Source organism: Coccinella septempunctata, chromosome 5 (assembly GCF_907165205.1).
Source record: "Coccinella septempunctata chromosome 5, icCocSept1.1, whole genome shotgun sequence".
Lineage (NCBI taxonomy): Eukaryota > Metazoa > Arthropoda > Insecta > Coleoptera > Coccinellidae > Coccinella > Coccinella septempunctata.
Window position 1 is genome coordinate 687,386 of NC_058193.1, and position 121,896 is coordinate 809,281.

Here is a 121,896-nt window from a genome sequence, read left to right on the forward strand (position 1 = left end):
TAACCGATAAAGTCTCACCACTTTTCGAGTCCGTTGCTGACGAAAACTTAACTATGTTTTCTCCTGAAAAATGCAACTCACAGAATCCACTATGTACAGATGGGTTGAAATTTTCCTAGGAATAGCAAGGATCCTCTTACTACACATTTTGGGGTCTGTAGGAAAACATACATTCAAAAATACAAAAAAATGTAACAAAATGACTATAAGAACAAAAATCAGGTACATTTTTCGAGAATGCATGTAAAAAATAAACAAAAAAGTAAATATTTCTAACTAATCTACAATATCACAGTCCAGTATAAAAAAATATTCCAATAACAATAATATCACAGGACAGCAGGACGCATCAGTCTTTCAATCATCTTTTTGGGTTGTTTCATCCTCGAAGTGTCCATGAAAAAAAAAGAAAAAGGAATATCAAAACTTAAAAAAAAATATGTAGATATAGGTTACGGAAAAATTGATCAGAACCTTGATATTCACCATTATTTGAATCAGCAAAAAGCTGATTTCTTCGCGGGAATTTTGCTTTCAGCAAATAGCTTTCTTTTTCGGTAATGACCAGTACTCAAAAATTTATTCTCGTGCTTTTTATCTCTTATGTATTTGAAAATCGTTAATTTGAAGCAATTTTGGTTATTTCTTTGATTATATCATGAGTGTTACAAAAAGTGATCTCGGCATATTCACTATTAAATTTTTCGATGAAGTTATCTTCCAAGTTATCCAAATGACGATAATTATCTAAAAACGTGAACAACCTTTGATGTAGAATATCAATGAATTTGATCAACTTTTCACTAGCGTAATTTAATCTAACTTTTTCATCATACTTTTTTTTTATTCTTGTCAATGAATCATGGGGTTAGATTGAACAGTGTTCTGGATCTCGCTTTTTCAATTTTTTTTTTAGTGTTGTAAGAGTTTGTATTTAGTTTCCATGAAATTGATTGAATAAAGACCTTTATTATTATTATTTATATTATTATTAAAACGCACATATAAATGTTCATTTAAAAATTCATTTGAATATAAATTTTTTTTGCAATTACTGCAGTTTTTCACATCAATTTTTTTCAATATATAGCCTGCTACATAAGGGGAAGCATAGTTTATTTCAATCATGTCATCTGCATCATCATTTACCTCAGGGAAAAAACTGTTTTCTTCTGCAACTACTTGATCTGAGAATACATATTTTTGAATAAAACCCCCAAAGTTACCCAAAGCCTGACAATAATCCCTCTCACAATTATAGGACTTAGAAAATAGCGAACTGAAATTATTTATAACAATAGTTTTTATTGCCGCAACGAACTGTAAACATGTAGGGTTTGTGTTACAAAAACCATGTTGCCTTATTTGACCAAAAAAGTTTTCCAAAGGATCTTGATTTAGATTTCGTAAATTCAAATATTTAAGCCCTTTCGCGTGCAAATATTCCCAGAGTCCCCTGACTGATCTGATACTTATTTGCCAACCCTCAACAAATTTGAAATTATTTCTGACTTTGTCGTTTTCGAAAATTGTCCAATTTCTAATTTCAGGCAACATTTTTGTCCAAAACTCTAAATAAGGTGAATTCTCTGATAAAGCAGATCTATACACTTTCCCTTCAAAATTATGATACTGGGAGCTGTTGAGTGAATCGAATAAATGATCCATAATTGTGCAAAATTCTGCTGTTCCCAAAGTAAAAGGCTCCATATCCCCACTATCATGAAATGTTTCAATAGCCATTGCCATTGTGTGACTTAGTTGACGAGCAGCCACACTCACTTTCATTTTCATGTATGAGTCATTGAAATTAAAATGATTTTCATTCAATTTGGATGAAATTTTATATGTGCGTTTCATCTTGTCTAAATGGAATGCTTGCTTCATGTCATCCGTAGATGCAAACTTTCCATCAGCAAATTCTATTTTACACTTAATAAGAGAATTTTTGGTATTTTTCAAAAGGTGAGGAACATCAAAGATGGTAAAAATAGTTTGTCCATCAAGTACAAAATGATAAGGAAAAGTCTTATCATTTGTGTCTTGGACTAAAGAACTGATAGCAGTTCTATTGGTAGTTCCCTGGTCACAAACTGTGGCGCAAATTTTGATCCCCACCTTGTTTAGTTGCTTGATTACGAGAATGATAAGTTGTTTTAGATCAATACTTTTCACAGTATCTTTGGTAAAGAAATATGCAACTGGGAATTCGAAATTTTTCTTTATACCCCGTATCATAAAAAGACAAGAGCATGATTGGCTAGGTGGGATGTTCTACCTAGTGGACCTAAGTCAACAACACCTGAAATCCTTTGTTTGTGACTTTCGTAAGATAGCCCACTACTAAGAGATATTTCATCGAAAAGAAGTGCACAATAACAATCAAGCTCGTCCATATCTTCAGTTCGCAGTTTCAAATATTCTAACACAGGTTCTATAATGCCACACTCGAAAGGAATTTTAGAGAGAAGTTTTTTTAATGTTCTAGGGGAAGGTAATTGAAAAAACGAATTGAGATATCTTTAAAGTCTAGGACTTCTTTTGTATAATGAAATAGCAAAAGTCTTATCCTCATCTGACCATCTTCGCCCTGTAGGAGATTTATTCACATTTCTCAGTTGAGCATTGAAAAAACCTTTGGTGAATTCATTTAAATCACTTTCTATAAACTGAAATCTACCCTCGGAATACCGGGTGTCCCAGAGCTTTTAGGCCAGCAGATATCTCAGTTACCTGCGGAAAAAAAAAATTGAAAAAAATACTTGTCGTAGGAGACCATACGCTCTTTCATGCAGCATAGCAAAATCCACCCCCTGACAAACAACCCCCGAGAAACCACCCCTAACTTTTGTTTTTCAAATGGCACCCCCATGTTTGTTTGGCTTCAACTGACAGCTCTTTTTAATTCTCAATCAATGATATATCATAATATGTAGTTGTAATGATAGTCACTCGATAAAATTGAATTCGTTAGTGGGTACTGTTAATTGGACTGATCGAATTAGTCCACATTGTAGAGACAAGAAAAAGTGGATGTTGAAAAAAAAGAGTCAATAAAATGTTACAACTTTTTGTGCTTTGTTTTATTCCTACGGTATCTGTATGACAAATTGGTATCAGTCGTGATATTGTTGTTGTATATCAAAATGCCTTTTACCTTCACTCCCAACGAATACGTTGATATGCTGTTAATTTTTGGTGAATGCCGAAAGAATAAACGTGCTGCGGAGAGGCTGTATGAGCAGCGCTTTCCTGATCGTCGACAACCAGGTCGCAATACGTTTTCGTATGTAGAAAATACCATGCGAAGAGGATTTCCCGGAAAAACAGATCAAGCACATCCTACTCCTGTGCGAACTGAGGAAAATTGCATAAATGTGTTGGCCTACGCCGAAGCACATCCTCATATTTCGGTTCGTGCATTGGCGGTGGAGGTTGGGATCAGTAAGTCGTCTGTGCAACGAATTTTCAAACAGTACAGATATCATCCCTTTAAAATACATTTACACCAAGGACTCAGACCTACAGATTTCGAAAGACGACTGGCATTTATTGCTCACATGCAAGTGTTCATCCACGACAATCCCAACTTCCTCAATCACATCTTGTGGAGTGACGAATCCCGCTTCCATAATAATGGTACTGTTAACCGACATAACATGCACTATTGGTCACAGGACAACCCTCACTGGATTAGAGAAACCAATTTCCAAACAATGTGGGGTGTGAACGTGTGGTGTGGTTTACATAATGGACGACTCATCGGCCCTCATTTTTTCCAAGACACTTTGACGGGCCACCGATATCTACATTTCTTGGAAAATGGCATGCCTGCACTACTAGACGATATTCCAATTGAAGAACGACAACAAATGTGGTGGCAACAGGATGGTGCTCCTGCACATAACCATAACATAGTTACGACATTCCTCCATAATACTTTTCAAGACCGTTGGATTGGAAATGGTGGACCTGTGCGATGGCCTGCACGTTCTCCAGATCTCACGCCACTGGACTTTTTCCTATGGGGATATTTGAAACGAGTTGTCTTCGAAACTCCACCAACAAATATTGAAGATTTAACCCAGAAAATTTCAGAGGCTTGTAATACCGTTACTCCGGAAATGATTCGAGCTTCCTGTACTCGCGCGCTGATTCGGCGACTTGAAGCATGTGTGGCAAGTGCTGGCCAACATTTTGAACATTTTCTTTAGTATAATGTTGCAGTAACAATACAGCTGAGCGTATAAATTCGTATTTCATTTGTATTTTTATTTTCCATAATTCTGCATGCCATTCTAGCTACCATGATACAACATTGAATGAGAAATGAAAAAAACTGTAAGTTGAAGCACAACAAACATGGGGGTGCCATTTGAAAAACAAAAGTTAGGGGTGGTTTCTCGGGGGTTGTTTGTCAGGGGGTGGATTTTGCTATGCTGCATGAAAGAGCGTATGGTCTCCTACGACAAGTATTTTTTTCAATTTTTTTTTTCCGCAGGTAACTGAGATATTTGCTGGCCTAAAAGCTCTGGGACACTTTTCAATGAATTTAAATGAGTTTGCTCATTGTGTAACAAATTTTTTAATTTGCATAATCGTGATTCAAGATTTCTATTTATTCTCCACATTCTCTCTTCTTTATGCCTTACTGATTTACTTATTGGCCCAGATGGTGTTACCAATCCTGAATTGTTTTCATCCAAAAATGAATACTTATCAGTACAATCATCATTAATTATAGAATATTCAGAACTGCTTGAAGATTATACAGGGTGATCATAGCTAGAATGTAATGATACTTCAGTAGTATCTGTGTTTATTATTTCTGAGGGAACATTAGAGGATGAGCTTGGGGAACTAATCATAGAATCTACAGAATTTTAAATAGAAATTTGTGAAGGAATTGTAGCAGCTTCATCATTATTAAAATTGCCATCAGAACTGTTCTGACAAGAAACAACAGACATACTATCAGAAGGAAATTTTGGCATGTAGCAATGGTCATGTTCGATAGAGCAAGCAGGTTTGGAGATATCCGAAGGGATGTTGAAAAATATATTCAACTCTATATTTGTATAACAATGATCATTTGAGACAGACAAATTTTGCAGAAATCTTGGAACAGCTCGACAACTAAGACGGGTCGGTACTCTTGGATTATGGATTAACGTTGGCGCTTGGGCTGATACAGCAAGCTTGCTTTCAAACTGCTGCTCGAGAAGTATCTCTTGGAAATAAAAAAAAACTTTTTCTGTTCAAAACCAGCAAGAACATGCGAGTAAAAAACACTCTTACATGACGGAAATTTACATGCATAAGAGTTGAACATATAAACAGGAGATACTACTGAAGTTTCTGACATTTTAATCTTAAGTGTAGAATAGAATAGGGATCATGAAAATTTTAGACATAAAATATAGCTGGACTCACCCAATCACATCAAGAACCATTCGTTCGTTCCTAAATAAAAGTTTATTGCTCAATAGCCCATTGCTTGACGGAATGAAGAAACCTAAGGAAAAAATTTCAGTGAAATAGAAGTTCATATACTAACGATTACTTCAAATTCAACAGTGAAAACTGACCTCATTAAATAATATGTATGAAAAACGAAACTCGAAGAACGCTAAAAAAATCACATTGTTCATTTCATGGTTTTCAAATGTCAAAATTGTCAATCAGAATCAGAAGAGACGGAAATCATTCGGTTTTTTTCGGTTCGACTGTCACTTCAACCGGAAATTCGAGGCGGCCATATTTGGTTGTAGATTGAAGCATAGAAGAGGGAGTTTCCCCTGCCCTGGTTAAACGTTAGCCCGGGTGTCCACAGGAAGCGTACTCGAGCGGCTACGCGCTCACGCGAAACGAGCGTGAACGTACGGCTTGCCGCTACAGATCCCAAGTAACGTATTTCAATACAGCGTTGTCCACTGCAGGCGACTTCGAGCGGGCGTTTTCAAGCGGCTACGAGCTCGTACGCTCGATCCGCCTGAAATGGGATCTGTAGCGAGTGTAGCGCGTGGCTCATTCATTTCAGTCCGGTTAAATTGAGATTCAGTAAAGATTTTGTGCCTATAAAAGATTTCTATTGCTTAAATGGCTTCATCAGTGACCGAATTGAATCATCTTGGCTTTTTTCCTTCAAAGGAATTGAGCATAACTTTTGGCGGCCAAAAAATGGGGTTTTTGTGGTTTTTCAATCTCATTTCTTCAAGAAATACGGATATCGACTGATTACTTGCGAGAAAAGCTAAAGAGTACTGAATTCTACGTCGAATGAGATCAAGTGTGTACTTTTTCTCACTAATGGATCCTAAAGGGACAATTTCCTGAAACATTTTAAAATGTTATATTTCATATTGATTTCTCGGAAAAATCTTTGGAAGCATCTTATATATGAGAGGAGTATAAAAACGTATGAAAAAGTTGTAAAGCATTAAATTTCACATCGATTGAAAACACGCGTTCATTACACAAATACAATTTTTGCGTTAAGATTTCAGATTTAAAACGTCATAGACCATTTCTTGGTCATGGACAGTCAACGACAATATCTCTGAAATTTTGCTCAACATTGATATACTCTAATATGGAAACGGGTTGAGGAACGCCGCCTCAATCGAGAATTAAGTGATTTATAATAAAAAAATTGAGTCTTGTTTATATTCAGTTTTCCAGGGGAGATGAAATCGAAAAAAAAAACGAAAACACGCTTTTCGGTCGCCAAAAAATTAGCTGAGGAAGAAACCTAGGAATGCAGTAGTAGTTGGGAAATATATAAGGTCTGTTCTTCGGTAGACAGTAGAAATGGTTGAATTCTCGATTTGATTTTGGCTATGAAAATTGCAGCCATCGCAAACAACAAGCAATACTGTATTGAGAACGATCCTTCAGCTCCAACACTGAATTGAACGCACGAAGCCGCCTCCAGTAGACAACCTCTGTAGCGCCGCGCCGCCTGTTTTGTAGCGACTACAAACGCTCGTTTCGCGTGAGCGTGTAGCCGCTCGAATACGCTTCCAGTGGACACCCGGACTTAGACCTCGCAGTGCTGACGTCACTGCGCTATATAGTCCGGGAGGCAGGGCCTTTTTTTCAAGGAATTTCATCCCGGCTGAAATTAAATCTGTATGTTGTAGTCACATTGCAAATGACGAAACTGATCGTCAACTGGTCAAGTAGCGGTGGGTGCGCGCGTGGGAGGCGGCGGAACTTGGGAAAAAATGCAAAATTTCAAGTGATTTTATCCCGACTGAAATTTTTTATATGTAATATTAATGTTGAATAGAAACAAAATAGTGAAGTCAGCCGATCGGCGGAGGGTGGAAAATACGTCAGTCGAGCACGTGAACTGGGGAAAAAAATTTGAAAATCAAGTGATTTCATCCCGAATGAATACACCTCCATATGATTTCTTACATATATGGAAATATAAAAATGACCGTCAGCTGCGTGTCTAGCGGGGGAAAGACCGTCAGTCAGAGCAAAAATGTATGAGCGCGCTCATGCATTTATACGGCGCGCGGAATTTTCATTATCTGACTGACGGTCTTTCCCCCGCTAGACACGCAGCTGACGGTCATTTTTATATTTCCATATACAGGGTGATTTTTTTAAGTGTTTCATTAGAAGTTTTCGAGGAAGGAATTGTAATACAGATTCAAGATTTTGGATTTTCGTTTCAGAGAACATGAACTTCAATTGGAAAATATTTTCAAGCGGAATCTAGGTACTTCCGGTTTCACCGGAAACGAATGTAACTTCGTTATTTCAAATGCAACACCCTGTATATTTTTACATATTCGAATTCTTCGTTTAATTTTACACTGATTTGATGTACGATATGTGCAACCACTCAAGCGGTTTTTGAATTATAACCTGATTATCAAATTTTCTGAAAAAAAGGTTGTCACAAATTAGTGTCCATATCTTCAAAATCCCTCATTATAAAAATTTCTTTTTGCGAAAGTAGAACAAAAGAAAGTACGCTGATACTGTTTCTTGTATAACTTATGAGGAAATATTATACAGGGTGTCTGAAAAAGGACCCCAAACTGAGCCTCGATAAAACTATGAAATCTCACTTTTTTCAAATGGCAACCCTATCATTTTGTAATTCCAATCGATTGCTCGTCAAAAACTATCACAAAAATTTTATTTACAACAGGAAACTAATAGGTAGGTACTACAATAAATTTTCAAAATGTTGGCCGCCTACCGCCATACATTCATCAATTCTTCTACGAAGTCCATCTGATGTAGCTTTTCTTATTTGGGCAGGTGGTAATCCCCTTAATGCAGCCCTCACCCTCGCTTCAAGTTCTTCCTTTGAGTCAATGTTATTTTTGTAGACCTCTGATTTTATAGTACCCCATAAATAAAAATCAAGGGGTGTTAGGTCTGGAGAACGAGGGGGCCACTCTAATGGACCATTTAGTCTGATCCACCTCTCTGCGAACATTGCGTTCAGTTCGTTAGTGACAGGTCTTGTGCAATGTGCCGGTGCTCCGTCTAATTGGTACCAGCAATGGAACATCAGATTTAGAGGTAATTCTTCCAAAAAAGGGGAAACCACCGATCTTAGGATTTCCAGATACCTTTGTCCGGTTAAATTCTCATCATAAATATGAAAAGATAGTTTATCATCCATCAACATGCAAAACACATTAAAACCAAACCTATGTTGATGGTTTTTCTGATAAATCAAATGTGGATTTGCATCCGCCCAATAATGATTATTTCTTGAGTTCAACACTCCATCCTGTGAAAATCTGGCTTCATCTGTCCAGATAATTTTTTTCAAAATATGGGGATCAGCGTTCAGCATTCCAGTAAGGTTCTCGCAAAATACAGTTCTTCTCTGATGATCTCCATTTACCAGTGCCTGACCTTTATGGAATTTATAATTATGCATATTGGCATTTTTGAGCACTTTTTGACACGACGAATATGAAACTTCTAATTCCTGTGCTACCTGTCTGATGGAACCTCTTGGATTTCCGTGAATATGTCCTAGAATATTTATCTGATTTTCTTCATTACCTGTTACTGTTTTCACATGATTCCGTTTTGGGTTAATGCTTCCACTACGGAGAAAATTGTTTTGATACCTCCTGAACTTTGATTTTGTTAAAGGTGGTAAATGTGGGTTTCTTTCGTTGAAAGTTCTGACTGCCCTTTCTAATATTTTGTTACATTCACCGTAAATGAAGAACATATTTAATACATCACTGTTACTGTAATTCTGATTTTGCATAGTGCCCGATTAATCAAACAAGTATAAATGACAGTTCTCAAAAATGCATTATAAATGAACAGACATAGCCTTCTTGAAAATTTCTATCCTAATAAATCTATGGTTAGACTAAGAAACCTTGATTTATTCCCGAAATTCGAATTTTATTCAATTACGGCGAAATTACTGATTTTAGAGGCATGGAATGTATATATGAGAATTTTTTGTAACATTGTAACGAAAATGGTGGCGAGATTTATGAACGTGTTTCTATTCTAGAAAACCGTGAGTGGGAGGTTAATATCTCGACAAAATTGTGTTTTATAAAATTCGTCATATTCCAATAAATTACCTGGATACCAAATCAAACCAAAGGTTTTTCATTTTATATCAACTACAACCAAACAAAAATAATGGAAACTCTACTGATCCATGTTATGTCAGTTTTTCTGAAGGGTGGGAAGTAAGGAGTATTGCCTGTAAATCAACAACAATTGAGATTTTCAAATTTATGTAATGATTTCTTGAATATCTTTTAAAACTATTAATTCAGGAAATTTTAGGAGAAAGTGGGGAAATTTACTTTTCAGCTAATCATAAATATCTTATAACCTGACAGGGGGGCAGGCAAAATCCCCAGGGCCCTATCGCGGGCCTTCTTTCTGCGGTTAATTAATATGCATACATACTATATGTAAATTTGATCAATGTCTGGATTATCTGCAGCTCTCGCTGCCTGACGAAACAGTAACATGAAAATAAAAATTGATATGGTCTGCAGCTATAAAAATTTAAACCAAGGTATTAAGTAATTACTAAGCAATGTTAAAATAATTATGGATTCAATAGTTTTGATGATTCATCATTAAAAGTCACTTCAAACAACTCTCACGAATCCAAGTTCTTGAAAGCTTCACTTCTGCATTGAAAATTTTTGCAGTAAAACAGTCTGCGCGAAAATTAGAAGTACACGCCTCTGTTAAGTTTTTCGTGGTCTATTTAAATATTGAAACAGATTTTCAAAATTTCGATTTACAGGATGTTGTTTCGAGGATTCAAACGATTCATAATTTTTTGTAAACTCGATCTGGAGTTTGCTAGCGGTTATTGCATGATACATTTGAGCTTTGAATAAAAAACACGTTTGCCAAATATGAAGAAAATATACCGGGTGGTTCTCAGGAAGAAATGAGCTAAATTCATAAAACATCCTGTATATCCCGACTACGAAGACAATAAGACCAATAAAAATGGTATCTCCAGAACCACCTCGGTGCCACGTTTCCGCCTGTTAAGTATTTCCTTTTCCCAATGAAACACCCCGTATAATATAACATCGCGGTTGTCTTAAATTATTCTGTGCTGCTCCTTACTAAAGATGAAAACATAATTCTGAGCATCTTTTCATGTTCCATGATATTTTCTTTGTGGTGGGATTTTCTCTCGTAGTCAACGGCAGACTTTTTCTGAAAAACCAAAGAGCAGAATGTCTGTCGGTAATTAATTACCGAATCATTTTCTACACTTTAAGGATATTCACCCGCTTCCCCATCCTCAGTATGATGTTCAGTGTGAAAAATTTTAATTTATTTGCATTCTGATCATAAATCAGCAAGTCACCACAGTAAACTAATTTCCGTTGAATATCGAACATAATAACTCTCTTCATTCGAATTTGTTTTGAAGCAATTTTCCAAAGCTTTCATCTGCTTTTCCATCGCAGATGATATACAAATGATTGAAAAAGTAGTACCCTATACCTTTCTGTGGCTTCAGTTGAAAAAAATAAGTGTTTAATAAAAAAAAATCGAATCATTTCCAGAATTTCTGAGTATCAATTCTGAGACGATCAATTTGTATATTTGGGATTGAAGAGAATCGAAAATTGGTGGGAAGCGTGGGTTGAATACGAAAAAAATAATTTTCTGGAGTTCAAGTATTCCTATTTCGGGTTTTGAAGCAATTTGTGATCCTGTACCTATCCTGTTACCTGGTCTGAGCCCAGAAAATATAAACAAAATCCCCACTAAGGCGGTAACTTCAAATAGGGCCATGTGTTTTTTATTATATCAATTACTAGGTGAGAATCTGTATAAAACGAAACTCCTCAACCTTGTACTTCCATTCCTGCAAATTATTCAGACCACTCTATCCAAAAGTGCAGTGCATCTCACAAATTTAGTGATTGCCTTAGTGCTCGAAAGATTTTTTTCAAGTGTTTAGTAGTTGTGAGTATTTTTATTTATTTACTTGAAATCGTTGTATTCCGTGATTCTGAAAGAAAATATTTCACTTTCAAAATCAATCATCATATATTTTTTAAATTGTCTATTTCTGTTCCTGGTATGGCTTGAAGTCCAACACAATTAATTTCCTGTAAGTTAACTGATTATGTGAATCAACATTATCCAGATATATCTTTCGCATAATTACAAGAATTTACAACGGATAGTGAAATTATTAGACATTCTTTTCTTTATATTTTATCGTCAGATACTTTTGGTAATCGTAACAAAATTTTGAATATTTTCGAACGCGATACTGAAAAAATTAGTCAATTATCAACAGATAATCGGAAGATAATTGAAATAATTCCACACCTGATTTGTTCATCACTCCATCAAAAAAATTGAAGGAATGTTGCCAAAAGAAACAAAAAATTAAGAGCTGATGAAAAGAAATATACTTTATGTTAAAATAGCATTTTTAAGGATTACATTCATCAGAACGAAATAAGAAAGATGTCGCACCAAAAAATTGAGAAAAATTCGATCAAGCGGCCAATCGACACCAGTCCGGTGAAAACCAAAAGGATTAAGCTTGCGAGTAGTAAAGAGCCGGTACTTGAACCCGCCTTCTCTGGAGAAGAAATAATAACAGCCGTGCAGAGGTCAACTGAGGAGGAACTCATAGGGGACTTCAGCAGGCCTTATACCCTGCCGATGACGAAAAAGGCATCAGGACCTAAAGTCCATAACTGCCTCAACTGTGGCCGACCTAATTACAGGCAGAATTGTAGTAAATGTAGAATTCAAAATAATTGATTGCCGGTATCCGTACGAGTTTAATGGCGGCCATATAAGTGGTGCCGTGAATCTGTATATGAGGCAGCAAATCTCTGAATTTCTAAATATATCATACAAGGAAAGAGAAAAAATTAAATTTTTAATTTTTCACTGCGAATTTTCAAGTGAACGTGGACCTAACCTGTAAGTACTCAAACGTCCCTCCCATTAATTTTTTATAGCAACCTGAAGCTAAGAAAATACTTATCTCATTTTTTCCAGTTGCAGATATCTACGGGAGATGGATAGGAAAAAAAACGGGACTGCATACCCTGCATTAGATTACCCAGAACTTTATCTCTTGGAGGGTGGATATAGTAAATTCTTCGTGGAGTACGCGGGGATGTGCAGTCCTCAAAATTATGTAGAAATGTTGCAGCCGGAATACGCTGAGGAGCTGCAACATTATAAAATGCAATCGAAGACGTGGAATAGAGACAAACACAGAATAAATAAAAAACGGTAAAAGTGTAAATAGAATAAGAAGAAGAAAGAAGTGTAAATAGAATTTTGTTTGAAGCTCATGGTTTTTATTTGGAAATCTTCATTATTACCTCTTTATTTAAGCTCAGTAATAAATAATGCAGTAGCATATGTGTTCCAGCTAAAGGTTAAAGTATATTATCGATTTTGAATTTGAAGTTGTGATACCTCTATATACAGGTTGAGTCAAAAATGTGTACCGAGCTTTCTGGGGGTGATATTACATTGAAAAATAAGTATATAATCTTTTCTGATAGGGCACATTAATACAAATACTTTACATCACCAATGCGATTCGATATTTACTATTCTGACCATTATGATTCCTTGTGATTTGGAACAGTCTATTTCATCATGATTATTCAATTTTCGTGAATAAGTGTATTTTTTGAGATTTATTTCATATTCCCTTAACACATTGCAGTTATATGAAAGGTATGAATAATAGTTGGTAAATATTATCCTTTATCCCATAATCTCCTATAGAGTTCCCTCCTTTATCTGAAATTCATGATAATTTTTCCTTTACTCCCATTCCTTGGCAAGAGATACCTCTACACCTCCACGTGGTTCTTGCTGGGCAACGTTATCTTTTCATGGAAGTTGATTTTCCGCAACATGCATTAAAGGATAACGGCTGAGTAGAGGAAAATGTTCGATTTTTCACTATTATGGACGGAGGGCTAAATTCATTTTATGATATATTCTGATAGAGCACATTCATACAAATACTCCACTGAAAGAATTTTTTTGGAGCACGAATTATTTTCGGAGTTATAAACATTTCTCTCATCGAGAAAACCGTGGCTGGGTCAAAAATACGATTTTACACTATTATGGACGGCGGGCTAAATTCATTTTATGATATATTCTGATAGAGCACATTCATACAAATACTCCACTGAAAGAATTTTTTTGGAGCACGAATTATTTTCGGAGTTATAAACATTTCTCTCATCGAGAAAACCGTGGCTGGGTCAAAAATACGATTTTACACTATTATGGACGGCGGGCTAAATTCATTTTATGATATATTCTGATAGAGCACATTCATACAAATACTCCACTGAAAGAATTTTTTTGGAGCACGAATTATTTTCGGAGTTATAAACATTTCTCTCTTTGAGAAAACCGTGGCTGGGTCAAAAATACGATTTTACACTATTATGGACGGCGAGCTAAATTCATTTTATGATATATTCTGATAGAGCACATTCATACAAATATTCCACTGAAAGAATTTTTTTGGAGCACGAATTATTTTCGGAGTTATAAACATTTCTCTCATCGAGAAAACCGTGGCTGGGTCAAAAATACGATTTTACACTATTATGGACGGCGGGCTAAATTCATTTTATGATATATTCTGATAGAGCACATTCATACAAATACTCCACTGAAAGAATTTTTTTGGAGCACGAATTATTTTCGGAGTTATAAACATTTCTCTCTTTGAGAAAACCGTGGCTGGGTCAAAAATACGATTTTTCACTATTATGGACGGCGGGCTAAATTCATTTTATGATATATTCTGATAGAGCACATCAATACAAATACTCCACCGAAAGAATTTTTTGGAGCACGAATTATTTTCGGAGTTATAAACATTTCTCTCTTTGAGAAAACCGTGGCTGGGTCAAAAATACGATTTTTCACTATTATGGACGGCGGGCTAAATTCATTTTATGATATATTCTGATAGAGCACATTCATACAAATATTCCACTGAAAGAATTTTTTTGGAGCACGAATTATTTTCGGAGTTATAAACATTTCTCTCATCGAGAAAACCGTGGCTGGGTCTAAAATACGATTTTACACTATTATGGACGGCGGGCTAAATTCATTTTATGATATATTCTGATAGAGCACATTCATACAAATACTCCACTGAAAGAATTTTTTTGGAGCACGAATTATTTTCGGAGTTATAAACATTTCTCTCTTTGAGAAAACCGTGGCTGGGTCAAAAATACGATTTTACACTATTATGGACGGCAGGCTAAATTCATTTTATGATATATTCTGATAGAGCACATTCATACAAATACTCCACTGAAAGAATTTTTTTGGAGCACGAATTATTTTCGGAGTTATAAACATTTCTCTCTTTGAGAAAACCGTGGCTGGGTCAAAAATACGATTTTTCACTATTATGGACGGCGGGCTAAATTCATTTTATGATATATTCTGATAGAGCACATCAATACAAATACTCCGCCGAAAGAATTTTTTGGAGCACGAATTATTTTCGGAGTTATAAACATTTCTCTCTTTGAGAAAACCGTGGCTGGGTCAAAAATACGATTTTTCACTATTATGGACGGCGGGCTAAATTCATTTTATGATATATTCTGATAGAGCACATTCATACAAATATTCCACTGAAAGAATTTTTTTGGAGCACGAATTATTTTCGGAGTTATAAACATTTCTCTCATCGAGAAAACCGTGGCTGGGTCAAAAATACGATTTTACACTATTATGGACGGCGGGCTAAATTCATTTTATGATATATTCTGATAGAGCACATTCATACAAATACTCCACTGAAAGAATTTTTTTGGAGCACGAATTATTTTCGGAGTTATAAACATTTCTCTCTTTGAGAAAACCGTGGCTGGGTCAAAAATACGATTTTACACTATTATGGACGGCGGGCTAAATTCATTTTATGATATATTCTGATAGAGCACATTCATACAAATACTCCACTGAAAGAATTTTTTTGGAGCACGAATTATTTTCGGAGTTATAAACATTTCTCTCTTTGAGAAAACCGTGGCTGGGTCAAAAATACGATTTTACACTATTATGGACGGCGAGCTAAATTCATTTTATGATATATTCTGATAGAGCACATTCATACAAATATTCCACTGAAAGAATTTTTTTGGAGCACGAATTATTTTCGGAGTTATAAACATTTCTCTCATCGAGAAAACCGTGGCTGGGTCAAAAATACGATTTTACACTATTATGGACGGCGGGCTAAATTCATTTTATGATATATTCTGATAGAGCACATTCATACAAATACTCCACTGAAAGAATTTTTTTGGAGCACGAATTATTTTCGGAGTTATAAACATTTCTCTCTTTGAGAAAACCGTGGCTGGGTCAAAAATACGATTTTTCACTATTATGGACGGCGGGCTAAATTCATTTTATGATATATTCTGATAGAGCACATCAATACAAATACTCCACCGAAAGAATTTTTTGGAGCACGAATTATTTTCGGAGTTATAAACATTTCTCTCTTTGAGAAAACCGTGGCTGGGTCAAAAATACGATTTTTCACTATTATGGACGGCGGGCTAAATTCATTTTATGATATATTCTGATAGAGCACATTCATAAAAATATTCCACTTAAAGAATTTTTTTGGAGCACGAATTATTTTCGGAGTTATAAACATTTCTCTCATCGAGAAAACCGTGGCTGGGTCTAAAATACGATTTTACACTATTATGGACGGCAAGCTAAATTCATTTTATGATATATTCTGATAGAGCACATTCATACAAATACTCCACTGAAAGAATTTTTTTGGAGCACGAATTATTTTCGGAGTTATAAACATTTCTCTCTTTGAGAAAACCGTGGCTGGGTCAAAAATACGATTTTACACTATTATGGACGGCGGGCTAAATTCATTTTATGATATATTCTGATAGAGCACATTCATACAAATACTCCACTGAAAGAATTTTTTTGGAGCACGAATTATTTTCGGAGTTATAAACATTTCTCTCTTTGAGAAAACCGTGGCTGGGTCAAAAATACGATTTTTCACTATTATGGACGGCGGGCTAAATTCATTTTATGATATATTCTGATAGAGCACATCAATACAAATACTCCACCGAAAGAATTTTTTGGAGCACGAATTATTTTCGGAGTTATAAACATTTCTCTCTTTGAGAAAACCGTGGCTGGGTCAAAAATACGATTTTTCACTATTATGGACGGCGGGCTAAATTCATTTTATGATATATTCTGATAGAGCGCATTCATACAAATATTCCACTGAAAGAATTTTTTTGGAGCACGAATTATTTTCGGAGTTATAAACATTTCTCTCATCGAGAAAACCGTGGCTGGGTCAAAAATACGATTTTACACTATTATGGACGGCAAGCTAAATTCATTTTATGATATATTCTGATAGAGCACATTCATACAAATACTCCACTGAAAGAATTTTTTTGGAGCACGAATTATTTTCGGAGTTATAAACATTTCTCTCTTTGAGAAAACCGTGGCTGGGTCAAAAATACGATTTTACACTATTATGGACGGCGGGCTAAATTCATTTTATGATATATTCTAATAGAGCACATTCATACAAATACTCCACTGAAAGAATTTTTTTGGAGGACGAATTATTTTCGGAGTTATAAACATTTCTCTCATCCAGAAAACCGTGGCTGGGTCAAAAATACGATTTTTCACTATTATGGACGGCCGGCTAAATTCATTTTATGATATATTCTGATAGAGCACATCAATACAAATACTCCACCGAAAGAATTTTTTTGGAGCACGAATTATTTTCGGAGTTATAAACATTTCTCTCTTTGAGAAAACCGTGGCTGGGTCAAAAATACGATTTTTCACTATTATGGACGGCGGGCTGAATTCATTTTATGATATATTCTGATAGAGCACATTCATACAAATATTCCACTGAAAGAATTTTTTTGGAGCACGAATTATTTTCGGAGTTATAAACATTTCTCTCATCGAGAAAACCGTGGCTGTGTCAAAAATACGATTTTTCACTATTATGGACGCCGGGCTAAATTCATTTTATGATATATTCTGATAGAGCACATTCATACAAATACTCCACTGAAAGAATTTTTTTGGAGCACGAATTATTTTCGGAGTTATAAACATTTCTCTCATCGAGAAAACCGTGGCTGGGTCAAAAATACGATTTTACACTATTATGGACGGCGGGCTAAATTCATTTTATGATATATTCTGATAAAGCACTTCATACAAATACTCCACTGAAAGAATTCTTTTGGAGCACGATTTATTTTCGGAGTTATAAACATTTCTCTCTTCGAGAAAACCGTGGCTGGGTCAAAAATACGATTTTTCACTATTATGGACGGCGGGCTAAATTCATTTTATGATATATTCTGATAGAGCACATCTATACAAATACTCCACCGAAAGAATTTTTTTGGAGCACGAATTATTTTCGGAGTTATAAACATTTCTCTCTTTGAGAAAACCGTGGCTGGGTCAAAAATACGATTTTTCACTATTATGGACGCCGGGCTAAATTCATTTTATGATATATTCTGATAGAGCACATTCATACAAATACTCCACTGAAAGAATTTTTTTGGAGCACGAATTATTTTCGGAGTTATAAACATTTCTCTCATCGAGAAAACCGTGGCTGGGTCAAAAATACGATTTTACACTATTATGGACGGTGGGCTAAATTCATTTTATGATATATTCTGATAGAGCACATCTATACAAATACTCCACCGAAAGAATTTTTTTGGAGCACGAATTATTTTCGGAGTTATAAACATTTCTCTCATCGAGAAAACCGTGGCTGGGTCTAAAATACGATTTTACACTATTATGGACGGCAAGCTAAATTCATTTTATGATATATTCTGATAGAGCACATTCATACAAATACTCCACTGAAAGAATTTTTTTGGAGCACGAATTATTTTCGGAGTTATAAACATTTCTCTCTTTGAGAAAACCGTGGCTGGGTCAAAAATACGATTTTACACTATTATGGACGGCGGGCTAAATTCATTTTATGATATATTCTGATAGAGCACATTCATACAAATACTCCACTGAAAGAATTTTTTTGGAGCACGAATTATTTTCGGAGTTATAAACATTTCTCTCTTTGAGAAAACCGTGGCTGGGTCAAAAATACGATTTTTCACTATTATGGACGGCGGGCTAAATTCATTTTATGATATATTCTGATAGAGCACATCAATACAAATACTCCACCGAAAGAATTTTTTGGAGCACGAATTATTTTCGGAGTTATAAACATTTCTCTCTTTGAGAAAACCGTGGCTGGGTCAAAAATACGATTTTTCACTATTATGGACGGCGGGCTAAATTCATTTTATGATATATTCTGATAGAGCACATTCATACAAATATTCCACTGAAAGAATTTTTTTGGAGCACGAATTATTTTCGGAGTTATAAACATTTCTCTCATCGAGAAAACCGTGGCTGGGTCAAAAATACGATTTTACACTATTATGGACGGCAAGCTAAATTCATTTTATGATATATTCTGATAGAGCACATTCATACAAATACTCCACTGAAAGAATTTTTTTGGAGCACGAATTATTTTCGGAGTTATAAACATTTCTCTCTTTGAGAAAACCGTGGCTGGGTCAAAAATACGATTTTACACTATTATGGACGGCGGGCTAAATTCATTTTATGATATATTCTAATAGAGCACATTCATACAAATACTCCACTGAAAGAATTTTTTTGGAGGACGAATTATTTTCGGAGTTATAAACATTTCTCTCATCCAGAAAACCGTGGCTGGGTCAAAAATACGATTTTTCACTATTATGGACGGCCGGCTAAATTCATTTTATGATATATTCTGATAGAGCACATCAATACAAATACTCCACCGAAAGAATTTTTTTGGAGCACGAATTATTTTCGGAGTTATAAACATTTCTCTCTTTGAGAAAACCGTGGCTGGGTCAAAAATACGATTTTTCACTATTATGGACGGCGGGCTGAATTCATTTTATGATATATTCTGATAGAGCACATTCATACAAATATTCCACTGAAAGAATTTTTTTGGAGCACGAATTATTTTCGGAGTTATAAACATTTCTCTCATCGAGAAAACCGTGGCTGTGTCAAAAATACGATTTTTCACTATTATGGACGCCGGGCTAAATTCATTTTATGATATATTCTGATAGAGCACATTCATACAAATACTCCACTGAAAGAATTTTTTTGGAGCACGAATTATTTTCGGAGTTATAAACATTTCTCTCATCGAGAAAACCGTGGCTGGGTCAAAAATACGATTTTACACTATTATGGACGGCGGGCTAAATTCATTTTATGATATATTCTGATAGAGCACTTCATACAAATACTCCACTGAAAGAATTCTTTTGGAGCACGATTTATTTTCGGAGTTATAAACATTTCTCTCTTCGAGAAAACCGTGGCTGGGTCAAAAATACGATTTTTCACTATTATGGACGGCGGGCTAAATTCATTTTATGATATATTCTGATAGAGCACATCTATACAAATACTCCACCGAAAGAATTTTTTTGGAGCACGAATTATTTTCGGAGTTATAAACATTTCTCTCTTTGAGAAAACCGTGGCTGGGTCAAAAATACGATTTTTCACTATTATGGACGCCGGGCTAAATTCATTTTATGATATATTCTGATAGAGCACATTCATACAAATACTCCACTGAAAGAATTTTTTTGGAGCACGAATTATTTTCGGAGTTATAAACATTTCTCTCATCGAGAAAACCGTGGCTGGGTCAAAAATACGATTTTACACTATTATGGACGGTGGGCTAAATTCATTTTATGATATATTCTGATAGAGCACATTCATACAAATACTCCACTGAAAGAATTTTTTTGGAGCACGAATTATTTTCGGAGTTATAAACATTTCTCTCATCGAGAAAACCGTGGCTGGGTCAAAAATACGATTTTACACTATTATGGACGGAGGGCTAAATTCATTTTATGATATATTCTGATAGAGCACATTCATACAAATACTCCACTGAAAGAATTTTTTTGGAGCACGAATTATTTTCGGAGTTATAAACATTTCTCTCTTTGAGAAAACCAAGGCTGGGTCAAAAATACGATTTTTCACTATTATGGACGGCGGGCTAAATTCATTTTATGATATATTCTGATAGAGCACATCAATACAAATACTCCACCGAAAGAATTTTTTTGGAGCACGAATTATTTTCGGAGTTATAAACATTTCTCTCTTTGAGAAAACCGTGGCTGGGTCAAAAATACGATTTTTCACTATTATGGACGGCGGGCTAAATTCATTTTATGATATATTCTGATAGAGCACATTCATACAAATATTCCACTGAAAAAATTTTTTTGGAGCACGAATTATTTTCGGAGTTATAAACATTTCTCTCATCGAGAAAACCGTGGCTGGGTCAAAAATACGATTTTACACTATTATGGACGGCGGGCTAAATTCATTTTATGATATATTCTGATAGAGCACATTCATACAAGTACTCCACTGAAAGAATTTTTTTGGAGCACGAATTATTTTCGGAGTTATAAACATTTCTCTCATCGAGAAAACCGTGGCTGGGTCAAAAATACGATTTTACACTATTATGGACGGCGGGCTAAATTCATTTTATGATATATTCTGATAGAGCACATTCATACAAATACTCCACTGAAAGAATTTTTTTGGAGCACGAATTATTTTCGGAGTTATAAACATTTCTCTCTTTGAGAAAACCGTGGCTGGGTCAAAAATACGATTTTACACTATTATGGACGGCGGGCTAAATTCATTTTATGATATATTCTGATAGAGCACATTCATACAAATACTCCACTGAAAGAATTTTTTTGGAGCACGAATTATTTTCGGAGTTATAAACATTTCTCTCATCGAGAAAACCGTGGCTGGGTCAAAAATAAGATTTTACACTATTATGGACGGCGGGCTAAATTCATTTTATGATATATTCTGATAGAGCACATTCATACAAATACTCCACTGAAAGAATTTTTTTGGAGCACGAATTATTTTCGGAGTTATAAACATTTCTCTCATCGAGAAAACCGTGGCTGGGTCAAAAATACGATTTTACACTATTATGGACGGCGGGCTAAATTCATTTTATGATATATTCTGATAGAGCACATTCATACAAATACTCCACTGAAAGAATTTTTTTGGAGCACGAATTATTTTCGGAGTTATAAACATTTCTCTCTTTGAGAAAACCGTGGCTGGGTCAAAAATACGATTTTTCACTATTATGGACGGCAGGCTGAATTCATTTTATGATATATTCTGATAGAGCACATCTATACAAATACTCCACCGAAAGAATTTTTTTGGAGCACGAATTATTTTCGGAGTTATAAACATTTCTCTCTCTGAGAAAACCGTGGCTGGGTCAAAAATACGATTTTTCACTATTATGGACGGCGGGCTAAATTCATTTCATGATATATTCTGATAGAGCACATTCATACAAATATTCCACTGAAAGAATTTTTTTGGAGCACGAATTATTTTCGGAGTTATAAACATTTCTCTCATCGAGAAAACCGTGGCTGGGTCAAAAATACGATTTTACACTATTATGGACGGCGGGCTAAATTCATTTTATGATATATTCTGATAGAGCACATTCATACAAATACTCCACTGAAAGAATTTTTTTAGAGCACGAATTATTTTCGGAGTTATAAACATTTCTCTCTTTGAGAAAACCGTGGCTGGGTCAAAAATACGATTTTTCACTATTATGGACGGCGGGCTAAATTCATTTTATGATATATTCTGATAGAGCACATCAATACAAATACTCCACCGAAAGAATTTTTCTGAAGCACGAATTATTTTAGGAGTTATAAACATTTCTCTCTTTGTGAAAACCGTGGCTGGGTCAAAAATACGATTTTTCACTATTATGGACGCCGGGCTAAATTCATTTTATGATATATTCTGATAGAGCACATCAATACAAATACTCCACCGAAAGAGTTTTTTTGGAGCACGAATTATTTTCGGAGCTATAAACATTTCTCTCTTTGAGAAAACCGTGGCTGGGTCAAAAATACGATTTTTCACTATTATGGACGGCGGGCTAAATTCATTTTATGATATATTCTGATAGAGCACATCAATACAAATACTCCACCGAAAGAATTTTTTTGGAGCACGAATTATTTTCGGAGTTATAAACATTTCTCTCTTTGAGAAAACCGTGGCTGGGTCAAAAATACGATTTTACACTGTTATGGACGGCGGGCTAAATTCATTTTATGATATATTCTGATAGAGCACATTCATACAAATACTCCACTGAAAGAATTTTTTTGGAGCACGAATTATTTTCGGAGTTATAAACATTTCTCTCTTTGAGAAAACCGTGGCTGGGTCAAAAATACGATTTTTCACTATTATGGACGGCAGGCTGAATTCATTTTATGATATATTCTGATAGAGCACATTCATACAAATACTCCACCGAAAGAATTTTTTTGGAGCACGAATTATTTTCGGAGTTATAAACATTTCTCTCTTTGAGAAAACCGTGGCTGGGTCAAAAATACGATTTTTCACTATTATGGACGGCAGGCTAAATTCATTTTATGATATATTCTGATAGAGCACATTCATACAAATACTCCACTGAAAGAATTTTTATGGAGCACGAATTACTTTCGGAGTTATAAACATTTCTCTCATCGTGAAAACCGTGGCTGGGTCAAAAATACGATTTTTCACTATTATGGACGGCGGGCTAAATTCATTTTATGATATATTCTGATAGAGCACATTCATACAAATACTCCACTGAAAGAATTTTTTTGGAGCACGAATTATTTTCGGAGTTATAAACATTTCTCTCTTTGAGAAAACCGTGGCTGGGTCAAAAATACGATTTTTCACTATTATGGACGGCGGGCTAAATTCATTTTATGATATATTCTGATAGAGCACATTCATACAAATACTCCACTGAAAGAATTTTTTCGGAGCACGAATTATTTTTGGAGTTATAAACATTTCTCTCATCGAGAAAACCGTGGCTGGGTCAAAAATACGATTTTTCACGATTATGGACGGCGGGCTAAATTCATTTTATGATATATTCTGATAGAACACATTCATACAAATACTCCACTGAAAGAATTTTTTTGGAGCACGAATTATTTTCGGAGTTATAAACATTTCTCTCTTTGAGAAAACCGTGGCTGGGTCAAAAATACGATTTTTCACTATTATGGACGGCGGGCTAAATTCATTTTATGATATATTCTGATAGAGCACGTCAATACAAATACTCCACTGAAAGAATTTTTTTGGAGCACGAATTATTTTCGGAGTTATAAACATTTCTCTCTTTGAGAAAACCGTGGCTGAGTCAAAAATACGATTTTTCACTATTATGGACGGAAGGCTAAATTCATTTTATGATATATTCTGATAGAGCACATTCATACAAATACTCCACTGAAAGAATTTTTTTGGAGCACGAATTATTTTCGGAGTTATAAACGTTTCTGTCGTCTATCTATAAGTCGGAACAATACTCCATAATGTTTTGTGAAATGTTTATTAAAATAATAAATTTTTGTTGGTCAATGATTCAAGTTGTGATTACAAAAAATACATATCATTTTTTCCTCCAGTATACTTGTTCAATTCAGGAATTCAGAGATCAACACAAATTCCTGGTGATCAGAAGGCCGGAAAGGTGTGGCAACGCCGCCGGCCGAATCGCCTCTATCCCACCTTTATCGCACCGCTCGTCATAATCCGTGGCTGGAAACCCGTGGATAACTTCACAGAAGTAATCAATTCGCATTCGTGTACACGTGCATGAACCATGAACTTATTGCATTATTTAATTATTCAGTTACCAACTGTACTTTTGTCCAATTTCTCATACTATTCCTTTTTTTCCTCAATCCCTGTATAAACCCACTCTAAATGATCATGATATTCAATGAATAATTAATGGACAAATTGTCGTTATCTGTGTGCTTTTCTTAATTCTGTGTTGGGATCTTTAATACTACGGTACGAAATTTTAAAAGGTGTTTCCTTAGCCTAGATCGCTTAGAAAAAAAGTTCCTAAGAACAATTATACGTCTGGAGTTGCTTCGCTTCTGAGATACAGGGAGTTTGAAAAACTATTTAGCTAGAACCACATTGAAATTATTAGGTACAGTGGCATCCCATTGCGCACCACAGTCAACACTATTGAAAGTATTTTTTAGATGGAGCAACTTAACATTCAACGTTTCGGTTTCATGTCTTTTCTTCATATTATTCCCAGCTAATCTGCAGGTGTTCGTTATTATGCAATGTTTTGTTTTTAAAAACAAAATTAGATTTTATTATAAAGTGGTACAACTCTACTTCACGGAAGGTGATCGTTTTTGTTTGTAATTCTTTTTACATGCAGTTTTTCCTAAGGAATCGATTGGTACCAGTCTCAACTCCGGCAAGCTCGTAGTTTAGGAGAAATTAATTTTTGAAATTTGCATTTTTCCAATATATTTTGATAAGTTCGATATTTTTTTCTAGGTTTTATCAGTCAAAACCATAGAATATCAATTGTATTTTGTGTTGTTTCCATGTATTATCATCCAACCTGCTGAAAATCATGTAATAATTCGTTATTTGTAATTAGTTATTTTCCCAACAAGTATGGAAAGTGATACTTTTCCGCAAGAGACTGTGTCTGTGTCGAGTGCGGAAGAGGCACTTTACACATGAGTTAGGAACAATATTTTTCCTACTAGAATATGAAATCTTTCACGGATTTTCACGGAGATTTTTCATCTCGATTCCGACATTAGCAATTTATGATTGGCGCATTGAGACATGCCAAAATTTTATGATTGATACGACTCTTCAATATTTGCGTGAAGAAAAGTACTACTACTACTTTCGAAACGCTATTAGGAAAACCCATTATTTAATTGACTTTTACACTATCATTCCAAAATATTTAGGTGCCGATAAATCGATATATCATATCGGCAAGCATAACATCATAAACTATCGAAGCCAAAACCAGGGAAGTCCCGTTTTATAATTCCGTTGCGAGAAAACGTTTGTAATTGGTAGTGAGTGACATTTCGGATAAGCCTCTAACACTCACATAGCATAGGATTATAGGATATTTGTCAAATACCTTCTTTCAATGATCGTAAATGATACTCTGAAATCTTTCTACAAGATTTGTATGGAATAACAAGAAATATTTCCGAGAAAATGTGAGACAAGTTTTCAATATTATACCTGTATTATGCGAAATATTGTTCAAAAGTCACACAAAATAATGAATTATTGCTGATAAATTTCAAGACAATTGCAATGTTGAAAACTTTTCTCACATTTTTCTGAGAAATATTTCTTGTTATTCCAAACAAATCTTGCGAGAATATTTTCAGAAAGATTTCAGAGTATAATTTTGGACCATTGAAACATTCAAAAACATTTCAGTAAAATTTCACCGTTATATATATATAACGGTCTCCTGGAAAATAATATATGCATAAGATTTTTCATTTCAATTAAGTAGTTGCAAATCAGTGAAAATAAATTTATTCGAACTTATTCATCATCTTAACACTATTTTTCTACAAGCGTGCGCGTTCAACCTTTTTCCCGCACTCATTTCAAGTTGCAAAGAGTCACTTTTCCAAAACGTGCGGGAAAAACGCCTGCTATTTCTTTCCCGCACGCATTTGCGTGCGGGAATGGATTAGCAGGGGTTTTTCCCGCACGCAAATCTTATAGAATAAATTAAATTCTATCATGTCTCTATGCACCGAACGTCAACGATGAGTAACCCATGGTAACGACATGCAGAATTACGTCTGTCATTTTATATGAATTAATCAAATGAGATATGATCTGTATCATGCAATTGATATATTTATATATTTCAAGCGCTTGTAGAAAAAATATTGTTCCTAACTCTTGCGGAAAGCGTCTTGCCCGCACTCAACTGCTTACCCGAACTCTGCTTCGCATCGTTCGGGCAACGGCAGTTTCGTGCGGGCAAGTATCACTTTCCGCACTTGATAGGAAAATAACTATTTTTCTCTCACTCTTCCTCTATATCATCTTCCGGCATGACCAGGGAGAATACCCGTCGACAACTACGGGCATTCCTGAAATGAATATATTTTTATAGTACTTCAGAATCACAAAGCTTTATATAGTTTAAAAATTAAAGTTATGTAAATTCATTTTTGTATGAATGAATAAGTTAAAAAAATTGATAAAACATATACATTCTTCTTGAAGGGTTTAATAAATTTAAGTATATGGGATATTTCTATTATTGAAAAGATGGAAAAAAAATTCATATTATTGATACCAAGTGGTCGGAAACAACAAGAAGATTTCTTGTGTCATGAAGGTGGAAAGATAAAAGGATAAATAATATCAGGAAATAGTAAAATTCTTTAGCTTACTTCTTATTTTTTTCTGCTCTCGTTTTTGAGTTGTCCATCCACATGCGAATGCTGGTAATGAGTTCTGCATCTGTGATATTGTCATGAACTGTTCTTATGTCAACTGACAGATAAGAGCTTTATTATCAGAGTGAAATTGTATAATTTGAATAAATAAATATTCACAAAAGTAATCATTTGAAAAGATTGATGAATTTATTTATTTATTTATTTATTTATTGAACAAGGAATACAAACAGGATATACCCACATTTTAACATAATAAAACGAAATAACCAGTGATAAACTAATTAACAAAATTTAGATTCAATTCAACATACAAAAACAAGAGAAGAAAAAAAATGGATTTTACATTGAGAGGTAGTATCTTTTGAGGAGCAATTTTGAATTCAGAACATTACCGTGAAAAATGTCAACGACCTCTTGAAGTTCATTGCAGGCACGGAGCATTCGAAATAGAGGTTGATTTTTCGATGCATTGGTTCTTCTTAAAGGGATGAAAAAAGTCTCGAAAGTTCTGAGATTAACTGCTGGTACATTTAAGCTAGCAACTTGCAACAAACTCGGTACCTGCAACTCACCGCTCACAATTTTTTTCATACAGAGAAAATCGTTCAATCTACGCCTGTCCTGAAGGGATAAAACATTGAAATGTTTACGTGCCAGACAATAAAAGTTTTCATTTTCACAAACAGTAAAATTACATTTTAAACTTAAAAATCTTAGCATTTTGTTTTGGATACGTTCAATTCTATTAATATGAATATTATAGTGGGGGCTCCAGATTACCGAAGCAAAACTGACCCTACTGAACACATAGGCGTAGTAAACACTGAGGATTGACTTATAGCTATTGAGAATTCTGCATTGTCTAAATAGAAATCCGAGCATCCTGTTGGCGTTGTTAACAATACTATCAATATGTGGAATAAAGGTGAGTTTCTGATCTAGAATTATACCCAAGTCTCTGACTTGATCGACTCTAACTAAAGCCGAATTGCCAATATGATATGGAAAAAGTATAGGAAAAAAGAGAGTACTCGACATTTCGACACATTGAGATAGAGCTGGTGCTGGCTACAGAAAACCTCGAATCTCCCCAACTCCTCCTGAAGGGTAGCACGAAAAAGATTTTCAAATCGTCCGCGTATATGAGTATTCTGCACCTCTTAAAAACATCTATTTATTAATGTAGATTAAGAAGAACAGAGGTCCAAGGTGGGAACCCTGTGGCACCCCGGAAGTGCAAAGGAAGCCCGAAGAGTCATATCCATCCACCGAAACATACTGAATTCTCTCGGAGACATATGATCCACACCAGTCCAGAAGACTGCCACCCACACCCACATCAGAGAGACGTTTGACAAGTATATCATGAGAAATTTTATCAAATGCTTTGCTGTAGTCTGTATAGACAACGTCAACTTGAAGATACTCATCCATCGCCCCGTGTAAAAAGGTGACAAAATCAAGGAGGTTAGTTTCAATAGATTTACCCCTCAGAAAACCATGTTGCTCAGGGATTATTTGATTCTTTACAATATGGAACAAGTGGCTGTAAACAAAGGTCTCCAACAACTTAGAAAATATATTCAATTTACTGATGGGTCTATAATTCTCTACAGAGCTTTTATCACCCCCCTTGAAAACTGGGATAACATTAGCAATCTTCCAACGACGTGGAAATATACCAGTCCTCAAAGATAGGTTGAAAATATGATGAAGAGGCTCACACAAAGCAGGACAACGGCGGATGAAGTAAGATGGAATCTCGTCAGGACCAGCACCCTTGTTCTGATCCAAGGATCTTATCGAGATGTAGGCAGGTGGTGTACTAACCGTACAGGCCGCGGGATACGTATTCCGCACAGGTGGTACAAATACACTCTGAAAAAAATTTGGCGAAACTGTCGCAAATGTTCTCACCCCCAACACAAGACCTACCATTGTAAGACATAGAGGACAGGAATCTATTACCTTTATTTTTATTTTTTGCACGAGTTAAATTGAACAATAATTTAGGGTTTTGGGGAAGTTCTTCTTCCACATATTTTATATAATCAGAATGGTCCTGTTCAATCATTATTTTTGACAAAGTTCGAAGACGCTTGAACTCCAACAGATCTCTTGTATTCCTATAAATTTTAAACTTTTTATGTATTTTGTTTTTGCGCTTTACTAGTTTAATAGTGAAACTGGAAAAGTACGATGGAAATCCTCGATAGAAGCGTCTTTTGGGTATATTCTTATCTATAATATCATAAATCACATTATAAAATGAGTCGAGATCATCGTTCACATCAACTCCCTCAAAAACGTCACACCATGAAATCGTTGATATTTCCTCATTTATATTAGCATAGTCACCTCTTCTGAAGTTATGTGTGAGTCTCATTGGTTTGGAGAGAAAATTGAAATTGAGGTTTGCTAAGAACTCCAAAGAAGGGTGGTGTCGGTCCTCCCTAACCAATGGGCTACAACAATGGCTCAAATGAGATAAAACGAACTGATTGCATAGAATTAAATCTAGAGTCCTCAGGTTAGTGTTACGAATACTATTGAATTGCATCAGTTCGCATAGAGTGAGAGCATCAATCAACTCAGAATATTTGGCTTCAACGTTACTTGGTTGGAGAAAGGCACCATCAGAGTCCAAATCAGCAACCCATTGAACACTGGAACAATTAAAATCACCGCACAAAATAACTAAGTCACTCTCGATCCCACTCTTGATGTCACATAACTTTTTTGCAAAATTGGCACTAGCAACATTATCCCCAGGAGGAAGATAAACACAACATAATAACACCTTCAGGGATCCAATCTTAAGGGAGACCCAGATATCCTCTGCCTTACTGTGAAACTGGGGGATCAAACAGGCATCGAATTTCTTCCTAACCGCAATCAATGAACCTCCTCCGGTTTTCTTATGTGATGATCCTGATGATTCACGGTCACGACGAAAAATGGAATAACAATTTAAATCGACCAATTCAGCATCAAAAACAGTACTATTCAGCCAAGTTTCGGTAATAAATAGTATATCATGGTTATTTGACAAACAGTTCCTCTTGAATTCATGAATTTTGCTCCTCAGTCCTCTAACATTTTGATAGAAAAAATGAACCGCCATAAGGTCGACTAAGACAACTATACAGATAGAGTTATTACTTCATCTTTGCAATATCGGATTCACTAGATATCTGGATTATTTTGCTTCTCTCGTCCTTTCGTGCCAGTATGGCACCATCGTGAACCCAGACAAACTTGAAATTTCGTTCCTTGGACACATCGCGGACTTTTCTGAGCAAGATCTTGTTTGCGATTGTGAGATGCTCGTTGATGAAAAATCTATTTGATATTCCATCTAGCATCAAACTGCGATTTTCACATTGATTGCGTTTAGTTTTGGCCTTTGCTAAGAATTAATCTCTTAGAAGCTTAGTTGTAAATCGCACCACAATATGTTTTGGTTTGGACGCTATTTTTGTGTTAACCCTAGTGATGAAATCAACGTTTTCTTTTTTGATTGGTTGACCGATAAAGTTACCAATTTTATCAATAATATGGAATAAATTTTCGCCGGTCTTCTCAGGGACATCCTGTATCTCGATATTATTAGACTTAGTATGTTGTTCCATGGAATTCAACCTATGGTTTAAGGATGATATCTGTAATTTAAGATCGGCGTTTTCAGCTTTCAATTCTTGAGTTAATTTCAGCAGGTTATTGAATCTGCTAACTACACCCTCAAAATCCGAAATTTTATTGGAGCAGAAGTCTACGCTCCTTTTCATGTCACGGATTTCATCCCGTAATGAAAGTAGATCTGTATTAGGTGGAGTGGAGGAATGATCGACGTCCTCAGCAGAGTATCCAGCGTCCTGTGAAACCGGTTGCGCTCCAGTCCGGGACCGAGTATTGGGAAGTCGCGGGGGAGATTCCGTTGAGTCACGGCAATGTGTCGATGAATGAAAGCTGTTGTTTATTTACATCCGAACATACGTTGTTCGCATGATGAAGGGCCTGTTCCGATATTGCTGGTTTTACTGCCCAGCAATCGAATAACAATAGAACTCGAACGACTGGGCCAATAGGCATCGTCTCTGAAATACTGATAGTACTGTTCAGGAATATCGGAACAGACGGAAGATTTGTTACAGGAACTACATTGTAGACCCGGATGTTTTACATCATTTATTGTTTTCTGACATAAAACACACTGACCTTTCATATCTGTATGATTTTCAGCTCACAAAAATTATTCGAAAAATGTACTTCAACAATAATTTTCACTGGATTTCGCCTTATAAACGGGAGCTACGAATTGACACGTCCGAGCACATTCGCAGCACATGAAACTTGTCTTTCATAAAAAAGTTAACAAATGTGAAACCGTATCACTTTCATTATTTCATAATCATTTTACATGGAAGAAAGAAAAATTATTGTATGAAATAGTGAGAAATTTAAGTTTTTATGTTATGCACTAGGTGCAGGAGTTTAGGAAGATAGCATTGCTTCTTATACATACAGAAAATACAGGAGCATAAAAGCAATTCTTGAAAGTTTCCTTTTTTCTTCTGCCCGTAAAAGCTATAATGGGATGCCACATCATTTGTTACCACAGATCCTGATATAGGTATTATAACTTAGGTCATGTGCACTGCTTCCACCCTTACTTTTCATGAAATGAACCTGTGAAGTAAATCAACTTCTTGGTAGGAGATAAGAAAAATTTATTCTTAAGAACTATATTTCAAGGATGGTAACGTTTAACTTTTCCATCCGAATACAAGAATATATTTCTGTTAAGATTCTCTAAATGTCAGAAAAAGCTTTAGAATTATCTGAACTTTGGCTACCGTTCCCAGCAGGTATCAGGCAGCCCATGAGCTATGGCTATTACAAATACCTACCTCAAAAATGCAAGCGCATTTGGGGGAAAATAACTATTCAATATCAGTTAAAACAAAATACCTGTGGCGGCGTAGTTGTACCCATGGTAGAGGAATACTTCATCTCACCATGATGGTACCAAGGGTAGCCAAACGATGGCATCACTGCGCACGACGGTTGCGATCACAGGGTAGATTATACGTCTATTGCGGTGCAGCATACGCCAAACGATGGCGCCACCGGCGACGCAACACTCTATACCCTCGACGTAACCGGCGTTTATAGCAGGCACAAACTACGCTGCTTCGGCGATTGTCGTAGGTAGCTGCTAGGGTTCATTAACCTACCTGATGAGTCCGACCCTAGCAGTGGGACGAAACAATCACCCCAAGAGCACGCCATTCTTCAAATGGCGTGAACTCACCCCAGCACATACCGCCAAAGTGGTGACAGAGACTGGTTAGCAGTTATCGACAACGGTCGAAACATTCTTGTAATTAGAACAGATCTCCCGATGAATAAACATATTCCTTCGTTTCCACAAGTGTTTTAATGTTTCCCGTAAACATATACACCTCATACCAATTATCATAATTAACTTTTTTACCCCAAGCGTTTCATCCATAACTTCGAAAATGATCTCAAGGCAAGTAAACTAAAATAATGTTGCATGGGCATGATATTTCTCAAAAGCTGAAGCCGTCCGAAATAAGTTGAAAATAATTCATTCAACTTACTCTTCAATGCAAAATTTTTTCAGTTATGGAATTAATGAAGGTAAAAAAGGTAATTAAAAAATAATAATAATAACTTACCACAAAATATTCCTTTTTTTCAAATCATTTTTCATTATTTACAATTTCTCCTTACAGTCGATTGGAAAACGTTTTATTATAGCGTCGTTCACTATATGAAAATTTCTTTAACTGAACATATTTACGTCCCACAAAGACAATAGCTCCATCCACTTTTTTCGCTACAAGACCTTTTGCCTGAGGAGACAGCAAGCGAAGGATAGTTGAGTTTATGTGTTTATTATCCCTAATAAAAGGGTCTACTAAAGATTTGGTTTCTTTCGAATCACTTCCACTTATATATATTATAGGAGTTTCAGCGCGATGTCAGTGACAGAGACGCGAAAATAAATATTGTTGAAAATCGAAAAATTCTCAAATGAGCTTTGGTCCGAAAGGATCTGAAACGAGCACAATAAATATGTAGACATTTCTTTGCATCAGCTAATGATGCTTTAGGATCGAGAAAGAACAGAAATATCTTGCAGTATACAAATTAACAGGCCTTGAATTAATGATTATTGCTGTGATGATAGTGAATAGGTATAATTATTTAGAATACTGATGATCTGGAAAAAAAGAACTGTATGAAATTCGAAATATTTTATTTGTACAACTTTAAAATTATTGCCTTGTTTCATTTATATCCCGTGCTCGCATTCCTCTTGGTATTCTCCATCTATTATTTCAGGAAGAATGCAATTCATATAGAACTGCTCCAGCTATGGCAACATGATATTTCTCCACAGTGCCTCGTCACATTCTATTCTTTCTATGTGGAAATCATCATCTGTATATAGAACGAAATCACAATTTTTTTTTGCAGATATTCAACTGTCCTTGCACTTGGTAGAAATAATTATGACTTTCTTTCAGCCTAAAAATGATAGAAAATTATATTTCTTCGAACATTATGAATTTGCTTAGAATTACCTTATTCTATCATCCTCGATAGTGAAGCAGTGCGGTTTCTTGTAGTCCCTTAGCTTTTCTTTGATTGATTGGAGACATTTGACCTCTATTAAACCATCGTCCCCAACCAATCCATCGGGAGAGGCTCCCCAGGAATGGATACTCAGGGTCAATAAATAATCCGCACCGGGTAACCTTTATATTTTTTGAACGTTCATAAAGTGTTACCGCCTTACTTTCGTTCATCCTATCATAAATTATAATATTTCCGCGGTATTCAGTTGCTTTTTATACAGAAGGACTTTCACAAAATTGTGGCAATTAGTGGTCGATTTTCTTTTCACCACTGAACCAAAGTTCGAGGATGTTAGATAGTCCTGCCTGTATTGCCTCCAAAGTGCATTGTCATGCTGCCCACGAGTTTTTTCCTCCAAATCCTTCAACTCCGACGAGTCAGATATTCTATTTCTAAGAATATCTGAATATTCTGACTTCTTGGAGGACATTTCTTCCTCAGTGATGTCAGGTTGGGCAGCATCTGGATAATAATCGGAATCAGGGCCATTGGAGAGAGTTTTCCTCTTTCTTGAAGTGCTCAATAATTTCTCTCATCTCCTTTCGTGAATTTTCCTCCTTCTAAGGAAAGTTTTTTTTACCCCTAAAGGACCTCTCCAAGTGTGTAGGTGCCAGGCAGGACCAGCAGGATGTGAAAGGGCTGCTCCGTGAGCCCGAACTGTGTATGAAACGGACCCACTAAAATTCACCCTCTCTTCACCTCCAGTACATTTTGCAACAAGAGCCATATACCTGAGAAAAAATGGTTTCAATTATAAATAAATTGATAGCACGATTAAAAATGAACTCAGAATTGGGCTACTCCTACATTTCTGCTTGATTCGTAGTTTCATTATAAATCAATCTATCGGCCTTATGTACCATGGGCTCTACAGTTGTCAAAATTTCCATGAAAAAATCAGGAGTCATATTTTTGGTATAATCTTCTTCCCCGGAATTTTTCCTTTTACAGTAGGAATCTCTGTAAGGGAAATAGTCGAAGTTTAGTCAACACTTATGAAACAAAACACACGGCTCACCTGGAGTTGCTGTGATTTCCAAAAACATGGTAGGGTGCATTTCTCAGATCGTTTCTCAACATGACTGTGTTATGTGCATTATTCTTCACGATTCTTCTAACAGACTTAACTAATCTTTCAATATTACTAATAGGGCCATCTTTTTTAGTTAAAATTTTTCTGTTATAAATATTGAAAGAGGTGTTTTTAGACAATCTGTGGAGTTTATCACTCACACAACGAGTCATGTGATTGGCACATTCAATTTTCACAACATCCCGGCCATACGAAACCTTTTAAACTACTCTCGCATATACGATATACACTCGAATCACCATCACCTGAAAAATCAATGTCAATTGGAGAAATCAAATATGTGAAAGAAATTGAAAATATAACCTAATGGAAGGTTTTGTATTTACAAATTAAATATTTGTACATAACTCCATGGTGTTCTATACTCTTAGAAAACCCCTCTACAATAATGTCTTGTTCCATACCATTAGACGGACCACTAAAATTCATTGCGCAAATATGCGATTTCGGAGATATATTGCGGTTTCTGTAGAAGGAGCATGCAGAGCAGGCTTTATTCCTAACCTCTAAGAATAGTGTTTTTTTTGTCTCAGCGCCAATAATAACTCCCATACAAAATGATTTGAAGAACATGATCTGTGTATATTATAATAGTAAACTTGCACTCACAACTCCAGAAGCCGCATTGAATCCATGTCCATAGCTTCGTTTGCTCCATCCACCATCTACTATTACTGTTATGAACGGTGTTCCATCAGCATTTATGTTGCCTTTTGCAATGGCAATTTTTTTTTCTTCTCCGCCAGCTTGCAACATATTTTCGAGCATTTTTCCTTCCCAAATCTGAAACATTATAAATGTATCAGTTTGAAAATTGAAAACTATACTTCTTGTTACTCTAATTGAAAAAAATTTTTCGTTATCATGAAGTAGGTCTTTTTAAGAAAATACTCATGTTGATCATTTTGAACCATCAGTTTTGCATTCGAATTTATACTCATATATGTATAAATACCACCTTCTCGTTCCTTCCTTCTGATTGCACATGTTGAAAATGAGATGAATTCATCGATCCGTTTTTTAATTAAAATGGAAATAAATAGCACTGTGAAGCATAGGGTGAATTAAAGTATTGTACAACCAAGTTTGAAGTTACACTAGCTACAGTATTATTCATGAGGCCGCGACTTTCCAACTGCCTCAGCCTTCCTTCTAATCTGTCCTGCTTCATGCTCAATGCATGAATACTGGTCAGTACTTTTTTCAACATACCTACAAAGAATCTTATGCTCACTACCTCACTAAGAAAAGCTAACTTATAAATTCACTATTCAACGGATAGTCAAGGCGATAAAGTGAGGTTTTACCTCGTGACCTGCACTTGAATGTCTCATGCATTTTAGTATGCCAAAGGTGAATATGTGTAGTGTTCATGAATGTAAGTCTTATATAAGCTACTTATATTTACCATGCATTCTGAATTTGGTTGCTCATTTATCTGATTATCTGCAACTGTGAACCCATTTTGAACTTGTTGAGGTGACACAATGAAAGAGATTAAGGCAATGATTTTGGGGTGTTTTCATCTATATTTTTTAATGTTTCATCAGTTTCACTGCTGTTAGAATCTATCGAAATGCTCGAAAAAACTCCATTTGACTTGGGAATTTTCATTCTGTCAACATCACTCTCACCAATTAGTACGTCTGAATCAGCCTTCATTTCAGCGTCTACAACAGCTCCATTGTAATCACCTACAAGAATACACATTGCATACAAATAAAAACGACAAAAAAGTGGCAGAAAATAGGACAAAGAAATAGATGGTAACGTTTATTCACATTCGTGGTGACGTTTCGCAAAGGTGTCCCTCCGCTTCTTCAGGCCTACAATTTATTATCACGAATGTGAATAAACGTTACCATCTATTTCATTGTCCTATTTCTTGCCACTTTTTTGTCGTTTTCATTGATGAGATGAAGGACGCTAATCATTCTGACAAATCTTGAATTGGGCAGTATGATTAGTGGTTGATTCAATTATCCGATAATTTTTTTTACTGAAATCTTACCAAGACCTTGATGAGAAATTTTCTTTCTTCTTTTCCTGGATTTCTTCATTTTTTCAGCATCGCTACTCCCACTTAGTTCATCTAAGTTAGCTATGATTTCAGTCACAATTTCAACATAAGCATCTACAACAAATTTAACATATGAAATTTCAATAAGAATCGAGATTGAAATAATTAGAATGACAGTCACCTCCGGAATTCCATTTAATTTGTTCGTAGGGAAAGTAAAAAATACTTCAAACCCCACTGCGATGTTAAAATTAAGGAACATGTATTAGTTAGTTTTGTAATAGCAACCTTTGCTTTTTATAAAATCAACTTGATAGTCTTCCCAATCCGTCTGAGGGATCTTCCAGTTGTAAAATAGCTCTTCGAATTTTCTCCGTATTTTTGTAAGGTGGCCACAGTAGAGTTGAATTTTATTATTCATCATCCATTTACTTGGAACCACTCTTTTTTCATTTTTCTCGTCTACAATGATTGCGTATTTCTTCATTGTTATTAGTATCTATAAAAATACATAATCACATAGCCTACTAGAAGTTCGAGGCCGTAATGTTAGACGTTGCCGTTGTTACCATCGGAGAGTCACGAAGCACGGCCAGATAGAGAGAGTGCACGGATTTGATAGGCAACTTCAACAGTTTTCGATTAAATTCCAATTTGCTTTCAATTCACTTTAAAATTAAGAACTGTAGGGAGGAAAACAATACAGCATTTAGTTTATTTGCGATCAGTTTCATAATGTTTTATCGCAAATAATTCAGAACTCACCACGAGGAGGTAGCAGTAGTATTGAGTTCCACAAGATTACAATCAGAATATAAGTATTATTCGATTTTCTGGGACATTAAAACTGAATCAAGCATGCGATTATTTTTTTATGAATTTTTGATTTTAGATAAAGTTCGAAAAATTGAATTTTTCATCATGAAGAGAACTGAAAATCCCATGTTTGAATATAAAATGCGAAAGTATTAGTAGAAAATTTACACAAAAGTTAAAATGAGCACTTCAATAACGAAACAATAACAAATGAAAAAATCTAAAATACAGTAAAGAGTACCTAATAAAAATGAAAATAGGAACGAATGAATTGCTGAGTCAACGTTATTTCAAAAGTGGTTCGAAATGAAAACCATTAGCTTGTATACATTTCTCTTGCCGAATTTTCAAATTGGATACAGCCTTCCGAATCATGTCGCCATTATTTCTTAAAATATTGCAACAGTTGATTATTCTGTTCATCAGCTGTTGTCTTGACTGGATTTCTTCAGAATATACCATATCCTTCAATTTTCGCCATAAGAAATAATCTAGCGGGTTGAAATTTGGAGATCGAGGAGGCCATGGAATAGGTCCTCCTCGACCTATCCACCTATTTGGATTGGTATTGTCGAGGTACCTTCTCACTTCCAAGCCAAAATAAGGTCCAGCTCCATCATGCTGGAAATAAATTCCTCTAATATTTATTTATTCCTTGTAGCATGCCGGGTAAAATATTTTGTAGGAAATCTAGATAAATCGCACTTGTAAGGCGACCGTCAAGAAAATGAGGCCCTATCAAATGTTTGTTTATCACAGCACACCAAACATTTACTGAAAATTTTTGTTGTGAATTTTTCAGTCTTATACTGTGTGGATTAATTTCGGCCCACATGTGCGAGTTATGAATATTGAACACACCATCTCTGGTAAATTGAGCCTCATCACTGAATATTGTTCTGTACAAAGTGACTCTGTGATTTGCTCTCCAATGTGCAAAATTCAGTCTTAAGACATTATCGCCAGGTTCCAATCGTTGTACCTGTTGTATGTGGTACGGGTACATATTTTCCTCTTTGATTATTCTATGCACCTTATGCTTCGGCAAATGTACTTGTGCATTTACTCTCCTTATACTAGTTGAAGGTTGTGCTTGAATTAATTGGAGTACTTCATCACCTCTTTCTAGATTTCTTTGGCGATCCTTCTTTCTATCTGGCACTCTACCATATCGCGCTATACAAGTAAATACTGCAGAAAATGTTTGGTGATTCAGTTGTCAAAATGTTCGAAATTTATCACATAATATGTTATAGGAATTCATATTTTATCTTGAAGGAAATTTCATTTCTGTGCATTTTTGAGCTTGATTTTTGAATCTAGTTAGATATTTTGTAACATTCTCCCAAACTGAAAATCATAAAACTCATGATTATTTGAACTTGCCATACCAATTTTGAATTCATATAGAGGTTTTTACATTGAAAGAAGTGTAACTTTGGTCTATATCATTGTTGTCGAACACCCGGTATACATAAGAATAATTTTGAAATATGCTTCTGTATACCCTACACACATCACCAATTTATTTTTCAAAATACCTTCATTTACTCCCTCAAAGTAAAATCCGCGTCTGGGGTGGCCACCCAGTATATTAACAAATTATTATAGTCCTCTTCACCTTCAGTGACTTTTTAAAGAAAATTTATTATTTATTTTCGACCTGCACAAGATGACTAAGTCCTGTTCAGGTTAATAAATTGCAATTTTCGAACTTTATCCAAATTAAGAAATTAATAAAAAAATAATTGTTGATGTGACAACTTTGAGCGATACCAAAAATTGAAGCATAATTTAGCTTCTTTCTAAGAAGCGAATCAATTATTTGTAATTCGAAATACAAAGTGTTTTTTTTACCCTGAACACTTTGAATGAAGATTAATGAGTCCGGCTCTGGAATAATAGAATAATTGATATCTTTCTAACTCAACCTTAGCATGTGTAAAAAACCTCCTAAGTTTCAATTATATCCGTCAATAAGTTTGGATTTTATGATGGTCTAAGTATTTCCATGAAGTTGGAAAATCACCCTGTAGCTCTCTAGGGAAATCCAGAAATTAATTTTCTAAAGTCAATCCGTAATCAGCTAGTCCAACTCTATCTCTGGTATGAGTATGTACAATTATTCCCCGGACACCCTGTATATTATCAATATATTTGTAACATTTCAGGCACATTTAGTTATGGGCTGCGAAATGTTAGATGTTAATGATATATCTCCGAAACTTGGGTTCAGATGCATTCGCGAATAATGAGTAAACAAGGGTCGCTCTATTACAAATATGAAAGAAAATTTACTATCTGTTTGTCAGGAATAATACTTTTATTGCGATTCGCAATTTTGGTGTTTGTTAGGGTTTCGCATATTTTTGGTTTGTGAATTTCGGAACGAATAGACCAATGTCGAAATATTTTGTTTGTTTTCCCTTGTTTGCACCACAATGTGTAATGCTGGCAACACCGGAATTTCGAGGGAAGAGATATTTCCCCGAAGATCAAGAAGAGAAGAGATTTTCGCATCTTCGTCGACGGTAGATTTTCGTTGCATTTTTGGAGAGTGTCGTTCACATTCGGTGAAGTTTATGGTCGAAAGTGAAAGAAAGGTGAGTCAGATTATCGTTCTGGTGTTACTTTTTGATCGTTTGATTTATTATTATTGTTCGAATTTCATACAGTCCACTTGCTCTTTTGTCGCGCTTAAACAGTGTTCTTCGATTTAATGTATTTGTTGTTAACATGCTTTAACGGTATATTTGAAACATTCCAGACACATTCACTTGTGACATCAGATATTAGATATCTATTGTATATTTCTGAAACGTGCGTCTAGAACGTTTCAAATGTGTCGATTTAGCCTGGTTGCACACACACCGATTTTGGACGGCCGATTTTATATCGGTCGTCCAAATTCCAATAGTGAACCACGTGTGGGAACGGGACCTTGCACATACTCCGACCACTGATCGGTGACGGTAAAATGCCGGTGAGAAACCGTCCAATACTGGCAATACGGGGATGTAGTGGCGTACGTGACTAAGTAAACGTTTGTTCTAGCACCGATTGTTTACCATTGAACTCAAGAAGGAGTTCTTTCTTGAGTTCAATGTTTTTTACCGACCATTTCAGTCGACTTTAGTTAGCTGATCGTTTGGACGGTAAAAATCCGGTAAGTGTGCTAGCAACTGCTACCGATAAAATATCGGCCGATTTTATTTCGGGCCGTCCAAAATCGGTGTGTGTGCAACTAGGCTTAGGGTTCCGTTGAAACGTTTCGTAGACATTATGTTGTGGGTTGAATAGTCCGTTGAGCTGGAACTATCGTTAGTTTTTCCAGGGAAAAGGGAATAGAAATAAAATATTCCAACAGAATATCACAGTTTTTATTCAACCCAACATATGAGGGTTGCCCTGAAGAGTAAAATATATGCGATGTCGTTTCAACAAAAACGAATTTGTTTCGGCCTAATGTGCGGTCACTGTTGACGTCCGGAATGCAGGCTCGGGATGCAGGTCAAGTGTCGCCCTGATAATTCGCGATTCAATGGTAGGTTGCGCCCTCTATAAACATTCGTTTTGTGACATCTACACAAGTAGGTCGAATCAGTGTGAACACTAGTGAACAGAAGGAAATTTGTGTAATTTTGTTATTTTTTACGCGAAAAATGATGGCTAAAAACGAAAATGGTGTATTCCTAAGCCTCAAGGAGTATTTAAGATATTTAGGATCCATTCCTACTAGCAGGAATTTAGTAGAAGGTGAGTACATGCAAATTTATTAATGAAATATTAATTGACCAAACATTTTAGGAGAAGCAGTATTGAATGCCGGTCACATTATGATGTGTGGAAATTTGGGAAAGAGCAGCAGAGTAATAGAAATTTTTGGTTTGTGTTTGCAAACATCGGCCCTCTCTTCAGATCCTCATGAAATTGAGGGAAAAATTATAATTGATGACGGATCTGCCATAATATCTGCATTTACCTGCTCTTGTAAGGCCGGTTTAGGAGGGAGGTGCAAACACATCTCAGCAATTTTATTATATTGCACCAGGTTGTATAAATTCAATGTATTTGATGTCTGAATCAGGACTTGCAATTTGACAATCATATATACACAATATAATTGTTAGTTTTTTTGCTGTTCCTTGTGGTTTTTGTTTCAGGACTGACCTTCTCAAACTTGAGAAAATTTCAAGCACAGACCTGAAATGCTGGTGGAAAAAGAAAAAAAGTCAAACAAAATCAAAATATCAAGCTCTTCCACTTCTGGAAACCAATTGCTTGAAAGACAAAGCATCCCCTGTGCATCAATTGTCATCACAGGATGAAGATGATATTAGGAAATTTGCGATAAATAAGATGCCTTCATCCAGCATTGCATCTCATAAGTAAATAACTATAATCTCAATTGAACCTTTGAAACTGTAATGATTTATTTTCAGAATGAAGAATTTAAATAAGGCACCCTCTAAGATGTTCATCCCAGAAAAATGTAAACTTGTTATTAGAAATGCAGAAAATTCAGATTTTCTGAAGAATTTCTATAAATTTGGCCCACAAATGAATTTCAAATGCCCTCAGTGCATTGTCACATACAACGAATTGGGAATGTTTGATTCCCTAAATGTATGTATGATGACTGAAACTAATAAGGCTCTCTGGGAGCAAGAAAGAAAATTTCGGGTCACTGGTTCTCGATGCTATGACCTGTATACATATTCGAAAAATGATTGGGAAGAGAAATGTAGATCATATTTCTATCCCAAGCAATTTTCGAGTGTTTATACCAGACATGGTATAAAATACGAACCATTGGCTAGAGATATTTTCGAGAAAACAACGGGCTTGCCAGTACTGAAGATGGGCCTGATAATGTGCAGAAGCGAACCTTGGCTGGCATATTCTGCTGATGGAATTATATTCAAAAATGATGAACCTTATGGTCTCTTAGAAATAAAATGTCCATATAAGGGTAACAAAATGTTATTTATTTTCTCAGTTATAATTAAGATTTTGCTAACTACCATTTTTTAAAATTCTTTATATTTTAGCAAAGAACACTTCTGATGTGGTGCAATGCTGCAGATATATTCTTGAGGAAAATGGTGTGCACGTTTTGAAGAAGAGACATAAATATTTTGCACAAGTACAGCTGGGAATGGCCATCCTCAATTTAAAGATTTGCCATTTTATTGTTTTTTTTTCGAGTGATAATACTTATTTGGATATCAGGGTGCCATTCGATGAAGAATATGCACATAGTTTATTATTTTCATTAAAACAAAAATATTTAGATAATATGTTGCATTATATTTGTTCAACAAGTTGAGTTTTTGACATTTTAAATTACAATGTTATGTTTTTTTATTATATGTGTTATGTTATATATCTCTGTATATTTGTTATGTTATATATCTCTGTATATTTGTTATTTTCATTTGAAAAGAAATATTTCAAAAATATCTTGTTTTATGTCTATCTGAATTGTTTAGGTTTTCTACGATATTTTAGATTGAAAAATTATGTATGTATATGTATGTTGGCTGGAAGACCTAGGTCGATAGCCGTTTGACTGACTGGTCAATAAATCTTTTTCCTCTCCCTCTATGTGTTTATACATATCTGTACCTATCCTGGAGATTTGAATTAATTATTGAAAACATTGGGAGTGGTAGTGATTTGAAAGCAATAGAATTAAGATATTTTAATGTAAATTTCATACACAAAAAAACAATGAATACATTTATAGAATGGGCGAATATGACTTTAAACAGAAATAAAAATACACTAAAAATATAACACAAATTATAAACTTTCAGAAACTATCCTCAGAGAAAATCGGACTAGATAAATTCACCACAGCACAACATATTGTCATTATTTCTTCCACTTTAGGCACCAGATTCCAAGGCAAAACATTGCACAAGATTTTAAAAATTTTTATCCTCTGATTCACCCGTTCAATATGAACTCTTGCCCTCGCGATGCATTCATTCATTCATTCATTCATTGCTGTATCCCGTTACCGGGAATGAATCTACAAAAAGAAGAAGAAGAAAAAAAAAAAAATTCGATGAATAAATTACTCTCAGCTTCTTGAAGCGTAAATTGCTTCCTATTTCTCATAAATGGTGGACGTATAAGTTTAATTCTCTTTTCCGTGCAAATTTCATCAATAAGAAATCCTCTGTCCACCATAATGGCATCCTCGTTTGGTTTCAACAAAGATATAAGTCCACTCTGCTCAAAAATTATTTTATCAGAAGCACGTCCCCCATAGGCTCTACTAACAAAACTTATTAATCCTGCAGGTGTCACTGCAACCATGAATTTTATGGTATTATTTCCTTTATAGTGAGAGTAACATCTTATTCTACAACAGAGACATTTTGTTTTCTGCACAAAAATTTCTGTGCAGTCCAGAATAACTCTCACGTTATCAAATTGCTCAAAGTGTCTGGGCAAATTTCTCCGGATTTCCTCAGATGGAGGAATATATATTAATGGTTTTAATACTGTTGCTAACACAGTAAGCATCTCATGAAATATTTCTTTTATGCTTTGAGAGCTCATGTTTCCAAAGAGAACTGACAGTACAACATAGCTTGTGTCATTTTTAAGCTTAGTGAAGGTAAGTATGATTTTTTCCCTTACAGTTAAGGATGATACAAAACTTTCTTTTTTGATTCTCAACACTAAGCTTTCTATTGTATCAAGCATTTGGAAAGAATTCAACCCTGTCATGCTATTCAGTTTTTTGTCACTAACAATATTATCACAAATCGTTCTAATTTTTAAAGTGCTGACTTGAACAGAAACATCTTGATACTTCAATTCTGCCAAAGCACATAAAGCTTCAGCAGCCAACAATTCCTCAGGTGTTCGAGTTGGTTCCTAAAATTTCAACTTCAATATACGATTATACTAGAATATTTCAATATCTTACGTGCATGAGGAGTTCTTCCTGAATTTTTTGCTCTTCGTCCATTGATTCACAGTTAGTGTTTAACTGAAAATTAAACAACAATGCATTATATATATATATATATATTCTTTTGAATGTCACCAATACATTTTTAGTTATCAAACAATATAGCATAAGTATGAGTTTTAGCAAAGGTTAGTGTAACGGGGTACCATACAATTTGTCAATGCATTAATTCTTACTCATAAAAAGAGATTACAATTCAAGTCTGAAGCATATACTTACAATTGGCTGTGCAGATTCATATTTGGAAATATTTCGTCTTTCTTTCTTCTTAGTGGTATCATGAGAACCCTCAGGAAGGTTTTTTGTTGGTACAGCATTCTTCTTCAATCTTTGGCGTCTGGAATTCTTTGCTAATTATAGATACATATTAGAAAACACGTAACTTGGATGATATTCTAATAAGTAACTCACCACGTGGATAAAAATCTGATTCTTCAAAATGTTTTGAACAAACTCTCATAGAATTTGTTATTTTCTTTCCGCACCTCAAATTCTTCTCCCAAATCTTTCTCACGTCCACTTTTTCAACGATGCCATTTTTGTTTGTTATTCGTATTTTAAAACTATTATGTTTGGGAAAAAAATGAAAGGATACCATCTCCCTTTTGGCACAACTATTGCATCCATAAACGCAACAAAACACTTTTGATTTCGACATTTTGACTAATTTATCATCCATCTTAATATACAAATATATAAACCAAAACAATATAAATCACACAATTCTCCAAACCAACTGTTTACTGTTTGTTTAATAAATGGACGATCTGAAAGCCAAGCCAAACAACTTTTTCAACCTACTTCTGGAGTTTCAAATTTTCGCCACCAGATGGCCTGAAGATGAACTTGAATCGCCAATTGTTGACACATGTGTTGAGACCGCACGTCTTCGAGTAGCTGGAGTGGTTTTGAGAAAAACCTTTTTGTGTGCAGGCTTGGAATACGGAAGCGATATGCGTAATTTTCTTAGCTGGTGGTCGTCTGTCTCGATCGCTGAGTCTGAATGTGAATGAATGATCTTTGTTTTTTTTTTTTTTGGTGTAGCAGGGGGAAAATCTGCAAGACAGACGAACCACAATCATCTCCTGAGGGGGAACAGTGTGGGGTTTCTCACTCTCCTGAGCTCGAGACCCACTAAAAACCCTACTGCTTCTTGAATTTTGATTCCGGGCATTTGCCTATAAACCGTTCATCTCTTGGTCGGTTTTCTTCTCGCACACTATCGTGCTGGGATTTATGTGTTTATCCTCTATTGGATTAACACTTTATTGAAATTTTCGATAAGTTTCTGTTGTTATTTTAATCTCTTTTAATTGATCTCTTGGTCTCCTTCGGTAAATTCGCATTCTCCTTTTGTTTTCCTCTGGGTCGTAGTCCACTAGTCTCCTGAGTTCTTGATTCGGATGGTTTTTCGCTGTTTCGAATAATTTCTCTGCTTTTCTGTTCATGAATTCCGTTATGGTTTCCCATTTCAGGTCCTTATAAATCTGTCTATTCCTGACAAACCAAGGTGCATCTATTGCACATCGTAGCAGCTTGTTTTCAGTGGCCTGAATTCTTTTGATATGGCTCTTTGCCGCGAAACCCCAGGCAACTGGGTAACTCCATAAGTCAGTTGAGGCCTAGCAACGGCTTTGATTATCTTCAATTTTGTCTCTTTCGACATGTGGCTTCTTCTTCCTATCAGAGGATAGACTGATAGAGTCTATTCATCGGATAGAGTCTATTCATACAGCATAATGGCTCTACAACCGACCATTTCTCAACCAACTCTGGAATAAAACAAGGCTGCGTATTAGCGCCTTTACTGTTCAATATTTTCGCCATAGCTGTATCGATAATTGCTGACATGAGCATGCCCGTAAGAGGTGTTGGGATAAGATTCAGATTTGATGGAGGCCTGTTTAACCTGAAGCGCCTCAGAGCAAAAACCCGTACCAAGTTTATGACGGAACTTCAATATGCAGACGACTGTTCACTCATCGCTAGCAGCTCAGAGGATCTACAGATAATGATGGACACCTATAAACATATATACGAAGCTTTAGGCCTTAGACTCAATATTGACAAGACCAAAATCCTGGTAAGTCCGCCAGAAAGCCTTCAAACAGATATCAGCCTGGACAATGAAACTCTAGAACAGGTCGAGCAGCTCAAATACTTGGGAAGCTTCATAAATACTAGGGCTAACCTTGACACGGAAATACACAACCGTATCAATTCGGCATCACGGGCATTCTGGAAGCTGAAGGACAGAGTGTTCCAAAATCACGACCTCAATCTGAAGACCAAGACAGCTGTTTACAGAGCAGTGGTCCTCCCAACGCTTCTTTACGGAAGCGAAAGCTGGACTCCCTACAGGCGACATATTGAACAGCTTGAACAGACGCAGCAACGTCATCTAAGACAGATAATGCACATCAGATGGTTCCACAAAGTTTCGAATGCAGAAGTCTTGAAGCGCGCGTGTTGTACAACAATTGAGACTCAAGTAACGAGGGCCCGACTCAGATGGAGCGGCCACATTCTGAGGATGCAAGACACAAGACTCCCCAAAATAGCTCTATACGGCGAACTCACTGAGGGAGCCCGGAAACCAGGAGGCCAGTATAAGCGGTTTAAGGATACACTACATCAATCCCTAAAATCAGTTAATGCTAATCATAACTGGGAACAACTAGCGTTAGACAGGTCACAGTGGAGGTCTTTGGTCCGCAGTTATAATGGAGAATCGAGAAGGATACAGCGGCGGCCAGATCTGGTTGGAGACTATCCATGCCCTGAGTGTGGAAGGATCTGCAGGTCACGGTTGGGTCTCTTTAGTCACAGGAGGGCACACAGTCGCAACTAGCACTAAGAAGTTACAAGTCTGTTCGAATTTTTTTTTTTTTCTTCTTCTTTTTGTAGATTTATTCCCGGTAACGGGATACAGCAATGAATGAATGAATTCATCGCTGCTTTCGTTTTGTCGATTGCTTGTTTGATATGATTTTTCCAGGTAAGTCCTTTGTCAAGCGTTATTCCTAAATATTTGGCTTCATTTTTTCCAGTCGATTTCTTCGCCGTCAACATACAGTTTTGTTGTGGGTCGCAGTCTTCTCTTCTGTAGTAATATTGCTTGGCTCTTTCGTCCATTGAGCTTGATTTTCCACTTTATGCACCAGTCATTTGTTTCGTCAATCGACTGTTGTAGAACTCGTTCTATTATGTCAGGGTTTCGGTGTCGAGTTGCTATGCCTGAGTCGTCAGCATATAACGTTAGCATGGTTCTTGGATTTTTCGGAATATCGTGGATGTATATGTTGTACAGAAGTGGCCCAAGTACTGATCCTTGGGGTACTCCAGCCTCTATATCTCTTGTTGAGGAGCATTCTCCTCCCACTTTTACGTAAAATCTTCTATTTTTGAGATAATTCCGTATCAACTTGCATATTTTGATCGAATATCCAGCACATCTCATCTTATATATTAATCCTTCATGCCATACTCTGTCGAATGCTCTGGCGACGTCTAGTTAAATAAGACCTGTAGCTTGTTCATTTTGGAATCCCTCTGTTATGTACTCTGTGAGCCTTAATAATTGTTGTTCAGTTGAATGCTCTCTCCGAACTGTTCTGGTGGTATTAGTTCCAGATTTTCGGTTTCCTCATTTAGCCTCGTGGCGATAATTCTTTCTACTACTTTTCCTAACGCCGACAGTAGACTTATCGGTCTGTAGTTTTGTGGAAACTTCTTCTCTTTGAATGGTTTATTGAATACTATGACTTCTGCTGTTTTCCATTTTTCTGGGTAGTGTTCTGTCCTCATAATTCCATTCGCGATATTTGTTAGAGCGGCTTTACCTTTTCTAGGTAATTTCTTCAACATAACGTTCGTTATTTTATCGCTTCCGGGAGCTTTCCTCTTCTTCAAACTTCTAATTATTTCCCTGATTTCATTTGGCGATGTTGGCTTGTCTATTTCAGCAGTCGCTGGTAATTCATCCATTTGTTCATCATTTTCTTCAACCAGTTCTTCCAAATCTTCATTATCGTCGTCTATCCTGTAATTTATTCTCGACTCTCGTTCGATCGAGTCCGCCAATGCATCTGCCTTATCAGTATTGGTATATGCCATTCCCCTTTCTCCGGGTAGGGGTGGAATTTTAGTCTTTTCTCCTCGTAGGCTTTTTTGCATTCTCCATGCAGAATGCCCAGAAAATGTATTGCCCCGAAGGATCACTCCCCAGAAAATACCGCCCACTACCTCCTGATTGGCCGACTGACCGAAGGTCAATTATCTGTCATCTTTGTCTAACCATTTATGAAGTTTGAAAGAAGTTAGGCACAGTTTTTTGATATGATTATACAAGTTGGAACAAATATGGGGATTTAATTTTAAATTTTGTACAGCTGACAGCTGACCATAGATAACCTAACCTGTTTGTTTATATTTACATAACCGATACAGTCGGAGCCGGAAACTTTCTGATTTTTATTCGACTTATTAAACTAATTGAATGAGACCATTGATATTGATACTTTGAAAGCAATCTGATGATTAAATGCATTAAGAGTTCTTCTTTTGGGTACATCAAACTCTCCATTTTCCAAAAATAAAAGTAGGTATCGAATGAATTGTACAGAACAAATACCATTCTATTCAGTTATATATTATATATTTTTTTAGGTAATATTAGATGATCGAAATACTCAAAATCTGGAGCATTCTCAAATAACAAAACTAAAATTTTAAATGATAATCAAATGTGATTTAAACCAATACATTTTATTGACGAGTAGAATAAGTATCTGTTTTGAAGTGGTCAGTGAGAGTCGGCAATCTCAAGTTCCCGATACTTATCACATTCAATCCCTCAAGAAAAGGCAGAATTTTCTTGAATTGAATAAATTATATGGATTACAAGAGACATTGTATGAAAACGTTATAACATTCTCCTCAAATATGATTTCCCAAAGAAGATAATATATGAATACTGATGGAAGAATCAATTTTGGCCCGCAAGATGCCTTTTAATATAAAATATTTCAGCTTATTTCGTGAAAAGTTATTATTCGTACAATTCACTGCTAGGGAGAAAGGGTTTTTTACTGGAGCTCTTTTATCATACACCAGATTGTGTGGTATCCCGTCACATTAAACTCTACTAAAACTTTATCTCATACTGTTGCTTTACTCATTGTTGGATGTTGAATTGAATAAATTATATGGATTACAAATGGTAGGATTCATAAAAAAAAACGTGAAAATATTTTTATTTCACTCGCATTGTTATGCTTATTATCAAAAAAATATATCGTGGGCAAACAATCAAAACCCACTAAATCCCTTTTTTTTGGTAAAATGACATTTTATCACCTGTAAAAGACCTTTAACTCCAAAACCATCTTTCCAAGCAATCTATAACCTTCATAATTTACATCAAGCCCTCAATAGTCTAACGTTCAACAGTAAAAACCTATCAAGTCCACTTAGGGGAATTCTCAGAATGCAATGGACTTATTGGGTTATGATTGTATGCTCACGATATATAGATAGATGTAATCAATCAATCAATCAATGATCGAAGTAACATTTTATTTATGTCAACATTACACATTAAGGCTTACATTAATTGTGAATGAGCTGTAAACAGTGAATTATTGATTTGAGACTGTACGCTTCACAGTTCACATTCACATTCACATTTTTTCCGAGTATATTCTTGATATATCATTTCATATTTCATGTATTTTCAAGTGAAATAGAAATTTTTCATATCTCTTTTCTTTCATTTCACAAATCCTATCACTATTTCAATATTACAATATCTTTGAAAATGGAGATTTAGCAGAGTCGGAATGGGATTGAAGAGCAACAGAGAGCAAATTTTTCTTGGGATGGGTCAGAATTAATTTTTCTTCGGAATTATGAGTGTATAATAATAATGAAGAAAATTTTTCTTGATTGAAATGTTCATTAAGGTTTCATAAAAAACTATGCTATAATGAGTTTTAATTATTTGAGGGAATAATAGAAAACAGTGTGTAATTGTAACATTAAGATACGAAAAAGAAGAAATTAAGAATAATACTAATAACAGAGACATGACTAATATGACTAATAATTATCAGATACAAACAAATAAATTGTATGATGACTGTAAGTTTCAATTTTTACAATGGCTTGGGTCAGGACCGTCAAAGCTTCGGCGGGCCTTGGTACATAGAGAAATTACAGGCCCCCCGTTGGTTTTAGGTGTTAGCATTGTATAAAATATTCAGTAAGGGCGATCCTACGGGCGGGGATAAAGAGGGTAATTACCCCTCCAGAGCCCACAACGATTTCGATTTCATTCATGAAAAAACTGAGAAAAAACAATATTATATAATGAAATGAAAAGAAGAGATTCCTTGTACAATTTTAAGAGAAAAATATGCCAGCTCTGGACACTTGCAAATCATGTATTCAGCTGTTTCTGCTTCTGATCGACAGAGACTACAAATCTCATCTGCTGACTCACCCATACGGTGAAAATGATATTTGTACCGACAGTGCCCTGTCAGCAGTCCCACCATCACCCGAGGCTCAGCTCGTGACAACTTTAGCAGTTTTCTGGTGTAGGTCGGTGAAATCATCATGAATTTCTTTGACTGAGTAAGTCCAGGAGTGTTTCTCCAGAGGGTTAGTCTGTTGTTCAACTCCCATTGTTGGATCCCATTTGTATTGGTATTTTCCGAGCCCACAGAAAGGCTAAGGTCCAGCAGGATGCTCTTTTTGCAAGTTCATCGGCTTTCTCGTTTCCTTCAACAACACTACAGTGCCCTGGGTCACATATATAGAGTCACTTTGTTGTCTCTGGCCAGTTGCTTCATGGTATTACGGCACTCCCATGTCAGCAGAGATCTCTGGCAGTGTGATTCCAGGGACCTCGGCGTGGCCTGGCTGTCCTCGGTGATATAGATATGCGCACCTTTGTTCATTTTAAGACACTCCTGAATGCATACGTAAACAGCCAGTGTCTAGGTCTTTAAAATAGAGGGTTCACCTCCCAGGGCTTTGGAGATCCTCAATTTAGGTCCATATCCGCCAATGCCAATGCCTAATTTTGACCCATCAGTAAACCACGTGGGTGACTTTTTGTCCAAACGATTTACGAAACTTATACTGCACTAGGACGGTCAGCTATGACAGTTTCAAAGGGCGTTTCGAAATCGAAAATGATTGGCATAACATCCAATGGTTTTGCCAAGAGGTTTGAGTCCAATTGATTCAATATCCTCATATGTCCAACCCAGTTTCTGGGTTGGAGATTCCCGTTAAGGGATGTTCTTATTGCTACTAGAAACATTTCCTCACATGTAAGTGTAGGGGAGGCAGACCAAGTGTGGCCTCAAGCGCTCCTGTAGGAGATGTATGAATAGCTCCCCTAGCACCAACACAGGCCATCCTTTGCAGTTTCTGCAGCAGAGGCTGCGTGTGGTGACCTCTTCTCTTTTTGTTCACCATGCTAGAGACGCATAGTTGACAATAGGGCGTACCACCGCTGTGTATAGCTACAGTACCATTTTCGGTTTCATGTCCCAAGTCTTTCCAAAGAGTCTTTTGCAAGCCCACATCGCCGCCGTGACTCTGGAAAGAGTCTTATATATGTGTTTTCTCCAGTTGAGTGGACTGTCCAAGAAGACACCTAGATATTTGCACTCACTGGAGTACTTCAGAGACTGGCCATTCAGGACCAGCCCTCTGAAGTCGAGATTCCTTTTTCTTGTGAACAGAATCAGTGTTGTCTTCGAGGGATTGACAGTTAGCCCCTCCTCCTCGCACCACTTTTCGATAATCCTGAGAGCGGTTTGCATTAGGCTGCTCAGTGGGCCTTCAAGCTTGCCTCTCACAGTCACCACTATGTCGTCGGCGTATGCCAGGGCTATAAAAGCCACCTGCCGTTAGCCTCTCCAGAAGACCGTCCATGACCAGACTCCACAGCAGAGGTGATAGTACCCCTCCTTGAGGGCATATCCTGCACGTTAACACGGTCACTTCAGTTTCCCCCAGGTAGGCTGCGACGGTTCTCCCTTTCAACAGAGCTGATATCCACTTAACAGTGGAGGGTTCTATCCCTTTCCGTTTAGCTGCATTGAATATGGAAACATGTAGGGTATTATCGATCGGAAAAAAAGGTATATAAAAAAAATGTTAATTTTGACCTCAAGAATCAAGGGTTCTTGTAAGCGTTGTTTAGTAGATCAACTATGCACCCCTTTTACGATAGTTATACAGGGTGTTCTACAAGCTCTATGACAAACTTTGACAGATGGTAGCTGTGCTTATTCTGAACATTTTTTTTCCTATGAACATATGTCCGATTCGTTTTTGTTTAGAAGATACAAGCATTTGAAAAATCGTATTTTTATGTTCAAATCATAATTCTTTTTTTTTTTTTTAGTATGTCATTTATTTGAAAAAATTACAATCTACTCATATATGGTATTAAGTAATTTTGATGTAAGTTACAACATGAAAGTGAAATGTCCAGTGACATTTCTACTTATTCTGCACTAGTCTAGTGGTGCTGTGGGAGATCTTCAGGCCATGATTTTTTGAGTCTTCTGATGTTTGGTCCTCCTGCGTACAGATTCTGGATAAGATCGTTAGAGTGTCTCTGTAGTCGTTTTTGGTATTTAGCAGAGGCGGTTTTGATGACATCAGTTACGTATGGGGTTTCGAGATCTTCATGTAATCTTTGGTTTCTAACGTACCATGGTGCGTTAGCTATTGTTCGAAGAGTTTTTGATTGGAATCTCTGAATTATTTTAATTCTCGTTGGTTTCGCACAACCCTATAATTGTACGCCGTATGACCATATCGGTTTTAAAATTGCTTTGTACACTGTCATTTTGTTTTGGATGGATAGTTTTGATTTTTTTCCGACTAACCAGTACATTTTTTTGAGTTTGATGTCAAGATGTTTTCTTTTTGCTAATATATGTTTTTCCCATGTGAGCCGTTGATCTAGGTGCATGCCTAGGTATTTTACTTCCTTTTTGGTAGGTATTGCTTTTCCATTTAAAGTTACTTTGGGGCAAGTGCTGGTTCTTGTGGTGAATATGACTTGGACTTATTTGGTCTGATTTATGGTCATCCTCCATGTTTTGTACCAGTTGTCAAGTTTGTTTAGGTGATCTTGAATGTTTTTGGAGGTGGCCAAGGGGTCGTCATCTGAGGACAGTATAGCTACATCGTCAGCAAATGCAGCAATGATTGTATTCGGAGTTTCGGGCAGGTCAGCTGTGTAAAGTAGGTACAGGAAAGGCCCTAGGACACTTCCTTGTGGTACGCCAGATTTGAGGGAAAAGTATCCTGATGTTACATCATTGTATTTGACGGAGCACTTTCTATCGGAGAGGTAGGACTTCAGTAAAAGGTAATAGTTGTTATTAAGGTTTCTTTTTATTTTATAAAGCAAACCTGAATGCCAAACTTTGTCGAATGCCTGGGAGATATCTAGAAATACGCCGTTGCAATAGCATTCATTTTCAAGAGAGTTGGCTATTTCATTAACTATTCTGTGGGCTTGCTTAATTGTTGACATTTTTTGCCGAAATTCAAATTGGTAATCAGGAAGAAGGATGTTCGTTTCATGGTCCTCTTGAATTCTTTTTAGTAGCAGTCTCTCAAATATTTTTCCTGGTATTGACAGAAGGCTAATTGGTCTATATGACGCTGGTTCGTGTAGTGGTTTGCCATCTTTGTGTATAATAACCATGTCCATAATATGGGAAAGTAACTTAGATTTAGCATTCTATTGTAAATGGTGGTTAGGAACACTATTGCTTTTTTTGGTAGCCTTTTGAGGATCTGTGCAGTTATCAAATCATAACCAAGGGCTTTGTTGTTTTTTAGTTTGCGTATTTCAGCTTTCACTTCTTTGGGAGTTATTGATTTGATTGGTAACGATAATTGGCATGATGCTTCTAAAAACTCTTTGACATCGATTGTTAGCCCTGGTGTTCCTTCAGGTTCTACAAATATCTTAGGCAGATGTGAAGCAAAGGCATCCGCCTTTTCTTTGCTTGATCGTGCCCAACCATTGTTCTTATCGGGCTGATATGTGGTGTTGGTCTTTTAAATTTTTTTGTGGCATTCCATAGGCTGTGATCTGCTGTAGTCAAGCTTTCTGTGTAGGCTTTGAACGACGCATTTTGGACATCTCTTTGTGCTGCCGAGAGAACCCGAGTTAATCTTCTATACTGATGGAGATCGTTGATGTTTCGTGACTGTTGCCAAATTTTCCTTGCCCTTCTTTTTTCAGATATAAGTTGTCGTATGTGGAGAGGAGTGCTTAAATAATTTGATACTTCTTGTGGGTTCAAGGGAGTAGCATGCCAAGCTGCTTGTTGAATCGTACTGGTGAAATGTTCCACTGCTTCATCTAATTGAGTTGGGTCTTTAATACTCATGTTGCTCAGGTTTTCAGTAATATAGTTGCTGAAGTGTTCCCATTTTGTATGTTTTGAGGCTAATTTGGGTGGAAGCTTTGTTTGTATGGGTATACTGTTTGGCTAACAACAACAGGCGTGTGATCAGATGTTAAATCATAATGTGATTCCAATAGGCAATTTTGTGTTGGAATACCGTTCACTACAAAAAAAATCAAGAAGGTCAGGTAGTTTTCTTGTGTCTGTTGGCCAGTATGTGGGCTCTCCGTTTGAAAGGTGTTCATAATGTTTGTCATTCATAGCCCGGTGTAGGTTACGCCCCTTGGTTGTTGTAAGTCTGGAGCCCCAATTTGTATTCTTGGCATTCCAGTCACCGCCCACAATGAATCGGCTTCCAAGAGTGCTGAAGAATTCCTTATACGTGTCTGTTGAGATTGTATGTCGTGGTGGACAGTATACTGATGTTACGCGTAGATTTCCGTTGTTGGTTTTGATCTTAACAGTCGTAGCCTGAATGGCATCCGTTTGAAATTTTTCTAGTTCGTGATGGGATATGCATTTTTTTATTATTATAGCTGATCCTCCATGAGTAGTTCCATCAGGATGAATTGTGTGGTAGACTGTGTAGAATGGAATAGTAAATACTGTTCGACTGGTGAAATGTGTCTCAAAAATCAGTAGGATGTCTATCTTGTTGAGATCTAGGAATGTTTGGATCTCTTGTTTGCGATTCATCAGACCGTTGGCATTCCATGTTGCAATTCGGAGAATATTATTAGCCATTATGGGTTCATTTTGCTTGCAAGGGTAGTGAGTAGATTCAACATTATGGTGTTCTGGTTCAGTAGTTGTGTAAACAGGCTTTTGAATTCATCAAGAAATGCTGATAACTCCTGGTTAAGGTTAGAAGGTGTCTGTTCCTGATTTTTATTAGTTGTCGCTTCAGCATAGGTTCGTGGAATTTGTGTTTGTGGTATTTGGTTGTTTGATGGTGTTTGGGTTTTTGGCGGAAGGCTTGAGGTATTAGTTTGTAGGCGAATGGTGTTTCTGGGATGGCTTTTCTGTACAAGGTCTTTATATACTTGGCAACCCCTATAGTTGGCCGGATGATTACCGTTGCACAAGACGTATTTTGCTGGTGTATTTTTCTGTTTTTGGCAAATTTTTGTGTCGTGTTGTTCTCCGCATTTTACGCAGTTGTAAGGTCTATAACAGTATGCTTTGGAGTGGCCGTATCCCTGGCATCTCATACATTGTATCAATCCTCGCTTCTTTCTTGGTGGTTCTATGTTGACTCTGGTTCTATTTATAAATTGAATATCATAAACAGTTTTGTTGTTAGGTTGGGGCTCAAGATCAACGAAAAACATATGCAATGGTTCTCTTGTTGCTCTATGTTTCACATTTATAATGTTACGAACATTGTGTCCAGCTTCGTGAAGTTCGTTTTTGATTTCCTCAATCGGAACTGTGTGATGAAGGTTCCTAATGACCACTCTATATGCTCGTTCTTCGCGTATTTGGTAAGTGTGGTAGATTATTTCTTCCTTTCTCAGGTGTGCAGATAGTTTTCTGTAGGTGTCTACTGTGTGCGCGCTTATTTTAATTTTGTCGTTTGCTAGCACTCTTGTGTAAAATGAGTCTTTCTCTATTATCTGTGTGAAGCTATTCAACATTGCCTTATAGTCAGCAACGTCGTAGATAAAAATCGGTGGTGGAGTTGGCATTTTGTTTTCGTTGTTGGCTTGTTTCTTTTCATTTCCGTTGATATTATCGTTTTGGTCCCTAGTTGATGTTGTTGCTAGCGGTGAGAATCTATTATTTGTTGGTGTTGTGGGCGGACTAGGAGTTTGGGTGGCTGATCTCTTGCGTTTTTTCGCCACCTGCCAGGTATTTTTGCTGTTTGTTTCCATGCTTTCGTCAAGATGTGGATGTATTTGTTGCAGTGATAAATTCCTTGATTATCCTTGATTTATTTCGCTTAATGGGAACCCTCGAAACGGGTCGCTTATTTGGTCATCGGACATTTCTTGTAGGTGTGTGGAACACTTTATATTTATCTGTTATCGTCCGGCACGCGCCAGATCTGATAAAAACATCACAACAATATGTTCGCTTTTCAGATTAGAGTTTATTATCGGAATATTATTGTCTTTTCTCACTTTGTTCCGCGAAAACTTTGAACTGTTTTATTTTTCACTTAATTCAGAATTTTTGGCAAGCTAGCTCGATCAATCCGGGTTTTTAACTCCCGGAGTCGGTGGCTGATTGCTGTCGTATTCAAAATATTCGAAAACGAATGCTATGATAATCCAAATCATAATTCATAATAATAAATGTAAATTTTGAAACTATAAAAATTGTTCAAATTGTCCAAGCTTCGGCTTGAATGCAATAAACTTCACATTGACGAATTAAGGATGCCGTTACTCGAAGGATCAGATTTCGGTCGTTTCGTATTTGTTTCGTTGGATCTTGAATTATATCAAGCAATTGTTGATGAGATTGAATTTCAACATGATAAACAAGCTGCTTCTTATGTCCCCATAAATAATAATCTAAGGGATTTAGATCAGGCGAACGAAGTGGCCATATGGGGGTGCAGAGCTGAAGTGAACCAAGTCCATTCAGCCTAGTTTTGAGATGAATGGCTTAAAAGTTGTTTATCACCAATTAATTCAAAAGAGACTTCTTTATTCATTATTATTCTTGTGTAAGCATATGCTTACATTCTAACCTTTTAAAATCTAAAGAAGTCACTTTTGAATTAATTGGTGATAAACAACTTCTTAGTAATTCATCTCAAAACTAGGCTGAATGGACTTGGTTCACTTCAGCTCTAAACCCCTCATATATTGGTCCTTGACCTATTATTCAGTCAACGGACTACTTGCCTCCCTCTATTTGGTAATGCACCATCGTGCTGATACCACATATTTCAAACAATATTGAGCTCTAAGTTATCAATGAAGTCCAAAAAATTTTTATACAAATCTGCATTCAAACGATCATTTAAAACATGTACTGGTATCAAATCATTTTTTAAAATCCCACCTACTTTTATAGGAAAAAAATGTTCAAAAAAAGCACAGCTACCATCTGTCAATCGATTCCAAACAATGTTCAGATGAAAACTAACATCCTGGTCACAAAACAAAACTATCCTTTTGTTTTGTTGCTCAGGATGTTCGTTTTCTGGTCTCAACAAGGTCAATATTGAAATTCAATACAAGGAATAGAATTCGAATTTGCCCCTCAATTATAAAACAGAAAACTGTTATTAAACAGCTTTTCTGTATTGATAATACGTTTTCAGCGCCATCTCATTGTCAAATGTGTTTTCACTGGCCAAAATGTAGTCGGTTTTTAGTACTAGCGATATGAGGGTGTTTCCTATCTTTCTACTCTATAATCTTTGCTGTAAACGTTTATACAACATCCTATGAAAAATATGCATAAGTTTCCTATAATATTGTGAGAATATTTACACAATAATTTAAAGAACCATTTAATTCAACACAACAAAACGGTCCATTAGATCATGACAAAGAAATATTCGTGGGACAATAATATTACAGCGATTACAGGGCCAAATTGTCGTATTAAAAAAAAATTGAAGGGCTATTTTGCTAGTTGGGTAATTTCGATAGTAGGTACATCAATTTTTCATCCCCTCTTACCAATGAAAATGAATTTTCCATGTACAAACATGAACCAGCGAAAAACAAACGAACCTGAATAGTTTGAAAAGTTGCATTTTATGGTGCCAACATCACACTTTTTCTTTTTAATTTGGTTTATTTGGTTTTATTTTGGTTTTTATATGGTTCTGTGTGTGAACAAATTAAATAATTGCCTAGAATGTAGTGGACTTACGTTCAATGAACGATCTATACAATTAAGAACACTTTTCCGCAATTAGGCTCTGCTCAGAAAATGCACCGAGAAAACTTATGTTTCCATATCTCTCAAACGGTGCCTGGACAAATGAAAATGAAAGGTGGACAAACTGGACCTACGATGGACAAACTACCCTGAAATTTTGATTCAAAAATTTTCATTTGGGGGTGCTATAACTTCACATAGCTGATTAGATTTAAAAAAAAATGTAACTAATGATGGGAAATTTGCTTGTCTACAAGTTGAAATTTATTTTATTTTATTGATAGGAACATACACTTTACTTATTTCATTATACGGTTTACTACTACTATTGTATTCAGGGTGAGTCTTTGACTAATCAAAGACTATTCGTACGAGCTCGTACAAATATTTGAACCCTAGATTTTTGAATCGAAGAAATAGAAAATGAAATGATCAGAAGCGGATAATATACAATTGAGTTGTCCGTAATTCATATGAAATGAATATAGCCTCCAAAACTACCGATTTAGTCTACAAAAGCGAATATAATTTTTTTCAATCTCTGAATTGTCATATCTCACGCTCATATCGATCGGTTCACAATATACTTATCCCTGAATAATAATATTTTCGTTGTTAACCTTTCTGCTTAAATTGTGGTAGTTATTATATATAGTGATAATTGATTCACATTCTTTGTTGATACTGTTGATAGTAGACAAAGATGCCCCATTATCTAGGGCATTTCATTTGTGAAATGAAGGTAGGACATATGAAAAATTTCTATTTCACTCGAAAATGTTGGTAATTTTTCCCGGGTAATAATTGTATTATATTATTTATAATTCGATAATAACAATTTCGGAAAAATTCATCCTATCGAATAAATTTATGTACAAAGGTGAGGATCAAGAAGTAAGTAGTAGTTCTGAAGCTAGGACTGGATACCTAATGTGTACATAGATGCTGATATGTATTTTTACTATCCTTCTACTAACAAATTCCTATGTATACTTACCTGCTTCTATATATTAAAGAGTATTTTTGTCATTCAATCTCACTATTGATATGTTCATCTACATTTTGATTGAATCCAAGTACCTTCGAAGGTTTCAAATGTATTGCTTACAATTTTAATACTTCAACAACAATATACGGTTTTAGAGTAGAGCATAACCATGTTCCGGATCTTGTTATGCTGCAAGATCTTAAATTAAAGCAGATTTTGGCATTCCGGAGTAGGAGTGAAACTCTTACTCTGCTACAAATATTTATGGAGGAGGAGGTGAGGCATAACGAGGCAGCACTGAGGCTACCCAATGGGTTTAACTCAGTAAAAGCAATGATGCAACGGGAACGAAGAAAGGTTCAACCGCCTATCCCAGCATCGTTGGAAGATGCAGCTATATATCTAGAAAATCCAACGTAAGTCAATATTCTGCACACATTTTTTTATTCACTTGATCTGCTTTCTAGAAAAAAAAAGTGGACTGCATATTTCATTCTCGATTATGTTTTAGTTATCGCAAGTACTCTGTTGAATTGGAGCCTCAACAGAGATCATTCTTTGCTGGGTTTAGAGAGGGATGCCTCTTCTTCGTTTCCCGTGGCATCTAATCAGGATAATGTACACCTGCACATGGACGGCACATTCAAAATCGTCCCCAGAGCAGGTGGAGCACATCAGCTCTTCATAGTGCACTGGATGAAGGATCACACAGTGAGTATAATCCCTCCATTATTGTTACGTTTGGCATTTCTTATTTTTTTTCCTTGGAGGCATATCCAGTGGTGTTTTGCCTCATGCCCAACCGGACCAGGCAGACCTACATTGGGGTACTGCAGTTCACTAGGCAACTATTTGGTACCTCCGTTGTCTCCTCTGTCCTATGTGATTACGAGTTGGCCCTGAGACAAGCAGTTTTGGAAGTATTCAGTGGAATTTCATTGCGTGGGTGCTGGTTTCACTTAAAAATGTTTTCATGAAAGGTAATTCAATGTCAAATTTGTATGAAACAATATGGGCTTTTTTTCACTTTTATAATTATTTTTCAGCACGCCAAATGCATATTGCTGACGCAGTTGCCGTCAGAATGGTCATGGCCCTCCCACTCTTGCCCTCAGAAAGAATTTCTGAAGGAATTGACCTCGTTTGTGAGAGAATTAATAATGATGGTTTTTCAAGGTACATGCAGAGACAGTGGCGGAACACAAACATCTCTGTGTTCGGTTTTAGTAATAGAACTAACAACGCCATTGAGTCTCTGCATGGACAATTATTAAAAATAATTGGTCGCGCACACCCGAATTTCTGGGTGTTTGTGCAATTCCTCCAGAAATTCGAGCATTACAAGTGCTCTGATTTACTGAGGGTGCTTAGTGGACTCCAGCTGAGAAGACGGGAGAGGCGCCGTTATTTGGAGCTCAATCAGCGTATCAGTAAGTAAATTGAAGTATAACATGGGATCAGTACAGTTTCCTACTTGATAAAAATTATTCAACCAATTTAGATTAATGCTAAATACAACTCAAATTACTTTTCAGATGATGCTCAGCATCGTTTTGGGCAGGACGGCAATTTGCGTCAGTTCCTGAGTGTTACCAGCCACACAGTGATTGGCATGAATCGGCTGTTTGACCCAAATCTGCCAAGTAAGTCAAGATCGAGGTCCAAAAAAAAAAAAAACTCCATCTCAAAAAGACTAGAACTTGCTTAATTTCAGTTGAGGAAATTCCCGACTCCGAGGGAATGATCCCAAATGCTGTCCAGGGCTTGGAGGAGGTACCCAACATTCCAGCCATAGATGAAGCAGATGCAGCCCTAGTGCCACTGGTAGAAATGCTGGGTAATTATATATTCCTATTTATTGTGATAAAAATGTGGACTTTGCTAAATATTGATTCGATTGTAACTATGTTAAGGAGTAGGTAAATGATGACTTCTATTTATCTAAAAACATTAATATATCGGCATCTCATATAAATAGCAGAAATGTAACATACCTACAGTTCTACAACGTTACTATTTTTCAATATAAAATATCAACATCAAAAATCATTATAGAATTTGATTAATGAAACATATTCTGATTAGGATTATAAAAGTTAATTCAGATATTCATTTATATTCCAGTTGTATCTATAAATACTTTACTTTGGTTTTGCAAAGTGAGAAAACCTTTGTTGATGTCAAAAATAATGAGTACTAATGATTTTTCTTGATCAGAACACAGTGACCAAGATGAGCTTCAGGTTCAAGAAGCTGAAGCCGAGTCTCTGGCCCAGGAGCCAAGAATCTCGGAGCAGCCTGATCAATAAGAAGCTCATCCTTTCGCAGGTGAAGTATAAAATTTTGTTATGAAATGAGTTGAGATCAATTTCACCAAAAACTATATAACATTTTAAAAATATGTGGATCGTTCAGCATATCAGGATTTTCTGATTATTTCTTGAAATAATATTATGATAAGATGGTCCCTTTCATTTGTTAAGTTACAGATTTGAAGTGCTCATCATGTGTTTCCGTCAAGTAAAGTACTGTTGTTCAAAAATGTTGAAAACATCACAAACAATACTTTCAAATTAATCAGTTATCGATAACATTTTTATTTATTTATTATTTCTTTCAGATATGACTTGGTGTGTTTTTCTATGAACTTTGACATATAATAATTGGAGATTTTGTCTTACAGGTAGGTGTGCTGCATACTATTCAGAGCGTGCAACACAAGCAGTGGTTCCATGTGGACACATTGTATATTGCAATGGCTGTCTTGCAACAGCCAGAGACCTAGGAGATATTTCTCGATGTCCCCAATGTCGAGGTGATGTGCAGCAATTTCTGCTGCTTTTTGCACCATGAATTCCACATCCTCCTCATCCTTTGCACTGCAAGATAAGACATTGAAAGTTTCAAATGCACCAGCTTACCAGAGTTCCATCCTCTCCAAGATCTGACAGATCCTTCAATAATTCAGAACCTACTAGAACTATACATAATTCGTTCCTGATACCGATGCTCAAAACCTACCAACGATCAACACCTCCAGTTATCCTACGCTCTCCAAGAAAAAACATTCTTGGGAAGTGAATTGAAAAGTTTCAAATGCCCCAATGAAGATTTGAGATAGCTTAAACCTGAAACCAGCTTACCAGAGTTCCATCCTCTCCAAAGATAAGACATTTTTCGGAAGTGAACAACCAGTTCCATTTTTTCCTTATTTTTTGTGTCCATAGGAAATTGATAAAATGTCATAAACAATTCAACACCTACTTCTATAGGTATATGCACTATCATTCTGATATAACCAAGATTAAAATCTAAAAAAAAAAGACTGTTATCCTGCTATGTATAATACTGCTTTCCAAGGCATAGAGCCTTATACCAAAGTTTGAAGTCTTTTCAGTACTGCAAATACTACGAAGATGTGTAACAATTGAGAATTTGCATTGACTGATACTATATATTCAATCTTACATTTCAGATTGTATTTGCGAGTGAAATAAAAATATTTTCACGTTTTTTTTTATGAATCCTACCATTTGTAATCCATATAATTTATTCAATTCAACATCCAACAATGAGTAAAGCAACAGTATGAGATAAAGTTTTAGTAGAGTTTAATGTGACGGGATACCACACAATCTGGTGTATGATAAAAGAGCTCCAGTAAAGCTGGAGTAAAAACCCTTTCTCCCTAGTAGTGAATTGTACAAATAATAACTTTTCACGAAATAAGCTGAAATATTTTATATTAAAAGGCATCTTGCGGGCCAAAATTGATTCTTCCATCAGTATTCATATATCATATATTATCTTCTTTGGGAAATCATATTTGAGGAGAATGTTATAACGTTTTCATACATTGTCTCTTGTAATCCATAATAATAATAATAATAATAATAAAAACTAATGTCTGGCCTGCCTGGCAGCTATCTGGTAGTTGGCCTGCCGGGCAGCCATCGTAACGACGTAGACGGTGCAGCCAGCCACGCCTGCTGTCCGCAGTCCCATTCCTTTTTCCTCTCTCTTTCACACCCTTTATAGGGGTGCTCTTTCTGCTCTCATTTCTCTACCCCTCACCCAAACCGAGAAAGGGGAGCACAAACCCATGAAAATGGTGATAACGAGAAGCCTCGGAAACAAGTCGCTGCCTGGGGATCGTCAGGGCATGTCTGGAGCCGGCGCTGGACATGACAGCATGCGGGACGTCGGTGGCAGGATGTTGAGGAAGCGGGCTCCTGCTGCAAAAGAAGTTACAGCTCCAAAGCAACAACAGCAACCAACGAGTCCAATTCAATTGCCGACTCGAACCGCTGAAGGTGCTGCGCAGGATATTCAGCCAGTGCTCACCCAAGCGGGGTTAGTTAGAAAGCGCATGAAGTGGACAACGTCCATGAATGAAACTATAGTGCGCATATATAACTCCATCACGGGACTAGGGCAGAACACGAACAACTATAGGAAAAGGCTCCATGAGGAATTCTGCAACGCCTACCCAAATCTCAATGTCACTGAACAACGGGTGGCAGACCAGTACCGCGTAATTCTGAGAAATGAACTAATACCAACGGCCCGAATCGACGCAATTAAACGAGAACTTCAGCGTCCGCCTGCAATAGAGAATAACACCAACACCTCTGATGAAATTCACATGCTTGGGCAACAACAGGCAGAAGAAACTGATACTGAAAGCCCATCTTGCAACGCGAGTGAGCCTGAACACCAGGACGATAGGGAAGAGCTCCACCGACAAGTTGACTCTGACATGAGGAGATACTTTGCCGAACTGGAACGAACAGATCCTCTTCATCGAGTAGCACCTCCACGGCTCAATACATCCAAGAAACTGTCACTTATAATCGACATCTTGAATAAGGACGTTTTACCTGAATACCTACAGAACGGAAGTTCATTGGAATATCTGCATCTAGTTTTTCACTGTGCAGCGCTGACGACAGCGAAAACCATGGGGGCAAAAATTCGCCAAACGAACAATGATGGTCCAAAATTACACAAATTACACGCGCCAGAATGGCAGAAACGTCTTCAACACAAAACAGAAAGGCTAAGAAGAGACATTGGACGACTGACGGAGTACGTGAACGGGAATCGAGGAAGAAAGGTTGTGAAAGCTGCCAAAGAGATCATGGATCGAAACAGGACTCACACAGAACGGGAGACGGAGAATGCTACAGCTCACCATTGCCTCGACACTCTGAAGCAAAAATTAAGTCTGTATGCAGAACGCCTGAGGAAATATAAAAGCAATTATAGCCCGAAAAGAGACAATAATTCATTCGAAAAGTCGGAAGAATCTTTCTACCGGTCACTCACATCGTCGGATGGAGAAAATGGAAAGTTACCACCAAAGGAAGCCATTGAACAATTCTGGACCGAACAATTATCAACGAAACCTCACTTCAATGGAGATACCGGATGGATTGAAGATGAAAAATCTGAAGCTATAAAATATGAGCCGATGCAGCATGACATGATCACAATTGAAGAAGTAAAATCAGCTATCAGAGGACTGCACAACTGGAAAGCACCTGGGCCTGATGGATTACAGAACTTCTGGATCAAGAAACTTTGGATCATGCATGACAAATTGACCTCCGCAATAAATGATGTCATTGAAAATCCTGAAAGAATGCCAGTATTCCTTACACATGGCACAACATACTTGTTACCTAAAGACCAAAGGAATACAGAAGACCCATCCAAGTACCGACCAATCACATGTCTTCCAACGATGTACAAATTAATCACATCGTGCATTTCAAACCGAATTCACAACCATTGCGAAAGGAATAACATAATCGCCATGCAACAGAAAGGATGCACCAAAGACAGCCGAGGGTGCAAGGAACAACTAATAATAGATTCAGTTATCTGCAATCAAGCGACTACAAAAAAGCATTCGATTCTATACCTCACGAATGGCTCTTGACGATCTTGAAGATTTACAAGGTGGATCCCAATATTGTTAAGTTCCTGAAAAACGCCATGTCAACCTGGCGTACTAGTCTTCAAATGAAAGCAGCAGATTGCTCCATTACAACAGGACCTATTCCAATAAGACGCGGAATTTTCCAAGGAGACTCGCTGAGCCCTCTGTGGTTCTGCATGGCCCTGAATCCCTTGTCTTATAGATTGAATTCTACGGACTACGTATTTTCCATCAAGAGCGGCAGTAGAACTATGATGAAACTGAATCATCTCCTTTACATGGACGACTTGAAACTCTTCGCATCTACCAAAAAACAAATGCAACTGATGCTGAAAATGGTGGAAGGATTCTCGGAAGACATCAGAATGAAGTTTGGACTAGAAAAATGTCGACTGCTTAACATAACGAGAGGGAAAATAGAAGATGGTACGTTCAAACTCAAGGAAGGTGCAGAAATTGAAGCATTAAAGGAAGGAGACACATACAAGTATCTAGGCATGAAACAGGCAAGAAAAATCAATCAGACCCAGATGAAGAAAGAATTAACGGAGGAGTTCCTCCGAAGATTGAGGAGGATAATGAGAACTGGTCTCAACAGCAAGAATCTGATAAAAGCGATTAACACCTATGCTTGCTCGGCGCTGAGCTATTCATTTGGTATTATCTCTTGGACGACCACCGATTTAGCAGCTTTACAGAGAAAAATAAGGACGATGCTGACTAAACACAATAAACATCACCCCAAAAGCTCAATAGAACGGACAGAGCTGCCACGACATCTTGGGGGTAGAGGAATTGTTGATTTGTCCAACCGTATGTCCCAGGAAATTGAAGGACTTCGAAAATATTTCTTGAGCAAGGCAGCTTCGTCAGAACTCCATCGAGTAGTTTGTGTTGCTGATAGTTCTACACCATTAAAGCTACAACAGGATCACTTGGAAACCGTCGAACACTCTGCAGAAAGTAAAATGCAAAAACTGATTGGCAAACCTTTGCATGGGAGGCACCAGAACGAGGTCAACCATGATTACGTCGACATATCTGCGTCGAACTACTGGTTGACTTCCGGAAGGTTGTTTCCTGAGACAGAGGGCTTCATGCTCGCCATCCAGGATCAGGTGATTCCAACAAGAAATTACATGAAGTACATCGCCAAGGATGCCTCAGTGGCGGACGATAGCTGTCGTTATGGCTGTGCGACACATGAAACTATCCAGCACATCACCGGGGGATGTCAGAAGTTCGCGGGCACGGAGTACAAAAATAGACATGATGCTGTTGCCAAGATTCTTCACCAAGAATTGGCACTAAAACACTAACTTCTAACTTCGAAAAAGGTTCCTTATTACAATTACCATCCGGATGCTGTGCTGGAAAACGAACATCACAAGCTCTACTGGGATCGCACGGTTCTCACAGACCGAAAAATAACCCACAATAGACCAGACCTCATATTGCTCAATAAGGATGAGGACAGAGCACTATTCATCGACGTGGCAATTCCAAATAATACCAATCTTCTAGATAGGCACACTGAAAAAATTTCAAAATACAGAGATCTCGAGGAACAGACCAGAAGACAGTGGAAGCTGAAAGATATCAAGACCATCCCTATTGTCATTTCATCTACAGGCCTGATACCGAAGAAACTACTAGAGAACTTGAGGAAACTTCAGTTGGACGATAATATCTATAGAGTCATGCAGAAGGCGGTACTGCTCGGAACGGCGAGAACTGTACGCAAGTACAGGGTGGGCAAAATTCGTTGTCTACTGAGGGGATCTCGAGAACTATAGCAACTAGAAGAAAACGGACGACACATTCTCTAGCTCTTTTTTCTTGACTAATCCAAAACTGAAAACAGATCCAGCCTAACGTTAATAGATTTTGAGTTATGAAAGAAAATTGAGAAATTGTCATTTTCAATGAAGCTGAATAACTCGTTTATTTGAACTCGTATTCGAAATCCGTTGTTACATTCTACAGGCAATTTTTTATGAAGAACTCGAATATGATATCATTAAATTTTTTCATCCAGTCATTTTCGAGATACGACAGGGATTTCCGATTTTTCAAATGTAAACTATAGTTGAAAGTTCTCTCATTCTGCTGCAATTTTTTTGCTGATTTCAAAAATGTATCATATGTTGCTATTCACACTAACATAACATAAGAAAAAAAATTCAATACTTTTTCCTGCTTTTCGATTCACTGTTGAATTTTTAGTAGGCTGGCGTAACCATAGCAACCGTTGAATATGCATTATATTTTGTGAACCTGAGCCTCCATGATTGAAATCGCGGATTGCTGAATAAATATTTCGATGATTAATTTGCCATTTGTTCTCGCGATGTTTGGCATGCTTACCTTACGATGGTTTACAATTCGAATACTACCGTGGACAGACGTACCTACTTTTCATCATCTTACTTTTGTAAAAATCATAATTATAGACAGCTTTCGTATTTTATTTATATTTATATAACTGACTCTTTAAGTTTCTTTCATGAATTGAAAAACGATAATTGAATTCTTCTTTAATAATCAGACGAAAGTCTTTTACTCTCTTTTAAAGGATATCGATCTCGATATATAAAAGAAATAATTATTCGACAGTCTGTGATTCCTATCACACAAGGTTGAGTTCACATAGGATTATGTGGAGTTCACAAACCATAATGCATTTTCAACGGTCGCTATGGTTACGCTAGCCTACTAAAAATTCAACATTGAATCGAAAAACAGGATGAAGTATTGAATTTTTTTTCTTATGTTATATTCATGTGAATAGCGACATATGATACATTTTTTAAATCAGCAAAAAAATTGCAGCAGAATGAAAGGACTTTCAACTATAGTTTACATTTGAAAAATCAGAAATCCCTGTCGTATCTCGAAAATGACTGGATCAAAAAATTTGACAATATCATATTCGAATTCCTCATAAAAAAGTGCCTGTAGAATGTAACAACGGATTTCGAATACGAGTTCAAATAAAAGAGTTATTCAGCTTCATTGAAAATGACAATTTCTCAATTTTCTTTCATAACTCAAAATCTATGAACGTTAGGCTGAATCTGTTTTCAGTTTTGGATTAGTCAAGAAAAAAGAGCTCGAGAATGTGTCGTTCGTTTTCTTCTAGCTGCTATAGTTCTCGAGATCCCTTCAGTAGACAACGAATTTTGCCCACCCTGTACATGGGGAATGCAGAGGAACACCGTCTGCTCCGACAGGAAGTGCGGGTGGAGCAGGAATCCAAGCTACAGCAGGGAGGCGAGGAGCGACCTGGACCCGACCACCACCACGAGCCCGAAAACCTGGAAAGGGCTCCAACAGAGCTTAATCCTTTTGATATCTGAGATATCTGGGATAAGTGAATTTTCCTCTGGAGAGGAGTGTGAAAGCCGCAAGGCTTAAGTCATAATGTTTATTGGGACAGTATCTACGAACAGAGGAGAGCAAAGAAAGGAGTGCAAGGATGCAAGGACAACTTGCTGATCGACAAGAGCGTATGCCTAGACGCCAGACATTACAAGCGCGACCTACATACATCATGGTTAGACTACGCGAAAGCATTTGACACCTCGCCGCACGACCTGATCATACGACTATTAAAAATGCTGAAAGTCCACCCTAACATCATCCATGCGATAGAAAGCATCATTGCGTTGTGGAAAACGAAGTTTGCCATCCAAGCAGAGGGACGAACCGTTTATACGGGATGGGTGAGGTACAGAAGAGGAGTGTTCCAGGGAGATTCGCTAAGCCCGTTATTATTCTGCATAACACTCATGCCACTATCAATTGAGCTGAGGGCAACCAAAATAGGATACAAGGCCGGTCCACCAGGCAGAAGGAACCACCTGATCTCCCATCTTATGTACGTGGACGACTTGAAACTCTACGCTCCCTCCAGGACCGCACTACAGCAACTATTGAATATCGTTTCCGACTACACCTCTGCAATGGGAATGTCATTTGGTTTGGACAAGTGTGCTGTTTTTCATGTCCGCAGGGGAAAGGTTGATGATCCAGGAGAAGATATCCAACTGGAAGATGGAATGACTTTTCGACGTCTGGAAGACGGAGAAACTTATAAGTTTCTCGGGATGAAACAGAGGGGAGTACTGGAGACAACACAGATAAAGGATGCCTTATCAGCCAGCTACAAGAAGAAGCTGAGAGACATCTGGAAATCACAGCTGCCAGGAAAGAACAAAGTATCAGCTACAAATATGCTAGCCATCCCGATACTTACCTACTCTTTCGGGGTGGTAAACTGGACGGTGAACGAACTCCTCGATCTTGATAGGTCAACAAGAAAAACGATGAACATGAATCGTACCCTTCACCCAAATAGCTCGATTCAGAGGATATACCTTCCCCGAAGCCAGGGGGGTAGAGGATTGCAATGTTTGGAATATCAACACTATCAACAAACATTGGAAACAGCAGTAAGGGTCCTAAGAAGTGAAGATCCGCTTCTGAAGTTTGCAGCTCAGCATGAACTCGCGAACCACGGAGCCTTCCTATTCCGAGCTGGACAGAGAGCCTTGGAGAAGCTCGGTATAACCGGCGTGTCGATCGATCCTAAGCGTGCTGGAGCACCGATCACTCAAGCGGACCGAAGAAGGCTAGCAAGACTGATCCGGAAGTCTCAGTCGATTACATTACTCGAACATCATATGAGTAAGAGCCTGCACTCCATATTTTTCAGGAGTTTAAAAGACCAAGATCTGTCGGAAGAATTGTCTTTCGCCTTTCTAAAGTCGGCTAGCCTTAAGTCAGAGACGGAGGGATTTGTGATGGCGTGTCAGGATGGAGTAATAAATACCAGATGGTATAAAAAGAACATCATGAAAATGGACACCCCAACAACGTGCAGAGCGTGCCATAGTCAACAAGAAACGATTTTGCACATTCTTTCCGCCTGCAGAGTCCATGCTCCATCGGGGTATATAGAGAGACACAACGCGGCACTCCGAGTTCTCTACTTCCATCTGAGGACGGCATATGAGATAGACAAAGAACCGGCGCTACCATATGTGCCTCTGGAGATTGAAGCGGTGGTCCAGAACGAGAAAGCTCGAATATACTGGAACTATCCTATCTCAACAACACGGCAGATCAATGCAATAAAGCCAGACATACTTCTTTTGGACAAAGAGCTGAAGGAATTGTTCGTCGTGGAATTCTCATCCCCTGTAGAAAACAACATGGTGATGAAGGAAGAGCAGAAGAGGCAAAAATACAAAGATCTTGTTTTCGAGCTTGGAACTATGTACCCAGGTCATAAAGTCAGGATGGTTGTACTAATCATAGGATGTCTCGGAGGAATGAGAGCCAACTACGTGGAAGAATTGAAGATTATTCCGGCCTGCAGATCTTGGGCCGAGATACTAGCGCACAGAATGCAGAAGGCGGTGTTGCTTGGGTCACTGCATATCATCAGATCCCATGAACTCTAGATGCCACTTGCAGCTCATCTCTTTTGTTAAGGGACGCTGCAAGGGCCGGACGAAGAACTTCTCCGTGGAATGTGTGAGGGGTTTTTAGTGAGTAGCCAAACAAGATCTCGGAGTCTCACACTACCTAGAGTGCGGATCCTCTGGGCGCCCATAAAGGGTTTTCCCCTCACACGAAGGGAAAAAAAAATATGTTTATTTCATAAATGAACAAAATACAAACTGAAATTTACTATTTTTACAATGAAAAACATTCAAGAAAACTAACCGTAACATACGAAATAAACAGAAAGCAATATTCTCGAAGGTGCGATCCCGTAGGATTAAACCTTGTGTGAGAATGGAAACCAAAGTCAAAGTTCATAGGTAATGATGTCATTTCCGCAATTTTCCAGCAGAGGGCAGACTAAAGATGTAATACGAAATAACTGAAGACTCCAGGACTAGTGGTTTATCAAGTAATAGGTGTTCTTGATGTCTATGGCTATGAAGTGTCTCGACTGACTCAGGATCCAACCTTTTATTTTCCTCTTAAAAGTAGCCATTATATCGGGCATCTTCAAGACTTGAGGGATACTATTATAAACTCGAGGTGCAAGGAACAGATGCGATCTCTGCCCCTTTGTCCCACGTGTGGTCGGCAACAGAATGAACTTACCCCTATTTCTGGTGTCATGTCTATGCTCATTGAAACTTGCAGACGTTATGTTCTTCCTCTGGTGAACCGCAAGCGCCAGAAAAAACAACTGTCTCATATCCATCACATTGGCAATTCTGAAGAGCTCGTCAGATGGAAAACGATAATGCTTATTGAAAATTACTTTCAGAATCCATTTCTGTGTTATTTCGAGCTTGTGTATATAAGTTTTGACAATTCCTCCCCAGCCCAGTAAACCATACGTTAAATGAGGCTGCACCAATACCAAGTATAGTGTTCTTAACAATTTAGCATCACAGAACTTTTTGAGATTTTTAAATTTCACTATCAGAGTTCTCAATTTTCGGACTATTTTATCGATGTGTTGTTTCCATGTGAGGTGTCTGTCCAACACAACGCCCAAGTATTTTACTGTGTCCGCTGAGCGTATCAAGCAATGATCATATAATATATTATATATATATATATATATATATATAGACAATGATTAAGGGGTGTGGGAAATGATTGGTGTTATATTTGTACTCTCTTCTTTATTTCATATGTCTACGTTTCGATCCACATTGGGACCTTCTTCAGGACAACTAAAAAACATGAATATAAATCAGCACATAAATGAAGGACAAACAATAAGATGACCTACCGAAATACAGAGGTGTTCAAGTTGTTTCCAGAGTTACAGCAATCATAATAATAATACACAGTTAACACAGGGTAGACTGTCAGGAGGTGCATATATCCAAATGAATATGATAAATCCTATATAGCCTGCAGCAATGAAATTATAATCGACACAAAGAGGCACATTCGGAAGTTTCTAAACTATAGAGCATCTAAGAGAGGTTAAACGAAGCGGAGCATAGAACCAGGTGGAAACCCGTGAGCATAAAACCATGAAATGGCCCCAAGGAATTGTCATATTTTTTTTTTTTTTTATTTATTACATTAATTATTTATAAGATGTTGTTATTGTGTTATTTCTAATTCAATTTATTATATTTATTTATTTATTTTGTTTTATTCATTAAATGTCCCATCATTATCACCATCACATTTCCTGTCTGTTCACTCATTCACCCTTATCCAGTCGTCTTCCCCACACCTCGGTATCACTATTCCAGTCTTTTTCTTCCATCAGTCAATTGTTCTCCCCTTTATTTGTCCTCGTGATTCACTCTCACTAAAACACGGTTCGGTAAACAGGTCCCTCTCACCGACCACATTACCCGGTTCTTAATCACATATCAGGTTCGAAATTGACTAAGTATAACTTTTGCCAACCTTTCACTCTCACTGAAGGATGGAAAAAGTGGGTGGAAATTCAAACGTCCGCGGCTCATCCACCATCCACTGTACCCATTTCAGCTCCACTTAGTGGCCTCGCCATCTCTCTCTCACTGAGTTGGTCGAAACGGATCAGATATGTGTAGATACTACTGATGTTATTGATGTCTCTTCTATAATTCATAGAATTGACCTGTCGTATGATGTGGTACATTTCTAGGAAACATCGTTTGCTTCCATTCCGCTCAGAGTCAAGGACCTGGACAGAGTCATAGTCCATGAGATGATCCCTGTTCCTGGTATGGTCGGCCAATGCACAAATCTTTTTGGGGTTTTTTATGTCGCTCTTATGCTGTGTCAATCTTTTCTTTAATTGTTGTGATGTCTGGCCTATGTAAACCTCCTCACATACAGAGCAAGGGACTAAATATACTACGCCACTCTTGTTCATGGTGTTGATTCTTTCTTTTGTGCGACTAAAAAGTTTATCAATCTTAAATTCCGATCGGGGTATCAGTCTCACGTTTGAGGTTCTTAGGAGACTGATCAATGCATTGGTTAGACCCTTGATCAACGGAATGGACGAATAGATAAGGTTGACGTCTGTTGTGGCGGATGCGCTCGTGTCTCCATTTCGTTGTCGTTCAGGTGGACTGGAACTGGAACCGTAGATTAGCCTATTCAATAGATTTCTGGGGTATCCATTCTCCATCATCAACTGATGTAAGAGTCTGAGGTTCTTCTGCCTTAAGGAGTGGTGGGAAATTCTCAAGATGCGATTTTTTAACCCCAACACCATGTTTACTTTCTGCGAATGTGTATGATTGGAAAGATAGTGTAAATATCTTCCTGAAGCGGAAGGTTTCTGGTACCAGTCGAGGATCAGCTTGTTATCAGATGCCCTAATGACCCTTGTGTCCAAAAAAGGGACACTTCTGTTGGTTTCCTCCTCTAGAGTAAATTGTATGCGGTTGTGTTGGGAGTTGAACTTGTTTAGGAGGTAAGTTACTTCGTCTTCAGGCACCGAACAGATGATGTCATCCACGTATCTTTTTATCAGTGGGATGTAAAAAAGGACTCCTATGAGTGCATTATCGAGTACAAACTCCATCACAATCTCTGCAATGGGTGAGCTGGAGCTGGAGCCCATTGGGGAGCCCAAAATCTGAAGGTAAAAGTTGCCATTGAATATGAAGTAATTGGATTCAAAAAGAAACCTGACAATGGCCATGAAGTCCTCCCTTGGTATGGTGGTATGGCAGGCTATGGCTTCCCACTTCTCTCCGATAGCTGACAATGTAAGCTCTAATGTTATGTTGCTGAAGAGTGAGACGACGTCGAGACTGATCAACACATAGTTGTCCGGGAGCTGAATCTCACTGATGTAGCCTGCGAAGGAAAAGGAATCTTCTACGTGGTATCTGCTCCTCGTGGTCGATAGGTAGGAAGACAGAATATTGGTCACAAATATAGATAAGTTTGCTGTTGGGGTGTTGATGCAGGACATAATAGGCCTCAGGGTTAGGGTGGCCTTGTGTACTTTGGGTAAGCCGTAAAATCTCGCTGGGATCGAATTGTAATTGTACATCTGCTTACCTTGTACTTGGGTTATGTGGCCTTTATTGGCCAGACTCTTAATCAGTGAGTTGCCTAGATTCTGTATCTTTGTGGTGGGATCTCTGTGTAAATGTTTGTACTGTTGTGTGTCCTGCAATAAGGTGTCCACCAATTCCATGTACTGGGCCTTGTCCATCAATACTGTTACACTGCCTTTGTCCGCTCTTAAAACCAGTAATTCCTGATGTTCCCTGAGGTAATTCCTACAGTGAAAAAACTCTCTCTGGTATATATTGTTTGTGCTTTTCCTGGGATTGATGTGGTTAGTGATCACATTAGTAGTTTGCGCACGTTTTATGTTCTTCCCCTCTTCTGACCGCGGACGTTTGAATTTCCACCCACTTTTTCCATCCTTCAGTGAGAGTGAAAGGTTGGCAAAAGTTATACTTAGTCAATTTCGAACCTGATATGTGATTAAGAACCGGGTAATGTGGTCGGTGAGAGGGACCTGTTTACCGAACCGTGTTTTAGTGAGAGTGAATCACGAGGACAAATAAAGGGGAGAACAATTGACTGATGGAAGAAAAAGACTGGAATAGTGATACCGAGGTGTGGGGAAGACGACTGGATAAGGGTGAATGAGTGAACAGACAGGAAATGTGATGGTGATAATGATGGGACATTTAATGAATAAAACAAAATAAATAAATAAATATAATAAATTGAATTAGAAATAACACAATAACAACATCTTATAAATAATTAATGTAATAAATAAAAAAAAAAAAAAATATGACAATTCCTTGGGGCCATTTCATGGTTTTATGCTCACGGGTTTCCACCTGGTTCTATGCTCCGCTTCGTTTAACCTCTCTTAGATGCTCTATAGTTTAGAAACTTCCGAATGTGCCTCTTTGTGTCGATTATAATTTCATTGCTGCAGGCTATATAGGATTTATCATATTCATTTGGATATATGCACCTCCTGACAGTCTACCCTGTGTTAACTGTGTATTATTATTATGATTGCTGTAACTCTGGAAACAACTTGAACACCTCTGTATTTCGGTAGGTCATCTTATTGTTTGTCCTTCATTTATGTGCTGATTTATATTCATGTTTTTTAGTTGTCCTGAAGAAGGTCCCAATGTGGATCGAAACGTAGACATATGAAATAAAGAAGAGAGTACAAATATAACACCAATCATTTCCCACACCCCTTAATCATTGTCTATAATTGTTCGGGAATTAAACCAGTGTGTGTATATATATATATTTACATCTGGCATACTTTATTGCGTCCTTTCAAAAAGCAACCTTATTGCGTCTCCCAGAAATACGCTACCTAGGTGGAATCTGATCGAAGTATATTAATCTACGCAAAAAATTACGTAGTTTGGTGGTTTCAGATCTCAGATATCTTTATTAATAAAGAAGTTGATATACGCACATTATTGCGTCCTTTCATGGTCCTACCATTAGTGCGTCCAGCGTATATTTTGTTTTCATATGTAGCACAATGCTGCGTCCGAATTTTATTCAATCTTTCACCATTAGCATGTTGTTGCGTCCAGCGTAGTTGCCACATATGTTTTAGAATCTGGTACAGTAGGATTATTCGAACTCGATGACGTGATCGTATTATAACATTGGCTCCACCTCTATATTTATGATGGCTCTCATCCTTAGTTTGTGGACTGCTCACTTGGGGAATCATATTTCAGAATGTTTCAAACACTCTTTAAGTGTCTTTTTGTCAAGAAGAGCTTTGATGATTATGTTATAATTTTAAAAACGTTATATATTTCATTTTCGTTTTTTTTTTAATAACAAATGAATGTGAGAGAGTGGTGCTCTGGAGATAACTTAAATTAGGAATGCATTAACTGCAGAGTTGTTAGTTTATCCTACGTTTATCCTATGAACAATTTGGCAGCCTGGAGAGTCAACTACTCTCTCAGGGTAGTTAAATGGACGGCGAATGAAATTCTCGAGTTCGATAAAAGAGTTTGAATATGAATCGTAGCCTGCATCCTAGCTCTTCGATATACAAGGACTCTCTTTGCTTATAGAAGGACGAAACCATTGAGCATATCCTCAGTGACTGCCCAGCGGCAGACAAGGTTCGCTCAGGCTGGTTCAAGGGGATCTCATGAACTACTCCTCCTCTGTTATCACCTCTTCCCTTTGGAAGATGGCACTGGAGGTAGAAGTTTAGCTCTTTGATCTTGTTTGTGTGCCACAATAGACAGCTTTGGTCGCGGTACTCGCGGTAGCAGGTCTGGGGGATTCGACAGATGCGCTGAACAAACTGTAACTGTAACTCTTCAATACAAAGGATATACTTTCCTCGAATGCAGGAAGACAGGGGTTTCAAAGTTTGCAATACCAAAATTATACACAAAAGTTGAAAATGGAATAAGATTATTGAGAGGTCAAGACCCACTCAAGGGAATAGTAGCTCATCATAAAATCAAAGTCAAAGAGCTGGAGTGCTTTGGAGGAGCTAATATCCGACATATGAATCGATCTTAAGCTAGTAGGAAAATCTATCACGCCAGCAGAACAAAAGATATTAGAAAGCCTGATTAGACAAGCAAAACTGAAGATTGCATTCGAATATCATATGAGTAAGCATATACTTTATATATTTCAAGAGATTGAAAGACCATGATTTGCTGTAAAAATCATCTTCTGCTTTTCTGGAGTCGGCTGAGCTGATGTCGGAAACGGGAGGATTTGTTCATCAAGATGGAGTGATACTAGATACTAGCATATTAGGTAGTATAAGAAGAATATAATGCAAGTGGTCACCTCAACATCTTGCAGGGCTAGCCGTGATCGACGAAAACTCTTATGCACATCTTGTCCGCTTGCAGAATTCATACTTTATCAGGGTATATAGAGAGACACAATGCGAATTCCTTACTTCCATCTGAGAAAAGTTTATGGCATAGACAAATATCCAAAGCTCTCATTTGTACCTCCAAATACCAAAGCAGTTTTTGAGAATGATAAAGCTCGCATATATTGCAATTAAGCTTTTTCAACAACTTGGCATATGCCAAGTTGTTGAAGAAGCGTGTATATACACGCAAGGGCTCGATAAAGTTCTGCCAGAAAAAGAGCTCAACGAATTTCTTGTGTCGTATTCCCTTCGCTGCTAAAAATAATGTGGTAGTGAACGAAGAACAGAAAAGTGAAATATACAAAGGATCAATGTTCGAACAGGGGGCTTCATACCCAGGGCACAAAGTTTGAATGGTAATTCTGATTGAAGAATTTTTAGATCTGAGAACTAATAACGTAACTGAATTGGAGATTATTCTGGCCTGCAGAACTCTGGCAGAATGAAGGACTATCTCAAGAACGTGGGGACAACACCTGGTTCTGTCACTAGGGCAAGAAAAGGGGTTCTGGACGTGACAATGTTCAACGCAGCTTCCAGAAGAAGTGTTAAATCTTGGGAAATGTTGACCTAACCATCAATCTCTGACCAAAGGATAATCGAATATAAAATAACAAGGGAGGAACTGATCTACCATTAAGATTCATCTGAAGCAAAACTTACAACAGTTCAAAACTAATTGGCCAAACCTCTCGCACTACGATCTGGAACAAAAAGTCGATTAGGGAATTTTGTAGGCCTTCCACTCCAGTTATCCCCTCCCGGAAGTTTGAACGAGTGAGGATGCATCTAATTAATCCTATTCGTGCATGGACTCATGCCGACGATTTTGAAATCTTTGGTGATCTAGGCTCTATTGAAGACTGCGTTTCCTGCAGCGTGCTTTGTGGACTAATTCTTGATTTGGTGTGGCAGAAATCAACTACCATTGAGCATTTTTGAGTGCAATGTCACCACGTACACCAGGAAAAAGAACTATTTATTGTATAGTTATAGTCTTGATGGCAGCGTCCTGAGCAAAAAAAACGGAGATAAAAGATCTTGGCGTTGTTTTGATCAAAGTTTTACATTTGTTCCTCATGTTAATCATTTACTTGGTACGAGCCAAGAATATATGAATTCATCGTGCGTAATAGCAGATATTTTCTGATCCGGAAACCATGATTTTGCTGTTCAATACATTTGTGACGAGCAAACTGGAGTTTGGATGCATTGCTTGGAACCCAATACACGATTGCCATACACATCACAATGGCATATATTCCAAGAGCTGGCGACGAAAATTGGCAAAAGATTTGTAATGGATCATAATTAAATATGAGTTAGTTTTGATGGTGTATATGAAACAGCACCTACGCTTAAAGGTCAGGTAGTGGAACATCTGACGGCGACGCTCTTTGATTTATATAAAATTACAATATCCGTACTTTGGGGTGACTACTGACTGCCTCTCTTCTATTGATTTCTGGTCTGAATATTTTATTCACAAATAATATATGATATTTGGGCAGTAAATGCAGTTTCAGTTAATACAATTCTTCTGAAACAACATCGTCAAGGCAGCAACTTATGTTGTGTACTGACACACCGCGTTTCACTAAAATGAGATCTGACCACTTTTTCAAGTTTTCTGTTCTATTAACTAGTGACAATTTTCAATCATTATAAAATACTTGTAGAGTGTGTTGTAATTTCATATACCTACATCAAAGCGCGTCGCCGCTAGATGTTCCACTACCTGACCTTGAGAGTGGGTGCTGACTTATGTACATATCATATTAAATTATACGCCAGTACAAAACTTTTGACGAATTTCGTTGCCAGCTCTCGGACTAATGGAGGCTGTTCAGAGAAGTTTTTTCGAGTAAGATCATGCTGTTTTGTTGAATAAATTCGGTGCAGTTAAGCTTGATGTCAGGAAGGGCTTTGTTTGTTTGAGGTTCCTTCCTGGACCCTTGAATGGCACATCTACTCGCTAGAGTAGGATTTCATGTAGGACGCCCAAGTTCTAGACCCGTACGCTTGTTCAACCTTACTACGCCCAGAACGAATATATTGTTTCAGTCATCTGTGTACAATATGATTTGTTTCAAATTCAATCAGATCTCGCATCTCTGTGATATACACTTTGACAAACAGTCCTTATTAATTAATATATTACAGGTTCACTACATATATACAAAAGTTTACATAATTTGTAGAACTTTTTAATTTTTGTGGTGAAGTCACTTCTAATCCCACAGCACTCAGAAGTTATCAACCCCACAATATCGCTCAATAAGCCAGACAGATAATTCACCGAAGGAGAACAGGAACGATCTTTCAGTTTTTCCAAAACAACCTTCACAGGTAGTAAACCCATAACTAGAATCGATACAGCAATATAGACCAAGAAGAAGGAAGATTGGCATATTTAAAAGACGATGTTTGGAGTGGGCAATGAACACCTTCAATCTATATAGATCACCAGAAGTGTAAAGAAAAATCCTAGAAAAGATTCGTCTTCATCTTCTGAAGATAACCAGAAGCTGCTTAGAATGAGTCATATACACAGAAAATGGAGAAGGACAAAAGTTCCCTTCACACCAAAATGGGGACCCACAATCTTCAAGAACAATTAATTCAACATCGTTTCTATTGAAGACGATGAAGAAAGTAGTAGATAACAACATAAGAACATAGAATCTGGAGAATACACCAATTCACAAAGGCCAGATGGCCTACAGGACGACCGATCAACAAAAACTGCTCTGTATGACCGTAGTGACTCTATAGCTAGATTCCTGGTCCCTCGGGAACTAAAGGAAATGGAGAGGCAAATACACTTGTTTCTAGCAATAAGGGAAGTTGACGTTTATTCATCCAGTGGAATAAAAAAATTTTAATTCACAAGTGAAATGAGATGACATAAGCGGATAAAGCGATACCTTTCATGTCAATTTATAAATCCGATAATTCTCTGGGAAGTGTTATCGTTTGATTTCTAATTGAAGTGGAATAAAATTCACGTGAGTTATAATTTTTTTTCATTCGAAAAAATAATAATGACAATATCAGTTAAAAAAAACACCATAAGGGCACTTCAATCGGACCTGCTATTGCTCTAGAGACAGAATCCAATTCTTCACCTAACAGACTTTCCTGATGACCTTGGAGCCTAGGAAGCTAATTCATTTCAGTTGTGCAAATACAACTTGGTTTACTTGTATACACAGTTGCCAGATTTCGGACGCAACATTATGCGTCGTGTGAAAGATGTATATTGACTGTATATCAGTTTTCATCATTTGAAGCGCCCTCGAAGCGGAATTTGCGTGAACTAAAAATATACTTTAGGTTTCATGAGACGCACTTTACTGCGTCTGGAGATATGTTTTTCAACATGGAATAACTCTCTTATCAAAAGATGAATGAAATCTATAATTGTTCCAAAGATAGCTCTCGACGTCCTTCACGATTTGCGACCACCCCTGTCGTTGAATCCCTCGAAATACCACAGAAAACTTTGAAAAACAATGCTGCGTCCGGTATACGGACGCAGTATTATTCAGGACGCAATATTGTATGGCCCAAAGACAATGTATGGACGCAACATAGTATGCTGGATAAATATATATATATATATATATATATATATATATATATATATATATATATATATATATATATATATATATATATATATATATATATATATATATATATATATATATATATATATATATATATATATATATATATATATATATATATATATATATATATATATATATATATATATATATATATATATATATATATATATATATATATATATATATATATATATATATATGTGCGGTGAAAGATAAGTGTTACGCCAACAATCCAGAAACAATTCAAGACCTCAAGACCGAAATTCAAGCTGCTATTGGTGAAATAGGGCCCCAAACAATCGAAAATGTATTAAAAAATTGGGTGATACGAATAGGCTACTGCCAAGTCAGCCGTGGTGGTCATTTGGCCGAAATTATTTTTCATAAATAAATGTCATGAACCAACCTTTTAAATAAATGTTCAACCATTGAAAAATATTGAGCAGTTTTTTTTTTATAGCAAAATTAAATTCCAATTTTTAAATGGGCCACCCTTTATATATAATAATATTATATATATATATATATATATATATATATATATATATATATATATATATATATATATATATATATATATATATATATATATAATATTATTATATATAAAGGGTGGCCCATTTAAAAATTGGAATTTAATTTTGCTATAAAAAAAAAACTGCTCAATATTTTTCAATGGTTGAACATTTATTTAAAAGGTTGGTTCATGACATTTATTTATGAAAAATAATTTCGGCCAAATGACCACCACGGCTGACTTGGCAGTAGCCTATTCGTATCACCCAATTTTTTAATACATTTTCGATTGTTTGGGGCCCTATTTCACCAATAGCAGCTTGAATTTCGGTCTTGAGGTCTTGAATTGTTTCTGGATTGTTGGCGTAACACTTATCTTTCACCGCTCCCCAAAGATAATAATCCAATGGCGTCAGATCGCAGCTTCTTGGTGGCCAATTCACATCAGCATTTCTGCTGATTATTCGATTTCCGAAAATGCGGCGTAAAACATCGATTGTGGCGTGTGCTGTATGGCTCGTTGCACCGTTCTGTGGAAACCAAACATCGTCCAAGCCGTCAGCTTCAATATCTTGAAAGAACCAATCGTTCAACATTGCGCGGTAGCGCTCGGCATTGACGGTTACGGCGATTTCTGCTTCATTTTCAAAGAAAAATGGACCGATGATGCCGACAGACCAAAGTCCGCACCAAACAGTCACTCGTTGTGGGTGCATTGGCTTCTCTATGACGACGTGCGGGTTTTCTGTGCCCCAGATGCGACAATTTTGCTTATTAACATAACCACCGAGGTGGAAATGAGCTTCGTCCGAAAAGATGATTTTTTGATAAAATTCGTTATCCTCCGCCAAACAATTTTCCGCCCAATTTGCGAACCGTAGACGACTCGGATGGTCAATTGGCTTTAGCTGTTGCACCAATTGAACTTTATACGGCTTCATGGCAAGATCTTTACGCAAAATTCGCATCAAAGAAGTGCGTGAAATGTCCAATTGTTGAGAACGATGGCGAACTGATGTTGATGGTTGTTCACGCACACTTTCAGCCACAGCAGCAATATTTTCGGTTGAACGGACCGGACGTGTACGTACACGTGTTGGTTTATCCACCAACATTCCGGTTTCACGAACACGCTTCACAAATTGATCCACAAATTGGGTTTTTGGAACATTTTTTTTGTCGAATTTTTTTCTTAAATTTCTCACAGTTTGAGTAGAAGACTCACCACTTTGGAAATAAGTTTTTAATATTTCCCAACTTTCTTCAAGCGAATAGCGTCCCATTTCGTAAACTTCAAACTTTCAACTAAATATTAGTCACGTCAAAAAGAATAGTTGACTTTTATAAAGTCAAATAATCGGTAGTTCAAATTCCAAACACTAGATGGACCACCCTTTATATATACATATAATTTATTCAATTCAAGAAAATTCTGCCTTTTCTTGAGGGAGCGAATGTGATAAGTATCGGGAACTTGAGATTGCCGACTCTCACTGACCACTTCAAAACAGATACTTATTCTACTCGTCAATAAAATGTATTGTTAGTTAGTTTTGTTATTTGAGAGTGCTCCAGATTTTGAGTATTTCGATCATCTAATATTACCTAAAAAAATATATATACTGAATAGAATGGTATTTGTTCTGTACCATTTCATTCGATACCTACTTTTATTTTTGGAAAATGGAGAGTTTGATGTACCCAAAAGAAGAACTCTTAATGCATTTAATCATCAGATTGCTTTCAAAGTATCAATATCAATGGTCCCATTCAATTAGTTTAATAAGTCGAATAAAAATCAGAAAGTTTCCGACTCCGACTGTATCGGTTATGTAAATATAAACAAACAAGTTAGGTTATCTATGGTCAGCTGTCAGCTGTACAAAATTTAAAATTAAATCCCCATATTTGTTCCAACTTGTACAATCATATCAAAAAACTGTGCCTAACTTCTTTCAAACTTCATAAATGGTTAGACAAAGATGACAGACAATTGACCTTCGGTCAGTCGGCCAATCAGGAGGTAGTGGGCGGTATTTTCTGGGGAGTGATCCTTCGGGGCAAATCATTTTCTGGGCACTGATCTTTCGATTCAAAGAGATTTCGGTCGAGTGAGTCGTACCGATTTATCTGATTATCTGCAACTGTGGACCCATTTTGAACTTGTTGAGTTGACATACACAATGAAAGAGATGAAGGCAATGATTTAGGGGTGTTTTCATCTATATTTTTTAATGTTTCATCAGTTTCACTGCTGTTAAAATCTATCGAAATGCTATTTCTATTCTCGAAAAAACTTGTTTTCCCTTTGACATGGGAATTTTCATTCTGTCAACATCACCCTCACCAATCAGTACGTCTGAATCAGCCTTCATTTCAGCGTCTGCAACAGCTCCATTGTAATCACTTGGAAGAATACACATTGCATACAAATAAAAACGACAAAAAAGTGGCAGAAAATAGGACAAAGAAATAGATGGTAACGTTTATTCACATTCGTGGCGACGTTTCGCAAAGGTGTCCCTCCGCTCCTTCAGGCCTACAATTTATTGAAAGGAATATTTATATGGTATACATCAATCTGGATTGATCAGTAAATATTGTACCTGGTAGTTTGAGTTATTCTATTGTAGAGTTCTTTAAGATTGCTGGCCGGCCGTTTTTCTGTTTCCGAGTGTTTTGTTATATTCATGGTTTCCTTGATCCTCTTCATCCTGACGTAATATTTAACTTTTGTTTGAGTTGATACATGTTTTTGGTGAGTTAGTATATAATTTTCAGTGAACTGTATCCCTTTTAATGAATTGTAGGCCTGAAGAAGCGGAGGGACACCTTTGCGAAACGTCGCCACGAATGTGAATAAACGTTACCATCTATTACTTTGTCCTATTTCCTGCCACTTTTTTGTCGTTTTCATTGATGAGATGAAGGACGCTAATCATTCTGACAAATCTTGAATTGGGCAGTATGATTAGTGGTTGATTCAATTATCCGATAATTTTTTTACTGAAATCTTACCAAGACCTTGATGAGAAATTTTCTTTCTCCTTTTCCTGGATTTCTTCATTTTTTCAGCATCGCTACTCCCACTTAGTTCATCTAAGTTAGCTATGATTTCAGCCACAGCTTCAACATAATCATCTACAACAAATTTAACATATGAAATTTCAATAAGAATCGAGATTGAAATAACTAGAATGACAGTCACCTCCGGAATTCCATTTAATTTGTTCGTAGGGAAAGTAAAAATTACTTCAAACCCCACTGCGATGTTAAAATTAAGGAGCATGTATTAGTTAGTTTTGCAATAGTAACCTTTGCTTTTTATAAAATCAACTTGATAGTCTTCCCAATCCGTCTGAGGGATCTTCCAGTTGTAAAATAGCTCTTCGAATTTTCTCCGTATTTTTGTAAGGTGGCCACAGTAGAGTTGAATTATTATTCATCATCCATTTACTTGGAACCACTCTTTTTTCATTTTTCTCGTCTACAATGATTGCGTATTTCTTCATTGTTATTAGTATCTATAAAAATACATAATCACATAGCCTACTAGAAGTTCGAGGCCGTAATGTTAGACGTTGCCGTTGTTACCATCGGAGAGTCACGAAGCACGGCCAGATAGAGAGAGTGCACTGATTTGATAGGCAACTTCAACAGTTTTCGATTAAATTCCAATTTGCTTTCAATTCACTTTGAAATTAAGAACTGTAGGGAGGAAAACAATACAGCATTTAGTTTATTTGCGATCAGTTTCATAATGTTTTATCGCAAATAATTCAGAACTCACCACGAAGAGGTAGCTGCCCAGGTGACCATATCTCATAACAGTTATGAAGCAGAAATGTATCCCGCGCTCCTTGTTTTATAACAGATATATCACACTAAGAGTACAAATACAGAACGCTTATGTAGCAGCTATGCTCCTATGTCCGCCTCAAACAAGGAACACATCTCCTTTCTGAAAGGAGCATAAATAGTTCAAACATGGACCATGCAAATATTTGTTTCATGGGAGATCTATATATATTACCTTCATGTGTTATGTTTATTATGTTTCACTTGTTATTAAAAACGTTTTCAACAAAAAGATGAAAAATTATCGAAATTAATATAAACTGTTGCAATAATAATGAACTCGAATATTGATTTTTTAAAGAGTGTGTGTTGATCAATCATTTTTGAAAATAAAATTCAAAAGCATCTCACATCAGTTCGGTGAGGTATGTTAACGAATGAACTAATGTTCAAAAACAATATATTTTCATAAATTTCAGATTACAAAATTAGTGCACGCGTTAATAGAAATGATACATTACATCATGCAAACTGCTGGGTTCATGATTATTGTTCTCCAAGAAAGATTAGGACATGTCTTTCTGGTCTTTGCACTTTCCTGCATTCCATAAAAAGAATAATCAACAGTTCATTAATCTTTTGGCTTAGGTTAAAAAGTTTTTAGAAGAATTGTGTCCATGTTATGCGTTATGAAAATGATAAGAATACTATATGCATATTTCATATCTTTCTGAAGAAAATTTTCAATATACGTATATGATTTATTCATTTATTTCTACATATGAGGTACATGCAACACGTGAGAAAATAACCTATATCGAAATTTACATCAAACAGGACATTATTTATTCAAATAAAATTTTTATATGCTGGATATAATAAAACCATAGCCTATTATGTTTTATAGGACTGCTATGAAAATACGAGAAGAGATTTATTGACCTACAGTTCGATATCCATACCACTTTCTTTTCAGTTATTCACCATTTCACTGGAAAATCACTATGACACACAAATAACTTATCAAACGTTTAATATCTGCACTTCACTTTCAGTAATCCACTATTCAACTGACAAAACGTCTAAATGATAATAAATAAATATCGAACGACAGCAGTATCAATAGCATTTCTCACAATCCTCCATATTTGTTTACGCTTTACAGCGCCCTCGACGGTAGTTAAAACGCTTATGGTGTCATGCTCTGTCGATGATCTCAAAATGATACATGGTAAATAAAGAGCAATGTTACAAATATGTTACGTGGATATCATGGAGCGGGTACATGAAATTTACAAAATGTGGATATAATTTAAATACAGCACAGGTACATCCTAAATATCGTATCAGACACGTAATGGTTACAGAAAATTAACACATAACAAAGTTCCCAATTCGATCTCCCTAGAAAACATAACAGATATGTTACTGGTCACCTGGGTGTAGTATTGAGTTCCACAAGATTACAATCAGAATATAAGTATTATTCGATTTTCTGGGGCATTAAAACTGAATCAAGCATGCGATTGAAATAAAAATCATTTCTAAAAATAGAATAAAATGAATATCATTTGCCGCAGGAGGAAGTGTTAATGAATCTGAGTCTCTAATCAACCTATAGGAACCTGGAAATTGGAAATGAATTAGAGATGCCCACAAAAACAGTTCTGTTGAATAAATTGGTTTCGGTGAAACGACTAATTTTAGTTACTCAAGAATGATATTTTTCTGATTATCTTAGCAGTGTCAATGTCGTCTGAGCAAATTTTTTCTAATTTTTGGATACAATCTTTGGGGCGCTATAAATTTTCTTGATATCTTCTTTAACTTCATCGAAAAGACATTGATCTGAAGTATTGCTGGCAGAGATGTCTGATTCTACATCGGTCCTATATTTAACTGCGCAACTAAGTTTTCAAATTTCGAGTTGAAATCAGAAATGGGTACATTAATTTTGTCTCTAAATACTTCGATTCTCAAATCACTAAGAATTTTAAACCCTAACGATATTTTCGCGAATGAACCTTGAAAATTTATTTTATAAAATTGGACGGAATCATTTTCTTTGACATTGAAGAAGAAGTTGGAAATAGCCTTCGGATGTACATGCGCGACAAGGATAGAAGACAAAATTGCGACAGGTGTTTTATTCTTGTATCGCGATTAAAAGTTAGTTGAAAAACGCATATATGTTGATTTATTTTACGGAGTTTTGTGCATTGAATTTAAGTTTTATTTTTGAATATTTCGCTGCGAATGAATCTGTCCGCTTGAATTAGTGCCATAATTACCGAAGCCAGTATTCGTTCAGCTTAGGAGTGTTTTCTTTCCCTTTTTTCCATTAACTTTCCGCTACCTTGTAACGTTTATTGTTTTTATAAATTGTATTCATATATTTTTCTTTTCATAAAATGTTTGAGTCGACAATGGAATTGTGAAGCACCCTTTCCCATTTTGATTTTCGGCTGACTCGTATTCTTGTTCAATTCTTCACGGTCCAATATTGAATATATTTCCATTTTCCGCCCTTCAAGTATAGGCAGTCAACAAAACTTCTCTTATCCGTTTTCACTAAACAAAAAACTTGTCCCATATTCCATCTGCATAAAACTAATGAAGTGAATTTAATTCTAAGATAGTATTTATCGAGTATAGAAGATATCAACTGTTTCCGATTAAGATTTTCTCTTCGACCTGTTGTGTTGGATAATTTGGAAAATTGTTGAATCAATTGGATTTTGCTGATTTTATTTTATATTTTTTGGAAATCAAGTAAAATCTCCGTCTTATACGTGATAAATCGACATACTTCGATAGAAAACTCTAGAAAAGCCGCCTTCTATCTTAGGTAACGAATAATTCATTATTCTTCATTTGCCTTCATTAGAGTTTATTGCAGGCTTCTTTTGATAAGCATACAATTTGGCGTGTTGGTTTGTGCAAACTGTTTCCTGAGACCTATAGGCACCCCCATACGAGGTGTTGGAACAACTTTTCTGGCTGGAAGAGGGAAGAAGTCAATCTTCCTAATCATCTACGGGATCTCTTTCTCTGGATGAGTAGCATCTTTCACTTTCCTTATATAATTACACAATCTGAACTATTTTGTTGGACATTTTAGTTAAAATAATCATATTGGACCATATATTTATTGATTGGGAAATCTGAATATTCATATAGTTATTTATCCTCTCTTGACATAATTATAATACACCTTTCTATAATTTTGAACACTTTTTGAAAATTTTTTGATCACTGTGAAGATATTTGTACATGAACGCCGGCATTCATATATTCCATCCATTCACTTGTGGTGCACCTAATTAAAACTCATTCAAAGATATATCTGAATTCAACTTCAAAATCATAACACTTTTCTCTTCAAAATCTTTCATTAAATTTGGTAGTTTTGGGAACTATAATAGAAAAGTAGGAAGTGTTAATTGTATATTAAATTTTTTATTAAAACTATCTGGCGCCCCCCCTATTTTTGTTTGAGTTGATTATTTCAGACCATCGTGAAAAACTGAAGAAATCCACCCCTTCTTCACTAGAGCTGAGCCGCGAGCACCATACTCTCATTTTGTGTTACGATTTGAGTTCATTTCTCTTGATCAGAAAAAAAAAACGTAACAACCTAAGAAAACAACAATATTCAGGACGAACATTGTAAAAAAAGGGTGAGTCCTTTCCAGTTTTAATATTTTCTTTTATTAAATATATAAAAGGTGGTCCTTCAATAACATACATAAACAGCCTTGTGTCTGAAATGATCACAAAAATGTGAAAAAGAACTAATTTGATCTTGTTGTCGCAGTCGCTAATAAACGTTATCATAATAAAAAACTAATGTTTGTCTACGTTCCTCTGAATCAGTTCTTTTTGGACGACATATAACTAGGTTGATTCGGAAAAATTGAGGGAAATGCATGATCGGTTAATTTGGGAACTTTTCGCGGTTGGAAAAGAGTTCTTTTTCAAAACATGTGAATCTGCAAAACATGTGAATCTGCAAAATGTTTGATGCATACTACGGTATCTTCGTTAACTTTAAAACTGCTTTCCCTATGAATTGCGTTAAGCCATTTTAAGGTAAGCGCACATATGTACATCGGCATCGGACGGACGGCATGGAAGGAACGGCACGGCAGCGGCGGAATTTTTATGAAGGTATCGCACATACAACATCGGAATCGCCGGAGGAATAGATTAGTTGCGAATATGTCTTCAAGCCGTGAGGAACTAGCTTTTGTTCTGGAGGAAGAAGAGTTTCAAAAGCGAAGGAAGCGAAGACGAATGTGGATACATGACATATGTAAAAAAAGGAAGGATTTTGGAGAATATGTTCATTTATTTCCGGACTTGATGAAGGACGAAAAAAAGTTTTTCAATTACTTCAGAATGACGCGAGTTAAATTCCATTAATTATTGGAATCCATAAGAGAAGCCATTACTGAGGAAAAGTGTCCGTCTCGCAAACCCATTGGGGCAGAGGAAAGGTTAATGTTATGCTTGAGGTAAGTAGATACCCACTTGTTATTATTGAATGATATTTATATTATATATAGTAGATGGAGGTTATATTTTTACGGCTGACACAAAACGAAAAACCTCTTGTATAAATATATTTTTATTTTTAACATCATAAATAACAAAACATAAAAGTTATTCTTTGATATAAGTAACATCTAAAAATATGCAACAACGAACTTATGAAATATTTCTGTTAAATATCAAAGTAGGAACAATAAAAACTGAAAATAAATCCATTCATTTGGAAGAATTCTGTGGCACATTGTGGTAATTAGTATGTGCCGATGTATGGTACTCTTCAATATTTAAGTTATCTATAGTATTGATGTTGCCATCAAATCCGGCAGGTCCTGGTGGTGCAGAGATGAAATTTCTGGATTGTAATGGTGATACCGAGGGTAGGGAAACGGAACCTAAAGTTTGTCTGGCGTATTTGGAAGGTCCTGCTCCTGCTGATATGTTGTGGGAGGCATTTTGCGATGGAGAGGAAGCTTCAGGTTGGACAGCATATTGTGAAGGCCCTGGGATGGAATTTCCCGAAGTTATAAGTGATGCTTCGGTATCTGTTATCAAATGAAAAATCTGTTGTTTGATTTTAATTTGTAGTGCAGCAGGAAATGTCTTAACCGTTGCAGCCATCGAAGAAAAAAATACATCAAGGGGATGTTTGTCTGCCTGCTGCAATGTTTGCTGTTCTCGCTTGAACTGCAGATATTCCTGCATTGGCGCATTAATCTCCTCGCGGGGTCTTTAGAAAATCTGAATACCGAAACCTTCTCATTAGACGATAATTGCTTTTGCAACCAGATACAGGGCTGCCGCCAGACGTTTTGCCACCCCCGCAAAATGATACTTTGCCAACTTGCTGTGACTATATTGAGTGTAAATAGGTACATCATTCTTTATGGAATAACGTACAACCAGTTCATGAGTAAATGTTGAATCTAAAAAAACGATAAGAAAAAAAGGAATACAAAAGAATGGATTATATAACTACGCCGGCGCCGGTATCATACAGTAAAATACATACAGTGAAACGGTAAAACTTCGATATATGACCCACCTCCAATTTTGATTATTTTTTTTCTTGTAGATTCTCAATCTGTGGAAACTTATAGTTTGGTAGTTATGATTTTTTGAAATTTTCGTAAAATGCATCAAATTGTGACATTTGGATGTCAAATTCGACATTTCTACCAAAGAAAACAACATTGAACCATAGAAAATGAAAATATTTTTTTTTCTTTTTTGAAGAACATACATAGTTTTTCGAAACAGTTTAGTTAAATCTGCGTTGACGTTGTAATTCATGAAAGGAAATGATTTCAATTTGGCGCTATTTATCCATAATTTACGGAACTCCTGCGTAGCATCCGTGTCTAGTTATTCTTAAATTAGACATTTATATTAGACTGATTGTTTATTGATGAAGTTTCTTCCCAAGAAGATAATAATAATAATAAAAGCCCCGTTCGCAATGGCATTTCTATGCAGTGACTTAAACAAGACTTATCAGAATCACTGTACATTTTTAGTTTGGAAGACGCGGCCGCTGGAGAAGCTCTTCATCTAGGTCTCTAATCTTTGGGGTCTGCATTTTGTTGTTGGTACATGTTGAAGAGAGATAGGATAGGATGTTATAATGGGAAAATCTAACAATCTTTTATGGATTGCATTGATGTTAACTATAATATTATTCTGGCATTCCGTTCATAATGGTGCATAATGAACAAAAATAACGTCAAACTTCAATTTTAATACTCGATGAAATGATGGTGCTAACATTAGCCGTTCAATGCCCAGAGAATACCACGTGGAAGTTGTTAGCTGATTCTCTAGACCCCTCAAAATTCACTCGGATTCATCATCAGGATCTCGCCTTGAGAAAGGCGGGTTTTAAGCACATAAGTTCATGGCGTGTAAGCTGCTCGTATGGCTTCGAGGAGGCTCTCAAAAAGATCTATATTATTTTTCTCACAATAAAGGCTCCACAAATACTCGCAGAGCCTATCTGCGAAGTGGGTGTCTGCAAATCTACTGCTCCCACAAAAAAAATCTTTCGCAGGACGCCAGGTAGCTTCGATCTGCTGCGTGTGGGTACCATCAACAGCTGAAAAAGAATATTTTGTAAATTAATAAAATACTCAATATGAATGAACAACCAACCAACAAATCCATGCTCCGGGTCGCTGTGATTAACCTTTCGATGGGTATAATTCTGGCCGGACAATGAGGACATTCCGTCATAAGCTCTCCAGCAATCTGTGTGGATTACAAATCCTGGAAGAACATGAAGGACTATTTCAGCCAGTAATGTATCAGCATCTCGCTGCTCCACTACCACCATTCTGACGTCGTTGGTAACTGTATCTACCATTCCCAAGACCCAGTGGCCTTGCAGAACCCGCCAACACCTGGCCCGCCAATCTTCGGTTGGCTTTGCTGGAGAGTCGAGAAGTGATCGACCACCATTTCTGGACAGTAACGGTACCTGATTATATTGTCACAATAATAAATTCAGTATGAATGAAAAGATGCAAAAAAATCAAATACCACGCGGCAATGGTTCCCGGACTCAACTCCGCACTACCAGCCTCGTCCGACCTACTCCGAAGCTCATGACGAGCATCTTTGTAGCTCCAATCTCCCGTGAAGCAATACATTAATCTGGGAAAAATATACAACAATGACAATAACTTATCATTCATTATGAAAAATAGCTTACCCTATCGCAATATGCATCTTCAAACGGCATTCTTCGAAAAAGCTGCCGATGCCTTCGGAAATCTCCACATTGCAACCCCTTTTAGGGCATCTGAAGCGACAATGTGTCCGGCTACTATAAAACTTCATGGGGATTCTATGCACCCTACACCTTTTGGAGGTAGCAAGAAGCGCCCATTCACGAGCCTTAGCTTCTCCCTCTTCGGGAGTCTTCGGCATTGCATCCCAATTCCACGGTATGCTCATAATGGCTAATAAAATTTTGAATTGAACAGTTTCCAAAATACATCTTTTCGAGAATTTATTGCCTGATTTCACAAAACTAGATTGGGGTGTTAAAGTTCCTTCATATTTATACCCTGTACAATAAGAAAACCTTGATAAAAATACCCTTGGCCAGTTACGAAAAGACTTTACGCCACTGGCGAAAAATCTATAACATCGGCGAAGTTATAGCTGGAGAGGGAAATGGCATCATTCCCGTAGCAACGCATTCTATCCGGAAACTGGAAAGAGGTCCCAAGAAGTTGACCTATCAAACCACCTAACATAAAAGTCCCTCTACTGTTCCCAATCCCATCGTGAAAAAACTGAAAAAAGGTTTCGGTAATTAGATTATACAAGTTGTAACGAAATTGTTAATCAAGTAATCAAAGGTTTGTGAAACTTGCCGTATAGCTTCTTTATTATATGTTAATCGAAAACTTACCTCAAAAATTCACACAACTGACAAAATGAACAAATGAAACTTTTATCGTTAAAGATAATAAAACACGAGCAACTCTATCAAGTGTAGGTCATACACATACACTACGAATAGCAGTCAGCTGTTACTTCGGAATAAAAGTTCGATATTCGAATAGTTAAAATTATTTCATATTTTGTTTTACGATAAATGAAAGTAGTTTAATTTATACGGTCAATTGTAAAAATAGGGGTAAAAGAAACAAAGTGAGATTTTACACAATTTACTGTATTCCGTGTTACATTCGTAAAAGTAGAGTGTATCTAAGAACAATCGAAGGTCGAAGTGAACATCTTCAATTAATATATCAGATTTAAGGGAAAATCAAGTGAAAATTGCAATAACCCATATTAAACGCAACAATATACCATCATACCAATGACGGCTCGTCAGGGTATGCAAAAATAATCGAGAAATATAAAATAATTATAATTATTTTATTCTTCAAAACTCATTCCAAATGATCAATTTCGATATTCAAATCTCAATTAATTCCCTAGTATAACGTACTACAACTTATTTCGATCAACATGACGCCCCAGTCGCCCTGAATTACTTTATTTCGAAGTTCTCTTTCCTTACGCTAAACACGCTAGGTCGGCCAGCCGCACTAGCCTAGCGAAACGCTTCATGTTATGGTACTATACAGCACCTACGTCGCACGCAGTTATAACCAAGTTGAACTGAACAATACATCGTATTACGTCGCTGCTAGATACATACACGGTCGACCAGCACGAGTTGGGCCTTCCTTGCTATGGTTTGGGCGTTTAGTTTTCATATTTCTAGATTTCCTCATTGTCTATTCTAAGATATTATATATTATCTATTTTAGAAAAGAGCGTATTCGTACCGTTTAAGAGTAGTTTCGTCAATGAAAATATAATATATCCCTAATTGTAGTTAGATTTTTTGATAATTAAATGAATAGTTAATTTTTCAAAAAGGGTATTCGTACCGTATAAAAGTAGTTTAGTGATTTTTTGACCATAAAAATTCGAAATTCCTAGTGAATTTATAAGGGCACGGTGATTTCGAAGCTTCTTGAATACGTGTAAGATCGGCCGACCCTCGGAGTGGGGATATAAGAATCGCATCCGCATCCAGAGACAACCGAGATGGTCAACTAGGAACTAAATCTATGTCCGATTTTGTCTTCCATCTCTTTCTAACATTGGCTTTGGCAATTTATAGGTGGCGCTGGAATAGGCGGCGGAGAAAATGGCGGGAAATTTGAATCTGCATTAGTCTATATCGCAGTTGAATATTTTGATTTTTGCGAACATGATGAAAAAACTTTCATTTCTGATATTCCAAGACACATAATATCGACTCATTCGAAAAATGTCTTGAATATCAAAAATGAAAGTTTTTCCTCATGTGCAAAGTCAATCATTTTTAAAATTTTAGGAATAATAAAACTCTGTCTCCACAAGAATATGTTTATTGATATTCATACATATATACACTGATAAATCAAAGGATTTATTACAATTGGTGCATAGAAATTAAACATTAGAACATGTACCATGTAGTAAGTTTTTCTTTTGGGAATGAAAATAAACATTGATTGATATAAAATTAATTCAACTTGGAGAGTTTTGGAAACCATGAAAAATAGATCGATGAAGGTCATGAAGATATAAAAGAATGGCGATCGAAATGCGTGATGATGCAAAAGCTGTATCCAAGTAAAGCAAAAAAAAGAATCTTCATTTTATTAAGAATGAAGGATTTTTTTCATTTTTTTCTTCAGAGGCCTCATTTTTGGCATCTGACTTCACTTCTTCGCACTTCCTTTTGCACCACCAAGGAATGCCAGTCCTACATATAGCAGCAATCGTAATATCCCTTATGCGATCTTTATGATAAGGACATCCTAGATCCTCAAAATTTATGTCAGAAATAATTATCCTAAGTGCAGTTACTGCTACTTTATGATGGGATGGGGAGTAATTTAAAAATTCTTCCAACCTTATATTCCACCTCCTACATCAACAGTGTACCTCACTTGGGAACATCAGAACAGATCTTTCATCCGACCATTCTTTATTGACGATGAATAAATTTTGAGGTTCTGAACTCAATGAGATTATCATATTATCGCATAAGGCACAGCATATATTTTTTCAAGAATAGCTCCTGCCACATATGCTACCGAAAATACAGCAGGGTTTCTAGAAGAAACTTCTCTTGAAATATCAACTCATAGTTCCTCAGGTGACATCTGGAACTGACGTACTTGATCGGTCAAAGAAGCATCTTCTGGAACTTACCTCTCCTCGCTCTCAAAGGAAATATTGAGGAATGATTTTAATTTGCAGAAGAGATTTTCATTATCGCCACAATTTCTCCCTTGAAAGCATTGATTAACCAATCATTGAGAAGTTGTGTTTTCAGCGTTCCAATGAATTGCTGCACTATAGTATTGTCATTGGATCCGCAACCATACCTTATTTGCCCAAACAGGTTCTCCAACGGATCTTGATTCAAAGATCTCGTCTTAAGCGAAATTTAACTATTATGCCTCAAGTATTCCAGATCTTTTGAATTGCATTGATTGATTGGAGCCAACCTTTTTGAAAAGGTGGCATAGATTTTCGAATGCTGCCATTTTTGTTATGCCTCATGAACTGCCAATTTTTTACCTTCTCCTCCTTGCTTGCCATTGAAGCTTACAAATATCATGTCCACTTCTGAAATGAAAGTTGTAGTTTATAAGGGAATTATACATTTGATTGAATTGAGGAAAACATGGAACCATATAAAATGAATCGATATTCTATAGAAATGAATATAATACCCGATGATGGGAAAGTAGAAATTCCTGATGTACCAGCATGTTCCTCATCAATTAGGGAAGACATGCTTTCCAATGCATTTGTTGAAACATCGAAATAAGAGTTATTGTAATATCTGAATATGACAATATGCAACGTTGGACGAAAATAGTAATTATTTAAATAAGATTAATACCTGCAAGAAGAGGGGATACCCAAGATATGGAAATAGCATTTCCATTGATTTTCTGTAAAATTGCATCAGTGAAAGCTTTATCCCTATTTAAGCGGTTGTTGTAAATTCTGTGATGCCTTCTAACGACAAATTCTTTCAAACCCAGAATTTGCATCCACAACTGTTTCCTGTGAAAGAAAATATTTTTCGAATGTGATCATATAATTCCCCGATGCTCTCCTTGTTATTTATATACTATGCTTGTCAGATCATGCTGAAGAAGAAACGCAATCAGTTTCGAAATATAGATGTAAATGTCGATTGACTACTAATTGCCCAAACAACAATTGCTAGGTTCCCAAATACTTCTCCCTATAATAGTCTAAGATCCCACTGCAGAATTACTACGTTCATTACGTACAGAGACAAACACACATTTTCACATACGTTTATGGATAGGAGAATACACTGATAACACCGCAGCCTGTTAAAAGTGGCCGGAAGTAATTTTAATTAAATTAATGTTAATCAATATTCCAAGAGAAATTTCGTTCACTTCGTTTTGAAATAAAATATCATCCACATCATAGCAATGCATGTTAGGCCTGCCGCAGACATGCAACTTTTCAGTTGCGCAACAGGTTGATTGCAAGCGGTTCGAGGGCGCACACAAAGGCAATCGCTGCAATTTTTCAGTTGCATGTCTGCGCGGCCCCATATAAATGCATTGTACTCACTTCTGAAACTAAACAGTTGCAAAACTAAAAATTGCATGTCTGCGGCAGGCCTTAAGAATACTAAAATCCATAGCTGCCGTTGCACACTCGGCCGCAACTACCTCGCAGCCAGGTGTAAGCAGGTAACATTTCGATGTATTTCTACGTTCATGACGTACACGGATGTTTTTGATATCAAATTAAAGTTAATTTTTTTTCGAATATGATGATATATGGCTGCCTGTGAAAAAAATGGCCGCAAGTTAGGTCTGCCATCTGTTAAAATAGCGAGATATCCGAAATAAAGTAAGAAAGAGTTAGACTCATTTCGCACCGAAATATATCTACTGATATTATGGGATCTTTCACTCATGTTCCGGTTTATAGTTTTGCACTGGAAAACAACCAGATTGCACTTTCGGCGGCGCTTATCGCCACGAGATTAGAGAGCTGGATGTGCCCACCGTACGGATAAAACCCGATGAATAATTTTTCATTCGGTTGTTTTCCGGTAAAAACTCGACGGTAAAAAGCCGTGGTCTGAAAGGAGTCTTATGGTTGTCAACAGTGCATCTGAATTATTCTTACATTATAACCACGTGTTAGAGCTCGTTGTTCACAACGCTGTTGATATTATTTATGTATTAACCCTTCGTCGGGCGCTATACGAATATTGAGAGTTCGTGCGCAATGCATATAATAGATTCTAATGAGAATGAAGTCCAAATAAATTAATATTAAAACAAAAGAAGAATTTTTTAAAAAGTCTCACCAAAGTTCATTTCAAAGACACTGGACGATTTATCATGTTCAACAAGATGTATGCGGCAAAAGAGAATAATGAAAAATTCATTAGAAAATCAAAGGGTTTGTTTCAACCCACATTTTATCGTGTTGGAAGTCATTAAAACAAAAGGTGCTACGGACGATTTTCGTCAATTCGATGTTGCTCATTGCTACTAAGTACCTCTGTTTAAAGTTTAGTGCTAAGAATAAATGGTTGGCTTCTTCTGTATGGTGCCATGAAAGCATCTTGGTTTCTGGGAAGTTCAACTCCGATACAAGTTGAAAATGTATTATGTAATTGAGCTAACACATTTTCAGATGATGAAAAAACTCTGATTGCGACGACGATAGTGACAACTGCGATTATGAAAGCAGCGAGGAATCGGACTAGAAAATGTAATACACTGATATAAAATATAACTTGATTCAAGAGACTGATTTTGAAGAAACAAAAAAAATTCTTGAGATTTTATTACATTTGTACCTGTACTATTTTTTATTATAAACTAAATCTTTTAATACTTTAAGTTTTTTCCTAATATTCATTAGGTAATTATAATTTTGTAAATGTTAAGTCGTTCCTACTATTGTTTGAGCCGCCGGCTAAGAACCCTATCATGCTCACACGGCTGGCATAGCATACGTTAATTCTCTCAAAGAATCCCAAAATCCTAGCCAATCAGGGCAAAGCTATCTCGTTTGTCGTTTTCCCTACGCAATGCACCCGATATTGACGTGTGTGAATCGAAAAACGAATGTTGTGTTATGAATTGACAGCTTTCAGCTGATAGCTTAACCTACAAAGAAAGATCTTTGCTACAAAGCTCAGCTTGTAATAATATTAGTCAGAGTCTCTGATATTAGTGTTCTGTTTTGTAATCCACTGATTAATATGAAGTATATTATTCAAACATGGATTAAAAATAATAATATTGGAAGTATAGTATTGTACAAATTTCTCCGTTAGTTCCTCATGTGGATGAATATGAATATTCTTTGATAGTTAAGGTGGTGCGAAACCTTACACTTTGTTTAAATATGATATAAAATTTGGTTAATATTAAAATGTAATAAAAATACGGAATTGGCAGTGGACGGTAAACTTCATAATTACCTAAATTTATTATGCCATTTTAGTTAATATTAAAAAGATATTGAAAATTGTATCCACTTCAAGGAAGCTGTTTTCTTTGAATACTAAAACATAACTATAAATCTAAGTCATATTCAAAATTGATTAGAAAAAAATAACTAATGTTATCAGACAATTTGATGTCTATTCAAAATAAGGATTAACTTTCTAGGGATATTTTTCTTCAGAACTCGTAGGCAATAAACTTCATAATTGCTTCTTCAATTTTTTTTTATCAAAAACTTTGAAGAATTGGCTTGCAAAAAGAGATACACAAATTTTCTCACTCAAATATTTTCAAAGATGCTCTTGAAAATGAAATTGGCAGGACATAGGGAATAATAGAAACATCCAGGTTGAAAAGTTATCATTCTTTATTTTCTACAATGAACAATAGAATATCCAAGAAGTACGAGTCTATTACATTTACTTGTTTCACAAAACAGAAATCTGCATAACTCATGGGAAGCAACAGTGCATGTATGATAGCATTATTCTCCAAGGTTGCATTCACAAACTTACTACAAGAGTAGATTATGACCATGCTCAGAGAGCATACTCCGAGGAAGACATACATACATTTGTGAATTTGAGTAATCAAAGCTTACTCGGAATAAGTTTGAGTGCGCAACACAAGTGAACACTACAAACAAACAAAATGTATTCAGAATGGATATAAATTAAGCAATCTTATACATTTCTTCAGTATAATTAGATAATCCGAAATCAAAATAAAACCACATTGACCTACATGAATGACTTCACAAACCTTTTAGGGCTTTCACTCCCAATCTCTGAAACAAAATTAATTAAAAATTAAATCAACGATTTGCTCCTGCGTGAATTCTTGCACTAATTTGTCAGGAGCAAATTAACTAGAAAAAATTGTTGCCTGACAATGAACTCAAAATAAATAACGTTGAAACTATAATTCTTCGTAACGTTTCGGAGACTATATCAGAGTCCTTCATCAGACGAAAAAATCTACTTTTGAAAATCTTCTGGAATTGTCGCTTTTTGTCTGACATTAATTGTCAACACATTTTTAATTAATTTTGTTTCAGAGATTGGGAGTGAAAGCCCTAAAAGGTTTGTGAAGAGATGCAAAATCCTCCCAAAATAAATTTCAATCGATATCTACATGAATGAAATTATATTTCACAATCACTAAAAAAACAAATTCATGCATCATCATTTCTAAAGTGAAGCACACATATTCTACAAATCAGACATCCATGATAGATGTAGATATTGACCCACCACCTCCCCACCTTCACACCCTCTAAGTGATTTCTACAAAGTAATCAAAAATGAAAACCAACACAAAGCAGCAGTGGATTAATATTAACCTTCTAAATTCAAACGAAAAGCAAGTTATAAATGTGAATAATATTCCATCACCAACATTCATAATATTCTACTTTTTGTTAGGATAATATAATTGCTTTTCCTTTTTTCTACTCTTTGGGTTTTTTTTGGCTTGAGAACTATTATAAGTTTTATTGATAATCTCTACCATCTTATAAAATTCTTCATCATCCAATGATTTTAATTTCAGGAATGTATCTTTCAATACAGTCTACAAAAATTTTAATGCACAGGATATTCCCATCACAAATTTTCTACCCAACTTACCTCACGCCTTGGTACTAGGATCAATGGAAACAGTATTTTGAGATTCTGTTATTTCTTCAATAAAATTGTCAACTTCATTTTGATTTCGAACCCTGCTAGTCGAAGGCTCATCTATACATAATGGAGATTCATCACTCTCTGGACCTACAACAAAATCGCTCCTCTTTTCGGCCAAAGCAACTGCATGAATATGTTTACACAATGCAGTTTTGATAGTGTATTCTGGACACTGACATTGATACTTATGAATACATACTTTGCATTGGTCACAATACAAGGTTCTGCATTCATCGTCACACATCTCGTTATATTTAACTATATAAAATTTTCCACTTACCGAAGTCGAGAAAATTTTGAACTCACCAGAATCTAATACTATCACTTTGTCCTTTACTTCATTTTCAGCCTTTATATGAGCTTCTCTATTTACTCTGCTTTGGTAGGAATTTGCGTTAGGTCTCTCCAAATCAATAAATTTTTTCCACATTTCATCTTGTACTAGATCTTCTAATAAATCTAATAATTTTTCTATTCTGAAATCCACATATTCCAAATAATATACTTAATTATAGTGTATCAATGTACAAAGATTTACCGTAGGTTCTGCTTTCCCTTCATTTTATTGTATTTTATCACTTTATTTAGGCTCTCAATAGCCATGTTAGTATTAATACCAACATTTATCCTGAAGCAATGGGACCACATCATTATTCTTTCAATACTCTGAAAATAGTGTCTGAAAGAATATGAAATTAGAATAAAGTTGCCTAAATTGCTTATATCACAACTCACTTCTGTAAATATTTCAAAAAATCATATTCACATTCTTCTTCCAAATATTTGAAGTACTCTTCTTTCAATTCTAGGAATTTGGTTTGGTCAGTTTCTTTCAATATATGCCTCATTTTGTGTTTCATTCCTTTTTTGATTTCTATTTTCTTTATTTTATTTCTCCCTTGGATGTTCCAGTTTTTTATGACATGCCATGTGCAAAGCAAACGTCTTGGCTTCTCATCCTTCACCATTTCTTGGCACCATGCATTGAAATATTTGGCATCATCATCTGTCATAATATACTTACATTTTATATATTCCCCAAGTCTTTCCCTTAATGACCTAAAAAAATGTTTTGGATCGTCTGATCCAAACGATTAGAAATCAAAAAGGATACAGGGAACCCAACATTGTTCTCATCTTTCACTAAAACAATAGTCAATTCATAATTTCTCATGTTGGTTCCATGAGTGCCATCAATACAAATAATTTTTGGGAATTCCCTCAGCTTTCTTTCCATAGTCTTGTTCATGAAAGCTATATAGCAAAATCTTCAATTTGCAGCTGAGGATGACTTTCTCCTGATAAAAATATGATAAGCAGGTATTAAATCAGAATCAAATTAGTGTATAAAAACATACCTATCTGCTTGAATAAAAAAACAGTGTTTTCATCTTGACTGTTCAATTCTTCCACTTTTAAGGCTGTTGCTGTCATATCATCTGCATGTCGCTGTTTGTTTATATTGAATTTTCGAATGATATATGAGAGATCTCCTCTTGTTAAAATATTCATTCTTTCTAATTTTCCTTCATTGATGAACCTTGCATCTTCAAGAACTCTTTCCTTAGTTACTCCGGCAACAAGTTTGTTTGCAAGCATTTCCTGCTGAGTATTGGAGAGACGTTTAGATCGAAGTTCATCATTATGACCAACATGTGTCTCGATATATTTAACCGCTACTCCTGAAAAAAAATGAATGAACGAATGTAATGTGATAGTATAAAAATGTTACCAGAACTGTTAATTTTAACAGAAATTCTTGATGGACATAATCCAGATATCTTAATGCTGCCTCCCTTCTTCATATTTCGTTGGCTACACTGACTCACATATTCTAAAAATAATATATTTAAATTTCATGATTGTGATTCGGCTCTTCAAACACTAACCTATAGTATTACTACGATTGCAGTTATAATAAATATATTCTTCAGCAGAATCAGTTTTAACTGCTCGTTCTAAAATTCATTCCTGTTGGAAAGAGATCTCCAAGCCTCAAAATCTTCCTTGTTTTCAAAATGATGGCTAGACTGTTGGATTACCAAAGAATGCATCTGCTCCAAATGATCTATCAAATGTTCGTGGGATCCAAATGATATTTCATCCTCGTCAGAGCAAAGTGGGCATTTAACATGCTTTGTTTTTTTCCTCCAAGTGCTTAGTTATGCATTTTTTCAGGTGCCGATTTTTGTTCGACACACTGGAAAATTGTTTTCCACATAGGTGACAAACGAGGTGTTCACTTAAAACATAAAAACAAATAAAACATAAGCAAAAAAAAATATATAACTTCGAACTTACTTTTGCTGGTCCATGTTTGATGTTGTTCACTTGAAATTCAGCAATCAAAATTGCTTTGTCCAGACGATTGGTAACTAAATGTCACAATTTGTGTTTTTGCGAATTACAATAATTATCTCAACCACTCTGAATTCAGAAGAATAACAGAGAATCAGAATCAGTCTCTGAGAATAATACGAAAATAATCACAAGAGCGCCGAGAGAGCGGGAAAATATTTGTTGACATAGAAAGAGACAACTGTCTTCTGTTCTTTCAATCTGTTAGCTTTACCCTGATTGGCCGGGACGCCGGGAGTTTGGGATTCTTTGAGAGAATTAACGTATGCTCGGCTCTGGCATCCACCATCCTCATCTAACAAGTGGCGGGCGTTGCGCGCCATCTCTTTCATTTTATTTCGGATATCTCGCTATTTTAACAGATGGCAGACCTAACTTGCGGCCATTTTTTCACAGGCAGCCATATATCATCATATTCGAAAAAAAATTAGCTTCAATTTGATATCAAAAACATCCGTGTACGTTATGAACGTAGAAATACATCGAAATGTTACCTGCTTACACTTGGCTGCGAGGTAGTTGCGGCCGAGTGTGCAACGGCAGCTATGGATTTTAGTATTCTTTACATGCATTGCTATGATGTGGATGATATTTTATTTCAAAACGGAGTGAACGAAATTTCTCTTGGAATATTGATTAACACTAATATAATTAAAATTACTGGCGGCCGCTTTTGACAGGCTGCGGTGTTATAATTGTATTCTCCTATCCATAAACGTACGTAAAAATGTGTGTTTGTCTCTGTACGTAATGAACGTAGTGATTCTGCAGCGAGATCTCGTACTATAAGTAGATATATATCATCATAATAGGAATCCTGCTATACAATTGGCGTATCATTTTTTTCACTAAATTTATTCGGACAGAAATCTGTACGGTCGCACTGTTGAAAATAAAATATAATTTTAAATATGAAAATATGTGCTTTACTGCGTACACAAAACCTAACAAAACTGAAAAACAAATGTACGGTTTCAAAAATATTTCGAAAAAACTAATTTTTTTCCAACAAACTGTAGGTGTCTCAAAATCTCATGTTTTTTCTAGTAAGGGGGTTAACTTTTTTTGAAACGCCCTGTATATAGAAAGAGAGAGAGAGAGAAGTGAGAGATTTCTGAATGATCACATGAATGTAATGTGAAATTGTTACTACAGATGATGTGATATTTTTTACTTTTTTCTCCCTGTTTTCAGACGTATTGAAATCAACAATCATTTTTGAAGAAATGGTAATTATGTATGAGTTTTTGGAATTTTTCCTCATTGACAAGACTACTAGAGAAATTAAATAAAAATCTTCATATCTTCGTTTTCTTCTAGATTTCCAAGTTCTGTTGATTCCAAATTTCCCTTCGAGGATTGCAATGTTGAAGGTTCTTCTAACACTTCTTTCGTTTTTATGACTTCTCATTCGTCTTAAAATACAAAAATAATCTTGAAATATTCAATTGAAACAAAGGTTCAATATACATTATGTGGTATATACGGAATTATTCCCAATGATGAGATGAAATTCATGAAATATAAGGAAGAAACGCTATTTAGGACATATTTCATCCATTACTTGGTAAATTTTCACTTTAGCTTTGACTCTATTTAACATAGACATATTATTATAGGTCCTCTTATAATTTATGTTCAAAGTTGAAATTTGAAATCGAATATGAACAAAAAGTACCTTGACTTCCATGTGTGCAGAACGGGGACATTTCATTTCCATTGGGATTTTCTGTTTCGATGGTTATTTATTTTTTATTTTTATTTTTTTTTATTTATTTTCTTTGGGATACAAACGGGACAAACCCAAAAAAGTATCCACACATTTAACATTACAATAGACAACAATTTTTCATCGAGCAAAAATAACAATAATTACCTAGAATAATAACAAGTGTAATATCAAAAACAATGAGTGAAAACGATTAAATGTTCAATATTGCAGTCTACCGGGCCCAAGAAAACTCAACCAGCCAGCATTATCACAGAAAAATGCGGATCGGAAAAACCGAAACAAAATGATTCGGAACTTGTATAATGTATCGGCAAAAATGTCCAAACCTGTCGACCGAGACAAGTAGTTATATGACCTCATTATTCTATGCAGCGGTGAATACAGGAAATAGTTGGTACTGGCCTGCTCCAGATAGAAAGTGTTCCCGTGTCGTGTGTTATAGGGTGCGACAACCAACCGAACCTGAGAGACGATGTCAACACTATCCAGTCTACTATTAACCAGCTTGTGGGCAAACAATACATCAGCCATTCTTCTGCGATTTTCAAGTGGTATCAAATTCATCCGGCGGTACATCTCCATTGTATCCAACACCGATGGGAAAAAACGAGTACGACAGCACGTGAGAAATCGTTTCTGAACACTCTCTAATTTATCAATATATATTCCGTACCGTGGATTCCAGATAACTGAACCGAAACTCAGGACGCTATTGACATAAGATAAATAGAGTGTACGCAATACCATGGGACTCCTAAACTCATATGAGGTTCTAAATATGAAGCCAAGCATGCTACTTGCTTTTTTGGTAATGTTGTATATGTGTTGATCAAAAATCAGCTTAGAATCCAGAGTAATCCCAAGATCACACACGGAGTCGACATTTGAAATTATATGGGTGGAAATAGTATAGGAAGGTAAGATTACATCAGACTTTCTAGTGAATGTGATAGAGCAACATTTGGAGAGGTTGAGGAATAATTTATTTCTCTCGCAATATAAGGCAAACCTTTTCAAGTCCTCTTGCATATTTAATCTACTCGGAACAGTATTGGCTCAACACTACTCTCTGAGACCTATTCCTGAGGTAAGAGTCCAACCATCTTAGAAGGCTTCCATGCACACCCACATCAGCAAGCTTGGAAATAATTATTGAATGATCAATTTTATCAAAAGCCTTACTGAAGTCTGTATAGACAGAGTCAACAGCATATCCAGAGTCCATACTACCCAGCACATATACCACAAAAGTGAACAGATTAGTATCAACGGAGCGTTTTTTCACAAATCCATGCTGTTCAGTGTTCAATATGTTCTTAACATCGAAAAATAAGAAGTCTGTCACGATTCCCTCGAAGAGCTTCCCAATCACACAAAGCTTAGAGATGGGTCTATATTTTTCCAGGAGATTTTTGTCGCCAGATTTGAAAACGGGTACCACTTTGGAGAACTTCCATCTTTCAGGAAAGCAGCCCTCCATTAAAGATCTGTTGAAGAGGATAAATAAAGGCTCAACCAAGCGTTCCAGGCAGCTCTTCAAAAATGAAGGGGGAATCCCATCAGGACCGGGACCCACATTCTTCATCTCCATGATCTTCTCTTTTATCTTGTCACGGCTTATGGTGTAGCTTCCCACATGTAAAGGTGCCTCAGGATACTCAGCCAAGTTTCCAACACTGGAAGGCAAGAATACAGATCCAAAGTACTCCGAAAAAAGATCACAAATTATCTGACGATCAGCCACAATACCACCCGGAGTCCTTATACAGTCGGGCACACAAGGAGAGTTCCTCTTGGCTCTCACGTAACGCCAAAACGACTTTGGGTTAAGCTTCAAGTTAATTTCCATACTCTCAATGAACTTTCTGTAATCTTGTTCTATAAGAAATTCAGTCCGCCCTCTGAGAAGTCTGTAGGTTGAATAATCTATATCATTACCATATTTTTTCCAACGCTTATGGAACTTAGTCTTTTCTCTGACGGCCCTCACAGAAGAGAGTGAAAACCAAGATGGATATTTTCTGCAGTATCTGGGCAATAGTGGAACGAAACTATCCAGAAGACCGTCGATAATCTGATAAAATCTGTCTACGGATTGGTCAACACTCAAAAAGGAAAGTTCGGCACCCCAATCGACAGAACCCAATGCTTCATTAAGTGCATCGTAGTTGGCCATATTGAAATTACGTCCTCTAGAATTTCCCATATTCTTCCTGGAACATATCGGGGCTCTAATTAAAAACTCAAGAGTATTGTGACAAGGGTCCTCTGGCATCAGGGGGTGATCAGAAACTTTCAAGCCTTCTATCAAGTAATTATTACTGAGAACCAGATCGAGAACATTGCCCGAGACACCGGCGAAGCCATTGAACTGAGTCAATCCTGACAAGGACATCGAATCGACAAACAAGCTCGCACTGGGATCCCTAAAATTTTTTGGTTCGTAACAAGAATTCAGCTCATCAACATCCCACTTGATGCCTGGAAGGTTGAAATCACCGCACACCACAAACATCTCATCTCGATTACCATCAACAATCTCAACCAATCTCTCAGGGAAGACCGACAAAGCCAACCTATCCCTATAGGCGGAATATAAACGCATCCCAGATGAATCTTGCTCCCGTCCCCCAGAACAACTGTCACCCAAACGTCCTCGGACTCAGAGGACCATGAGCTCTCAGGGTAGCTTTTGAGGTCACCAGAAACTGCTATCAAGACACCACCACCCCTACTCTTTACACATGAAGTTGGTTCCCTGTCGCGGCGATAGACCTTATAATGTGAATCAAATATTTCAGAGTCTAAGACCGATCAATCCAACCATGTCTCTGTTAAAAATATAATGTCATGCCTACCGGTGCTTGAGCTCACGTTCACCAATGATAACTTAGATTTAATACCACGCACATTCTGATAAAAAGCTGACAATCCCATAATACGATACAACAAAAATATATACTATATACTGAAACAATAAGAATCTAAACAATTTTAGCCAATTCATCCTCGTCGGAAATCCTCATAATTTTTGATCGCTCGTCCTTCCTGACCAGGATGGCGCCATCGCGAATCCATACAAATTTGTAGTTCTTTGATCTGGCAGCATCCTTGGTCTTCATCAATAGCTTCTTGTTCCTGGTCGTCAAATGTTCATTTATGTATAATTCGTGGGAAATATTATCGATCTTGAATCCCCTAGATGTACCCAATTGACGGCGCTTCGCTTTAGACGCTCCCAAAAAACTGTCTCTTTTGTGCTTAGAGAGAAACTTAACCACGATAGTTTTGGGTTTCTTAGGGTCGAAGGTGGGGACTCTATAAAAGCTATCCACCTCAGAGGGCTCGATTGGGCAACCAATATTCTCAGCGATTCTTGTAACAATACTCAGAACATTTTCACTCTCCTTCTCAGGTACTCCACAAATCTCGACATTATTGGCTCTGCCTTGCTGTTCAAGCGAATCGACCCGATCCTGCAAATTCTTCACAGAGGTCCTAAGCATCATATTTTCCCTAGTTATCCTCTCCAACTCATTCATCTTCTTACTGAGATTTGAAATAGTTTTTTCAAGAGATGTGACTGAGTCACTACAAAAGGAAAGAGACCCAAGAAGGCCTTCATATTTTTCTACTAGGGATTTAATGTCTCCCTGTATCTATTGAAGTACACTGAATGACCTAGATGTCTCCTCAACTTCATTGACAGTTGACAGCAATAACTGATCGACGCCTCGGCACCTCGGCTAGACATCGACAGGCAGTACAGGTCCAAGAGACACCAGGCATCTGAAACCGGTCAACATCCGACTTGCTCAGATTTACGCATTTAGCATGGAAATATTCACCGCATGAACCAGAACATTTTAAGCCTGGCATCCTCGCGGAAAGACCGTTTGTGCAAATATTACATACAGGCATATTGGGGAACGTTAAAAATTCAGAGAAGGATAAAAAACAGGGATACACGCTTCACTCCTCTGTGGCCCGTCAGGGAGACTCAAAGTTAACACACAGAAAAAGGCCAAGGTTGGAACGGGCAAAAACACAGGGAAAGAAACAGCGGATACTTGAATGGACGTGTATGTTCACCCTTATCTAGGGAATTCCCGTTATCAATCAGATGTTCAGCTCAGCGCAATGATAAGGAATTCGCAGGTAAACAAACAATATTACGTCCAGAAAAAATGGACAAAAATCGTCCCAGGGGAAACAGCAAGCCCAAACTGTAAAAATTCTTGGTGTACTTACACTAGGCATAAAATTCGCACAAGTTTCAAGTCACAAAACTAACTATTCAAAAGAATAATATCAGAACGATGCAAGATACGTGTGCACGTGTACGAGCTCGAAAAAATTATGAAACCAGCTAAATCTTCTCTTTCGTCCATTTCTAATGAATTATTATCAGTAGCTGGAAAGCAATTATGAAAGATGATCTGTCTTCATAATACATGATTTCTCAATAATGAATAATAAACAGTTATCAATGAAATTTGTAAGAGGGGCTTGAAGACCCAATTCACTGGAAATATTTCCAATTTCATTTCACTTCCGATTATACATTCACTTCGCTACATCATTTGAAAACATTGTTGTTTCCGCGTTGGGGATTAAAAAAAAATCCGAAAACCAACGAGGTATAAAATTTGGAGAGAAATGTGATGAGGTCAATATTCTTGGATTCTACAAGGGTTTTTCTGTGTTAAAATTTTCGCAATTCAGGTTGAGTTTTTTGTATTCATAATGTGAAATAAATTTCACCATTTCCATAATCGAAAAATTTCTATTCACTTGAAATATTCTTTATGTATAAATAACGTTTGATAGGTGAACTTTAATACCCGATTAACAAAAATAAAAGTGTTATTTCGGAAGTACTATGAATTGAACAATATTATCATCTTATTCGGCATAGTCGGCCTATTGTACTGAGAGGTAATGCATAGATAAATAATTAATCAAAATCTATGACTACTTAACTCAAGGAAGAAAAATTAAATGACTTACTACTAGACGGATGTTCTATATCATCAACGCTTTTTGCTAACATTAGCATGCTCTGTATAGATTGGTAGTGAATCAAGAAGAAATTATCCACTCGTAAAGGTAAATTTTCCTGTTTCATTGTTCGCATTTTTAAATCGGAGAAATAGCTTTCGACTATTGCGGATGATTGACTTGGGGATCCATATTTATAAATTGTCACAGACACACCACTCCATAACGGAAGAGTTTTCATAAAATTTCTCAAATATGGATTTATCTGCGGACAGTAATGAAAATTTTCCTCATCCGTTTCGAAATTACAGAATTCCTTAGCCTCCTCAAGAATTCGATCAAACCAAATTTGTAGACTGCTAATTAGATCGTTTTCTTCAATTTCATCGAATTCTCCATCATCATTATATGGTAAGTTCAAATCAGCGTCCACACAAATAAGTTTTTTTAGATGCTCTCGATGTATTTGAGCTGGAATAGGCTCACCATCTTTATGTCCAATGAATTTACTGTTGGCAGTTATCAGAATAGATTTCAAGATTGCCGAAATGTTCTCGAAAGATGTACTCTGAATAACATGCGACATTAAATGGACGTAGAATTCGATGAATCTTCTGCTTTTCATTCTAAAGCAGCCCCATCGCAGGACAATTTTTATGCAATGTGCATAATCAACTCTTACCATAACAGATGTCAACTTAGAGCTTCTGTCTCCTTGTAAATATCTATATATTATATCTATATAGCTGGCAGAAGGAGGTTGTTGAATGACCAACAAACTGCACCCAATAATGCTAATGAGTGATCACTAACAACTATTTTTGGAGATTTAGCTGATTTCAACCAGTTTTTCAGCTAATATAAAATTGTATTGGTATATTGGCACCATGTAGAAATCATTTGAGTCACTGGTATTTGTCCATGTGAATGGTTCAAATGTATAACAGCTGAATATAAAAATATATGACTGGAGGTGTTTTGTATGGCCTCTGTAGATTGCGGATCAAACTGCCAATCGCTAATATATTCATTTTTGATTTGGAACAATAATGATTGTACACCTGTAGTTGTTCGGGACTCCAATAAAACATATAAAATTTATCTATTGCAATCATTTTTATTGCATGTATGAAGGGTAAGGTCCACTTGAATTCAACTAATTTCTTAATCGGATCGGTTTCCTTTGAATCCACGATTTTCATTTTATTGGCCTTATATTCTTGTTCACATTTTCGTAGACAATTCAATTTTGGCAGATCTGTGTACTTCTTACCCATATAAATTTCATCTCTCAAAAAATTTATAGAGGGCTTACCTGCACTCAAAATTTCTCCAACTTCCATCCTCATCGGTCCTGACAATTTTCTTCTTTTTTCACCTGTTTGTAAATTATCATTAACGGAATATTTTGCAATTCAAAATGAAAGATCTGTCTTCAACGATTCCATCATAATTTATCATCTCTAATGTAGCACTACATTCCACACATCTTCCAAATATTTTCAGGAAAGTTGCCGCTCCAAAATAAGAATTTTTGAAGGCCCATATATATCCAACCGCTTTTTCATCATTTTTCAATAGAATTATCAGTTTGTCCCCCCAATCTGACCTTAGTTTGAGATTTTCCTTATCTATTAAAGAATTCACTACGGCAGAGTCCAAATTCAAAATAGTAAATATTTCGTCGTCATCACTACTATTTTCACTTCCACAAATTTGTTCAAGATTTAAATTATTTTCTGATATTACCAAATCTTTCCAACAATCTGAGCAATTCCTTCTCACAAAAACATATAATGCCTTCGCAGAAATTTTGTACTCCAGTTCTCGGCTGATAATTTTCCATATTTCATCAGTGGGTTTCCCTAATTCATTCGAAACATTTTCTTTATGCTCTACTAATTTTAACACAATAATGTTATTATCTAATGCACGTTTTCTTCCGACCATATTAACTCCACTTAAAACACGATCACAACTGAAATCACCTCAATATTCTGTTTCAGAATAAATTGAAATCGAACAAGTTCGTATTTAAAATTATTACGAGATCACCGCAACAGAAAACTTCGAAAATGTTCACAAGTATGATGTTGATTGATTTCGTTAGATCCAAAATGTCCAAGAGTTCTACTTCAAAGATCGAATACGTTCGCAAAAAAAAAGAACAAGAAACATGCGCGGTGCGCAGGCGCTCTATCATTTCTATATTACGTACAGATGCTTCTGCGGCAGTGCGGCACGTTTGATCTATAGGCGCGTATACATCTGAGCAAAATAGCCGAATGAGCACGCCGCACCCGATGAGCGTTTATGCGGACAATTTTTCTTTCCGACGCACGAACAGCATGAGCATGTGTTCGGAGCCGCTCCAACCGATGTGTCAGTTCAGTGCTTACGAACGTAAGCGATGGAAACTTAGAAAAAAGGAATCATTCTATGGATGGAAAGCTTGGGTTGTGCTAGTGCCTCTTTCATAATTCTGTACGAGTTGCTAAAGTAGAAGAGACGACGGCGTACTAGATGGTCTTCACAATTATATCTAGATCTACATAGAAGTCGAGACCGTAACCTCAACAGCACTTTTTTTTGCACGACATTCAGAGTGAGGGCGACAAAATTGGGTGGTTTTCATATTATTTTATTGAATTCAAACACGTTTCTTGCGATTAATCTATATTTAAATGTGTGCGTTCAGTTCGAGGAATAGATGTCAACTAAACCCGTCCACACTGAGCACGAATTTTCTTTGATGGACCGACAAATTGCGGATCGGCTCCGCGCAACATGAGCACGTTCGGTGTGGTGTGTTTTGTCCGTCCACATCTGAATGCTCATTCGGCTGTTTTGCTCAGATGTGTACGCGGCTTATGAAGGTGGCCAAATAAATTGGAAAGATAAAAAGAGACAAGCCAGTTTATTATACTGCGTTCATTTTTATACAGGGTGATTCACCGCGATGACCTATAAAGCCGCGTACACATCTGAGCACATCGCGCCGAATGAGCATTCAGATGTGGACGGACAAAACACACCGCACCGAACGCCCTCATGTTGCGCGGAGCCGATAAGTTTCCATCGTTTACGTTTTTTGAGCACTGAACTGACACATCCGTTGGAGCGGCTCCGAACACATGCTCATGCTGTTCGTGCGTCGGAAAGAAAAATTGTCCGCATAAACGCTCATTCGGTGCGGCGTGCTCATTCGGCTATTTTGCTCAGATGTATACGCGCCTTTGAATAATAAGACAATAATTACATACATAGTTGTTTCCATAGCGACTGTTGAATATGCATTTATTTTTCATAAACTCAATACTTTGTGATCGGAATTACCAATTGTCGAATTACTTTCCCTATGTAGCATTACTGAAAATGGCAATTTCTCAATTTTTGTTTATAACTCAAATTCTAGAAATAATAAGCAGGTTCTGTTTTCAGATCTAAATTACTCAGGAAAAAGAGCTCGAGAATGTGTCATCCGTTTTCTTCTAGTAACCCTGTAAAAGATGCTCGTGAGGAGACAATGGACAAGGAAAATTATGTTTATGTACCTACTCTCAGTATTCTTTGATGTTCCTTTAGTTTTCTTATAGGAAGTGGTCAAGTCAACGGCAAAAAACCTCATATCGTGTATTATATAGGCTGTTTCGTGACGATTCCAGTTATTTGATATATATCTATTCAAGAGAGGATTTACGGCCGTTTTCAATAACCTATCCAAGATAAGGGATAGATCGCTATCTCCAGTTTGTCTGCCTATCTATCCTTGTAGTTATCTATCTATGGTTTGCATTTCACAATTATGGTTTGACGTTATCTATCTCAAGGCAAGGATAGATAGGAATCTACTCAGCTCAGGCCACAGAACACTAATATAAGACCTCACATCATTAATTCATTTCTACCGTTTGAGATATTGGAGTGCGTTAGAAAGTGTAAATATTTGAATATTATGTATAGAAGGTTAATCGTGTTTGTGTGACTACATACCCGTATGCACCGTTTCATAAAACGAGCTTAATTCCTTAATGTCTTTTTTTCCCATAGAGATTCTATGCTTAAACGTCGTTCAATGAAAGGTGCATACGGCAATAAATACATCACAATAATTGTTGATCGAGATTCTCAACCACGCATTACTTGAAAATGAATTCCTCAACCGTAAGTACCTTCAAATAAAAGCGCCGTTGTTATCGATATTCATTGTTCATTAATTTTAAGTTCTGAAGGCAATGATTTTTTCAGCCTAAATCAAAACCAATGACTAAAGAAGAGGCCATGCGTTTGGTACAATTTGTAGCAGCTGATGGGGTTATTACCAGCAGAGCTATTAATGCTACCAACAATAAATTGAAGAGGAGAGTTGGAGAAGATTGACCGAATCCTTCAACTCTTCGGTTTCAATTTTCCCACATTGCGCCCTCAAATATGGATTAATTAAATCCAATAATTCACTCACAGCACCTTTGCTCAGTTGAATTCTACATGTGAACTCGTAATCATTCAAAATAATCATGTAATCAACTCGTGCTTTTTGGGTCTCTTCCGATTCACTTTCTTCATTATCAATCATCTCTAATAATTCCATGTCGCTATCGACGCTACTCAAATAATCCATTTTTTAAAGTTAATAACAATTCAATTGTTAAGAAAAAAGCACTGAAATGCACCCTGATAACAATTTCCAATGCTTATCTCTACCCCTTACTGCTCGAACTCGACAGATCAAAAAACTGAACTACCGGAGATACTTTTTACAATCGATGGTTTACTTCAAATTTCTTTGAAACGCAGGTAGGCGCATATATAATGAAAGTTCCTATCTCTGGTTGTCAATCTGACCTCATTTCAGAGGAAGGGATAGATCGCTGCGGCCAGTAAGAATCGCTATGTGCAGATAGACTATTGAAACGTAAACAAGCACAGAATGACAGATTTGTCTATCCCTAGTATCTATCTATCCACCTTTTTGATGGATAGATAGGTTATTGAAAACGGCCGTTAGATTTCGCAATATGTTTTTGAATGAATATTGTAATTAATATAATTCATCAACAAAACTTATCATTATATAAATGTTTCGAAGGAATTTAGGATTCATAGGCGTAGATAGGTAGGGCCTCCCAGAATTCTCGAACCCCCACCCTAGATACTGGCAAACAACCATAAAACAACATTGGGTTTCCCATCCCCCAAAAACACTTCAGGCTATGTCATTGTGAGAGTTTTATGCAAGTATACATAATCTTCTTGAATATAAGATATCTGGTTTTTCCTTATAATTAGAGAAGGTCATCCAACCAAGAACCCTGTGTACAAATATTCCTTATCGATTTTAATACATAGGTATAGTATTCTCTCTATGAGTTCTAGCATTCATTGGGAAAGCGACATACGTAGGTATGAAAAACTATTTTCATACCTCATAGAAAATATTGAGAGATTCTGATATCGTTATGATCTCTTCATAGAAGGAGCGTTGAAGAATATCAAAGAACAACCTGTAGCTATATAAATGAATTTTAGTATTAATTAAAAAAGAAACAACTTATCACGGAACCAAAACTTTTTATTAATACCTCTAGGAATATACCTATATAAGGAAATTAACCACCTTGTGCATGTAGCCTGTGTTTCGGTTCCGAAGTGAAAAAATTTTCGTTTTTGATGTGGAAATAGCGACAAATATTTTCAAAATATTATGTGCCCCTAACGCCGCTACATTTTCACCGTTTCTGTCATAAGAATGGCGCATAAGATGGCCACCTGCGAAGTGTTGAATGAAAACAGCCGTAATCTTGACATATCTGATTTAACACATTGCCCCCGCCTTCGAGGAGCCCCTCCCATCAGGGTATCAAATAAAGCTTGTTAAGTACACATTGGTTTTCATAGATGGCGAACTGTGAAACAAAGGAAATCGTTAATGAGTCAAAAATTACTGATGATATCGAACAAATTGGAACAAATTAGACACAAAATAATGGCGTAAAAAAAAAGTGAAATTGTGAAGTGAATTACTCGAAAACCAAAAATGATATTGAAGTCATTTCAACGGAACAAATTGGAACAAATTCGGTACTAAATATTGGCATTGAAATTTTTTCGAAAGCAGAAAGTGTTGGTGCTGAGTGTGAACTGGGCACTAAGGATTTGAATGCGAATAAAGAAATTTCTAATTGAGATATTGGAATAATTTCAACAGAACAAATTAGAACAAATTGGGTACTAAATATTGGCATTAAAATTTTTTCGAAATTGAAAAATGTTGGTGCTGAGTGTGAAGTCAGCTCCAAATCATAGAAATGCGAATTACTCAAAAACTATAGGGGTGCTTGAAAAGTTTCATACGGAACAAATTAGAACAAATTGAGTACTAAATATTGAGATTAGTTTCAGAATTTGTTTTACCAACTTTTCGCTAATTTCACGCTGCCTTTGAGAACATATGTGAATTGTTTGGCGTCCAAGAGTAAAAAGCCGCCTTTTTGATTTCACTTTAATAATTAATAATGTTTGTCGTTTCGATCTTGAAAAAAAAATTGTGTTAAAAAATTGGTATCGTTTCATCAACTGATTTGCCGCCTCCAGAATCTGCCGCCCCGGTATGCAGGGTGCCCGGTTTGCCGGTCCTGACAGCGGTACTGCACGAGTACCTGTTGATTACTCCAGATAATGAAACTCCAAATTATATTATTTGCTAACGTAACACTCTATCTAGGGATAACACACTACACAAACACTGTTCTCGTACTTTTATCACTGCTATTCACTCAGAACACTGATAACACCAACGAACAAACCGAAAAACTAAAAAACAAAACTTTTTACCGCGTTTCTCGTCGAAATTCTAACGTAAAATACCGGGATACTGGTAGCGTTTCCAAATGTCGTAATGTTTGTAACACTCCCTGTTTGTCTATGGACCCTCCGATGTCATTACGGCAACTTCGCAGTTTCGAGTAACATTCCGGCCTCTAAGCCCGGGTGTCCACTGGAAGCGTATTCGAGCGGCTACACGCTCACGCGAAACGAACGTTTGTAGCCGCTACAAAACAGGCGGCGCGGCGCTACAGAGGTTGTCCACTGGAGGCGGCTTCGTGCGTTCAATTCAGTGTTGAAGCCGAAGGATCGTTCTCAATCCAGTATTGCTTGTTGTTTGCGATGGCTGCAATTTTTATAGCCAAAATCAAATCGAGAATTCAACCATTTCTACTGTCAACCGAAGAACGGACCTTATATATTTCCCAACTACTACTGAATGAATCGAATTTTATTTTACTGACAATGCGATGAAAACAACGAAAAACAATTCTTCCAATAAGTAATCAATTGTTTGAACGACTCATCCAGAAGAACTATCCTAGGTTTCTTCCTCAGCTAATTTTTTGGTGACCAAAAATGCGTGTTTTCTATTTTTTTTTTTTCGATTTTATCTCCCCTGAAAAACTGAATATAAACAAAGCTCAATTTTTTTTATTATAGATCACTAAATTCTCGATTGAGGCGGCGTTCCTCAACCCGTTTCCAAATTAGAGTATATGAATGTTGAGCAAAATTTCAGAGATATTGTCGTTGACTGTCCATGACCACGAAATCGTCTATGACGTTTTAAATCTGAAATCTTAACGAAAAAATTGTATTTGTGTAATGAATGCGTGTTTTCAATCGATTGGAAATTAAATGCTTTACAACTTTTTTATACGTTTTTATACTTCTCTTATATATAAGATGCTTCCAAAGATTTTTCCGAGAAATCAATATGAAATATAACATTTTAAAATGTTTCAGGAAATTGTCCCTTTGGGATCCATTAGTGAGAAAAAGTACACACTTGATCTCATTCGACGTAGAATTCAGTACTCTATATAGCTTTTCTCGCAAGTAATCAGTCGATATCCATATTTCTTGAAGACATATGATTGTAAAACTACAAAAAAACCCATTTTTTGGCCGCCAAAAGTTATGTCTTATAAGGAAAAAAGCCAAGATGATTTAATTCGGTCACTGATGAAGCCATTTAAGCAATAGAAATCTTTTATAGGCACAAAATCTTTACTGAATCTCAATTTAACCGGACTGAAATGAATGAGCCAACGGGCGTGCACGCGCTACACTCGCTACAGATCCCATTTCAGGCGGATCGCGCGTACGAGCTCGTAGCCGCTTGAAAACGCCCGCTCAAAGTCGCCTGCAGTGGACAACGCTGTATTGAAATACGTTACTTGGGATCTGTAGCGGCTTGCCGTACGTTCACGCTCGTTTCTCATGAGCGCGTAGCCGCTCGAGTACGCTTCCAGTGGACACCCGGGCTAATTCTAGTAGGCTATGATAATCATTATTAAAAAAAAGTTTTTATAAACGTTTAATAGGTTATCGCGGTTGATACCCTATATAATTTATTTGTCTCTTTGCGGATGAGAAAATAATATCATAGATTGGTCTTATACCGGTAGAGCATTGGAACTTGGAACATTGGATAATCAATAAACGATTTTAAAATGTATGATCGATATGCAATTCATTGACATTTTTCAAAGCTTCTATACTAAGATGTCTAAAAACATGGTGTATGCACTGATTAGCTTTTGTTTTTCCTATTCTGAAAATAAGAGATAAGTTTCCTCAAGTCAACTGTAGGTAGCGCTTTTAAAAATATATGACAGATTCTTATTTCAAATAAGTATTCGAATTTATTTTGGTAAACGTGTTGTATTGATAATTTTTGCGAGTAATAATTAGTGTTTATATGTAGTGTTGATAGTTTTTGCCATTCATAATTTGTGTTCATATTTTTGATATTCGGATTTTCATTATTTTTGAGGAAAGTATAAGACTTTCATTTTACCAAAATGTCCTTCTGATTTTTCTGTGGACAATCCAGAGATAGAGATGAAAATATCCGAATTTTTCGAGTACCAAAGGTGAGTTATAGATATTTTCTATCCAGGACTAACTGTCTACATATACTGAAACTATATTAATTCATCGGAATAATTTTGGATATCAAATGAAATGCTCTTTGAAATACCATGTTTAATCTTCATTGGAACTAATTTTCAAGTTCTGCATTCAGTAATAAATCTACATGTAAAAGAGCAATTATATAAATGCAAGCGAGAACTCATGATAGACTTCATTTGTCTGTGTTTGTATATCTTACTACTGATAATAAGAGTCCATTTATTTTTAGGACGACAAGCTACCTGTGAAATTGATGTTGAAATATATGCATAAAATTATTTTCCTAGAAACAAAGTTCCAGTGATGAAACACCCGTTCACAGTAGATCCCCCAATTTCCAATTTCCCAAATCTTCCATCTCCAAACAAAAAAAGAAAGATTTCTGATACTACATTCGATATCATCACAAACCTTTTCGATTTAATCAAGAGTTATGATTTGACGATCCAACTTCTCTCCAACTAGAGTATGCATAAATTGCCTATCCACATTGTATTCTCCAAAATAGGACTCCACAATGACAATATGCCTTATTTGGAGAGAACAGTTGTACTAACAGAAAAACAATTTCGGCTCAAGTTATAAACAGAGCCATAGACGTGATGGAATATGTAACAACTGTGGAGGATTCAGAAAATTACATTAAAAAATTAAACCGTTGAAAAATATGTATAGCTCAGAGCAAAAACTGCCACATTTTTGTTTCTGCTAATTCAAAAGAATGTACTGCTTACACTTATTTCAAAAATAGATCAAGGATGCAGGACAAAAAAAAGCATGGTTTCTAGAAGAACGAATAAAAAAATAATTTACTTGAGGAATAGAAATAAAAAACTAGATTCTGTCATCAAAAGATTAAAAAAGGAAAAGAATGAAACAAAAAAATTGGATTTCCTAATGAAAGATTTACCTGCTGCTCAACAGAACATGGTTATAGCCTGTTACTATTCAAGCCGCTGTAAAAAAAATGGAGTGCGTTATAACCTTGATTGGGTGTATCCTGCATCCCCATGAAAATTAAAAGTTCAAAATTGTACAATCATATCAGGGAAAATAAAATTTTGCCATTGCCATGTCCAAGCACACTTTCAAGGTGATTATCTACAGTGATTATTCTATCATAGTTACAATACTTGAAATTTTTGTTGTATTCTTCAGTTATATCAGAAATGTTGATGGCTCTTTTGGATTTCAAAGAGAAGTGTTTGAAATGCTGAAGGAAAAAACCAAGCATATGGAAGTGTGGGTGCGGCACGGATGCAAAGTATCAAAAACTAAAAAATTTGACAAAAACCTAATAGAATTTGTTGGATTTATTGATTTGGGACATCACACCTCACAAAAAATGGAAAATAGTCTTGGAGATCATGCTTTGTTCATAATGTTTCAACCATTCGCAGGGCATGGTCTCCAAGCATTAGCCTGTTTTTTAAGTGGGGGTGATATCAGGAGAGATATTATCTAAAATTATGCTTGGATGCGTTATTTTATGCGAAAATGCAGGACTCTACAGAGATGTTATTACCAGTGATGGGGCAAGCTGGAATAGAAAAATGTGGAAACACCTGAATATAGAGAACACTAACGAACCATGGTGTGAACACCCCATGGATGAAACGCGAAAATTAGGAATGTGTTCAGGTTCAGATTTTCCTCACCTGATCAAGTGTTTGAGGAATAATTTAATAAAGAAGAAGAATATCAGGGTTTTCAGGGTACATCAATATAGAATCCTTCGATCCAAAATAACCATACTAAAATTATTCCAGATTCCAGAAAGTTGCGTGGAATTTGGGCATTTTGAAAACTTGGTTGAGTATGAATCAACGAAAATATTCAAAATGGCATATTAACATTGTTTCAATAAAGTTTATAACTACTACTACAGACGTCATTCGTTCAATGAATGAATGTGCAAAAAAAAATAATAAAATGACTCATATCCTCATGTCCATGTTAATAAGTTCCATAAATTAATTTACAGGAACTGGATAATTTCCTTATATATTTAGATTTATGGCAGCAGATTTCTCCTCCCCACTTTTTTTTGTCAAAATCAACCTATGAAGGATTTCAAGCCACAATATCCTGCACTTTAGATTTGTGCAGATATCTGTCTGAATTAGGCTTCAAATATTTAATGACCTCAAGGCTAAACCAAGACCATTTGGAAGTAATTTTCATTTTTGTTGAAATGCTTATTACCAATAATTGTAACTTTTAGCATATTTTTTGGGATGATGAGGGCAGCTGGAGGTTGCAATAGCCATCCTGAGTCTATTCAGGTTGGACAAATATTTCGCCTGATGTCTATGTACTCCCTCTCAAAACCACCGAGGGGTAGTAACGTTACAGGCGGAGACATGATGAAATCTCTCATCAGGATCGGGGACCTGAAAGGAAAGAAACAAAAGTTCATGTTTGATCTATAGAAATCGAGAGAAATTTTTCGGAATTTCAAGAAGAATTCGAAGTGGAAGAAGCATTTGCGTATTTTTGCGGGTATGTGCAAAAAATATCTCAGTAAATTTCCTTACAAAAATAATGTTTTCAGTTTTGGTAAAATGTGGTCTGACTAACATTCTTGATGAAGAAAATAACTGACCCGAAATTAAGAGAACCCTTATATGTAGTCATATGAAAATACACCAGTTTGTTAATCAACGTGAGTCATGAAGTTTTTTCATCCTATGAGATTTTTAAATTTGCACTTTTCTCTGAATACAAAATCGACAGTTACCAATTATTTATTTTTAGTATCTCCCCTGCACAGACATCACATCTTTATACCTTTTTTACAATTTTATAAAATGTAACTTATTACCTATGTAAAAGTCAT

The 121,896-nt window shown here is 36.5% G+C and overlaps 11 protein-coding genes and 2 long non-coding RNA genes across 15 annotated transcripts; 2 read left to right on the forward strand and 11 right to left on the reverse strand.

The window, feature by feature from the left end:
• Positions 1 to 33,340: 33,340 nt before the first annotated feature.
• On the reverse strand, positions 33,341 to 33,822 carry LOC123314295. Its single transcript, XR_006537793.1, has 2 exons — positions 33,686 to 33,822; positions 33,341 to 33,629 (listed from the first exon to the last, which is right to left on the reverse strand). It is a non-coding gene; the product is annotated as an uncharacterized LOC123314295 (long non-coding RNA).
• A 450-nt stretch (positions 33,823 to 34,272) lies between these two features.
• On the reverse strand, positions 34,273 to 35,046 carry LOC123313009. The gene is made up of 3 exons (XM_044897666.1): positions 34,759 to 35,046; positions 34,548 to 34,700; positions 34,273 to 34,471 (listed from the first exon to the last, which is right to left on the reverse strand). Exons 1-3 carry the CDS (start codon positions 34,983 to 34,985, stop codon positions 34,273 to 34,275), a joined length of 579 nt encoding a protein of 192 aa, XP_044753601.1. The 5' UTR covers positions 34,986 to 35,046.
• Positions 35,047 to 35,136: 90 nt separating this feature from the next.
• Positions 35,137 to 35,705, reverse strand: LOC123313011. The gene is made up of 2 exons (XM_044897667.1): positions 35,443 to 35,705; positions 35,137 to 35,382 (listed from the first exon to the last, which is right to left on the reverse strand). Exons 1-2 carry the CDS (start codon positions 35,623 to 35,625, stop codon positions 35,137 to 35,139), a joined length of 429 nt encoding a protein of 142 aa, XP_044753602.1. The 5' UTR covers positions 35,626 to 35,705.
• Positions 35,706 to 41,225: 5,520 nt separating this feature from the next.
• LOC123313774 lies at positions 41,226 to 43,057 on the forward strand. The gene is made up of 4 exons (XM_044898782.1): positions 41,226 to 41,425; positions 41,477 to 42,057; positions 42,112 to 42,641; positions 42,721 to 43,057. Exons 2-4 carry the CDS (start codon positions 42,029 to 42,031, stop codon positions 42,996 to 42,998), a joined length of 837 nt encoding a protein of 278 aa, XP_044754717.1. The 5' UTR covers positions 41,226 to 41,425; positions 41,477 to 42,028; the 3' UTR covers positions 42,999 to 43,057.
• Positions 43,058 to 44,849: 1,792 nt separating this feature from the next.
• On the reverse strand, positions 44,850 to 45,383 carry LOC123313013. The gene is made up of 2 exons (XM_044897670.1): positions 45,072 to 45,383; positions 44,850 to 45,010 (listed from the first exon to the last, which is right to left on the reverse strand). Exons 1-2 carry the CDS (start codon positions 45,337 to 45,339, stop codon positions 44,850 to 44,852), a joined length of 429 nt encoding a protein of 142 aa, XP_044753605.1. The 5' UTR covers positions 45,340 to 45,383.
• A 15,167-nt stretch (positions 45,384 to 60,550) lies between these two features.
• LOC123313775 lies at positions 60,551 to 62,767 on the forward strand. The gene is made up of 6 exons (XM_044898783.1): positions 60,551 to 60,662; positions 60,722 to 61,381; positions 61,487 to 61,594; positions 61,666 to 61,788; positions 62,169 to 62,279; positions 62,635 to 62,767. Exons 2-5 carry the CDS (start codon positions 60,925 to 60,927, stop codon positions 62,258 to 62,260), a joined length of 780 nt encoding a protein of 259 aa, XP_044754718.1. The 5' UTR covers positions 60,551 to 60,662; positions 60,722 to 60,924; the 3' UTR covers positions 62,261 to 62,279; positions 62,635 to 62,767.
• Positions 62,689 to 85,524, reverse strand: LOC123313776. 3 transcript variants are annotated; one of them, XM_044898784.1, is made up of 4 exons: positions 85,131 to 85,524; positions 84,937 to 85,059; positions 63,095 to 63,262; positions 62,689 to 62,830 (listed from the first exon to the last, which is right to left on the reverse strand). In XM_044898784.1, the coding sequence occupies exons 1-4, from the start codon at positions 85,138 to 85,140 to the stop codon at positions 62,733 to 62,735; spliced, it is 399 nt and encodes a 132-aa protein (XP_044754719.1). In that variant the 5' UTR covers positions 85,141 to 85,524; the 3' UTR covers positions 62,689 to 62,732. The 3 variants fall into 3 exon arrangements, 1 of the variants encoding a protein (XP_044754719.1); XR_006537770.1 differs by lacking the exon at positions 62,689 to 62,830 and having other exon boundaries at positions 63,133 to 63,262; positions 85,127 to 85,524; XR_006537771.1 differs by lacking the exons at positions 62,689 to 62,830; positions 63,095 to 63,262 and adding an exon at positions 84,049 to 84,301 and having other exon boundaries at positions 85,127 to 85,524.
• A 7,151-nt stretch (positions 85,525 to 92,675) lies between these two features.
• LOC123314364 lies at positions 92,676 to 93,617 on the reverse strand. Its single transcript, XM_044899619.1, has 2 exons — positions 92,975 to 93,617; positions 92,676 to 92,916 (listed from the first exon to the last, which is right to left on the reverse strand). Exons 1-2 carry the CDS (start codon positions 93,217 to 93,219, stop codon positions 92,745 to 92,747), a joined length of 417 nt encoding a protein of 138 aa, XP_044755554.1. The 5' UTR covers positions 93,220 to 93,617; the 3' UTR covers positions 92,676 to 92,744.
• A 7,326-nt stretch (positions 93,618 to 100,943) lies between these two features.
• On the reverse strand, positions 100,944 to 102,958 carry LOC123313015. Its single transcript, XM_044897677.1, has 4 exons — positions 102,889 to 102,958; positions 102,732 to 102,833; positions 102,382 to 102,681; positions 100,944 to 100,990 (listed from the first exon to the last, which is right to left on the reverse strand). Exons 2-4 carry the CDS (start codon positions 102,802 to 102,804, stop codon positions 100,944 to 100,946), a joined length of 420 nt encoding a protein of 139 aa, XP_044753612.1. The 5' UTR covers positions 102,805 to 102,833; positions 102,889 to 102,958.
• On the reverse strand, positions 100,957 to 102,049 carry LOC123313630. The gene is made up of 4 exons (XM_044898593.1): positions 101,735 to 102,049; positions 101,538 to 101,678; positions 101,280 to 101,475; positions 100,957 to 101,086 (listed from the first exon to the last, which is right to left on the reverse strand). Exons 1-4 carry the CDS (start codon positions 102,010 to 102,012, stop codon positions 101,054 to 101,056), a joined length of 648 nt encoding a protein of 215 aa, XP_044754528.1. The 5' UTR covers positions 102,013 to 102,049; the 3' UTR covers positions 100,957 to 101,053.
• A 217-nt stretch (positions 102,959 to 103,175) lies between the features above and the next one.
• LOC123313631 lies at positions 103,176 to 103,471 on the reverse strand. Its single transcript, XR_006537759.1, has 2 exons — positions 103,301 to 103,471; positions 103,176 to 103,241 (listed from the first exon to the last, which is right to left on the reverse strand). It is a non-coding gene; the product is annotated as an uncharacterized LOC123313631 (long non-coding RNA).
• A 2,654-nt stretch (positions 103,472 to 106,125) lies between these two features.
• Positions 106,126 to 107,694, reverse strand: LOC123313016. The gene has a single exon (XM_044897678.1). It carries the CDS (start codon positions 107,692 to 107,694, stop codon positions 106,126 to 106,128), a length of 1,569 nt encoding a protein of 522 aa, XP_044753613.1.
• Positions 107,695 to 108,073: 379 nt separating this feature from the next.
• Positions 108,074 to 108,631, reverse strand: LOC123313017. Its single transcript, XM_044897679.1, has one exon. The coding sequence runs from the start codon at positions 108,629 to 108,631 to the stop codon at positions 108,074 to 108,076; it is 558 nt and encodes a 185-aa protein (XP_044753614.1).
• Between the last annotated feature and the right edge of the window lie 13,265 nt (positions 108,632 to 121,896).

Coding starts and splice junctions, on each gene's coding strand:
- LOC123313009 (XM_044897666.1), bottom strand. CDS start 34,985: ATGACTCGTTGTGTGAGTGATAAACTCCACAGATTGTCTAAAAACACC. Junction 34,701..34,758: donor GGAAATCACAGCAACTCCAG/GTGAGCCGTGTG, acceptor TTTCCCTTACAG/AGATTCCTACTGTAAAAGGA. Junction 34,472..34,547: donor ACTACGAATCAAGCAGAAAT/GTAGGAGTAGCC, acceptor ATTTTTTCTCAG/GTATATGGCTCTTGTTGCAA.
- LOC123313015 (XM_044897677.1), bottom strand. CDS start 102,804: ATGAAGAAGGGAGGCAGCATTAAGATATCTGGATTATGTCCATCAAGA. Junction 102,682..102,731: donor TGTTAAAATTAACAGTTCTG/GTAACATTTTTA, acceptor ATTTTTTTTCAG/GAGTAGCGGTTAAATATATC. Junction 100,991..102,381: donor GAACAGTCAAGATGAAAACA/CTGTTTTTTTAT, acceptor TTGAAGAAATAA/CAGAATCTCAAAATACTGTT.
- LOC123313774 (XM_044898782.1), top strand. CDS start 42,029: ATGCCTTCATCCAGCATTGCATCTCATAA. Junction 42,058..42,111: donor TCCAGCATTGCATCTCATAA/GTAAATAACTAT, acceptor ATTTATTTTCAG/AATGAAGAATTTAAATAAGG. Junction 42,642..42,720: donor AATAAAATGTCCATATAAGG/GTAACAAAATGT, acceptor TTTATATTTTAG/CAAAGAACACTTCTGATGTG.
- LOC123313016 (XM_044897678.1), bottom strand. CDS start 107,694: ATGCGTTTATATTCCGCCTATAGGGATAGGTTGGCTTTGTCGGTCTTC.
- LOC123314364 (XM_044899619.1), bottom strand. CDS start 93,219: ATGAGCATACCGTGGAATTGGGATGCAATGCCGAAGACTCCCGAAGAG. Junction 92,917..92,974: donor AAGATGCATATTGCGATAGG/GTAAGCTATTTT, acceptor TATTTTTCCCAG/ATTAATGTATTGCTTCACGG.
- LOC123313017 (XM_044897679.1), bottom strand. CDS start 108,631: ATGAATGAGTTGGAGAGGATAACTAGGGAAAATATGATGCTTAGGACC.
- LOC123313776 (XM_044898784.1), bottom strand. Junction 63,263..84,936: donor AATTTCTCATCAAGGTCTTG/GTAAGATTTCAG, acceptor TTTTTTTTTTAG/ATTTTAATCTTGGTTATATC. Junction 62,831..63,094: donor TTGGAGAGGATGGAACTCTG/GTAAGCTGGTTT, acceptor CTTATCTTGCAG/TGCAAAGGATGAGGAGGATG.
- LOC123313775 (XM_044898783.1), top strand. CDS start 60,925: ATGAAAGGTAATTCAATGTCAAATTTGTATGAAACAATATGGGCTTTT. Junction 61,382..61,486: donor GGAGCTCAATCAGCGTATCA/GTAAGTAAATTG, acceptor ATTACTTTTCAG/ATGATGCTCAGCATCGTTTT. Junction 61,789..62,168: donor GCCACTGGTAGAAATGCTGG/GTAATTATATAT, acceptor TTTCTTGATCAG/AACACAGTGACCAAGATGAG.
- LOC123313013 (XM_044897670.1), bottom strand. CDS start 45,339: ATGGATGATAAATTAGTCAAAATGTCGAAATCAAAAGTGTTTTGTTGC. Junction 45,011..45,071: donor ATCAGATTTTTATCCACGTG/GTGAGTTACTTA, acceptor ATCTATAATTAG/CAAAGAATTCCAGACGCCAA.
- LOC123313011 (XM_044897667.1), bottom strand. CDS start 35,625: ATGTTTCAGATTTGGGAAGGAAAAATGCTCGAAAATATGTTGCAAGCT. Junction 35,383..35,442: donor TCAATGCGGCTTCTGGAGTT/GTGAGTGCAAGT, acceptor TCATTTTGTATG/GGAGTTATTATTGGCGCTGA.
- LOC123313630 (XM_044898593.1), bottom strand. CDS start 102,012: ATGACAGATGATGATGCCAAATATTTCAATGCATGGTGCCAAGAAATG. Junction 101,476..101,537: donor AAGGGAAAGCAGAACCTACG/GTAAATCTTTGT, acceptor TGTGGATTTCAG/AATAGAAAAATTATTAGATT. Junction 101,087..101,279: donor TCAAAATTTTCTCGACTTCG/GTAAGTGGAAAA, acceptor ATTTTGTTGTAG/GTCCAGAGAGTGATGAATCT.